General features: G+C 40.9%; 1 protein-coding gene and 1 long non-coding RNA gene across 7 annotated transcripts; both read left to right on the forward strand.

Moving 5' to 3' along the window:
- The first annotated feature begins 7541 nt into the window (after positions 1-7541).
- On the forward strand, positions 7542-18240 carry LOC130876806 (uncharacterized). Its single transcript, XR_009057358.1, has 3 exons — positions 7542-7680; positions 7872-8030; positions 17963-18240. It is a non-coding gene; the product is annotated as an uncharacterized LOC130876806 (long non-coding RNA).
- Positions 18241-18531: 291 nt separating this feature from the next.
- On the forward strand, positions 18532-113323 carry LOC130876800 (leucine-rich repeat-containing protein 37A-like). Of its 6 annotated transcripts, none has more exons than XM_057773414.1 (18): positions 18532-24842; positions 27924-27995; positions 28899-28970; positions 32802-32873; positions 34108-34188; positions 69018-69089; positions 71198-71272; positions 96873-96991; positions 98961-100873; positions 101681-101785; positions 104099-104167; positions 104255-104301; positions 105689-105722; positions 105798-105937; positions 106020-106090; positions 107538-107669; positions 108625-110433; positions 113255-113323. In XM_057773414.1, exons 1-17 carry the CDS (start codon positions 18532-18534, stop codon positions 108639-108641), a joined length of 9402 nt encoding a protein of 3133 aa, XP_057629397.1. In that variant the 3' UTR covers positions 108642-110433; positions 113255-113323. The 6 variants fall into 6 exon arrangements, with proteins under 6 accessions (XP_057629397.1, XP_057629401.1, XP_057629396.1 ...); XM_057773418.1 differs by having other exon boundaries at positions 98961-99443; positions 100395-100873; positions 107538-110433; XM_057773413.1 differs by having other exon boundaries at positions 107538-110433.
- Positions 113324-137841: the final 24518 nt, after the last annotated feature.

Raw genomic sequence — 137841 nt, forward strand, 5'->3', positions numbered from 1 at the left:
TAGTAATCACACCCGGTTAATAGAAGATTCAGATATAGATAGCCAGTGGGGCTGAGGATCTGGCATTGATATGGAGAAAATGGTACTGAGATAAAGCTATGGTAGCAGGTGCCAATGATTTGGAGAGAATGAGTGAGAGTGTAGATTATTTTTTTAAAAAGCTAATAATAAAAAAGTAGAAGAGGTCCATCAAAATGGCTCAGTAGGCAAGAGTACTTGCTGCCAAGCCTGTTGACCAGAGTTCAACCCCAGGAACCTACATGGTAGAAGGACAAAACTGATTCCTGGAAGTCGTCTTGACCTATACACCTGTGCCATGGCATGTGGGCACACACGCACGCACACACACACACACACACACAGACACAGACACACACGCACATATGAAAGCTTCTCTGGGTAGGATCTGATTGGTTTGGCAGGAGCAGATATGGAGTATAATTTGCTTTATGACATGGCACAGGCAGAGAAAGGACAGTTGGGCGACTGTCCTGCACAGAGCTACTATCAGTGGTCTAAACTGGAATGTTATCATGGGCCACTTATTCTTCTACCCTGGGCCTAAATGCATCTACAAATGATCTGAGTATTCATCAGGTTCCTGACTTCTACATTTTACAAGGAAGTAAGAAGTCAAATCAGTAACTCACCCAGAAGAGCCCCATATTAGATGCTGTCTTGCTGTTGTGCCCAGATACCTGGAAAACCCAAAGGTTTTGTGGTTTTTCTTTTGGCTCACAGTCTGAGGGTCCAGTCCCTTGTGGTTGCAATGGCAGCAGGGGTGTGAGACACTAGGTCCCGTGGCATCTGCAGCGAGGAAGCAGAAAGAGACCAATGTGCATGCTCAGCTAGCTCACTTTCTTCCTTTTGATTCATCCAGAACCCCAGTCCAAGGGATAGTGCCACCCACTTTCAAGTAGGTCTTCCTTCCTCAGTCAAACCTTTCTGGAAATACCCTCCCAGACACACCCAGTGCTGTGTTTCCATGGTGATCCTAAATCTAGTCAAGCTGACAAGGATTAATAATCATCACAAATTCAAACTTGGTTTCAATACTTGGTTAAAAATATTATGACTGACATGGGAAGCAGCCTGGTGGCGGGTGGACCAGGCCAGGCCGCTGGGAGAAGTGTGAGCAGCACAGTGGGCTGCAACTATAGCAGTGGCCTCCAAAAATTATCTGACCATTAGAGTCTCAGCCTTAGCTCCTCCTGCACCTGGAGGAATGGCCATCTGAGCCTTGGGCTCAAAGGCACCTGGAGGAACGATAATCAAAGGCTCTGCTCTGCCTACACATGAAAGAGCAATTGATGGGGGAGAGTCTTCTGTTTCGTGTTAATTTCATTGGTTAAATAAAGAGACTGCCTTGGCCCTTTAATAGGACAGAAAATTAGGTAGGCGGAGTAAACAGAACAGAATGCTGGGAGAAAGAAGCCTAGTCAGGCAGTCGCCATGATTCTCCGACCCCAGACAGATGTAGGCAAGACACCTGGTAAGACACCATCTCGTGGTGCTACACAGATTATTACAAATGGGGTAGTCGAGATGTGAGAATTAGCCAATAAGAGACTGGAAATAATGGGCCAGGCAGTGTTTAAGTGAATACAATTTGTGTGTTGTTATTTCGGGGGCATAAGCTAGTCAGGCAGCCGGGAGCTGGAGCGGCAGGAACGCACCCCACAGCTCCTTACTACAAACATCAAGGGAATCACAGCCCCCAACTACACCAACTGGAGAAAAGGGAGCCCCCTGAAACAAGGCTCCACCTGTTCCGACTGGAGGAAGAGGTGGGTAGACAACAGGGTAAGAATACCCTCAACAACATGAAGAGCAATACAGCACCACCAGAAACTAGTGGTTCTACAACAGCAAGACCTGAACATCCCAATGCAGATGAAGCAGAAGAAAACAACCTTAAGAAAAACTTTATGAAGATGATTGAAGCCCTTAAAGAAGAAATGAAAAATTCCCTTAAAGGAAAAAAAGACAACTAAAAATTGAAAGAAATAACGAATCCCTTAAAGAAAATCAAGAAAAAGCAGTCAAACAGGTGAAAGAAATGGTTCAAGACTTAAAAGCTGAAATAGAGGCAATGTAAAACACACACACACACACACACACACACACACACACACACACACACAAACCAAGGGAAATCTGTAAATGGAAAATCTGGGTAAACGATCAGGAACTACAGATGCAAGCAGAAACAACAATACAAGAGATGGAAGAGAGAATCTCAGGTGTTGAAGATGTGATAGAGGAAATAGCTTCACCAGTAAAGGAAATGTTAAAGCCAAGAAATTCTTAAGACAAAATATCCAGGAATTCTGGGACACCATGAAAAGACCAAACCTAAGAATAATAGGAACTGAAGAAAAAGTCCAGCTCATAGGCACAGAAAATATATTTAACCAATCATAGGAGAAAACTTTCCCAACCTAAAGAAGGACATACCTATAAAAATAAAAGAAGCTTACAGAACAACAAACAGACCAGACCAAAAAGGAAAGTCTCCTCACCACATAATAATGAAAACACCAGAGTTTTCAGGTGTGCTGCTAAGTCACTAGTGTGAGCTTTCTCCACTTTCCTTATGTGGGCACTTAGTGCTATGAACTTTCCTCTTAGCACTGCTTTCACAGTGTCCCATAGGCTTGGGTACATTGTGCCTTCATTTTGGTTGAATTCTAGGAAGTCTTTAATTTCTTTATTTCTTCCTTGACAGGGGGGTGGTTCAATAGAACACTGTTTAATTTCTATGTGTCTGTGGGCCCCCAAATACAAGGGCACCCTCATTTGTAAAAGAAACATTACTAAAGGTTAAATCACACATCAAGTCCCACACATTAATAATGGGAGACTTCAATACTCCACTCTCACCACTGGGCAGGTCTGCCATACAGAAACTTAAAAGAGAAAAAAGGATCTAACAGATGTTGTGACTCAAATGGGCTCAACAGCCATCTATAGAACATTCCACCCAAGGGCAAAAGAATATATACCCTCTTCTAAGCACCTCATAGTTATTGCTCCAAAATTGGCCACATACTCAGCAATAAAGCAAATCTCAATAGATAACAAAAAAACTGGAATAATCCTCTGTGTCTTATTGGATCTCCATGACTTAAAGTTAGAATTCAACAACAACACTAATTGCAGAAAGCCCACAGACTCATGGAAACTGAACAATGCTCAACTGAATCACCACTATATCAAGAAAGAAATAAAGAAAGAAATTAAAGGTTTCCTAAAATTCAATGAACATGACTGCACAACATACCCAAACTTCTGGGACACAATGAAAGCAGTGCTAAGAGGAAAGTTCATAGCAGTAAAGCCTACATAAAGAAGCCGGAAAATTCCACACTAGCGAATTAACAGAGCACCAGAAATCCCTAGAACAAAAGGAAGCAAACTCACCCAGGAGGACTAGAGGACAGGAAATAATCAAACCGAGAGCCCAAATCAACAAAATAGAAACAAAGAAAGCAATACAACGAATCAAGGAGACAGAGTTGGTTCTTTGAGAAAATCAACAAAATAGACACACCTTTATCCAAACTAACCAAAAGGCAGAGAGAGAATATCCAAATTAACAAATCAGAAATGAAAAGATGGATATAACAACAGACTTGGAGGAAAGCCTCGTCAGGTCTATTTCAAAAACCTGCACTCCACAAAACAGGAAAACTTTAAGAAAATGTTCAATTTTCTAGATAAGTATCACATACCAAAATTAAATCAAGATCAGATGAGCAAATTAAATAGACCTATAACTGCGAAGGAAGAAACAGCTATCAAAGGTCTCCCAACCAAAAAAGTCAGCAAAGAATTCTACCAGATTTTCAATAAACTAATACCAATACTCCTCAAATTGTTCCACACAACAGAAACAGAAGGAACATTGTCAAACTCTTTTATGAGACTACAGTTACCCTGATACCCAAACAATACAAAGACACAACTAAGAAAGAGAATTACAGACCAGTTCCCCTCATGAACATTGATGTAAAAATACTCAATAAAATACTGGCAAACTGAATCCAAGAACACATCAAAAAAAATTATTCACTATGACCTTTAGGCTTCATCCTAGAGATGCAGGGATGGTTCAACATACAAAAATCTGTAATGATAATCTAATTAGATACTGGAAAAAATCCAACATTCCTTCATGATGAAGGTCTTGAAAAGAAAAGGGATACAGGGAACATACCTAAACATAATAAAGGCAATATACAACAAGTCAATAGCCAACATCAAACTAAATGGAGAGAAACTCAAAGCGATCCCAGGAATAAGGCAAGGCTGTCCATTCTCTCTATAGCTATTCAATATAGTATTCAAAGTTCTAGCTAGAGCAGTAAGACAACAAAAGGAGATCAAGGGGATACAAATTGGAAAAGAAGAAGTCAAATTTTCACTATTTGCTAATCATATGTTAGTATACATAAGTGGCCCCAAAATTGTACCAAGGAACTCCTACAATGAATAAACACCTTTAGTAATGTAGGTTAACTCAAAAAAAATTCAGTAGATCTTCTATATACAGATGATAAACGGGCTGAAAAAGAAATCAGAGAAACATCACCCTTTACAATCGCCATAAATAACAGAAAATACCTTGGGGTAACTCTAGCCATAACAGTGAAAAACCTATGTAACAAGAACTTTAAATCTTTGAAGACAGAAATCAAAGAAGACATCAGAAAACAGAAAGATCTCCCATGCTCTTGCATAGGTAGAATTAACATAGTAAAAATGGCAATCTTACCAAAATTATTCAATGCAATACTCATCAAAATCCCAGAAAAATTCTTCTCAGACTTTGAAAGAACAATACCCAACTTTATATGGAAAAACAAAAAAACCAGAATAGCAAAAAAAAAAAAAAAAAATCCTGTACAATAAAGGAATTTCTGGAGGCATCACCATCCCTGACTCCACACTCTACTATAGCAATACAGTACTGAAAACAGACTGGTATTGGTATAAAAACAGACAGGTTGACCAATGAAATCGAATTGAAGACCCGGATATCAATCCACACTCCTATCAACACCTAATTTTTGACAAAGAAGCTAAAATTATAAAATGGAAAAAAAGAAAGCATCTTCAACAAATGGTGCTGCCATAACTGGATATTGACATGTAAAGAATGCAAATTGATCCATATCTATCACCATGCACAAACTCAAGTCCAAATGGATCAGCATAAATCCATCCACACTGAACTTCATAGAAGAGAAAGTTGGAAGTAGCCTTGAACACATTAGCACAGCAGATCACTTCCTAAATAGAACACCAGTAGCACAAACACTGAGAGAAACAATTAATAAATGGGACCTCCTGAAACTGAGAAGTTTTTGTAAATCAAATGACATGGTCAATAAGACAAAATGGCTCATTTTGTCTACAGAATGGAAAAAGATCTTCACCAACCCCACATTGAACAGATCTCAAAAATATACAATAAACTCAAGAAATCAGATATCAAAAGAACAAATAATCCAATAAAAAATGGGGTACAGACCTAAAACAGAGAACTCTCAATAGGGAATCTAAAATGGCTGAAAGACACTTAGGAAATGCTCAATATCCTTTGCCCTCAGAGAAATGCAAATCAAAACAACTCTGAGATTCCATCTTACACCTGCCAGAATGGCCAAGATAAAAAACACTGATGACAGATTACAGTGGAGAGAATGAGGAGTAAGGGTAACACTCCTCCATTGCTGGTGGGAGTGCAAACTTGAATAGCTGCTTTGAAAACCAGTATGGCGATTTCTCAGAAAATTAGGAGTCAATCTACATCAAGATCCAGCAATACCATTCTTGGACATATACCCAAAGATGCTCAATTATACCACAAGGACATTTGCTCAACTATGTTTGTAGCAGCATTATTCATGATAGCCAGAACCTTGAAACAACCTAGGTGCCCCTCAACTGAAGAATGGATAAACAAATGTGGTACATTTACACAATGGAGTATTACACAGTGATAAAATATAATGATAACTTGAAATTTACAGGCAAATGGATGGAATTATAAAAAAACTACTGAGTGAGGTAAACTAGACCCAAAAATATAATATGTTCCCACTCATAAGTGGCTTTTAGACATATAGCAAAGAATAACCAGCCTACAGTCCACAACCCTAAAGAACCTAGACAACAAAGAAGACCCTAAGAGAGACATGCACGGACCCCTAGGAAGGAGAAAAAGACAAGATCTCCCGAGTTAACTGGGAGTGTGGGAGCAGAGCAAAGGTGAAAGGGGAGAGGAAGGAAGGAAGGGGAGTGGGGGAAATGTATGGCTCAATTAAAAACAATAACTAATAAAAAGAATATTGTGACCAGTCTCAGCATTTTGTTTTTGTAAAATACCTGTTAACATCAATATTTTGCGGAAGCCATACATGCAGGAGAGTGGACTATAATACACTTTTATAAAATTAAAAACACATTGTTAGGGCTGGAGAGATGGCTCAGTGGTTAAGAGTACTGGGTGCTCTTCTAGAGGATGTAGGTTCAATTCCTAGCACCCACATGGCAGCTCACAACTGCCTGTATTAACGCTAGTTCCAGGTGATCCAACACCATCTCCTGGCCTCCATGGGCAGCAGGTATATGCAGTGCACAGTCATACATGCAGGCAAAGCACCTACAGACATTAAAATAAAATTACTGTCCTTTTGTTATTTTGTTGAAGACAGGAGAAAATGTTGTCATAGACCAGTGTGGATCTGAAGGGTATCATTTAGAACTTACATGTTTTCCAGAGCGCTTTCATCCTAGAATTGTTGCGCCTTAGGCCTCACCTTCTCTTGGAGCATTTCTCTAACAAGTAGTTCAAAACACCAACATCTCCAGTATTTATTTGGGTCCATTCTGATCCCTTTCCAAATTTACTTCTCACTTAACTCGCAGCTTCTTACACCCTCCAAATTACACACACACACACACACACACACACACACACACACACACCCCAGAAACTCCAGGACAAGCGGGGACATGTCTAAAGATTTCACGGTAGACCTAGAGGTTGAGTTCTGCTTAGTTTTGCGTATTTAAGACTCCTCAAAGTTAGCTCGAAGGATTCCATCGTTAGAAGTCATTTCCCACCAGTTCCACAGTGCTAACTACTTACTACTTTTGTCTTTTCCTGAAGTGAAGATGAAGCCAGCTGAATTCTCTATGTCTGCCCTTAAAAATCTTTTTTTTCTTAGAATTTCATTTACTAGTTATGTATAAATGGTTTTATTAGATGTTCTCTATCATTCAATAATATACTTGTGGACTAAAAGATATAAGTGTTGTATAAAATCAGCCAATTATGTTGAAAAAAAAATACGCTTGGGTAGGAGCCCTAGCCCGGAGGGAGCGGTGCGGTAGGAACTCAGGCTGACACCAGTTGAGGTCATCTGCCAAGAAGGGTAAGGACGGTGCTGGCCAGCCGCGGGCTATGCCTCTTGCAGTGCGCATGTGCAGGCGCGTTGCTTGCGCAGGCGCAGTGAGGGTCCGGTGTAGGAGTCGCATCTAGACTTGAGCTCTGGGCCCTCTGGCCGAGGCCCTGCATGTGAGGGGCAGAGCTGAGAGGGAGGATGGACGAGGGCACCTCCGCGCCCGGGGGAGTGCGGGTCCCTCCAGCTCGGAGAGCTTCGGCTGCAGGTACTAGCGTCGGGCACAGGTCTCCAGAGGGTGGTGAGCCAGCGTGGCCCTGAGCCGCCCGCCCTCCTCATGCCCTTGTGGCCTCGGAGGGAGCCTCGGTCGGTGCAGGGAGAAGTCTCCGGGTGGAGAAGGGAGGGGACTCATGGGAACTGAGGCAGGAGATTGGCGCTCACGCCCTGCGCCTCCCACAGCGTTCTCCCTGCTTGGCCTTCTGTGTACAATCCGGGTCTTCCCGAACGCTGCAGGGGACCCCGGTTTCCACACCATCGTCAAGTTTTACTGGGCGAGGGACGCGCAGAGAGCTCCAAAGGCATGACCGGAAGCCTCCTCTCCAGGCGTGGCTGGTGAAGGTGGGTACAGATGCGGGAGCTGGGGTGTAATTTGAGGCCAGCCGTGAGTTAGATGACTTTTTTTAATTTAATTTAATTTTTTTTAATTTCTTATGTTTGTAGCAGTGTGAAGAGGTCAAACCCAGGTGTGCTCATGTAGTCTATTCCTCATTATTTTCTGTTGCTTTTAAATTTAAGAAATCACAGGAGATGGATTAGCTTTTGCTGCTTTTCTATATAGATTTAAGATGGGTGAGTTTGACAGACAGGCAGTTGTAACCCTTGGCATCCCAGAAAATAGGCTCCTTTCATGCGCTGTAGAAACCCCCTTCCACAAATGTGGTACATTTACACAAAGGAGTACTACACAGTAGAAAAAAATAACGCCATATTGAATTTTGCAGGAAAATGGATGGAGCAAGAAAACATTATTTTGAGTGAGGTAACCCAGACACAGAAAAACAATTATCACATGTACTCACTTATAGGTGGTTTTTAAACATAAAGCAAAGAAAGCCAGCCTACAAACCACAATCCCAGAGAACTTAGACAACAATGAGGACACTAAGAGAGACTTACATAGATCTAATCTACATGGGAAGTAGAAAGTAGAAAAAGACAAGATTTCCTGAGTAAAATGGGAACATGGGGACCTTGGGGAAGGGTTAAAGAGGGCAGGGGGGAGGCAGGGAGGGGAGCAGAGAAAAATGTAGAGCTCAATAAAAATCAATTTAAAAAAAAGAAAATATGTCTTAAAAAAAGAAAGAAAGAAAGAAAGAAAGAAACCCCCTTCCACATCAGCATGCCAACCGATTTAATTTCCCAGAGCCTGCCTGAGGGCCACATCTCACTATGTCTGTCAGTTCAAACACCTGTTCTTTCTGAGGACCTTTTCGATGAGTGACTGGCCACTTTCTCTATTTTTGTCCACGGAGCTTTCCTCATCAACTTTTATTGAATCTGAGAACTTTACCCAGTAGTGATCTCATATCTGCTTCTGTACATTGTTCAACACCTTCTTCCATCTGCAGCCATCCACTCCTAATCACTGAAGAGATCGTCCGTCAGGCATTGTTTAATTATTTCCTTGTGGTCCTGTTTCTAACCTGTTGCCAGCCAGGTCCAGGCATTTATATAGTATAGAAGTCACTGGAGAAATTACAAAGCAGTATTGGGTTTTCCCTGCTTTTTGGAAACTGGGATGATTTCATGAATCTTAGGTTTTAAGACTTTTACAAGTTAAGCCCATCATTGAATAATTGAAGTCATACTTATGGCAGAGCCTTGGGTTACTATTACTTGGCTTCCCGCCTTAAACTGCCTCGTTACCAGTTTAAGTACTCTTTTAGCTTTGGTGAATAGAGGTAGTTCCTGCCTTGTTCCCCCTGATAACACACCTTTTATAAATGTAGAAAAGTGCATAAGGTTTTTTGTTTTTGTTTTTTTAAAATATTTATTTATTTATTTATTTATTTATTTATTTATTTATTTATTTATTATGTGTATAACATTCCTTCCATGTGTGCCCGCAAGCCAGAAGGGGGCGCCAGGTCTCATTATATAGCCATTATATAGATGGCTGTGAGCCACCATGTGGTTGCTGGGAATTGAACTCAGGACTTCTGGAAGAGCAGTCAGTGCTCTTAACCACTGAGCCATTTCTCCAGCCCCAAGTGCATAAGGTTTTAAACTAAAATCAAGGAAGGGTGTAAAGCACCTTAAGAGAATTTTTTATTTCATTTTCTCCTCATGAAGGAAGGTGATGGTCGGCAACAACTCTGGTAAGCTTATCTGCAAAGCCCAGTCGGACGCACCACATATCCAGGCTCCCTCGCAGTCCTGGGCATCGCAGCTTCCCAACAGGCATTTTTAGACTTTCAGCTAAAGAGAGCAATTTCATTTTTCAGTCATCTATTCATTCATTCCACTGACATACTATCAATCCTCTATTAAATGGTGTGGACTGTGCTTGATTCTGGGATAAGAAAAAAACTAAATATTGGCCTATCAGGTGCTTATTAAGCTTAAGGCCTTGTGACAGAGAATTAAGATGCATAAATAAACCTGCAAGTTACTAATAATGCCTTGACTTATTTTAATTGTTCAAATTTTAGAAATATTTATATGGTAGTTTAAATGTAATTGACCTCCATAATCTTATAAGGAGTGGCACTATTAGGAGGTGTGACTTTGTTGGAGTGGATTTGGCCTTGTTGGAAGAGTGTGTCATTGTTGGGGCAGACTTTGAGATTTCCTATACTCAGGTTACCACCCAGTGTCTCAGTCGACTTCCCATTGCCTGCAAGCCAAGTTGTAGTCACCATCACATCTATCTGCACGCCACCATGCTCCTGATCATGATGATAATGGACTGAACCTCTGAAAGTGTAAGAGAGCCACCCTAGCCACACTGATTAAATGTTTTCTTTTATTTTTATAAAATAAAATAAAATAAAACTTTTGTTGGCGCGGTCATGGTGTCTCTTCACAACAACAGAAACTTAACTAAGACAATATGACACTTTTCAAAATTGAAATAGACATCTTGGAAGAACTAGTAGTGTCTACTGTACTGTAAGGCTGAGAATTGGTTTAATTGATAGAGTGCTTCTAGCATCAAGCACTGGGTTCTATCTCTAGCATCACAGTAAACAAAATCAAAGCTATAATGGTGCACACCTCTAATCCCAACACTCAAGAGCTGGAGATGGTGTAGGAGGGTCTTCTGTCTATATGTTACTTTCATTAGTTAAAGAGACTGCCTTGGCCTTTTGATTGGGCCGAAAATTAGGTGGTGGAGTAGACAGAACAGAATTCTGGGAGGAAGAAAGCAGAGGCAGAGAGAGCCACCTGCCATGAAGTTGCCAGGTCAGACATGCTGAATCTTTCCCAGTAAGCCACAAGCTCCTGGTGACATACAGATTATTAGAAATGGGTTGAATCAAGATGTGAGAGTTAGACAATAAGAGGCCAGAACTAATGGGCCAGGCAGCAGTTTAATTAATACAGATCTCTGTGTGGTTATTTCGGGGGCTAAGCTATCCAGGTGGCAAGACACCGACCTGCCCCTCCTTTTACAACAAGGAGATAGGAGGATCAGAAGTTCAACATTGTCCTAGGGCTAAGAAGAGAATCCAGCTATATGAGATCTTGTCTCAAACAAAGAAAAGGAAAAATCCACAGTGACTTATAAAACATTCAGAGGTAGCATTGGGAAGAATTTCTATTCTTACAGAAGTGTATTAATGCAGATGAGCCTCTCATAGTTTTAGCTGCTTGTAAAATTCAGAGATAAGTGTATTCTTCCCTTTACTGGATTAGTAATTTGGAGAGGGGTGGGTGGCAGTTTCATTTCATCTGCATTTTGGATCGTATTCTGAAGTAGGAGCTACTTGCTGCGAAGGCTGAACTGTTCCTTTGCTCACTTCCAATTCTGTGCTTTCTCTGAAGGACTTCCTTTATCATCACTGTCATCAACAGAGGGCAGTAAGTCCTGCATCCAACAAATGATGCAGGAAAGTACTGTGACTTCAAAAAACAACCTTTATTTAGGGTTCTCTATAAATACAGTTAAAATGTTGTCCACATCTACTCTGTAAAATGAGCATTGCATTTCAGGTATATCCAAAATGAAATCTCTGGCAGGTTATGAAACTGTAAGTCTCTTATGACTAGGTTTGTCTTGGCACTAAACATAAGGCAGTTTAACATCAGCTCACAATGCCAAGAACTAGAAATTTACTACTTTAGTTTCCGTTGATGGTCAAACAAGGTTGTGAAGAAAAACTTTGCAGACTTTGATCAACCATACTCTGAATAATGTAATCCTAGACTTTAGATAAAAGGATTGAACTAGATTGTGTGGAGGACATGTGAGAGGCCAGCTGCTGTGGAGAGTTAGCGGGTACATATGATTGGCCCACACCTACAAATCATGGCCTTAATCACTTTGATAGTGATTTTCTCCATAGTTTGTGTAGTATGTAATAAAAATGTCAATATCTACTAGTCCCTTTATAAGTCTTAATTGATTTTGAAGCTATAGGATACCTTACCATTAGCTAGGATTGTTGGAGTTTATTTTTTTTCTCTCTTTTTATTAAAAGTGTAGGTGTTCTGTGGATGTGGCTCAATGGTAAAGAGCTTGCCTAACATGTGTGAGGCCCTGGTGAAGGTGTAAGTCACAAACAATCCCACACCAGTTTGGAATTAGGATTAATCTAATGGTTATTTATTTAAAGGGGAAAAACTTACAGATCACCGTCCCAGACAACAGCCCTCTGCGCAATCCAGAAGGGAGCCTAGTTGCTGGAAGGGGAGCTGAAAGAGAGAGAGAGAGAGAGAGAGAGAGAGAGAGAGAGAGAGAGGGAGAGAGAGAGAGAGAGGAGGGAAGTGGCCACTTTTTTAAAGAGAGAGAGAGACCACACCCCAATGGGCTGGTATCTTGTCGGCTTTGGCTGAAGGAGTGGAAGGAGCTCCCACAACACCTCCCCCTTTTGTTTAAGTAAGAGAGTTCTAAACCTACTACGAAATTATATACAATAAGTACAAATATCCTATTTTAACTAGCTTAAGTCTTGTATAATAAATAACTTGGTCACGTCATGAGAGAACAGTAACTACATTTATATAGTCTTCAACCCCATTGAAGATCTGAGAAGGGACATAATGTTACCTGAGTAATTAAGAAGTTCAATCAAACAACTTCCAAAACATGCAACAGATCACAGAGACAACTAGCTACCTGGGCAATCACCCAAGGTCATGTTTGCAGCATTGAAGCAACCAACTTTGGCTAAGGCCTAACATAACTGACATACCATTTTCAAAGGTAAGAAACTTTTCAAAACTATCTTACCCTGTCTTGGCAGGATATGACAGTCCTGTTTTATCCATTCATGGATACTCTGTATCTCTGTCAGTGGTTGAGGTATGGGCATTTCTTTGCCCAAAGGCCAGTTCTGCCAAGAAGAAAAACTCCAGGTGAAGTGTCTTTGGTGCTCAACCTTCTTTCTGGAATAGATCGGTGTTTCCAGGAGCAATTGTGTCTCACTACCACGAAACTGAGTTAGATTAAAGGCCATTTTCTACAGCTCTTTGAAGAGGTTGAAGATTATCTATCTATACTGAATATAATCTCCATGTATCTAAAGAACCTGATTAGTCTAATTATAAATGACAAACTTAGATGACTATTGACCTATATAATTCTCAATACCTATCTAACTTAAAAACTAAGACAATAAACAACTGTGCAATAAATGAGGATAATATAACTCCTGCATATCCTGCCTTTCACCCAGTTTTCACTAAAATCTTCATGTTAAGTCTGTTACAGATGTTTTATGCAGTGGCATGCCTTTGATAGGGCCCATCAAAGGCATCCACGTTGCCCAATTCCTGTTCACTCTTTCTGTGTATAATAATTGTTCATTACATCTCATTTCAGACTACAAAATCATATGTCTCATATTTTAAACTGGTATGTACTTTTAAGTCTCTTACACAAGTGCCTTATATTTAATATTAAGCTGTTCTTTACCATTGTCAGTTCTGCCACTAATCTTTTATTACAAGCAGTTTTTTTTTCTTTCTTTTTGTCTTTTTACGGGTGTGGATCTAGCCTGTTAAGAGCCAGTGCAGTCAAGCTCAGACCCAACCTTCCAGACAGATTCCATACTGCAGCTATACCTAATAAACAGCCCTCAACTGCTCAGAGATCTGGGCAATGTGATATTTAAGTATTATTTAAAAAACTTTTCATAACAAAAAGAGACAGGTTGGCTCCTAGCAACAGACTCTTATTTCCTCCAAAGAAGACAGAAGACAAATGGGTGCAGAACAACATCTTTCTGCAGTTCACTGAGCACTGCTGAGTGCTGACCATTAGGAAAAACTGCCTTTCATCTAAACTGAAGACCTCTAGATGCGGATGGAATCGTAGGAATCGACAGCCTAGCTGTTCAGGTCAAGGTAGGCCTGTCTTCCTACAGATTTCTTGGCCCACAGGGTCTTCTGGAGCCTGGCAGTCCTGGCGCTGACCAGCAAAGGTCAAGTGCAACCTTCAGCGACCTTGGAGGACCCAAAAAGAGTAGCTCTGGGTGCCAACCAAGTAAATTCTTAGTCATTTTTTAATCGGTAACTCAAGAAAAATTTTATTCTTCTTAAAGATCTCTGACAGTTTGATAGCTGAGAGGTTTTGCCAGGTTGAGGTTTTGCCAGGTTACCTCACCAAACAAATTTCAAATCACATTTCTTAAAAAAAATAGTTTTCATTGTACAAAATAAGCCATAGTCATTATATGTCTAAACCTTCTGTTTTCATAAGCCCAAGGAGTTCTTGTGAATTCCAGGGAGCCGAATTAAAGAATCCACCTTAAACAGGTCAGATACCCCCTCAATTCCCTAGTCCAAAGAAATTTTTTCCCCTAATTTAACTTTTCTTTGTTCTGCCAATACCTTAAACAAGATAAGGGACACCAGACATTTCCACACCACAGACACTGGTCAGAAGCAAAGAGACCAGCTATGCCAGGAGGTTCCCAGCATACAGCCTTCTCAGGGACCGCCCCCCAAGATGATGCCCACAAATCAGCTGGAAGCAGTCTTGAGAATTCGCTGCCCCAATTCCTTCAAACTGTGGTGTCTAACCTCCTGCTTTTATTGTAAGCAAGACCTGGGAATGTTATTCTTTCGGTCCCTGGTCACTTTAAGGGACCAGCCACGCCCACTCCCAGCTACCTCTGACCTCTCGTCGCCATCTTGAATTTCCTCTCTTGCTGTTCCCTTTTGGCGTGTGCACACGTGTTTTTTTTCTCTCTGTCTCTCTCTCGCTGTCTCTCTCTCTCTCTTTCTCTTCTCTCTCTCTCTCACTCTCTTTTAAGTAGTAAATGTTCTTTATTCCTATTTACTGTGTCTATGTGCCTTTTACCCACCACCTGTTTGTACCCAGCCCACTTGGGAATCTTGCAGTTCCCAGAGCCCGCTGCCTGCCCCACTATGTGTCTGCCCCTCGTTGCTGGGAATCTGCACCGCTCTGGCAGCCATCTGTGGGGACTCGCCAGCATTTCCTGCTGCTAGCTGCTTGGGGAACTGCCCGGGGATTTAGGAACACGGAAAAAAGTATATTACCTAGGATGGTTATCATTCTGTTTAATAATGGCTCAGGTTCCCCTTGTGTTGCTCTCAGACATTAAGATTTATTAGGTCTTGTTAAACACTTATTTTAAGACAGCTATTTTCATTATCTTAACCTTTGAGTTATATATATTAAGAATGCGGTAAACAGAAAAAATAAAAAGTCTAAGAAGCAATTCAAGGGTGGAATAATTGAAAAGAGAAGGGGCTGGAGAGATTGCTCAGTGGTTAAGACCATTGCCTGTTCTTCCAAAGGTCCTGAGTTCAATTCCCAGCAACCACATGGTGGCTCACAACCATCTGTAATTAGGTCTGGTGCCCTCTTCTGGCCTGCAGGAATACATGCAGACAGAATATTGTATACATAATAAATAAATAAATAAATATTTAAAAAAATAATTGAAAAGAGAATAGTGGGGATTTATAGTCATTTCATACTATTGAGAATATATTATACCAAGAGTATATATCATTGAATATATATTAAAACAAAAGAAAAAGTGATGCACACAGAAGCACAGGTAAGGTTACAGCTGCTAGTTCGTACATGGAACTTACCTTTGTATTTAAGTAAATGCCCCTTTTGTTTCTTTGAAGAGACCATTTATGTTTTCAACAGGTTTCAGGTTTAAGCAGTTGTACCTTTTGCAATATTTGTGAGGCTGTAAAGATTCAGAAAGGATATTCTAGTGAATAAATTTCTGAGTTCTTTCAGGCTGGGTGGAGTGAATCTCTGTGCACATTGAGGTGTCAGCAGACATCAGAAGATGTTTGTGTTCTGACAAAGAAATATCTGTATAAAGTCTAACAGTCAGCCTTCATAAGGAATGTATCATAAGGAGAAGCAGTGGCATAGTAAACCCTAGGTTATTACTGAGTCAGAGTAGAAAGGGCATCGGGACTATTATGGATTGTGGGTGTCAGTTTCTCCCCATCAAGGTGCAAGTAACTAGAGGAGTTAGTAATTCTCTTCTCAGATAACATGAACCATAAAGTCCCTTAATAATTTTTCACCTGTGAAAAACAGCAGAGTCTCATTGAGTCTGTTAGCTATATCCTTTCTGAGTGGCCCATGCCCTCTGTTTCTGTATGAGATGGCTTATGCTTGATTTAGGAGCATATGTACAAAGCTGTGTGGCTCAGAGCATTACTATAAGCAGTTACAGTTTATAAGCACCCTATTTATTCACATGTATCAGTTTGAAGTATGACATAAAATGTTTTTAAATTTGTAAGGAATGTATAACAATCAAGCGAGAGAAGAGATATAAAAGGGTATAGTTATAAAATGCATGTTGGTAAAGAAGGTTAAAGAGAAAGAATGCTTTCAGATGTGATATAGATATGAATAATTACATTGGTATAAATTTTACTCTATTGGTAAAAGTTAAGGTCAATTTTGTTCTATGTATATGTATTTCTGATCTTGATTAAGGTATTGTGATTGTGTAGTTCATTTAAAAATGTAATATATAATTAGGAAATATAGGTTGCTAATGGATAATCACCGATAATAGTAAAGCTTATAGTCATGTTAGATTTTCTAGATAGATAGAGATATATTTCAGTTAGATAGGCATTTTTCATTTCTTTCAAAGACTGTAGAATATGGCATTTAAGATATTTTAATAACTTAGGACTTTTCATGACAATGAGACACGTCTGCTCCTGGCAGCACCAATCTACTTCCTCTCAAGAGGAAGGTGGGCATCAAAGAGGCTCCTTCTGGAGTTTGATAGTCATTTGGGCAAGAAACTGCTCTTGCCTGGATTGTTGCATAAACTGGACACGAAGAACCCGCAGAGAGAGGACTGCTGAACTTACCAAAAGCTGAGATGGTCTTTTGGGGTTCCTGATCTATGAAAGAGTCTACAAGACATTCTGCAGGACACAGCAGAAAATGACTGAACTGTCTTTGGAATTTTCTGCTTCATGGAAATGTCTGCTGGATACTATGGACCTGTAGGCTGGAGATGGATGCCCCAACGGTACAGAGAAACTTTGGATGACTGTCTGGGCAGTGAGATGTCTCTGTCATTTCTAGAGTTTTGGAAGTTGCTTATTTCTTGTTTGCTTAGGTAATATTATATCCTTCTGGAGTCTTTGATGGAGTTGAAGAATGGTTAGTTATAGTTATAGTTTTCCTTAGTTATAATAAAGGATAAAATAGATATAAATATTGTAACTGTAATTTTTGCTTGATAACTGTTTTGTTATATGTAATCTTACTATGTTAAAGTGAAAGCCTTTTTTGTTTAAACAGAAAAAGGGGAAATGATGTGGGAGAGTCTTCTGTTTTGTATTGATTTCATTGGTTAATAAAGAAACTGCCTTGGCCCTTTAATAGGACAGAAAATTAGGTAGGCGGAGTAAACAGAATAGAATGCTGGGAGAAAGAAGCCAAGTCAGGCAGTCGCCATGATTCTCGGAACTGAGACAGATGTAGGCTAGAATCCTCCCTGGTAAGCAAACACCTCGTGGTGCTACAGAGATTATTAGAAATGGGTTAAGTTAGCCTATAAGAGGGGACAGATAATGGGCCAGGCAGTGTTTAAAAGAATACAATTTGTGTGTTGTTATTTTGGGTAAAGCTAGGCGGGTGGCTGGAAGCAGCCCGCCGTTCCAGCTACACAGATGCGAAAGAATTGTAGGTGGTAGTTTTGTTCTAAAGTAAGCAGTGTTCCAAAATGTACATCAAAATTGAGGACATGGAAAGGTTAAGCACATCATAGAAGGTCTAAGTTAAAAGGGTCTTGAGAGGTAAAACTTGAGGAAAGATGGTATTGTATTACTAAGTTTATATTTATGTTCTACAGATGCGTAGTGGATAAAGGTACTTGCCACCTCACGATGCAAGCCAGGTGACCAGAGTTCCATGCCTGGAAGCCTCTTGAAGGTTGAAGAAGAGAACTAATTCCATATGCTGTCCTTTGACTTCTGCCTGCATGTTGAGGCATGACCATACAATAGTAATAAAATGTATGGCTTCATTATAATTAAAGATTATTTTTAAAGTTCTAACAACAGACATCATTTGATGCTTATTTCATCGATCAGTCTACTCTGGACATGAGGAAGAAGCTACAGAAGCAAGAAACAAGATATAAATAATCCAAGATAACTTTTGAATTTCTACAACAAACTTGAAAGAGAGTCCAAAAGGGGAAAAGCTCACAGACATGAGAGAAAGCAGAATCCAACTGGGACCCTGCCTAGTAATGGTTTTGTAACAAAGGTCAACTGTCATAAATAAAGGGCGGGACAGGCCTCCTTGCCCAGCTTCTGAGTTTTCATTTAGTTTCCCACCAGTCTGGGCAGCATTGTGGATCTCGTCCCTACTGCACTTTGTCTTTACTTTTTTTTTGTTTGTTTCTACATTTATGTAATGTCTTTACTGCACTTTGGTGCACTAAGGCTTTTCTTCATATGGCAACTGGTCCTGGCTTTTCCCATTCCAGAGTTCACTGGGAACCCACGCCAGTCGACTTCAGAGCCCTGGGTGCTAACCAAACTCTGGTCTTGGCACCCTTCTGATCAATCACCTAAATCCCGACATATTCGAGCACCCGAGACAGACAAAGGGGGCACTGAGTATCTGGGGCCCCCTGCTCCCAAGGAGATATTGGCCCCACTTGAGGAGTTGACTGACAGTTTACTTCTATTCCAGGACCCCAGCACTTCTCGGGAGTCGAACCCAGAGCCTGCGGAACTTGGTGTTTCACATCAGCATCTGACCAACAAGCTGATACCACCTGGGAAGCAGCCAGAGAACATTTTAACACCAAATGGGGATCGAGTTCAGGCTCCCATCTGGCCTTCACAGTTCAAAAGTACAGCCAGTCTAGCTGAGGCTGCAGATCATCAGTTGGGTGCAATACTTGTTCCACCATTAGACAGCCAGAGTTCACGAGCAACAACCTTCATGATTTCACCGAAGGAGTTGAAGAAAGATTTAACTCAGCACAGGAAACTTGCTAAGGTGGTTGATGGAAAACCTCAATTTCACAAACAAACTAAGGATGATGATTATGGTGACCTGAGTATGAATGAAGCTTATTCTTACAGCCTCCCTCTGCAATCCCAGGAAAACGCAGACGAAGCTCCAGAGTTCCTAGAGCAGGATGAACCTGACCAGTTGGAGACACAAGTTCAAAATACAGAGAATCTCCATCAGGAAGCTCCAGATTATTTCCCACAGGAAGATGAACCTTTAATCCAAAAAGAAGACTCAGCTCACCATCAGCTTCCTTCTGAGGAATCATCAGTTCATCCTGAAATACGTGGTCCATCTCCAAATAGAAATGAAGCTCAGCACTCAAACCTGCCAAATGTGACAGTGAATCCTGTGGCTTCAGAGGCAGATAAGGAGGTACAAGCTACTGTGGGCCAGCAACAGACCCTAGCCCAGTTTGCAGAGAGTTCTGAGTTGTTGGAACCTTCATCAACCCAACAAGAGGCTCCAGCTCAGATTTTAGAGCTTCCTGAAAACCTTGGAAATTCTGGTAGCCATCTAAAAGCTCCAGCTCTGCCTACAAAGCTTCCCGAAGAAACCAGTCCTCTAGTTGAGCAAGAGGGTACAGTTCCAGTTCCAGAATCCTCTATGCAGAGTATAACTGAAACTGTATTAACCACAATTCAAAACCCTAGTCAGGTTCAATTTCTCCATTATACTTCGCCCATGATTACAGGTAAGCCTGCAGATATGGAACCAAAAATTACTTTTGAACCTAGAACAGAGAATGAGTCATCTCCATATGAGGAGGAGACTCCAACTCAGATTCCCGGTCCTCCTGTTGAAACTGAACATTTCATCAGCCAGCAGCAGCAGCCAACTGAACTTTCTGAGTATTCTGAGGAGGCTGAATCTTCTGGAGTTGATTTGGAGTCTCCAGTTCAGCCTCAAGAGGAAACAGAGGAGTTAGGACCTTTACCAATGCAGCCGGAAGATTTATCTCAACATCCAGGTCCTCTTCTGGAGGATGACTCTAATCTCAGTGAACTAGAGCAGCCAGGTCAACTTTCTGAGTCTCCTGAGGAGGTAGAATTGGGTTCTGGAAACCAGCCAGAAGCTTCAGTTCAACCTGCAGAGCTCCCTCCAGTTGAACAAGAGGCTCCACTTCAAACTCCAGAGTCCCCTATTGAGAATGTGGTTGAAACTCCAACAATTCACAAAGTCCAGCCAGATCCAAATGAAGAGCACCATTATTACTTACCACATGTTACAGTTAGACCCGTGGATGTGGCACTTACCATAACTTCAGAACCTACCAAGGAGACGGAATCTTCTCTGACCCAGCAGGCATCCCCAGTGCATCCTTTGGAGTATACTGAGCAGATGGAACCCTTTCTCCATGAGGAGAAGCTTCCAGCTCAGGCTTCAGAGCCTTCTGGAGAGGGTCAATTTCAAAGCCAGCTGGAGGTACCAGCTCAAGCCTTAGAGTATGCTGAAGAGTTTAAACCTTCTGCAACTGAGCAGGAACAAGCAGCTCAGTCTCCAGAGCATCATGAAGTGACAGATTTGCCTCCAGATCACTATCAAGCTCAGCATTCTAGCCTGTCTTATGTGACTGGTCAACCTGCAGATCTGGAGATTACAGTAACAGAGAATCCTGTAGCTGCGATGGGAACTGTGTACCATGAGGCTACAGCATCTGAAGAGGTTGAACTGTCAAAACAACAGGGTGTTTTATATCAGCCCCCAGAACCTATTCTGCATCATAAACCTCTAAGCCAGCAAGAAGATACAACTGGAATATCACAGATTTCTGAAGAAGGAAAACCCTTTCCAGCACAGCAGGAGACTTCAGAACAGATGCTAGAGCTGCCCGACGAAGAACTTCCAGGTTACCATGAGGTAACAGTTTCATCCCTGGGTCATGGTCAAGTTTATTTTTCAGCATCACACAATATCCCAATTGATCATCAAACCAACCCAAAAGAAGATCATCATTCTCCAGTTAGTCAAGGGGTCCCAACCCAACCTGAAGAATTTCCTGAGGAACCATATCCAAGTCAGCAGGGGAGCTCAACTTGGCCTTCAATTACAGATAGGTTTTCTTCATCTGCAGATCTAGAGGCAACATTCAGAACTGAACTTCCAAAGTCATATAAAACCACTGTGAAACATGTGGACCTAGAACTTACCATAACTCCAGAACCTTCTCTGAAGGATGGATCAGTTCCATTACCACAAGCAGACTTACGTCAGCCTATAGACTCCACTGAGAAAGGTAAATTTTCACAGATTCAGACTAATACCCTTTCAAAACGTCCATATTTCTCCAAAACTGAATCTCTAGCCTTCCAGGAGGCCATAGCTCAGACAACACACCACTTTAAAGAGGTACACCTTTATTCAACTCAACAGGAAGCCTCAGAACTGCCTCCGAGTCACAGTATGGGAGTAAGACCTTTTTTACATCAACAAATAACCCTATCTCATCCCACAGACCTCCATGAGAATCCAAAACCATTTCTAGCGCTGAAGCCCACTGCAGCTCAGACTTTAAAACTCCATAGAAAAGGAAAATTTTCTCTAACCCATAAAGTGATTCCACACCCTCCAAAGCCACTGAAAAATATTGTAACTCACATTCCAGCACACAAGATGACTGTTCCAAGGCCAGATCAGGATCAAGTTGAGTATACACTATCACCTAATGGTTTATTTCAGCCTTTGGACCTAGAAGTTACTGTAACCCCAGGAATTAGTCCAGAAACTAAACCTTATATACTACCAAAAAGAACTGTAAATCCACATTTTCAAGTAAAACTTCCACATCCACATCATAGTGAGTCTCAACATCCAAACCCAACTAAAAACCCAATTCAACCTTTGGATCTAGAAGTCGCCGTAAATCTAAAACCTAAGGAGAAACTTTCTCAAACTATGCAAGAGACCACAAATCAAGTGACGGAACTTCCAGAAGAGAGTTTAACTCAAGGTCTAGAATATCATGAGATGACAATTCCAATACCAACTCAGGATCAAGCTAAGTATCCGGCATCACTTACTGTCTCATTTCAGCCCTTAGACCTAGAACTCCCCCTAACTTCAGAGCCTACCAGAGAGCCTCAGCATCCTACAGTCCCACAGCACCCTCCGCATCCAAACCCTACTGAAGCCACAGTTCAGCCTTTGGAACTGGAACTCACCATAACTCATAAAACTACTGCTGAGGGAGAACATTCTCAAACTATTCCAGAGACCACAAGTCTAATTACAGAACCACCTAAGGAGGTTGTAGCTCAAGAGCAGGAATATCAAGAGGCGACAGTTCCAACAGAAACTGAGCATCAAGTAGTTCCTTCATCTCAACCTTTGGATCTGGAACTCACCATAACTTCAGAGCCCACCAGAGAGCCTCAGCATCCTACAGTCCCACAGCACCCTCAGCATCCAAACTCTTCTGAAGCCACAGTTCAGCCTTTGGAACTGGAACTCACCATAACTCATAAAACTACTGCTGAGGGAGAACATTCTCAAACTATTCCAGAGACCACAAGTCTAATTACAGAACCACTTCCAGCCCCAGTATATCAGGAGATGAAAGTTCCAACACCAGGTCAGGATCAAATTGAGTATCCAACAACACATGTTGTATCATTTCAGCCTTTGGATCTGGAACTCACTATAACGTCAGAGCCTACAAGAGAGGCTAAACATCCTACAACTCCAAAGCACCCTCTGGTGATATATCCAGAAAGTATTCACTTTCAACATCCAAACCCAACTGAAGCCACAGCTGAACCTTTGGATTTGGAACTTACCATAGCTCCACAGCTTACTACTGAGGGAGAATTTTCTCAGAGCATTCAAGAGACCACAACCCAGATTACAGAACCACCTAAAGAGGCTGTAGCTCTAGCCCCAGTATATCAGGAGGTGACTGTTCCAATACCAACTGAGGATCAAGCTGTTGTATCATTTAGGCCTTTGGATCTAGAACTCACCGAAAGTTCAGAGCCTACTAGAGAGCCTCACCATCCTACAACTCCAAGGGAGACTACAGTTCCTCCTCCAGAGTACCCTCTGGTGATATATCCAGAGCCTGTTCACAGTAAGCACACAACTCAGATACCTGAAGTCACCGTTCAGCATTTGAATCTAGAACTTACTGTAACTTATCAACCTATTAATGAGGGAGAGCTTTCACAAAGTATGCACGAGAGCACAACTCAGATTACAGCACCACCTAAAGAGGGTGTAGTTCAAGAGGTGACAGTTCCAATACCAATTCAGGGTCAAGCTGAGAATCCAGCTCCACCCAGGATCTCATCTCAGCCTTCTCAGCCTCCTACAGGAACTCACTTTCGTCCAACTCCACAGGAGACTAGTGTTCATCATTCAGATCACAGTGTGATCCTGAACCCAGAAGTTTTCGTTCCTCGTACTAGAACTCCAACTAAAACCGTAGTTAACCTTGATCGTAACTCATCTACTCTAGAAAACAGTCCTGAAAATTTGCAGAGGACCACTGCTGAAGTTAGAAAACCACCTAAGGTGTTTGTCGTTCAAACTCGAGGATATGAGGAGGGCATGGTTCAAGGTCTAATTCAGAGTAAAGCTGAGTATCTAACAAAACCATATCATCCCTTAGACATGGAACTCACTGTAACTGCAGAGCCTACTACAGAGGGTCCTCATCCCACAGCTCTCAGTGAGACTACAGATCGTCCAGTGCATTCTCAAGTGACACCTCTAGAACAGGTTCACATTCAGCCTCCAAACACAACTGAAATCACGGTTCATCCTCCAGATTTGGAAGTTACCATAACTCATCAACCTACTACTGAGGGAGGACTCTTTGAACCTGTGCAAAAGACCTCTCAGCCTCCACAGCCGCATGAGGGGCTTGTTACCAAAGCTCCAGGGTTCCATGATAGTAAAGCTGCAATGCCAAGTTATCAAACTCAGCATACAGTGTCACCTGAGGTCCAAGTTTACCATCTTGATGTGGAGCATGCTTTAACTGAGCTATCTAAGATAGAGAGTGAACCTTTGGAAGCCCCAGGGAATATTACTACCCTTCCTCTAAATAACCCTGAAGAGGTACTCCCACTTGATGAGAAGATTCAGGTTCAAAATTCAAACCTAACTCAAGTCACAGCTCAGTATTTACACTCAGAATTTTCAATAACTCGACAACCTAATACAATGGTTAAAGGTTCTGCCCCTATGAAGGACTCCCCAGCTCACACTTCTGAGATACCTATGGAGACCGAGGCTCAGTTTCTAGAACATTATGAGACAGCAGCTCTAACTTTAGTTCATGTTGAAGCTCAGCGTTCAGATTCATCAACTATAGAGACTAAACCTTCTCAAGTCCTAGAGACTGCAGCTGCTTCTACAGAGGCTGCACAGTATGGAGTCTCAACAACTACAGCTGCTTCTCCAGAAGCTGCACATTCTACAGTCCCAACAACTACAGCTCCTACTCCAAAGTGCCCTGAAATTACACTTCCACCTACAGATCAGTTTTCGAAAATGGAACTTACCATAACTCCATATTCTGAAAATTCCACTACAGAAAAAGATTTAACTATGGAACAAAATGCCTACATGTACATCAACCTATGTGAGTTCTGCTTGTGTGAAAATGAGACACTGCTGTGTGTTCATCTCAGCCCAGAGCGGAGACTCCACCAAGTGCCTGTGCCAAAGCCCGACTCATACAACGACACTTTTACTAACTTGTAAGACTCACCTTTATTTCTGTTTTACATTTGCCTGACATAGCACCTTTTCTTCAAAGCTTTCCTGGGCCCTCCTTGTCACTCTAATTCTCATTGATTGACTTTCTGCTCTTACCTTGACTTGCCAACTTTTCTTTGTCCTCAATTTTACTTCTTCAGTATCCCTTCTCCAGTCTTTTATTTATGATAGCTCTTCTTATTTTTCTGTATTCATTCTTATTTAGTTCCATTATATCATTGCTTAACCTTTGTTCTTCTGTTTCATTTCATCCTCTTTATAATTTATTTCAGTGAGGATGTATCAGAGTGATTAGAGTAGATTCTGGAGCTGGACTCCTGGGGTTTGGCCTAAGCTCTGTAACCCTGCATAAAATATTTAGCTGTGAATTAACTTCCTCATCTGTAAAATGGGAAGTTTGATGACTCCTGTTTCATAGGACTGTTGTAAGGTTTAGTTGACTACATGGAATACTTATTTTAGTTCTTAGCCTACATGAATGTTAGCTTTGTAATCTTAGTTATGTCCAGAGCTCATTTTTGTTCCTGGTTTTTTAATATTTTTCATGTTTTGTGTGCACTATTCAGGGATAAGAAGTATGAGAGCCATATATGTGTGGCATTTTCTTAGGAACATGAAATAATAGATGGGGGAAAGGGGAATGGGTACATTGAAACTTTCCCTTTGGTTCAAAGAGTGTCTCATTTTTAAATAAAGTAAAAATAGGTATTACAGCATAGTCAAAGGCATAGCTTACAAGAATTGGGATTTAGTAGACTAGTCTACCAGAAAAGATTGAATTAGAAAACAGTGAGAGGTATTATGAAATATTTGGAATATCAGTTCTAGTGGTTTGAAAGTCAGAGTGCAATATGGAAGAAGAACCATTATACATTTCTAAAAAATACTGAAAAAGTATTAAGAGGGTGGAACTTTGCTATGTAATACAGGCTGGCCTTGAGTTCATGATCGTCCTGCCTCAGCATCTCAAATGGAAAATACAGGCATGACTCTTAACACTCAGATAGAGGATCATTTTAGCATCCTCTTGTAGAGTAATCCAGACAGGAAACTTAATTCTTGATGACCATATATAAATATCGAGCAAAATCTAGGACTAAAGTGAGCAAGAGTTGGACCACTGTGGCTATTACGGGAGTAGGAAGAAAACCCCGAATCCTCACAGAGTAAGAGAAGATAGGATTTAGTGAGTGATTCTAGACATGGTTATGCACACCTTTAATCCCAGAACTTGAGATGCAGAGGAAGGTGGATCTCTGTGAGATTGAGGCCAGCCTCATCTCCATAGTGAGTTCTACACGAGTCAGGGCTACATGGTGAGAGTGCGCCTCAAACAAAATTGGGGATTGAAGTATACAAATAAAAAATGAGACCACAGTCTCTGTTCTAGATAAGGATGGCAATTTAACAGATAGACTCAGCAGTCAGGAATGAGAGTTCAGTTTTAGGCATTTTTCTCATTAGTGAACATAAAATCAAACAGTTTGGGATTGACTGGGATGTCCACTATCAAGTGAGTGAATTTCTTTCTTCCCTATCACGAGAAAAAGTGTTTAAACTAAGCAAGAAAGTCTTCACTGAGTAGAACTAAAAGTAAATGCTTAAAGTGAGCCACAGAGTTGAAACTGAACATAAATTAGGTATTTAACAGTTTCTTTTAAGCATGTGCCATTCAAGGATATATTCCCATTTTTTAAAAATGTCATGGAGCTGGGGGGGTGGGGTGGCACTCGGGAGGCTGAGGCAGGCAGATCTCTGTGAGTTTGAGACCAGCCTGGTCTCTAAGAGCTAGTTCCAGGACAGGCACCAAAGCTACAGAGAAACCCTGTCTTGAAAAACCAAAAAAAAAAAAAAAAAAAAAAAAAAAAAGTCATAGAAGCCTGCTGTATAGTATATACCCTTAATCCTAGTACTTGGGAAACTAAAGATTGAGAATCACAAATTCAAGGCCAGGCTAGACTATACTTAATGAGATCCTGTCTCATAATGAACAGAGGGCTAGGAATATAGCTCAATGGTACAATACTTGACGGGCACACAAAATGCCCTGAATTCCATTACTAGCACCTCAAAAAAGAGTGAAGGGTTGGGACAGCAGGGAGGTTCCTCACTCGTTAAAGTGGTCCAATTGCAAGTGTGAGGACTAGAGTTCAGATCCTCAGAATCCATGTAAATGATAGGTTTATGTGGCAGTCTATCAATAATTACAGCCTTGAATGTCAGAAGCACACTCTTCAGAACCATCTGGCTAGCAAGTCTACCATTCTAGTGAACTTTAGGCTGGATTAAAGATTCTGTCTCAGTAAAGTAGGAGAATGATTGAAGATGCCCTAACATCAGACTCGGGTCTCCACATGCACACATGTAAAATAGAAATGAAAGACCCAGAGTTTATAGGATAATCTAGAAAATTCATTCCGTGGAGCTTGTTGCACTTCTCCTGTGTCCTACAAGCCAAAATAAACTCCAGTTACATTTTGTCATGTGTCCTTCCTTCCGGTTCATTTGTGTTGTTCACAGATGAGGTAAAACTTTCATGAGTGATGTTGTGCTTTTTCCCTAAGTAGTGTGACTAAGAACTATTTCCACACCAGCACATCACTTTGACTAATTCGAATTTTCTCCTCTTTCTAACACACATGCTTCGGCAGACAGCCCTCTGGCAAAGGTTTGATGGTACCTATATCAGGGTTTCTTACTTGCTAATGATGATAAAAATTCACCTATTTTCCTGTTCAATTATTAATCATTATTTTTTATTGATTTGTAGAAGTACTTTATTTAAATGCAATTATTTTTGAGAAAAATACTCAGTAATTAACTAGCATTTTCTAACCAAGAGGCTGGTCATATTCCAAGTTCAACTTGCAAGGAAGGTCTTAGCTTGCTCCAGCAGCCCTGTGTTGCTAAGTGTGCTCCCTCGGGAACTGATAGATCTTGGAATTAGAAGATTGGTGGTTTTCTTCGTTCTGCATTGATCACCTTCATGAGGGTGCGATGATTTTACTGCTTCTGCTTAGTCTTTTCCTATTTACTCAAGTATATGAACTGTTTCTTCACAGGAATTTCCAAGGAAATAATATTTCTTACATTGACAAAAATGTATGGAGAGCGTACCGTTGGGCTGAGAAACTGTGAGTAGTACATGTTCTCTCCAAATGTTGTACAAAGTATTGGACCAAGGCCCTTATTTTTGGTCCAGATTTTGAGGTCATTATGTCTGAGAAAAGATATTTCCTCTGTTCTTCCCAGTGAATTTCTGCAGAATAGATAGCTAGACATGGAATCTTTAGAATAGAGATAGGGAATTTTAATGGCTCGAAGTAAAAAAATGAATTGGTACTAATTGAACTTCTCCTGTAAGCTGCATGAGGACTAGGTGTGGTTCAGTGTTGGTGCGCTTGCCTGGTGCACGAGCCCTGAGTTGGAACCTTACCTCTGTAGGCAAAGTTTTTATTTTAAATGCGGTGTTTTCATTGAAAGGAAAATTTGTTTTCCAGTACAGAAGCCATCTATGGTGACATTTGTAATGTTTATAAATTAGTAAGAGGAATAGTGAAACCTTCCTTGTACCATAATCCCTCAGATCTGAGGTAACTGCTACTCTGAGTTTGATATATATCCTTCCAGACATATTTGCATATAGCAAACAGTGTTGCTGCTTTCCTTATCACTTTTACATAATTGATAACATCTGATAGCTTGATGTCTTCATTTCATGATATTTAAAGCTTCCTTTTCCATATGTAGAGGCTCATACTCCTCATTTCCAGTTCCGCATAATATTTCATATAGGACTGAATTAAGCATCCTGTATACCCCAGACAAGTTTTCTATAGGCTAGATACCTAGAAATAAAATCTTTAGGGTGGAGACTATTACATATATAAAATTTTAATTGCTCCCAAAAGAGCTGATGACAATTTATGCTCTAGGCAATAGCATATGACATCTTGTATTTCTCCATCCCATGTCACCACTGGATGTTCTCCATCTGTTTGACGATTTTTGATCCAGATAACCTTTTAATCTTCCAGAAACCTCAGTGAAAATCACCTGACTGAATTACATAAGGATTCATTTGAAGGCCTGCTATCCCTCCAGATTTTGTAAGTTAATTAAGCACATCTATTTTTTAAGATATAAATTATCTATGGATGAACAAGGGATTTGAATCAGATACTAACATCATTTCAAGCAATAAAATTGTTCAATTGTTGACTGCAATCCCAACACTGAAGAGGTAGAAAATAGGAGGATTTCTACAAGTTGTGGGTCTTTGTGGTCTACATAGTGGGTTTCATACCAATTCCAGGGCTGCTTGGCAAGACCCTGGCTCTAAAGACAAAAAAATAATAAAATCTGCAGTTATGTCAGTCGGGGGGTTGGGGCTTAGCCCATCTCATGAAAATGCCTTCTATGCATTTTAAATTTCTATTTTTTTTCTTTTTCTTTTCCTTTTTTTGGGGGGGGGGTTCAAGACAAGGTTTCTCTGTAACAGCTCTGGCTGTCTTAGAACTTGCTTTGTAAACCAGGCTGACCTTGAACTCAATGAGGTCCACCTGCCTCTGCTTTCCAAGTGCTGGGATAAAGGTGTGAACCACCACTGTCCAGCAGTGCATTTTAAATTTCTTAACTTATATGAACAAGCTTCAGATTCAGATAGAAGCACTTCATTTGCAGGTGGAAAACGTTAGTAAGATCTGAGCAGTTACTGGAACTCCCACAACCCTTGTTTTCTAAGACATATGCTAGTATTTGGATCTAGTCGGTCACACCTCCATCAAGTCTGATCCATGCTCTCTTTTACTGCAGCCCATGAGTTAGGAGTGGTTTGACACCTTTAGAGGACTTGTGCCAGTGCCCTTTTTGTTGAGGGGACAGGGTGCCTGATGAGAACAGCTGAAAGGAGGCAGGATTCATTTTGGCCCTTCCACTCAGAGGTTTTTGGCTCATAGTGGCTGGTTCCATTGTTTCTGGATTTGTGTGTAGGCTTGCAAACCTAACATGTTTACTAATTTATAATTTGCAAAAAAGGGCTTAAGACAGCATAGTAGGATGTGAGAAATTAGTTTAACTTTGAACAGTTGTATCAAAGAGAAGAAAATGCACAACTACATTAATTTGATGGTCTTTAACCCAGAATGACAATGTTTTTGCCTCTTTGAGATATGGTCTCTTGTAGCTCAGGCTTGTCTTATACTCTCTAAATAGCCAAAGCTGGCCTTGAATTCTTGAATCTCTTGCCTCTATTTCCCAAGTTCTAGGATTATAGGCATTCATTATTACATAATTTATACAATATTGGGGGTAAAATTCAAGATTTTGTGCATGCTAGGCAAGCACTCTATCAATCATGATGATACCCCATGCCTTTTTTTTTTTTTTTTTTTTTTGAGGCTAGGTCTCATATGTATCCCAGGCTGACCTCCAATTTGTAACAATCCTCATACTACTTCTGCCTCCCAAGTGCTAGGGTTGTGTGCATGTGCCATTATATCCAGTTTCTTTAATAATTTAGTCTGAATTTAATTGACACTGAAATACTAAATAAGTAACTGAATGCTAGATTACATAAATAATATTACTAACATGATTAAGCCATTAGGAGAACAGACTGGTATTACAGTTTTTAATGTAATAATTTTTTATGTCCATGTGAAAATAGATATTGAATAGTGGTTATGAAATACTACAAAAGTTTCCTTGACGCAAACATACCAGAGGTGCTCCTGACATTCACTGATAAAACAATAAAGGATGAGCTGGGCGGTGGTGGCACACGCCTTTAATCCCAGCACTTGGGAGGCAAAGACAGGAGGATCTCAGTGAGTTCGAGGCCAGCCTAGTCTACAAGAGCTAGTTCTAGGACAAACAACAGAGTGACACAGAGAAACCCTGTCTCGAAAACAAAAAACAAAACAAAATAGTAAAAGATGGGACTAGTAGCACATGTCTTGAACCACAGCACTGGAGGCAAGCAGATTTCTAGTTTGAGGCCATCTAGGACTACATAGTGAGATTCATCTTAAACAAAGCCAGAAACATTTTCCTTCTCTGGACACTTAGAGAATGGCCACAATCGCACTGGTCCTAGTTTCGTATTGGTATTTTTGGGGACCTTTTGCATCTGAACTCCCAAACTGTACAAAATGTTTGGAGGAAATAATAAAATAACTGAGTAGAGTAGTCCTCTTCTTTATTTTAGTTTGTAAATAGTTATTTCCTATTGACATAATTTACTGTCATTCATTTATTTAAATGTCCCTCAATTAAAAAAATGTACTAAAATAGAATATGCCAAATACTGTGTCTATTATTGGAGGCACAGAGATGAATAAGACTGGGTTACTTCCCTCTTAAAATTTACCGACTTCAAGAGGAACAAACCCATGAGTGAGCATGAATCTCAGTGCTGCAGAGATGGAGAGGCATCAGCCATAAAGTCATACACTGAATTCCTTGCAGATAAGCCACTTTTCTTGAACTCACCAACTATGTGTTTATTTTATAAATATTTGAGTTCACTCAAATATTTATGTCAGTATCAAACTTGGTGGGCAATGTAGATGAGTTAGACTCCATGCTTCCAGGGGTTTGTGATTAGAAGAAGGGGTACAAAAATAATTTCAAAGCAGGAGGGGGCTGGAGAGATGGCTCAGCAGTTAAGGGCACTTGCTGCTTTGCAGAGGACCAGAGTTTGGTTCCCAGCTTCCGCATCAGGGAACTCACAACCTCCTGTAGTTCTAGCTCCAGAGGATATGATACCCTTTTGGGGTCTCTGTGAGCACCTGCACAGACACATGGACACACACAAATAAATAAATAGAAATAAAATAATTTTTGAAGTAATGAGGGATGGGGATAGGGCTTAGTGGGTAAAGCACTAGCCAGGAAAGCCCAGCAACCCATATTTGATCCTCCAAACCCACATTAGAAAAAGGACAGATGCAGTAGTGTGCATCTTTCATCCCAGGTCTGCTTCGAAAAGAAGGGGGCAGAGGAGAGAACTGGAAGCATCTTCAGTCAGCTAGCCTCCAGTCAGCAGTGTGGCTGAAACAAGAGAGTCCTGCTTCAACAAAGTGAAAGACAGGAACTGATCTCTGAAAACTGTTCTCTGACCTCCACACATTACACATTCATCCATTCTTTTTTTTTTTTTTGTCACTGAGGTATAAATTGTATCTAGAGTACAGAAGAGGAGAGAAGACATGAATTTGGTTTAGGGAAGCTGTTGCTACACCAATTCAATTGAAAAAAACCTTGAGGAGTCAGTGGGAATCATCAAACAGGCCCTTTGGGGAGAACGTGTTAAACACTAATAACAATAGGGAAGAAAAAGGCAAAACACATCAAAGAGTTTGAGGAGTGCCATGAGCACCTTCATAGTATAACAAGGAACAGAGCCAGACCTTTGGATTTGAATGCCAAATCCAGGAGGCATGTATGGGACCATGGCACTGTAAAAAGGATACTCCTTGCATCACCTGGAGAGCTTGTTAGAACTTCATTATGACAACACCCCCGCTCCAGTTACCAACTCAGTAAGTCTAGAACAGGGCTGATTTCTATCTTCTAACGTCCCCAGAGGCCAAAGTTGTGCTTGTTCATTCAGTGCTCAGGAGGCAGAGGTGAGAGGATTGAATTCTACACAGAAAGACCCTGTTTCAGAAACAAACGTCACTTAATAATTCTTCTCTCAGGAAAGACTCTCTCTGAAATTTCCCAGTGTCTATAGATATGTATTTATACATGAAGATCACAAAGGTTGAGATGTTTAGGATAGATGTTGATAGGGGTAGGGGCTCTAGAGATTTCAAGTAGAAATCCAAAGGTTTAGAGTTTAGACAAAACAATAATATAACAATTCTGTTGTTTATTCATACTAATTAGATATCTAATAGCTAATCAAAGCAATATTTCCCTTTTACTTTTCCTAGGGATTTATCCTGCAATAAAATACGCTATATTGAAAGAGGGACATTTGAATCATTACCTTTTCTGAAGTATATGTAAGTTACAAACATAACCCATTTATATTTTGGATTTTATAACCCCCATGCTACTTAATCTGTTACATGGTTAAAATTTTAAAATTTTGCTAGTAGGAAATAGCCAGACTTAGAAGGACAATTGTTACATGGTTTCTCTCATGCTGGGGATCAAACCCAGGGCCCTGTACTTGCTAAGTAAGCACTCTATCAATGAGCTAAATTGAGACTTACATGTAGATACACATATATGTGGCATGAAAGTAGAAGATGGGCTATGCAGGGCAAGAAAGAAGTCTAGAAAGATTTTAAACAAGAGAGGACAATGGGAGAAAGAAAGACAAAATGCCATCTTTTCTATCAATTGAAATCTAGATTTCTTTGTGTGTGTGTGTGTGTGTGTGTGTGTGTAGCCTGAAAGGAAAAGGGAGACTCTGTGAGGAGAAAAGGTACAAAAAGGGATAATGAGTGGCAGTAAGGATAAGAAATAAGAAAGATACAATATATGCATATATACATATACCACACACATATATATAATATAAACTGTCGTGATGAAACCCATTATGTAGTGTACAAATGAAGCAAATTTTGTGGCTAATAGAAAGTAACTACATAGCAAATTCTGTGTGTGTGTGTGTGTGTGTGTGTGTACACCCATGTGGATGTGTGTGCATTTTCATGCTTATGTAAATCACAGAACTTGAGTTCTATTCTTCTACGGTGTGAGTCCTAGGGCTTGAACTCAGGCTTGGTGGCAAGCATCATTACCCACTGAGCCATCTCCCCAGCCCACATTCCTTTAGTCTGTGGTAAAAGTGAGTGAAACTTGAATCATAGCACAGCACTAGTTTTTAGTCAGTGTGGCTGTGTACGCAGGTGACCCTTGGCAACTGGATTTGCAAAAGATATCTAATATGCAGACACCACAGATGTTATAAACATCTTCCAATGTACAGGACAAACCTCCATAGCAGAGTGGTCTAGCCTAGAATTTCAGTGGTACTGAGTTGTGAAACCCTTTCCTAGAGAAGGAAGGTCATTGAAAGAAGGATCTGCTTGTAATTCACTGTAGTTAGTGCATTGCATATCATCCACAATGAGATTTTCTTTGAGTCGAGAAAACATTGAAACCATTTCTGAGAAAGGTTATGTTTCATCATATGTATATTAGAGTGATTGTTAAATGATAACTGTTCTGAAAAATGTTTTCTTTGGCTTATTATGTGTTTTTAATTTGTTTAAATGACTTTAGGAACCTTCGGTGCAATTTACTCACTGAACTGAGCTATGGAACATTTCAAGCATGGCATGGAATGCAGTTTTTACAGAAGTTGTAAGTGAAGTAGAATGTAAATACTTATTTGTGTGTTAAAAACCAAGCAGATTCCCCAACTGTGAACCCTGTGTGAACTGTGGCTAGTTTGTCCCATTCATTCTTTTCCAATGAGGAAACTGAGGCACAGGAGGGCAGGAGACTTGTGTAAATTACAGGACACGATGAGCTTTCCTCATCCTGACCTTCAGCACGGGCACCACAAGTAACACCACGCGAGTAACACCGATAGGTATCGTCATGGCGCCCTCGTGCTGTGGCTCTGATGTGTGATGTTGTTTTTGGAAACCCTCTTGTGAGTTTCACTCTGATTCCCTCTCCCATGCACAGTTCCCAGCTGCTTGAATGGATGCCACATAGAGGTGCAAAGAGCAAAGATTAACACCAACTCCTCTAGGGAGCAAAAGGTAGAGGTGCTTTCCCAGAAATGGAAAGCTGAAAATTTACCCGAGGACTTCTCCCCTCCTTATCCAGAACATTATTTCTCAGGACGCATATGCCTCTGAAGTCATGCATTATCTGTGGGTAAGAGGCACCTTGGCAGCCTGGATAAGAGGGCATCTGCATCTGCATTAAGCTATATGGTTGAAAATATCCATAAAGAAAATATGCTGCTCTATCTTGGCTCTATAGAATACTTTTCTTCCTAAAGAAGAAAGTGAATTTTATTAGCTTTTATCTAAAAATCCGTGTTTGTCAGGCATTGTGGCATATGCTTAAATACCAGCATTTGCACTCAGGAAACAGAGGCAGGAGGATTGTAAGTTGGAAGGAGTCTTGGACTAACAGTAGACTCGTGTCAAAAACAAAACAAAGCAAAAACTCCCACTTTGTGTGACGTTCAGTGGCCAGGAGTGCATTATAAACTCAAGAGGGATTTTCTGCTCTGGATCTGAGTTTGGGAGGCTGTAACCTGTCTGGTAGGTCAGAAACCCAGATTCACAGTTGGTTCTCATGGGAGGACGGGTTTGTGGTGTGCTGGGGCTGGATGAACTGTTCTGTAGATGTTCCTTGTAGCAGTCTCCCCTCTCCAGAACAATTTGCTGACTCCTAACTTGGGGGAAAGGGACCAGAGGGTCTGGGGTTAGGAAAGACTCATTCAGGCGCATGGACTTTTTATCTTTAGTTTGTGTTCATCTTGGCAGAAGGAGTTTGCTTCCTTGTGATGAGATGAGCAGAGCTAACTAGTATTGGACATTGATATTCACTTCATGTTATCTGAACAGAACAATGGTACCTCTCAGAATTCAGTCACCATCACAGATTGGCTCAGTGAGGCAAGCATAGTGTGTGCTTGTAAGCCCAGCTACTCAGATGCTGAGGAGGGAGGATGTCTTGAGCCCAGGAGTTCAAGGCTGACCTAGGTAGGATAGTGAGAACTCATTTTTTTTTTAAAAGCTTGACAACAGTGGACACAACCCAAGTATGTGCTGGAAATTGGACTCCTTTGTTAGGATCCAACAACCCAACTCTTTGTAATAGATAAGGGAGTTTTCTTCAGCAAATATTTCTCATGGTAGGCTACAAACTGCTGCTGTTGCTGCTGCTGCTTTTGCCTTCTACCTTCTGCCTTCTATCTTCTGCCTTATTCCTCTTCTGCCTCCTCCTCCTCCTTCTTCTTTTCTTCTTCTCTTCTTCCTTCCCTCTCCTCCTCCTTTCTTTTCTTTTTTCTTCTTCCTCCTTTTCCTCTTTTTTTCTTCTTCTCTCCTCATCTTCCTTCTCATGTTTTTTCTCTTATTCTTCTTTCATATATGACATCCTGACTATAGTTTCTTCTCCCTCCACTCTTCCCATTCCTCCAACCCCTGCTCTCCCCCAGATCTACTTTCCCTTCAAAAAATAATAAAAGAACAGTCCTTCTGTGGATATCTACCGAAGATGACATAGCAATTTGCAACAAAAATAGCCATAAAGCCTCACTTTATGCCCACTTGATGAGGCAGACTTATGAGCATGCAAAAGAATCAGAGACCCCCACTCCCACTGTTAGGAGTCCCACAAAAATGCCCATCTACACAACCATAATGTATGTGCAGAGGAATTAACTCAGTTCCATACAGGGTCCATGTTTTTTGATTCAGTCTCTGTGATCTATGAGCTCTACTTAGTTGACTCTGTGTACTGTGTTCTCCTGTCCTCAGCCCCTCTCGCTCCACCCCGCTTCTGTGGGGTTTTACTGGTGTTTGACTGTGTGTCTCTGCATCTGCTCCCATCTGCTCCCGGATGACTCCTCTCTGATGACAATGGGTTAGGCATTGATCTATGAGTATAGCAGAATATCGTTAGTAATCATTTCATTGATTTTTTTCCCAACACAGCCTCTGGTTTCTAGCCATCTAGGCAGTATCTAGTGTGGCCTCCCTCTTGTGGTATAGGTCTCAAATTAGACCAGTCATTCTCCAATTTGATAAGTTCTGTGCTGCCATTAACTCAGCACATCTTGGGTGTAGGGCAGATTGTAGGTCAAGCAAGCTACAACACTCAAATGCTCTCTTTGTAGCTGACCTCCTGCCTCATTGAGTCAGAGTTTGCCCTGGCAGGATGGCACAAAGCCGGCATTTTAAAAGGTGCAGCGTTTTTCCTGCTACGACTGAAAACCGAAAAGCATGTGTTCAGCTTTTCATCAACATTGTTTAAGTGTTTCGTGGCAGGACCTCTTAAACGAGTTGCAGGGTTTTGCAGCTAAAGCTGAGTCAGGAAGCCTCTCTTAGATGAGAGCACTTGCGTGCCTCTAGCAAGCAGAGCAGACCCGAGAAATTGCTGCTATCAAGAAAACATGCTTTACTCTATTATTTTCCAAGCTTCTCAGGCTTTCTGTGGACTCAGTTATCCACGTCTGGGCGCCATTCTGTAGTAGGAGCTGTGGGCTGCGTTCCTGCCACTCAGCTCCCAGCTGCCTGGCTAGCTTATGCCCCAAAATAACAACACACAAACTGTATTCATATAAACACTGCTTGCCCCATTTCTATTAATGTGTAGCACCACGAGGTGGTGACTTACCAGGAAGATTCTAGCCTGTGTCCATCTTGAGTCGGAGCTTCATCGCGGCTGCCCCAGAGAGGAGAGGCATGGCGTCTGACTGACTTCCCTTTTTCCCAGCATTCTGTTCTGTTTACTCCACCCACCTATGTTCTAACCTATCAGGCCAAGCAGTTTCTTTATTAATTAACCCAATGAAATCAACAGATTGATATATGACACTCCCACATCAGGTATCTGTTGTTATGTCCTCCATTTCATCTCTGATTTTGCTAATTTGGATAATCTCTGTCTTTTAGTTAGTTTGGATAAGGTTTTTTTTTTTAATCTTTTTGATTTTCTCAAAGAACCAACTCTTTGTCTCATTGATTATTTGTACTGTTCTCTTTGTTTCTGTTTTATTGACTTCAGCCCTGATTCCTACTGCCTACTCCTTTAGGTGTTTGTTCTAGAGTCTTTAGGTGTGCTGTTAAGTTTCTGGTATGAGATCTCTCCCAATTTCTTTAGGTATGAACTTAGTGCCATGAACATTTCTCTTAGTACCACTTTCATTGTGTCCTATAAGTTTGGATATGCTGTGTATTAATTTTCACTGAGTTCTAGAAGTCTTTTTTTGTCTTTATTTCTGCATTAACCCAGTAGTTATTTAGTAAAGAGTTGTTCAGATTCTGTGAGTTCGTAGGCTTTTTGTTGTTTATGTTGTTGATCCAACTTTTATCTCTGGTGGTCTGATAGGATGGAGGGGCTTATTTCTGTTTTCTTGTATCTGTTGAGACTTGCTTTGTTACCACCTATGTGGTCAGTTTTAGAGAATGTTCTGTGAGGTACTGAGAAGAAGCTGTATTCTTTTGTGTTTGGGTGGAATGTTCTGTAGATAGGTTAGGTTCATTTGGTTCATGGCATCTGTTAGCTCCATTTTCTATTTAGTTTTTGTCTGGAATTTCTGTCCATTGGTGAGAATGGGGTATTGAAGTGTCCCAATGGGTCAGTGTGTGATTTTGGTAGTGTTTCCTTTACAAATGCCTTGTGTTTAGGGCATAAATGTTGAAAATTGAAAGATCATCGTGGTAGATTTTTCCTTTGATGAGTATGAAGTGTCCTTCCCTGTCTCTTTTGATTAATTTTTGTTTGAATTCTACTTTGCTAGCTATTAGAATGACTACACCAGTTTGTTTCTTGGGTCTATTTGCTTGGAAGATCTCTTTTTTTTATTTCTTTACTCTGTGGTAATATTTATCTTTGGTGTTGAGGTGGGATTCTTGTATGCAGCAGAAGAATGGATACTGTACCTGCATCCATTCTGTTAGTCTGTGTCTTTTATTAGGGAATCGAGTACTTTGATACTGATAAATATCAATGACCAATGATTGTTAATTCCTGTTATTTTTTACTGTTAGTAGTTGTGTGTGTGTGTGTGTGTGCGCACACGCATGTGCATGTGCATGCATGAGTGCATTTCCCTTCTTTTGGTTTTCCTGGTGTGAGATTATTTCCTGTGTTTTTGTGGATATAGTTAACCTCCTTGGGTTGGAGTTTTTCTTCTAGTACCTTCTTTAGAGCTGGATTTATCAATAGATATTGTTTATATTTGACTTTATTGTTAGGAATATTACTTAAGCGAGCTCTCTGACGATGCAAAAATTCCCAATCAAGCCAAATCAAAACAAGCCAAATTAAGAAATATCCAGGTTTAATGGGAGATCTGCCTCTGGGGTGGCCCCAAGGGGGAAACCGGGAAGTTGCAGGAACGCGACCCCCGGGAGGGAGAAAGAGAGACCACGTGTTCTTCTTTTGGGGGGGATCACTTAAGTACCCTGGGGAGTGGTCCTGACCCCACCCCCAGGGAGGGGTCAGGATCTGGCCTGCTGGGATTTGAAGTCCAGACCAGGCCTGGTGACTGAGATAGATGCCAGGGACTGTGGCTTAGGCTCCCAACCTAACATTCCAGACTCTTCGGCTATAGGGGTGACAGAAAATTGGAATGGTAATTATGACAAACACTTAGGCTCTCTTTGGGAACAAAGGGTGTAGACTCAAATCTGGCTACTTCCTGCGGGCACGGGGCGGCGTGGGGAAGGCGAGAGCCAGGTGTCCACGTTTAGTGAGAGGTGTGGTTGGAAAGGCATCCCATAACTGTCATCCCGAAGAAGGCAGGTGTCTAGGAAAAAAATTGTTATTGATAAAGATGAGTGTGCCAGAATGAGGAGCAAGTAGGCCCTTTGTTGTGGCAACCTGGAAAACAGGAAGGTAGAAGGTCCTGTCTGCTGGACAGACCAAGTGTCTTGAGTAGGTGCCCGCTTGAGCCTGGAGAGATGGTACCAGCATGGGTGTCCCAAGAGCTTGGCAGCCGAGGGGGTGGTGAGCATTACCATGTGAGGTCCTGTCCATGGAGGCTCGAGAGACCTAGAAGTTAACTGTTTAAGGAGTACTCTGTCCCCTGGGGAGAGCGGGGGAGGCTTAGGGGCATTAGGGTCCACTGGTGTGGGGGCAGGGAGACAATTGTCAGCGTGTGAACGGAAAAGGGACCTTAAAAGGGAGAGGTAGGGTAGGTACCCCGCCAGTGGAGGAGTTTGAACTGGAAGGTGATGGTTAAGGAGAAAGGGCCTGCCATAAAGCAACTCAAAAGGGCTCAGGCCCGTAGGGGAACATGGGGTGGCCCTGAGGCGAGGGCCAAGACAACCTGAATTTAGTGGAGAGCTTGTTTGGTTGTTTGATGAGTCCCATTGTCCAGGAGATGTCGAGAGCTTCTGACACAAGCTCCATGACTCTGAGCACCGCATCTGCTGTTTCCCTGGAGACTGGAAACACTTCTATCCATCCTGTAAAAGTGTCCACAAGTGTTAAGAGATAACGAAGTTTTTTATGAGTAGGCATACGGGTGAAATCAACCTGCCAATCTTTGCCCGGTTGGTGTCTAGGATGCTGGTGTATATGGAGAGCTCCTTGTGGTTTGGCCTGGACACACATCTGGCAGGAGGAGTGAACCTGTAAAATAGAATCTTGGAGATGGGCAGGGTTAAAAGGGGCTCCAAGAAGTGGAACAAAGCTTTGGGGAAACTGCTAAGGATATCTCCACCCAATAAATGTGCTGGGCAAGCCGGTATCGCTAAGAAAGAACGAGAGAAAAAAATTGTCCTACAAGAATGTAGGGCAGTGGCAAATTTTTAAGTGGGGATGAACAGGTCCCATCTACTCCCATAGCTGAAATTGGTGAGGGAAACTTAAGGCCCGAGTGAGAATAAAAGTAATGGACTTACCCACCACTTGTAGCATGACCCTAGGCTAGGAGAGGGTTACGGGATATACCACGTTTGGGCCGCATCAATCTTCTGCAAGGCTGAGACGTTTGAAGGCTGGCACAGTTTCACTTGCCAATGGTGATAAGGCCGGACCTCCGTGGCTTGGCATAGAGGACAAGCCCACACGGGGGCACTGTGATTTCCAGTGTCCAGGATGCTGGCAGATAAGGCACAGCCTTGGAGCAGGTGTAGTGCAATATCGTGCCACGTGACCATTTAGGCCACACTTGATAGAGCCCTGTGATTGACTTCCCTTGCCCCCCTTCCTGTGACCTTAGGGTAGCTGGTAAGATCTGGGCCTGTAGATTGTAGCTTTGTCTGTCGGGAAGACTCAGCTGATTTTTTGGGGGGCATTAAAAACTTTAAAGGCCATTTTAACCAATTCCCGTATAGGAGTTTGGAGACCATCCTCAACTTTTTTCTTTTCTTCTTCTTCTTTTTTTTTTTTTTCTAATATCTGGTACTGACCGAGGAAGCAGAATGATTAGTAGAAAAGGAAGCTAGCCACTTTTTTTTTTTTTTTTTTTTTTTTACCTGAGATTGATTTGGAAGAGAAAACGGAGCAGGGGAGGGACTAACCCAATGCGCAGAGGGGGTCCAGCAGTGGAGCAGTGAGGTAGGAGGGGGAGGGGGAGGTGGAAGTGAGACTGGCTAAGGGGGGAGGGCGAGAGCACAGAGACCAAAAAACCATGGACAAAAAACCATATATATAAGTTTTGTTTATTTGTATCAGGCAGGCTCAATTTAAAAGATTTTTTTTTTTTTTTGTAAGAGGCTTACAGGGGCAAAAACAGACCTGGCTTTGAACTGGAGGTGCCCATTTAGAGTCTATGCCCAACCACGTGTCCTAAGTCCGTTTCAGAGAATCCTCCAAAGTGGCTCTTAGGTCCAAAAGGGGTCGCGGAGATTGAATGCCCGGCATCCCAATACAAACAGATCTCCGCCTCAGCCAACCCCGATCCCGCAGGATTGACCCAACCTGACTTGAATTCTCACGACTTCAAATGGAAATCCGAAAACAACAAAAATAAGTACGAATGGGTCCCCCCAAACCCTATAGCATAGATAGAAAAGGGACTCACCAAGACGCAGTCGCTGTAGCCCAGAAGCCAGTTTTAAGCATGGCATAGAGAGCTCTAACTGCAGACTAGGGGCCTTTCAACACGAGGCCTGCCACGTGGAAAGGACCTGCCCTAGCTCAGTGGGAACCTCCAAATGTTAGGAATATTTCCTAAGCGAGCTCTCTGACGATGCAAAAATTCCCAATCAAGCCAGATCAAAACAAGCCAAATTAAGAAATATCCAGGTTTAATGAGAGAGATCTGCCCTCTCGGGTGGCCCCGAGGGGGAAACCGGGAAGCTGCAGGAACGCGATCCCCAGGAGGAGAAAGAGAGACCGCGTGTTCTTCTTTTGGGGGATCACTTAAGTACCCTGGAGAGTGGTCCTGACCCCACCCCCAGGGAGGGGTCAGGATCTGGCCTGCTGGGATTTGAGGTCCAGACCAGGCCTGGTGACTGAGATAGATGCCAGGGACTGTGTGGCCTAGGCTCCCAACCTAACATTTATCATGGAATATCTTATTTTCTCCATCTATGGTGATTGAAAGTTTTGCTAGGTATAGGTCTGTGGTCTCTTAGATTCTGCAAGATATCTGTCTGTCCAGGCCCTTCTGGTTTTTAGAGCCTCCATTGAGAAGTCAGGTGTAATTCTAATAGATTTCCCTTTTTATGTTATTGTTAGGAATATTTCTTAAGATGAGTCTCTCCGCTGACACAAATAATTCCAATCAGACCAAATTAGACCAAATAAAAGATGCCCATGTTTAATTCAGTGCTCCTGGGTGGCACTGGGAAAGCATGGCGAGGGGAAGAGAGAGCAGGGGAGACCACGTGTTCATTCTCTGGGAGGCAGCCTAAGTAGCCTCTAGGAGTGGTCCTGACCCTCCCTTGGGAGGGGTCATTGCTTGACAGGCTTTCTTGGTCCTCCCTGGGGAGGGCTCACTGCTTGGTGAGTTTTCCCAGAGGTGGAGTCCGGACCAAAGCAATTCCTAGGGGAAGAGGCTTGAAATGGAGCTTCCTGCCCAGTATTCCAAAGATAGCATCCCATACCAGGGACTGGGATGAGGCCCCCATATATAATAGTTACTTAACCTTTTTCTTGTGCAGCTTTTAATATTCTTTCTTTGTTCTATATGTTTAGTGTTTTGTTTCATATGCGATGAGGGGAGTTTCTTTTCTGATCCAATCTATTTGGTGTTCTGAAACTTTCTGTACCTTTATAGGCATGGTCTTTAGGAAAGTTTTTTTTTCTATAATTTTTTTGGAAATGTTTTCTGGGTCTTTGAGCTAGGATTCTTCTCTTTCTTCTATTCCTATTATTCTTAGGTTTGGTCTTCTCATAGTGTTCCAGATGTCCTAGATGTTTTGTGTCAGGAATTATTTAGATTTAAATTTTCTTTGGCTGATATATCTGTTTCTTCTACCATATCTTTGATGCCTGAAATTCATCTCTTGTATTCTGTTGGTGAAGCTTGCCTCTGTATTTCCTGTTTCATTTCCAGAATTTATGGAGGTCTGTTTTGGGATTATGACCATTAAATCTCTCAGGGTCCAGAAAGATTCACTATGGCAGCGAAAACCTGACTAATTGGATTTTAGGGTAAATGAAATAAATCAACTTACATATGTTACCACTACATGTTCTTTATTCCTTGGAACAAAGAAGTAGCGAGAAGCAGCAGCAGTATAAGGGGTGATCTCCACAAAGCTTTCAGTTTATACAGGCATACAGACAAGTTAGCAATTCCATAGGCTGTTAACAGTAGTATCAAGCATACATTTTCACAGAGTCGCAAAAACTGATGGATCTGGCAAGGAGGTGCTTTACATCTCAGAGGGAGCATGGCTGTGAAGGCTTTATAGTGCCTATACTTACCTGTGGGCCTGATTTGCATTAACATCTAGCTGGTTGAGTTAAAAGGAATCTCTTCTGGGGATCTTTTTTCTGACTCCAGCAGGGTTCCCTGGTGAGAATTTTTTCTGTGAAGCTAGTTTTAGCAACTCAGGCCTTTTTTTCTGTATAAACAGTTAATTTTCTAGGCTATGATCCTATGTTGGTTGAAACCAAGGTGAAGGGTAAATACAAAATATTAGCAATTTGTTAGTTCAGAGCAGAAGATCAGTAGATTACACCTTCCCGAGTCTGCTGTTAGAGCAGACATACTGCCTCCTGTGTGAGGCTCCTTTCCTATCAGTGAGTTCGGTCAATAAAGAAAGTTTGTGGGAGAGCAGATTTTGGCTGTGAGAACAAAGGTTTTGACTGAATGAGTGCTTTTCACACCATGGCTTCATGGTGTGGCGAGGAGGTATCTGGTTGCCCTACAGGAAAAGTCAGGTTTATACACTGCTGGGATACTATAGAAGGCAGAAATGCAGAAGTTCACAAGATTTCCACAGAATTAATAGTGACTTATCAAAAAAAAAAAAAAAAACAGGTGTCCCTGTTGCTCTGTAAAAATGGGTTACTCCAAGTGAAGGTGTACATAGACACTCGCTGTGGATAGTCCAATAGATCTGTCAGCTGTATCTTTACTGTGTAATTCTTTTTTTTTTAAAATTTTTTATGGTTTATTTAACTTTATTTTATGTGCATTGGTGTGAAGGTGTCAGATCCCCTGGAACTGGATTTTCAGACAGTTGTGAGCTGCCATGTGGGTGCTGGGAATTGAACCCACGTCCTTGAGAAGAGCAGTCAGTGCTTTCAACAGCTCAGCCATCTCTCCAGCCCCTACTGTGTAATTCTTGTGGGTTCACCAGAATTCCCACGGTTTGTGTTTTCTTAATGACTTCTATTTCCATTTTCAGCTCTTGAACTATTTTATTTGTTTCAACTTTTTTTCCTGACATTCTTTAATGAATTTATTAATTTTCTTCAATTTTTGTCTGTGTTTTCCTATATTTCTCTAAGGGATTTATTTACTTCCTCCTTAAGGACCACTATCATCTTCATAAAGTTGGTTTTAAGGTAATTTTCTTCTGCTTTAGCTATGTTGGAATATTCAGGACTAGCTGTAGTAGGATAACTGAGTTCTGGTGGTGACATATTACCCTGGCTTGTTTTGGTTGTTTTCTTACACTAGTGTCTAGGCATTTGAGTTTAGGGTGATTATAGGTATAGGTGCTGATTTTTTTGTTTATGAGATGGGCATTTTGTTCCTTGCTTTCTGTTTCTTCTCTGGTCTTCTGGCTGATGTGCCCTGTGGTTGAGAAGAGGATCTCCATCCGAGTTGGGGGCTGGAGGTCTGGCTTCTGGTCCAGCAGGGGATCCTCCTCTGATGCAGAAGTTCTGGTGATAAGCATGGCTTCTGGTGGAGCAAGGGCCTTCCACCAGGATTGGGACACAAGCTTCTTGCATCTTTCCAAAGGCAAGTTGCCAAGGGAGAAACCGGGAATTCCTGCAGTGTTTGTTAAGTTGAACTTCTGTCCTCCCTGCATTACAAAAGTCTGTACAAAGATCCCAGCCAAAGTAGGTTTGTCTAGGGCTGAATGAAACCTAAGCCCAAGTGCCAAAGTCCTGGTTGGGGCTCTAGCAGCTTCTATATTAATAAACTCTGCATGTTATTATTATTTCCCATTAGATAGTTGTTGGGAATATTTCTTAGACGAGCCTCTCTGCTGACGCAACTAATTCCAATTGGACCAAATTAGACCAAATAAAAGATGCTCATGTTTAATGTAATGCCTCCCGAGTGGCACCAGGAAAGCATGGCAAAAGGAAGAGAGAGAGAAGGGGAGATCACATGAAACCCGGAGACCACATATTCATTTGCTGGGGCCTGTTTAAGTAGCCTGTGGGAGTGGTCTTGACCTTCTCTGGGGAAGGTTACCATTTGGTGGTCTTTCTTGGAGGTGAAGTTTGGACTAAGGCAACTCCCAGGGGAGGGGGCTTGAAATGGAACTTTGGAAATGCCCAATATTCCAAAGATGGATGCCAAAGCCTGGGATGAGGCCCCTGACTATAATAATACTGGTCAATAACTTCTCAAGATCCATTTTCACCCATGGTTCCAGATACAGCCTCCATGTTACTGACAAGCCCTGACTTTATCATTTATAAAGAGGTGCCAGGGGACCAGTCACACGAGGGGTGGCAGCGGGTCACCCAAGGCTTCCGTGGATCCCCTGGTAGGTGGCGTGGGGCCTGGGCTGGGGATATACAGAGACATAGGCCATGCAGAGAGAGTTTAGGCATGAGTTTATTTAGTAGGTTATAGAGGGGAAAGGGAAGGGGAGAAGGGGGAGAAGTGAGGGCGGGCAGAGAAACAGAGAGGGGGGAAGGGGGAAGCAGGGTCAGATGCTCTTGAATCTGAAATCTAGGACAAAGATACACCAAAAGCTCATTATTTAAGTGCCATTGTTTTATTGACAATAGGAATCATGCTTCTTTCATATGAAAAATGTTACAAAAACCCAATAGTGGTTGACAGTCTACATGGTAAGTGAATTTTCCCTGCTGATTTTAGTGTGCTTCTTCATTTACCTACACAGGTCCAGACTGGTGGCTTTTTAAAATTTTTTTAGTGAATTAATTGTTTTAACAATACAAATTCCCATGGTTTTACAAACTGAAGAACACCCCAAGCAGAAAAGTTTCACATTATTCACATGCTGGCTTCTCTAATGCCTGCCAACACTGTGCCGAAAAACAGATACACTCTAAAACAGAAAAAATCTAAGCTCTGTCCCTACCAAAAATATCTATTTGCTATTGAGAATAACAGAAAGAAATCTAAGCTTTATCCCTACCAAAATATTTGTTTGCTATTGAGAATACCTACAGAGTAACTGACCACACTATTGAGGGTAATTGGGCTGCCATCCTGTCATGGAAACACCCCAGTACTTCCTCTTATTGATTTTCTGTAGGAAGTTGTCCATATCCAAAAGTTTGCTCTCTTCAGGACATGACCCTCCCTTTGCTTCACATAGGATCCTGGCAGCTGCTTCTCACATTGAGAGGCACAAACATTAAAGATGAAAAGAGCATCCTAGGTCTGTCCTTTGGGGTGATCTAGGTAGAATATTTATTTTGTAACCATTCAGCAGTTTTTAGAGGGTCACACCTAACACATGACACTTTTCCTCTCCCTGTTGCATCTTTTTCCCTCCACTGGTGTAGCAAGACACCTTTCTCCTGTAATCCTGGAAATTCTTCCTCTACCTGTAACTGTTTTTTGGTACCTTGCACTTTAATAAGAGGTGTCTTTTATGTTTCTGTTACCATATAAAGTATTGATACAAATAAGATAATGTGCTGGAAGTTCATAGAACAGTGTTTGGCACGTAGTAAATACGTAGACATTATACCTCATTTTTACCTTTGCTAGACTCTTATAGCATTACTATTATTATGCCCAATTTTGGGGTAAAACATTGAAACTGATTTTGATCTACTTGTCCAGGCTTATACCATTGATACATAAAGAAGCTCTTGGGGGCTTTGCATGTAATTTTCTGGGAGGTTTTTCTTCCCTTGTAATAGGAGCTAAACTTGTCAGTTCAGCTTTTTGTGATTTTGTTGTTGTTTGTCTGTTTGGTTTTTCCAAACAGGATTTCTCTGTGCAGACCTAGCCAACCTGGAACTCTCTTTAGACCAGGCTTGGCTCAGACTCAGAGATCTGTCTGCCTCTGCCTTGGAGTGCTGGGATTAAAGGTTGCCCGACTTGTTTATCTTGAAGTTGGTTTCTAATTTCAGTAGACTCCTTTGGACAGAACTCCATTTCCCTCTGGAAGTGCTAGAGCTCCTCATCACACCACCTCCATCTCCGGGGAATTCCTGGCCCTGATTCATTGGACATAGGAAGTCACTACTGCTGAGCACCTCTTCTGGGCATGCCTTTCTTAGACACCTCTCACATTTTCATTCTCATTCATTCAAGTGAGGAAAATGTTACTAGGGAACTTGTAAGTTTGAGGTTGTCTTAATGCTATCAGTAGAAAGTTACAGATCAAAAATTTGAGTCTTGCTGACTCTAGAAATGTAGTAGGAGGCCACTTGTTTGTTCCTGGCTGCCCAGCCCTGAAATAACCACACAGAAGCCATATTATTTGCAATATTGTTTGGCCAATAGCTTAAGCATGTTTCTGGCTAACTCTTATATCCTAAACTAACCCATCTGCATTAATCTGTGTATCGGCATGTGGCTGTGGCTTACCAGCAAAGTTTTGGCATGTCTGTCTCTGGTGGTGGCTCCATGGCTTCTCTCTGACTCTGCCTTCTTTTTCCCAGCATTCAGTTTAGTTTTCCCCACCTAGCTCTACTCTGCCCTATCAGGACAAGCCAGTTTCCTTATTAATTAACCAATAAAATCAACACATAGAAGGACTTCCCACACCATAGAAGCCGTACTTCTCACCATTCTTCATCACCAGGCAATCTTAAGGTGACTCTAAGCATTGTGGTTAAGATACCAGCTCATCGTTTTTGATTTCTTAGAATCTACTGGTATAACACAGAATTGCACACTGAGGAGTTTCATATGGGGAGTCATGTTCTCAGTCTCATGGGCCTTGTAGATGAAGAAAGGATTTCTTCTTTCCTCATATACTTCATGCATGTTGGAGCAGGATCTGGGTCCCTCTGTTTATTCTTCTGACCATCTTCTAAGGAACCCATTTTCCTGCCTGCTTTTGGGATTCTAGTGTGGGTGCTTATGGAGGCAGCCTTAGTTTCCCCTTTCTGAGAAGTATTTTGAAGTCCTTGGTAGTGGCTTTCTCTGCCAATGCAATATGTCAAATCAAGCCAAATTAATAAGACCAGGTTTAATCTGAGCAAAGAAACTCCCATGTGATTCTCGGGGAAGAAAGTAAGCAGAAGTGAGACAGATTTACAGCTACCTAGGGTAGCAGGTTTCTCTGTGGTTGTTGGGGACAGAAGTCCCAGGATAGTACCAGTTAAGCCCAGAAGATCTGACAGACTTTCCTGTAGGGTAGGAATTTGGGGAGAGTGGCCTACCTTGTCTTGGCAAAGCCAGGCAATCAATTCCCCAGGGCCTGCTTATTCACCATCTGGCAAGGTCTTGGCAGCAGTTAAGGTACAAAGCAGTTTTCCACTCCATGGCTGACTTTGCAACATTTAAAGCAAGTTCCAGGTGGAAACTCTGTGGCCATCCATCTTCCTTGCTGCCTCTATCAGGACAAGCTTTGTATTTAAAATGCCATATTCTCAGATCTCTGAAGCATTTGAGGATCAGGGCATCATTATCTGTTAAGTACATCTAAACTAGACAAATGTTGTTTAGGATTAACTTTGAGAAATATACATACATATATATATGCTAAATCTGAACATATCAGAGAAGTTGATCCTTTATGAGGTAATTGATGGTTAACTTGTATATCTTAATACAACATTATAGGACAAAACAGTTTTCTGTATAACTTAGTTTACCAAATCAGCTACAGCTTACCAATGTTAGTAAAAGCAAAAAAGTTAGACATATATTTTTAAATTGGTCTTTGTTAGCCTGAATAGATCTTAGATAAGGAGACACCCTTTGTCTGACTGTTTAGGTCATCATCTTGTTGCATCATAAAATAGGAATATCTCAGTCTCTGGTGTTCAGCTGTGGTCCTAAGACTTAGAGCATAATAAGAATCTGTGGAAGGCAAAGCCAAGTTTTAACATTGTAAACTAATTGTAAACAATTTAGTGTTCTAAAAATCAATAATAAGGGATTAATCTTATGTTATCAAATCTGGCTGTCAGCAAGATCTATCCCTGTATCCGAATGCATGGAGATTGGAGACCTGATGTCTCCTGGATGGAACTGTTCCATGTGGTCACCTTTGTTTAAGATGGTGGTGAAGTCATAAGACATTCTTCTTCTCCAACCTTAGTCAACGTGGTGGCTGAGCACGTGGTGTGCTTAATTAAGGTGGTGTCAGACCACATGGTGTGTGAGAGCAGTTTGAATTTGGAGTTACAAGCTGCAGACTAATGTTTTGTTACAGATTTCAAGCTCTACCCAATTTCCTAGTTTTTTTTTTTTTAATCTAATAAGGTAGAAAAGTACAAAACAACTTTTCTGTCAGATTCAGGGCCGGAAAATCACAAAGGTAAAATCTGAGCCCAGGCAGCTAGCTGCAATAGCAATGGTTGATAAATGGAACACATACATTCAGGCATCCAAGACCAGTCAGAAACAAGCTTGTAGTACCCGTGTTTATACAGCTGACAGACCCTAAGTAGACATAGACACAGATCCATTCAAACACATGGAATAGACGGGTTTTTTTTTTTTTAACAGAAAGGTAAACAAAACTTTCCATTGAAAACTGTGCCAAGTGACCAACTTAAAAGTCTTGAAATAGGATTACAAGTGTAGAGTAGCATGTAAGAAACCAAAGTGTTGGGTTCAGGGAGGTCACACAAAGATGAGAACACCACCAAGTCTAATAAACCAGAAGCAAACTTTATTCCAGAAACCAGATCCTAGGAAAAGCAGAAGCAAAGTTAAAAATAAAAAAACACCACAGGGCATAGAAGCTTATTAGCTAGCTGAGACCACAGCCAGAGATGGTGTTTGTTAGGCTGTGGCAAAAGGCCGGTTTCTGAACCCATCTTTTATAGTTAGGGCACCAAGCATTAAGTCTGAACAAAGGAATTTTTGTGATCTTATCCTGGAGACCGTAAGGAGGGGAGTGAGTTCTAACGTCAGTGGGTAACTCGGCAGCTATCATGAAATATGTTTCAGAGTTGATTACAGCGAAAAGTCACTAATTGCAAGAAAACAGATGTCTTTAGCAATCTAGTAATACTAGAAGGTTGATAAATCAGAATAATTGGTTCTTAGGCTGAGAACTTAGAAGATAGCAGAAAGTTCTTCACACTACCTCAAGGTAAAACTCAGATATAGGCTGCTATACTTTACAGCCTCCGTTATCAGAGCTCATTAGTCAAACCAGATATTTGTACTGTGGTCACTGTCTCTCCTGGTACCTCCAGGCAGTGTATACTGAAGCCCCCCATGCCTCCCCTTTGATGGTACCAGTTTCCCATAACAGAGACAGTGCCTAACCCAGAGGTCACACATCTCTATCTCCTAAAGGTTAACTCAGTTCACATCTGTCGTTTATCAAGGATGGCCAGGACATTACTCTCAGTTTGCAGGGAGAAGCTCTGGCCTTGTAAATAGAACAGCCAGTTGTAAAATGGAATGACCTAGGCTGATGGAGGCTTCCCAAGCATCTGAGAAAACAGCTCACTGTGAATGGCTGAGCCTTGATCTGCTGAGAAAGCTGCTGACAGTCTGTTCTCATTCTCCTAGACTTAGAATTTTATATATTTTTTATTTCTACATTCTTATTTTTTGAATATACATTTTTGTTTTCTTATTCTTGGACTCTTCAATAGGAATAAAAGATGCTTCCTGGTCATAACGTGCACCTATCGGGTCAGGGCAGCCCTATTGGGCAGCCAGGAACTGTCACTCATGGTGCCCAGTTCACGAGCAGCAGGGTCTAGGCAGTCAGGACTACAGCAGTGCCCCAGGCACCTGAGCCTGGAGGAGGAGGCTTTGGAGGGCAGAGAGAACCAGAGTGGCAGCACAGCTTTCCCGAGGGAAAGGAAGCCCAGATTACCAAACTGAAACAGCAACTGGAGGATTTGGGAAAAGAAATTTTTAGGAAAGAGGAAGTAGAGCCATTGAGACCCTGGAATGTGGGTCTGCATTGCAGGCCCAAAGAGCCAGAGCCATGTGGAGAACATGGCAGGCCAGAACCCAAACTGTGGGCATCCCAGGCTGTTGGGGGGAGGGAACGGAAGTGCAAAGCTCAATAATCCTGGGTGAATTTGGATAAATTTTACAGCAACTGGGGATTGGTTTTAGACTTGGCACTGCCCACTTCCAAGCCTCTGCCAAAAACTGAAGACCATGGTGGGGATTCCGCCATGATATCCTGGGGCCAAATGGTGGTCGGGTGTCACTGTGTAGAATATCTCCTGCACAAAGGAATCTCAAGGGGCAGGGACTGTCCCTGCTCTGGAACGTGCCAGTTACCTGGCGTTGCAGTGACCTTGGCAGGTAATCTGTAAGTCTTTGGCCCAGAAGGGGCCAAAACGACTCAGAAGAGATCCTGGATCTCTTATAGGCTTTTGGTTTAGAAATGGGTGACTTACTGAGCCAAAGTCAGTTTGGTGTGGCAGAGGCAGCGGGTAAGAGGGAGAGCAGCTCCCCATGACCACATGCTCTCGAAAAGATTCAACTCTACTGGACTCAGCACCAGATAATAAATATTTTGAAATCCCCAGTAGTGGGTTTCTCTGCTGGTACACTAAGCCAAATCAAGCCGAGTTGATAAAACCAGGTTTGATCCGAGCAAAGCAACTCCTGAGTAATTCTCGGGGGAAGAAAGCAGGAGAGAAATCACACCACTGCTCCCAAGGAGGGGCCTTAAATACCCTGTAGGTGCAATCTCTGAGCAGCTTCAGGGGCAGAACCGCTGACGGTGGGCTTTCTGAGGGTAGGGTCTGGAGCGAGATGGAGCCAAAGTGGAGTCCCAGTTAAACACCTTCTACCTGTGCAGAACTCCAAGATCAGCCAGGGGTGAGCTTCCTTGGGTATTCTTGGTTGTTTTCTACCTGGGCTTAGGCATGCGCACATGTGCACGTGCCAGAGTCAGCTCCAGTTGGGTGCAGGTCTCAAAGAGAGGTGTGGAGTTGACAAGGGGAAGGAAGAGACTGACATAATCTGAGGGTGAATCAGGATGGCTGCCCATTTATTGAAAAAAGGCTACACCTTTTATACTCTATAATTGTACAATATAGAGTTTAGCCACAGTCAAGATTCTATGTCCTATGACTCAAGTATTTTGTATCTACAGCAATAAGGTCTCTCTCTCTCTCTGTGTATATGTGCGTGTGTGTGTTTCTGTTTTTTTAATATTTATTTATTTATTTATTATTTATACAACATTCTGTCTGTGTGTATGCCTTCAGGCCAGAAGAGGGCACCAGACCCCATTACAGATGGTTGTGAGCCACCATGTGGTTGCTGGGAATTGAACTCAGGACCATTGGAAGAGCAGGCAACGCTCTTAACCTCTGAGTCATCTCTCCAGCCCCGTGTTTCTGGTTTTTTTATTGATTTTTAATGAGCTCTACATTTTTCTCTCCCCTCCCCTTCAACCCTCTCCCAAGGTCCCCGTGATCCCAATTTACTCAGGAAATCTTGTCTTTTTCTACTTCCCATGTAAATTAGATCCATGTATGTCTCTCTTAGTGTCCTCATTGTTGTCTAGGTTCTCTGGGATTGTAGGCTGGTTTTCTTCTTTTATGTTTAAAACCACTTATGAGTGAGTACATATGATAATTGTCTTTCTCAGTCTGGGTTACCTCACTCAAAATGATGTTTTCTAACTCCATCCATTTGCCTGCAAATTTCAAGATGTTGTTATTTTTTTTTCTGCTGTGTAGTGCTCCGTTGTGTAAATGTACCACATTTTCCTTATCCAGTCTTTGGTTGAGGGGCATTTAGGTTGTTTCCAGGTTCTGGCTATGATAAACAATGGTGTTATGAACATAGTTGAGAACATGTCCTTGTGGCACTTTGAGAATCCTTTAGATATATACCCCAAAGTGGTATTGCTAGGTCTTGAGGAAGGTTGTTTGTTAATTTTCTGAGAAATTGTCACACTGACATCCAAAGGGGTTGTACCAGCTTGCACTCCCACCAGCAATGCAGGAGTGTTCCCTTTACCCCACAACCTCTCCAGCATAAGTTGTCATCAGTGTTTTTGATCTTGGCCATTCTTACAGGTGTAAGATGGAATCTCAGAGTTGTTTTGATTTGCATTTCTCTGATGACTAAGGATGTTGAGCATTTTCTTAAGTGTCTTTCAGTCATTTTAGATTCTTCTGTTGAGAGTTCTCTGTTTAGGTCTGTACTCCATTTTTTATTGGTTTGTTTGTTCTTTTGATGCCCAATTTCTTGAGTTCTTTGTATATTTTGGAGATCAGACCTCTGTCCGATGTTGGGTTAGTGAAGATCTTTTCCTATTCTGTAGGCTGTCATCTTGTCTTGTTGTCTGTGCCCTTTTTCTACAGAAGCTTTACAGTTTCAAGAGGTCCCATTTATTAATTATTTCTCTCAGTGTCTGTGCTACTGGAGTTATATTTAAGAAGTGGTTTCCTGTGTCAATGCGTTCAAGTGTACTTCCCACTTTCTCTTCTATGAGGTTCAGTGTGGCTGGCTTTTTGTTGAGGTCTTTGATCCATTTGGACTTGAGTTTTGTACATGGTGATAGATATGGATCTATTTTCATTCTTCTACATGTTGATATCCAGTTATGCCAGCACCAATTGTTAAATATGCTTTCTTTTTTCCATTTGATATTTTTTGCTTCTTTGTCAAAACTCAGGTGTTTGAAGATGTGTGGATTAATATCCGGGTCTTCTATTCAGTTCCATTAGTCCACCTGTCTGTTGTTATGCCAATACCAGGCTGTTTTCAGTACTGTAGCTCTGTTGTAGAGTTTAAAGTCATGGATTGTGATTCCTCCAGAAATTCTTTCATTGTACAGGACTGTTTTGGCTGTCTTGAGTTTCTTGCTTTTCTAAATGAAGTTGAATATCATTCTTTTGAGGTCTGTGAAGAATTTTGCTGGGATTTTGCTGGGCATTGCATTGAATCTGTAGATTGCTTTTGGTAAGAGTGCCATTTGAGGTCTGTGAAGAATTTTGCTGGGATTTTGCTGGGCATTGCATTGAATCTGTAGATTGCTTTTGGTAAGAGTGCCATTTTTACTATGTTAATTCTGCCTACCCAAGAGCATGGGAGAGATTTCCATTTTCTGATGTCTTCAATTTCTTTTTTCAAAGATTTAAAGTTCGTGTCCATACAAGTTTTCCACTTGTTAGAGTTACTCTGAGATATTTTATGCTATTTATGGCTATTGTGAAGGGTGATGTCTCTCTGATTTCTTTCTCAGCCCATTTATTTTCTGTGTACAGGAGGGCTACTGATTTTTTGAGTTAATCTTGTATCCTGCTACATTACTGAAAGTGTTTATGAGTTGTAGAAGTTCCTTGGTAGAATTTTTGGGGTTGCTTATATAAACTATCATATCATCAGCAAATCGCAATAAGGTCTTATGATCAAATTCTAGAGGTGTAATGAACGTGGAAACAGATCCCTCTGCATGAGTAAACAAAAAGGGGGGGGAATCTGTACTATAGGCAAAGTTGGAAATCTATAGTATAAATATAATACAGAAAATAGGAAATTAAGTAAGAAAACTACGAAGTAGAAAATTATTAAGGAGAAATATTAAGAGAACATTTTGCTCACTTGGAGGCTGCCATACTCATCTGGCCCTGCCAGAGGGGAAGGCTGCATCCAGTAACCTTGGTAACAAAGTAATCTTGCCACATGAGAAGGACCCCACCCTTGTCTGTCCAGTCAGTACTGATAGCCTAGGACATCTGGTATCAGAAGGATTAGACGGGAGATGGTTCCAACTGGTATAAAAAGAGAGGCAGAAGCAAGGAAGTTATCTCACCATCACGATGCTGCTAACAAACTGCTGAGCCTTGTAGTGAGATTCTCTGAATGCCTTGCCTCCCGAGAGCAGATTCTTGGAGCATCTGCCATGCTGGAGTTGCAGCCTGAGCGGCTGCCCGCGGCCCCACCATGAGCAGAAGCGCTTCAGCTGCTGCTGCCATGCACTTCCAGCCTTGGCCATAGTCTCCCAGGCCGGGCCCCGCCGAGCTTGATCCTCTTCGGACCCGGTCGCAGAGCATCCGGAGCAGAACATCGCAGACCACACAGCCTATGCAGTCAAGAGTGGAGCTTCGCTGTCAAGCACCCAGTGTAGTTGGGCATCCAGCCTGAGTAAACCCAAAAGTCCTTTTTAGGGCTGAAGAAACCCAACAGTCCTTTTCAGGACTGAAGAACCCTCACAGAAGATATCAGGTTGTATGATGCTATTTACACTCAAGTATGGAACTTCATAAATCTGAGATTAATAGAAGAGCACAGATGTATTAATGCATGTGTTTAGTGTGTGAAATGTTAAGCGATATGGATAATTGGTAAAGATTAGGAAATGCTAATTGATAACTTGTATTAAGATTAAGAAGTGTTTTATGGATAATTGATAAGCCAGATGGAGGTTAGGAACTAGTTTTATGTATTAGGATTAGTAGGGTTTATAATTGTGATATTGAATTGTTTGTGTATTGCCTATCGCGGACCTCCCATGCGTACTAAGAGTGTGAACCCCGTAACACATTGGATATAGAAGCTATTAATAAAGAATCATTATAAAGACAATTCTCTTGCTTGGTCTGGTTACTCATCGCTCTCTGGGGAGAAAGGCACTGAATCCTCATAGCACTATCCATAAAAGAACCTTGAGCTGAAACCCAACAGCTTGCAACAGTCAAGAGGGTAACCAATAGCACTGACAATTACCTGTAATACTTGGGAGGTGGTCTGTGGGACTTCATGAACCAACAACTTGAAAAGCGGTAACCCATACCAGGTATATTGAACTTTTTATTTGATAGCATATGTTGTCTGAAGGATGCATTATTTCCTTATTATAGGGTGACTCCATTTAAACATATCATCATATATGTTTTATTCAACTCCTCCTCTACAGTCTTAGTTTATGCACTCTCTCTCCCAACTCTGAGTGTTCCTTTATAAAAATCTCACTGAGTCCACTTAATGCTGCCTGTATTTGCATGACATGAGTGTAGGACCATCTACTGGAGCATTGGTAGTCTTTCAGGACCTACATCTCTGAAGAAAACTCAGAATATTTATTTTAGAAAATGTGTATATTTTTAGGAAGCTTCTATAGTGGTGAGTTTCCATGGGGCATTTCAAAGGTCTTTAGTATTAGTTATCCCTCCCTATATGTAATGACCCCACATTGAGAAGCATCTGTCAGGGCCCCACATTGGAGCGATATCTGTCAGGTTCTGGCCTCAACAGAGTTTGCACATTTCAGGGTAGGGGTATGTAGATTAGAAAAATTAGGTAGGAGGAACAGAGATATGAAAGAAATGCAGAGATATAGAATAGAACCAGGAGGGAAATCCAGTGAGTACTGACTATGCCGGCATTTATTTTGCATATTCTTATATACCACAATCCAGAAATGGGGGGAAGAAGGCAAAAGATTGCTTTAGCGTGCTACATTAAACAGACAGAGCAATTACTTGCTTGAATAATTGAAACATCAAGCAAAACTATCCTTTAGTTAAGTATTCTATTGCTTATGCAGGACATATAACAACCACACCTTAGACCAAGCATTCTGTAGGCAGCCATTCCTGGGACAAACCTTCTGTCATATCCTTACAGGAGCAAGAATAGACTTGAATTCTCTGACCTTTGGTCAAGGTGATCCACCTCTTTGGGCCATCTTAGTATTCAAAACACCAGGTAGTCACACCCTAGGTCAGGATCTCTTGTTTGTAGCCACTCCTTGTAGGGGAGACCCAGCCAATTACCTTGCTAGCAGGGGGCAGGGTCCCCCGAGGATATTTTTTACTTATAAAGATTGCGGGCCGTGCTTTCAGCCGCCCCTTCTGCTTTCCTGTTCTCCGCTGGAACTTCGGTTCTGTGAGTCTTTCCCTAATTAAAGCTGAATATTTTATTATAATTTCCATCTGCCGTTCACTTACGCTGCGACAACTCCTTATATCAGACTTGTTGTCAATAACTTTGAGAGAGCAAGAGACTTAAGCTCTCTGACCTTCAGTCAAGTCCCATTTCTGTGGACCCCCATACCTGTACCTCCTCCTCTACCCTGCCTTTCCTTCCTGAAAGCCATGCAGTCTTTCCTCTTGCATTTTTCTTTCTCCTTGCATTTCACCATCTGCATTCTATCTCTGTCCCACCATCCTCATGGCCCTTTACTCATCCCTACCCTCCCTGGGTGCTCTTGTTTCTTTAGACACACATATCGAAGCTAACATAAATATATGATAGAAAACATGTGATATTTTTCTGGGTCTAGGTTGCCTCACTTAGAATGACTATATCTCTCCCAATTTATATTTAAATTTCATTTTTCTTTATAGCTGAATAGTAGTCTTTTGCATACATGAACTACATGGCATTATCCATTCTTCCACTGGTAGACATCTAGGCTATTTGTATTCCTGGCCATTGTGAAAAAAAGGGAATAGCAAGTATCTCTATAATATGATATAGAGCTCTTAGAGACTTTGCCAAGGAGTGGTATCATGTATGCAATAGAACTATCTCCAGTTGTTTGTTTGTTTTGAGGAATACCCCACTGATTTTCATAGCACACCAGTCTGTACTCCCGTGGGCTGTTTGTTGCCCCTGAGCTGGAGAATAAGGAATGATCTGGAACAAGTTAAAACATCACTTTGTATTGCTGTCACAGAGATTGGGTTGACTTTTCTGAATAAATAAATTGCTTAGTGTGATGAGCCTTTGATTAAATTTCCAGAGTTCTGACAAAGGTAGTTGACTTTTTTTTTTCAACAATTCATGATTTTATAGAGGAATGAATTCTCATGTCCTTACCTCACTATTTTCATTGCTGTCATCATGTTGTCATAGCTTTAAGTCTCTAACATCTCAATGACAATGGGATAATTAGGTATTAGTCACAGAAATGATTAGGGAAAAGAAAACTATACTTATTATAGAGGCTGCTATGGTGAAATGCCGTGGTTCCCTGAGGGGCACAGCAGCAGAAATGCTGCAGGTCCCCAAGTGGCAGTAGCAGGCAGTGGGCAGAGGGTCATGAATGCAGCCAGTCCCAGGCAGGGAGCCACGCAGCAGGTGAGAGACAGAGACCTATTAGGCACATCATGCAGAATGAGATTCGATATTTATTTTGTGGGTTATGAAAGGGAAGGGGAGAGGGGAAACGGAGAAGGGGGAAGAGCAGAGAGAGAGAGAACTGAAGAGGGGAAGGGTAGAAGGGAAAAGGGAGAGAGGCAGAAGCTGCCTCTTTAGGAGAGAGATGGAAAAAGGAAGGAGCTCAGGCTGGAAGCTGAAGGAAGATCCTCAGGAGAGGGAGTGGGTGGGGTTTGTCTCTTAAAGAGACAGGACAGCCCATTACAGAGGTGTTCTCAGATAAGCACAGAAAGTTAAAACCACTATTTCTAAGCCAACCATGACAATGCTCATGTCTATAATCCCAGCATATGAGATTTAAATCAGGAGGATCAGAGTTTCAAGGACATCCTGATCTGCGTAATGAGTTCTAGTTTGAGACTAACCTGATCTACTTGAGAATCTGCCTCAAAAAAAAAGCAAAACAAAAATTATTTCTAAGTCATTATTTGATACAATTAATACACACTTAAATGAAGAAATTTTTAAAGTTTTCCATATTAAGTCCTCTGAAAATCAGTGTTAAATTACAGCTCTCTTAAATTTCTTCTAATAAGTTAAGTACAATATTTGGTGTCAGAACTGACTTCAGATTCCTACCTTACTATTTATGATCTTACGAGAAGTTACAGAGCCTCTGTGCCTGGTTTCCTCATAGGTAAATGAACCAATTATAACCTTGACCACTTAAGATATTGTTAGAATTAAATGTAAAAACAGTGATGATAGATGCCTGGAAGCACATGAATTTTTAGTACAATATTTTTTGTCAGAATTTTATATAGTGTAGTTTAATGATATTCACCTTCTCCTCTTTCAGCTCCTCCCAGATTCACTCCAGATTTCATGTTTTCTTTTTTAAAATGCTCAGTCATTGTGATGATTTGAAAGGAATGTCCCTCATAGTCTTAGTCATTTGAATACATGTTCCCCGGTTGGTGCCATTTGAGGAGGTTTAAGAAGTGTGAGCCTTGTTTTTAAAAGTTATGTCACTGGTGATGAGCTTTGAAAGTTTAAAGACTTGTACCATTTCTAGTTTGCTTTGTCTGCTTCCTGTGGTTGAAAATGTGAGCCCTGAGCTTCCTACTCCCACTGCCATGCCTGTGCTCTACCATCATGGACTTCCAACTTTCTGGAACTATAAGTCCAAAGAAACTCCCTTTTTCTGTATGTTGTCTTGGCTATAGTGTTTTTTTTTTTTTGATATTTTTTTTAATGAAAAAATTTCCACCACCTCCCCGCCTCCCATTTCCCTCCCCCTCCCCCACTCCTCTGCCCCTCCCCCACTCCTCTCCCCCTCCCTCTCCAGTCCAAAGAGCAGTCAGGGTTCCCTGCTCTGTGGGAAGTCCAAGGTCCTCCCCCCTCCATCCAGGTCTGTAGTGAGGAGCTGCGGGCAGGCCTGCTTTTCGTCCCGCCAGGCTCCCACATGGTTAGCTTTACACCTGAAATAACAACACACAAACTGTATTCATTTAAACACTGCCTGGTCCCATTATATCTAGCCTCTTCTTGGCTAACCCTCATATCTTGCCTAGCCCATATTTAGTAATCTGTGTAGCACCAGTCTTACCGGGAAAGATTCAGCATGTCTGACCTGGCGGCTTGCTTCATTGCGTCTGCCCAGGAGAGGAGAGGCATGGCGTCTGCCTAACTTCCTCTCTTCCCAGCATTCTGTTCTGTTTACTCCACCCACCTATGTTCTAACCTATCAGGCCAAGCAGTTTCTTTATTAGTTAACCAATGATATCAACAGATTGATATATGACACTCCCATATCACAGGTCTAATAAGGTGAGCATCCAAACAGGCTAGGCTCCCACAAAGCCAGTACATGCAATAGGATCAAAACCCAGTGCCATTGTCCTTGGCTTCTCATCAGCCCTCATTGTACACCATGTTCAGAGAGTCTGGTTTTATCCCATGCTCTTTTAGTCCCAGTTTAGCTGGCCTTGGTGAGCTCCCAATAGATCAGCCCCTCTGTCTCAGAGGGTGGGTACACCCCTCGCGGTCCTGACTTCCTTGCTCATGTTCTCCCTCCTTCTGCTCCTCATTTGGACCTTGAGAGCTCAGTCCGGTGCTCCAATGTGGGTCTCCATCTCTGTCTCCATCCATTGCCAGATGAAGGTTCCCACTGATGGCTCTTCTGGTACCGAGATCAGGTCTCCTTACTGGCCAGGTAGCTCGCAAACAAAAGGCCTATTTTGCTTGCTGCAGGCAGGCTATTGAATCAAAAGGACATCCCCCCACCCGGTTGCACTCATAACTCGATCCCAGTGCCCAAACAGGCTGAGCTGGGGGATGTTCCTATAGTGTTTTATCACAGCAATACAACTACACCCATTGTGCCCATGAATTCTCAGTTGTAGAAACATCACTGGAGTGTGCTTATCCTATGAAGAATCTCACTCTGGAAAGATCCAGAAACATTTACCTGTCCACAACTCCTCAGTTATGGGTGTCTCTTACTTTGAAGAGACATCATGACTATGACATGTCTTATATAGCAAAACGTTTTAACTGGGGCTGGATCACATTTCAGAGGTTTAGTCTATTATCAATATGGTGAGAAACAAGGCGGCACACAGCCAGACACGGTGCTAGAGAGGTAGCTGAAAGTTCTACATCTGGATCGGCAGGTGGCAGGAAGAGAGTATGAGCCACTGGCCCATCTCGGGGCTACAGACCTAGCATACCTGACAGACTTTTCTGTGAAGCAGGACGTTCTGCAGGGCTGTCCCTCTGTGTCTTGTCAGAGGTCGGCAGTCCTTTCCTTTGTGTCCTCTTTGTCCAGTTTGAATAGCGTTCTGTCAGCAGTCAAGGCAAGGGCACTTTCTAGCCTGGTGGCTTACTTTTGCCACACAGAAAGTAAACTCCATGTGGAGTTTCTTCGATGTCCGTCATCTTCTCTGAACTAGATTGGTGCTGCCAAGGGCAGACATGTCTCGTCATAAAAAAGAAATAATAAACCTATGTTATCTTAAATGTCATATTCTGTAGATCTCTGAAGTGTTTTAAGATGACCTATCTAAAGTATCTCTGTTTGACCCTGAAAACATACCTAATATGACTGTAAATTTGATTGTAATGACTACTAACTATTAACTTACATTTCTTTATATCCTAATTAGTTGGTAATGATAACTTTCAAGTACTAGAAATTTGCATTATATTGCTAAATGAGCTGTATAGGTACAATGCCTTGAACATGATTAGAAATGTATGTACAGTATGTTCTAACAAAATTAATCTCAAATTTGTATCAATATGCAAAGATCTATATCAATACAAAATATTTAAAATAAGTAGTTGCTTTCTTTTGGTTTAAAAGTAGACTTAATAATCTACCTTTTTATTATTTCTCTGTTCCCTTCTTTTTCTTTCTGTGTAGGCTCAGAAATATACCTTTATATCCTATTGTATCTATATCCCCTTTTTTTCTTTTTAGAGTAGATTCAGTAATCTACCCTTATATCCTATCATATCTATATCCCCCTGTTTTGTTTTTAGAATGAGGTCCCTGAATCTGTTTTCCTTTGTTCAGCTTTTTTCATGACCATTACCAGTAACAACTTATAGCCAATCCCCCTAAACAATGATAAATATCCATAACCCAATGACACACTAAAACTACCCATCCCACCTCTTGGGAATGTGGGTGTCATGTTCTTAAAGTTACTTCCTGCTGTCTGGGGGCAGCAACATCTTTAGGGGATCCTGAAAAGAAAATGTGGGTTAATTGTCACGTCCTGGGAGACATAATTGTATCATTTGTTGAACAGTCTCTGTAATGGGAAAGTGCAGGGCTTATCTCAAGTTCTAGCTAGAGTAGTCTGCAAGGCTGAGTCATTTCAGTTAACCACCTCCAAATTGTCCTGAGTAATTTGTAATTCAAAGCCAATCTTTAGGTGGTGGTTTTCAGCTTAGTGGTGTTGTCATAGTCCTAGTGGAATCATTATTGTGGGGCCCCATCATCCTTTTAGAGACTTCAAAGCTCACTGTTATGCATAGTCTTAGTTCACTGCAGAAAATTTAAATATTTTAAATGTCATGTGCAGCAAATCTCAGATTAAAGGATCAATATTTGTTATCTAGAGTACAAAACTTAATTCCTACTTACCGGAGAGTGACTCAAACCTGAAATCATGTACAGGAAGGTAAATAAAAACTTTTTTTAGATCTAGTATTCTATGTGACCATTAATATCATGACAAAAACATGTATATATATCATATAAAATTTGAGATAATATTTATACCTTAAAAAGCTGTCAAAGATTTAAAATAAAACCAAAATATTATGAGAGTAGTGGCAATAAAATAGTCCCTAAATTTTAGTTTTTCTTCTTTCCCTTATCAGGTGACTCTTCTGATATGATACAGAGATTTGGAATTTTACTTTAACAAGCATGCTTGAGTTTAGAGAAGGAGAGAGTCACACTCCAACTCCAAAGCTAGCTTTAATTTCAGTTGGTCTGGGACTACAAAAAGAACATTTGTATCATATGTTTATAGAGAACAGCAAAAACAAATGTTTAGGAAGATTTATGAAATTTTATCCAGTTGGAGATATGATATGCTAATAGGTCAATTTACTTTTGTTCTTTGGAAATATTTTCTAGATGATTTATCCTTTTTCTTCAGATGTCTCATATGTCTTGTGGTCTTCAGATTCCTTAGCTGGATGCCTTCATTCTCCTGAAAGACAAAAGCAAAATCCTGCCCCAACCATAACTTTGAGGAGATTCCCAAGTTATATCTGATCAAATGAAAAGCATTTGTTTGTTGTATAGGTTAGTATAGATTGAATGCTAATGCTGTTTGATGAACTGTGACTTCTTCTAATTAAGGGGTCTCTCTTGTTCAAATCTAATCTTTATAATATTTGTTTTATGGTTGCTCCTGAACTTTTTGTTCTTACTTCTATAGCAGGTTTATCATTCAGGACAGTATCTTTTTTCTTTTTTTTCCCAATAGGCATTACGTTCTTTAATTGCTCTGGGAAACGGTTTCCTCCATGATGACAGGAAATGATTGCACAGAATTTTGCATAGGGGCCTGCTAGAGGCTGCTCAAGGCGTTTCCCTATGGCAAAGGTTTACCTTGACTGTTCCTTTCTGATCTACATGCCTGCCTTTGCCACACCTTCTGCATAATCCATAAGGGAGGGGAATTCTGTTTGGATTATGCTTAGAAAAAACATTGTTTCTAGGAACTCCCTGTTTACAGTCCCTTTTTAGGTGGCATTATGAGATGCAATATTGATTATATCTCAGATCCATTCCTCCAAGAGTGCTGATCTTACCTTAACAGTCTAATTAGCATTTTGCATTGTGCATTAGCATTTTCAAAAGCCGGATTCAATTATTTGTCTAGCTTCTGAATATACTATCATTCTATCTACTATAACTTTAGTAAATGACTCAATTTTCTTTCCTATTTCTCCAATTCTGTCCCAAGCATTCAAAACCACTGTATGGCATAAAGCTAAGGTGTGGTCATCATATAGAGATTGCCTTTTTCCATTAGCATAATCCCCCTCTCTAAAAAGTTGGTCTTGGGAGATTTCCATACCTCTAGCCCTACTTTGTTGTTCAATGCTCTTAATCTCATTTTTCTACTGGATCCTCCATTGTAACTGAGGACCAGGATGTCCTGGACCTCCCTCTATAGACCAGGCTGTCCTTAAACTCACAGAGATCTGCCTGCCTCTGCCTCCAAGTGCTGGGATTAAAGGTGTGTGCCACTATACCTTGAATTTACAGAGATCTGTCTGCCTTTGCCTCCCAAGCATTGAGATTAGAGGTGTGTGCCACCATGCCTTGAACTCACAGAGGTCTGCCTGCCTCTTTCTTCCAAGTGTTGGGATGGATTAAAGGTGTGTGCCACCACACCCAACTACTCTCTTTTATTTTAAGGACTTCAACCTTTTTTTTCTCTCAAGCCTGTGTATATTTTTTAAACACACTGTAAACCATTTAGAGGTTTTCTTTGTCTTTGAGTCTATCTTTACTGTATCTCTCTCTTTTTCTGACCATGTGAGTCTTTAATTTGCTAAGCAATATGGAGAGGATTAAAGCCGTGGCTTTGACGGCTGAATCCAGCCCATTCCTTAGCTTTCTGAGATTCCATCCTCATGACAGAGGTACCAGCTGTAGCCATGTTTATTGCCACAACTCTCTGGTATTTCAAGGTCCCTGCCAGCAAGCAAGCCGTACAGTATTCTCACTAACCATACTCAAATGCTCTGTAGGCGAACCTCCTGCCTGAAAGAGTCAGAGTTTGCACTGGCAGAATGGCCCAGAAAGCCAGCATTTTTAAAAGCATGGCTTTTTTCCTGCTATGGCTGAAAACCAAAAAGCATGCAGTCAGCTTTTCATCAACACCATTTAAGTGTTTTGTGGCAGGACCTCTTAAAAGAGCTGCAAGATTTTACAGCTAAAGCTGAGTCAGGAAGCCTCTCTTAAATGAGAGTGCTTGCCTCTAGCGAGCAGAGCCCAGCCAAGAGAGTACTGCTATCAATAAGCCATGCTTAACTCTTCTTATTTTATGTCTAGAATTAGTTCCCCAGCTCTCTCAGGCTTTATGTGGATGCAGTTGTCCATGTGGGTGCAATTTGTTGACTGAGTTTTCTGTTCTACCTGGTTCCCGCAGTTGTTAAGTCCCAAAGAAATCACACAGAGGTCTACATTAACTATAAACTGATTGGCCCATTAGGTCAGGCTTCTTATTAACTCCTATAATTTACGTTAGCCCATTATTCTTGTCTATGCTGGCCACATGGCTCAGTACCTTATTCAGCGAGGCAGTCACATCTTGCTCCTCCTTTGGCTGGGACAGGACTGCCAAATATGCTTTCCTCTTCCCAGAATTCTCCTGTTCTTGTTGCCCTGCCTCTCCTTCCTGCCTGGTTGTCCTACCTGTACTTCCTGCCTGGCTACTGGCCAATCAGCGTTTACTTAAAATATAATTGACAGAATACAGACCTTTGTGTCACACCACTTCCCCCTCTTTTTTTAAAACAAGAACTCTGAATCTGATATCCTTTGTTTAGCTTTTCTCCTGACTATTAGCCATAACAACTTGTAACCAACATTCTAAACAAATGAAAATATCCGTAGTCCATTTTTTGGGAATATGGGTGTTTCCTGTTTTTAACAGCTGGATTTGGATTTTTTAATTTTTCTGGTGAGACATATTCTCCACAGTAACTGGGAATGACTGAACCACGTTCATCATTGGGGGCCTGCAAGAGACTCCCCATGGCGTTTCCCAATTGGAATCCCGTTGCCTTGTCTATCTTTTGTTGACCTACATTCATTGATCCAGTGTTGGCCTTTGTCACACCTCCTACATATACCTGAAGGCTGAGTCCTCCTATTTCTGCCATTTCCAGAGGAGACATTATTCCTAGGAATCCCTTGTCTACAATCTCTTCTCAGATGTCCCATTCTACCACAATTAAAACATTTGGTATTTTGATGTCTTCTCTTATCATTGGAAATTGCTTTTCCTTCCCAAGCTTCAGTACCATAGTCAACTATCTTGACGTTCATTTTATGCAAGACCCATTCATCCGTGGGTGCTGATCTGATCTTTAAAGGCTTAAGGATCCTTTTGCATTCTACATTGGCATTTTCATAAGTCGAAGACTCAGTTGGTATATGTCTAGCTTCTGTATCAGTTACCCCTATTTGTCCAGCCCTAATTGGTCTTTGTAAAAAGTCACTAAAAGTTTCTCTCTGATCCTGTTTAACTCTAAGATATGATTCAATTCTCTTTGTTGGTTCCTAAATCCTGTCTCAAGACTTTCAAGATGCTGTACTACATAGGGACAGGTGTGTTCATCAAAAAGAGTTTGATCCTGAGATTCAGAGTAAAGTTCCTCTCCTAGAATTTGATCTAGGGAAATCTCAAATCCTTTTTTTTTCCTGTTGTTCTAAAATTCTAGCTTCTTTCTTAAAAAAGCACCTCCCAAGTAACTGCAGTCCATTTTCTAGAACTGCTAAGATTAACTGAGTCTAGTCTTGTGGCATTGCTTTGTTACTGGAAGCCCTCATTTTGACCATTTCCCTAACAAAGGACAAATGTAGTCTATAAGTTACAACTGCTTATTTAATTTCCTTTTGATAAGTCATATGTATGGACTCCCATTAATATTCTTTGACAACCTTAGAGTACTTAGGGTCAGATACTCTTTCTGATGTTATTACTGAAAAGGCATGCAGAACTCTAGGGAAGCTATCCTGAAGATTTTTATGTACTGATGAGGCTAAATTTTGTCTTTGTACCTTTTGTCCGTGGTCATCAAATTCGATAAGTTTGTCAATCTTTTCAAATATATTTACCACTTCCTTTTGTTATATCTGGATCTCCTGTCCAGTGCTCTGTTCTAATCCCCTCATTGAGGAGTCCAAGATATGAAATCTGTCCAGTAGAGATAATGTCTCATCCTTGCACATAATCTTTATAGGATGCAGATTACCTTCCTCGAGAGACATTCTATCAGTCAATCTGTCATACCCCTTCAACAGAGTCCGATTAATACATTCAACAGTACGAATTCTTCCAAGTAATGCTTTAGTACACACTGTCATTGATTGAGTTTTATGTGCCAATTCAGCTGTATCCTTCCCAGAGTGCTGAATTTTCCTTTGAATAAATTACTGTCTGTATCTTTTCTAAAAGTACCTCAATTGACTGAGTTTTGTTAGCTAAATTGTTTGTATCCTCCTTCAGAGTTCCAACCTCTTTTCTGAGAAGCTTGTATAAATCTGTAAAGACTGTTTTATTTCTAAAAGTGCCTCATTCTTAGCCCTATTGTCAAACCATATTTTTATGAAAAAGATATTAAAGACAAGACTAATCCCCCAAATCAAAAATAGTGATAATCATATAAGTCTTGTAAAACCTTGTACATGGTGTAAGTAAAGAGGCTATTGAAATGTTGGAAGGTTGTTGGACATATTGTCCTTTTAAATTATAAAGTTATAATTTATATTTCAGTTTATAAATCTTACTTATGGTTGATTTTGAGCTGGAGTAGGTGCAATAACCATTACCTGCCAGTAAGTGTCATGGGCCAGCTACAAAAGAAACCCAGCGGGGCCTAGAAGTGCACTTGGAGACACGTGGCTAGTCTGAATATGATTTTATTAATCTAAGCTGAAAGATATGCTTAGATTAATAATAAATAGTTCTTTACTAGAAACCACAGACTGTGTGCGCTGATTGGTCAGCAGCCACAGGAGCACAAGGATAACAAGATAACAGAAGGCACCTGGGAAAGCTGTATCCTGTCTGAGTTTCCGCACAGTGCGTGGCAGCGGGACACAAGCACCAGGGAAAGCGTGCGGGGACTTGAAGCTGCTCCAAGGTGTGTAATGAGATAATATAAAGAACCATGGCTAATCTGTAGCAAGAAAAGCCGCTGCTACATAAGAATTCTATAACCAAATGAACTGCTGGCTCTGTGCTGACTGAGCCAGGCTGAAGGAGGACTCAAGCCGAGCTGGGCTTGCTCTAAGCCCAGCGGTGTGCAGTCAGAGCTGGGGGTTCTAAAACCAAATGTTCAGGTGCCAGATGATGACAGAAGTCACAAAATAATCCCATACCAGTTCAGAATAATGAATAATAAAAGGGTTATTTATTTAAGGGAAAACTTACAGATCACTGTCCTTGATAACAGTCCTCTGCATGAACAAAAACAGAGTCTCGCAGCCGGAAGCAGGAGCCGGAAGCAAGAGAGACAGGGTATGCTTTACAGGTGCTTTTACCGTATCAGAGACCACATCCAAGTGGGCTGGTATCTTAAGGGCTATTGCCTGAAAGAGCAGAATGTGTGCCCACAGCAGCCAGGGAAATAATCTCCCCACCCCTAAACTCCCTCCCACAAACATTTCCTCTCTTAACTGAGTTAACTACAAATTATCTTATATTTCTAAAAATGGACAAGCATCTTGAATTGTGGGACACGTTAAAAATAGTTTCATACATTGAAAGGCTTTACTATCAATGTCATTGTTTATAGGATTTTTTAAAATTAGATTTATTTATTTTTTGTGTCTGAGTATTTTGCCTGCAGGTATGTCCTTGCAGACCATGCCCTCAGAAGTCAGAAGAGGGCATTGGATTCCTGAAATTAGAGTTATGGATGGTTATAAACCGCTGTGCCAATGCTAGGACCTGAACCTGGGTCCTTTACAAGAGCAACCAGCACTTCTAACCACAGAGCCCTATCTCCAGCTCTTCATCCATAAGATTTTTGACCAAAAGAATTCGTCGGCATTTTTTCTTTGCAATCCACTTTTTTTCCTGTTTTTCTTCTGCTTGTCTTTAATGTTATACATATGAATAGTTTCCAAAGTATGGATGTTTATGGAGTCTAGGTGTGTCTGTGTATGGGTACATGTGTGCCAGAGCATGTGATTGCCATAACATTTATGTAGAGGTCAGGGGACAACTTGGGGAGGCCAGTGTTTTCCTTCCATCATGCAGGTCCTAGGGATTGAACCTAAATAGTCAGGTTTGATGGCAATTTACCGGTCAAGTCATCTTGTCCCACAAACCAATTTTAAAACGTTCCATATACCAAAGAAATCAAACTGTATAAATAGATTCATGTACATTGAAAATTCTGGTAATTTCAATTGCTTTGTATTTTTCAGAATTCTCAGCCATAATCCTCTCACAATTGTTGAAGATCCCTACTTTTTTAAATTGCCAGCATTAAAATATCTGTAAGTATTATGATAGTCTTATAGTTTTTGAGATGACTCCTCCTATCCTTCTTTCTGATTTCCACTAGAAAGTATACCTTCTCTTTCTTATTAGTTATTTGATAATATCATACACTTTGTTTTGATCACATTCATCCCTTTTCCCCAACTCTTCCCAAATCCACACCCCTTCCCTACCCACCCAACTTTGTGTTCTTATACTTTTGTGTGCGTGACTTTTCCATGGAGCATGAACAACCTACTTGAGGCCACACTCTCAAAGCCTTCAAGGTACATACCCATATCAGAAAACTGAGGACAAGAATCTGTACAGAGAATTAATCAGACATACAAGGGAAGTGCACTCAGTAGTCAAGCTGCTTTACCCTTTCAGTCCTAGCCCAACAAATCAGACAGCTCCTCTATATGTCTTTGTAAACTTTAGATTATTCTTCTTGTGTTTTTTTTTATCTTAAAAACGATTAGCAAGGCATCTGGTCTAACAAAGTTATTTTATAGCTTTGTTTCTTCTAATGGTGCATACTAAAATCTGTGACTTGGTCATTTTAGCATTAAGATAATTACAGCCATCTTGGCTCCTGGGAAAATTTAGTTGTTTACCTTGATCATTAACCAGAGCTAAGATCTAAGTCAACTCTTTAAGTGGAACTCATCTGCCTTAGCTATGAAACATGTTCTTGTATGTATTTTATTCATTAAAACTCTGTATAAGCTATCATCCCAATTGTCAGTTAGATAGTACAGTCTAGGAATATGTAATCTTCTTGACAATCCACAGGGAAAGAATGCTCAGTAGATAGGGATATTTCCATAAGATAAATACACTACAATACAGGAAGTGTTGGTGGGGGTCTCTCCACATCTACTCACACCATGCCAGATGCCAGGAAAAGATTGTAGTAGCAACAGGTAAAGGCAGAACAGAAGCAAAAGACAGTCTGGAGTCTGTAACCTCATAGCCATGCTTAGTGAGGTTCTCCCATCAAAGAACTTTCCTCCTGGTGGGCTGACACCCTGAACTTCAGTCGCCAACTCCTGCTCCTCTGGCACTGGCCCCTGGCACATGCTTATTCGAACCATCACACTGTGTGTGAGCTTCTATAGGAGTGGGTTCCCAAACAACTTTTTCAAAAGATCTTTAGTGTTAGTATTTCTCCCTGTATTCTATCCTCTGCTTTGCTCATCAAAGGGTACTTTGTCTTAAAGATAAAAAGTCAGTTTAGTTTTAACTTGACTATTTTTTAAATGCATTAAAGGGCTGGAGAGGTATCTCAGCAATTAAGAAGAGTGTCTGCTAGTCTTGCAGAGAACCTGAGTTTGATTTCCAGCACCCAAGGTGGCTGATCATAACTGCCTTTGTTTTTAGCTCTGGAAGAATCTGATGCTTCTGACCCTCATAGACACCTATACTCACGTACAGATTCCCCCACACAGACTCATATACACACAATTTAAAATAAACTGAATCCTTTCAAAAGTTACTAACAAAGAGAAGGATGAAGATAAGATAAATAATGGGCAAGACATTCAGCCTGGGGAAAACCAGTATTGAAGATCATAGAGAGATATGCAATGTAGATGAAGCTGGTATCTGTGGTCGAGACCTTTTGCTGCTCTATTTGAGGACTTGCATTTGAATCCTAACACCCATGTGGGTAGCTCACAATACACTATAACTCCAGCCCCAAGAGATTCAATCCCCTTTTCTGTCTTCCATGGCACCCCCATACATTCATGTGCACCTACGTAGATACACAGATACATATATGTACAAAATAAATTGATAAGAGAGATGAATATATCATCTCAGAAAGCAGAGAAATATATATATATATATATGTATATATATATAATAAAAGAACATAAAATATGAAGTAGTAGTTATATGGTAAATGCAATATGAAAATGAAAGGTAAGAAGATAGATTCTATTCAATGCCATCTCATTAAGTGGATGATATAAGTAGCACTAGATATAGTAAGCCCTATAGAAGTTTCTTCTCTGATGGGCTTACTTACTCCTGAGACAGATACTTTTATAGGAAAGCCAGAATGTAAGTAACCACTTGCGATGAAAATGGCTCCTCATGAAATCTTTCTCTCCTTCAGAGACCTGGGGACAACACAAGTACAGCTGACAACGCTTGGGAACATTTTCATGATGACCCTGCAACTGGGACAGCTGTAAGGTTTATTTTCTTAGGATAAGTTCACCTAGCTCTTTTAAATATTTGTTTTATGCTAGTTTTTTGTCTTATCAATTTCTTGTCAGGATTGTTGAGATAAAAATTTCATGCAATTAAGTTCAAATCATAGTTAGCTAACTACTGCTACAGAGCTTAGGTAACTATGCAAGCTCTATCATCCCCAAAAGGCCCATCATGGGCAGTGAGATGGCTCAATGCATAATTCTATGAAAGCCTGGTGACCTGAGTTTAATTCCTAGAAACTACATTGAGGACGGAGAAAGTCAACTCGACAAGGATGTCTTCTTACCTCCACAAGTGCTCAAACAACACACAACATAATAATAAAAGTTCAAAGGCCTCCTGTGCCTTTTTAGTCACTCCTCTCACCCTTTAATCCATCACTACTCTTATTTCTGAGCCTATAGTTTTTCTTTTCCAGAATTTCTCATAAAAGACATTTCATAGTGTGTGGCCATTTGTATCTGTCTTCTCTCACTGGGTGTGATTCTTAGTATATCTCGTCAGCAGTGCATGGCAGTTGCTCCATTCACTTAATTTTTCAGTTTTCCTTAAGGCATTTACCTGAATTGAGGGTGTACTCAGTTAGTAGAATGTTTGTCCAGCATCATGATGCCCTGGGTTTATATAAACCAGGCATGGTGGTAAATACCTGTCCTTCCCAGCACTTATGGCGAGGAAGCAGGAGAATAGCAGATTAAGGTGTCTTTGACTGCATAAGTAGTTTCTGACTAGCCTGGGATACATATGAGACCCTGTCTCAACAACAACAAAAAGTTGCCTTTCTACTAGCTGATACCTAGTAATGTTTGTGTCCTTGTAATCTGATTTGCATTTACTTAATAATGGGTGCTGTGGACTGTCTAGTTGTACTCAGATATATCCTAGTGCTGGGTATTTGAATCTGTGTCCATATAGATGTTTTTGTTCTTGCTGAGCTTTGGTTTTAGTTTGTCTTTGAGACAGGGTCTCTTTTATATAGGCCAGGTTGCCTTTGAACTTGCTACCATTCTGCCTTTGCCTCCTGAATTGTGTCTTCTCTGACTTTACAGGCTTTTGCCACCATATACATTTTTTTTTACTAAGAATCTCTTTTTCTTTATTTTGTATGCATGTATTTGTGTTTGTGAATGTGTGTGGTAAGTACTCATGTGAAGATTCATAGACAACTTCCAAAAGTCTCCTTCCACCATGTAGGTTCTGAGTATTGCAAATGCCCTTAATCCACGGAGCCACCTTGCTGAATGAGTTGTTTTCTTTACTCTGCATGCAAGTCCTTTCTTCCATGTATGTGTTTAGTAAGTACCGCTTCTCTGGCATGACTTGCATTTTCACTAGTATGAAGAGCACATGTTTTTTAATTTTTATGTATGATGCACTCTAGCAGTGTTTCTTCTATAGCGTGTGCTTTTTGGTGGCTTACACAAGAAATCTCTGAGTTACCCTCTGTTGGAACTGCAACTCAGGTGGGTAAGAATGACATGGGGATAATAGTTTGGAGGATAACCAGCCTGGAAGTCTTGCAGAGGACAACCAAGTAGTCAGAGTTTTCTTCAGCAGCAAGCGTTGCCTCTCCCTTTCTTTCCAGCATGCCCTGGCCAGTGCTATACCCTGGCCCTTCACTGCAAAGGACCAGGCAGTGGCTACCTGCCTGGCATGATCTCTGCCTGTGACATTTTCCTCTTGGGTAAGGTAGCACAAGTACCTCCATGGTTCTCTGGTTCTGGTTCTAGGGAGAAAATCTCCCAGGAGGCAGGTGACAGTTTTCCAAATGAGTTTTCTAAAGATTCAGTGGAAGCTGCTCCAGATTCCATTAACAACATGCTCGTGGTCAGGTGATGCACAGTGCATGCCTTCTCCAGCCTGATAAGAACCATGAGGGGCTTCTTTAACACCCCACTCAGATGCCTGAAGAATCACTACGTAGCAGTGTCCATGGAGATGTGCTTACAGAGAAATGCAGGTTTTTGAGGAAGATGAGAAGGACCTGGAGCAGAAGTGTCAGCACTGCAGCCACCCCTGTGTGACAAGAGATGGCACTTCATCCTGGTGATTCCAAAGAGGAGCATACTGCAGGCAGGAAAGAAAGTAGCAAGATCAGAAAACACAGCAGCAACACTAGAATCCCAGTGCATCCCAAAGGCATTCAGTCTCCACCTCTGAAGATAAGGACAATGAGTCAGTGCAGGAATATGGTGACCCAACCTGAAACACCAGTGACTGTTTATATTAAAGTGACATTTTAGACATTAAACTCCCTGTCTTTTTTGGTAGAGCTGCATTTTGAACCCACTAACTATTTTACAAGTCCTCTGGTGCAAAAAAAAAAACAAAAAAAAAAAAAAAAAAAAAACAAAAAACCATGAACGCTGAAATCAGAGCCAAGATAATGGCTGGCCCCTTTTCCCTTGGATGTTCTGAAATCATGTACTATCACAGGTATATAACTGACTGGAAAAAGGAAACAAAATGTTATAATAAAATGATTAAGAAAAAAAGTGTAAGGGGAAATGAGTGACTACCTGCTCACTAACCAAGTGCTCCAAGAGTCCTTTCTTCACTGCTTTGATCCACTGAAAGCATCTGAAAGCAGAGAACACTGGGCAGAGACTCTCATCCCATTGCCTCTGGAACTGGAGTTAGACCCTTCCATAGGCAGAAAACAGTAGACTATGGCCATATTGTTCTTACTTTGTGTCTTTACAGTCCTTTGCTTTTCTCTTGTTTTGTGGTGTGTGTTTCACACACATGCATGAAAGAGAAAGAGAAAGGAGAAGGAGAGAGATGGGAGGAGTCTCTAGGGGTTGAATGGGTTGTAGTACAAATATCCCAAGGTCAAAGCTGTATTGGTTCCTCGTGTTTATCTATTCATTCAAGTTGGGAGTGTAGTACAATTAATAAAAACCCAGACACAGATATTGAGGTCCAACCTGAATATCAGAAAAGCAAAGCAGCTGAGCCGCTAGAGAGCTCTTATCTCTAAGAAATCATCAGACTAAAAGAGCATGAATTCCTTCCTGTTTCATCCCACTTTATATTCCTCTCTAATGCTGGGATTAAAGGTGTGAGACACCACTGCCTGGTCTTTTGTGGTTTAGTTTTACTTTCAGGTCTTCAGGCAAACTTTATTTATTAAAATACAATTGAAATATAACTACAATTATTTTATTGTCTAAAACAAAAAGGAAGGTTATAATTAATATAAGAAATTATATACAATAAGTATAATAACTGTATACAATATATACAGGCAATAAATATAACAACAATGTCTAGTCCATTTGCACTGAATAAATTCAGAGAAAATACTCATTATCTGTGTTAGCTTGGTGAGTTCAAAACCTTGTACCTAATTTACTTTCTATCATACCTTGCATTGCCATCTAAAACTGTCTTGATATCTCTCAAACTTGTATACTTTACAGTTCCTTAGTTTCTTTTCTGAGTCTCATAAACACTTAAAACTACAACTATCTAGTCTTCAACTACCGCAGAGACCCAATATTAACTGAGTAAGCAGGAGATGTAAGCAAGTGACTTCCAAAAATGTGAGAAATGACAGAAACAGCTGGCTGCCTGGACAGTCACCCAAAGTTCTTCTGCAATGTTGGGGCATCCATATTCAGCCTACAGGCCTAGAATATCTGACAGACTTTTCTATGAAACTGGGTTTTTGGAGAACTGTCCCACCTTGTCTGGGCAAGGTTTGGCAGTCACTCTCTTTTGGGTCCTGTTTGTCTCATTAGGACAACATACTGTCAGCAGTTGAGACAAGGGTACTTTCATACCCAGCTTACTTTTGCCACAAAGAAAGCAAACTCAAAGTGGCGTTTCTTATATTCCCATCATCTTCTCTGAGGTAAAGTGGTGCTGCCAGGAGCATACATGTTTCATTGTCATAAAAAAAAAAAAAAAGAAAAAAGAACCTATGTTACTCGACAATAGAAGTTACAAAATAGGCCCACACAGGTTAAGAATTATGTATAATAAATATTTATTTAGGGGAGACTCACAGATCACTGTCCTAGATCACAGTCCTCTACATGAATGGGTAACAGGAACCGAGTCTGTCAGCCAGAAACAAGAGCCAGAAGCAAGACTGTTGTTTTGTATAATTGCAAATGGTCTCTGAGTAGTTGATTGGGTTGGGTTTATTTTTTGTTGTTTTTTTTTTAAGTTCTTATTTGGAGTTCTGGCCAGAATGCTGTAAGAAGGTGCACCATTTCCACAGCTGGTACCCAAAAACTGGTCTCATAGTAGCACTATCAGCATCATGACATCATATCAACCAGGTGGAGTCGTTATTGTGGGACCCCATAGTCTTTCTAGAAGCTTCAAAGATTACTGCAGGGAAATCTACTGTTCATTGTTGAAAACTTAAACATTAGTCATATAGACATATATTCAGTGAAAGATATGATATAGAAAAAAATGAGCATGGAGAAAAGTAAAATATTTCCTTAAAATCTACCTTCTTTCTGTCCCATACCAGATGACTCCTGACATGAGACAAAAATTCAGAATTTTTCTTTTAACAACATGCTTGGATTTAGAGAAGGAAAGCCATTGACTATCTCTAAAGCTAGTTGTATTTTTAAGTAGAAATGTATACATGTCCAGATAATCGAATTTTACCATGCAGATAATATAGCATCACAAATGAGATTTCTCTTTGCTTGGTGATCCTTTCTGGATAGTTATCTTTTCATTTTTAGACATCAAGGTCTCTCAACTCTTTGAAGATGAGTATTTTCCTGCAAAGACAAGAACAGAACCTTGCCCCAACCCTTATGAGGTTTTTTTGTTTGTTTGTTTACTGCCTGTATGATTATCCACCCCTATGGATGAGCTGTCATTTCTCTTTCTCAAGAGGTTTCTCTTTTACAAACCAAATCTTAATTAATTTTGATGGTATCCATAGCTTTTCTTCTCCTGTGGAAAGAGGAGTGAAACTCTTCCCCAGTGTAGCACATCTCCTGGTTTCCATTGTGAGGTCAGCACATCCTTGGAATACACTGGCTGATTTAATTCAGCATTTTTTTTCTATTATCCAATGTCTGCTGTTGTCATTCCTTTCTCATTAACATTAAGAAAATTCAAGGTTAATAGAGTTATGCAGTCTATTTCTGGGAGTATTTTCCATCCCTTTCTGTTTGTTTAGCATATCCTTTATAATATAATTTGACCTTTCTATAACTGCCTGACCTATAGGATTGTTTGGTATACCTGTAATATGCTTTGTATTATAATAAGCAAAAAAACAGTTTCATTTTCTTAGACACATATGTAGGACCATTATATGTCTTTATTTGTGCAGGTATATTCATGATGGCCATAACTTCTAATAAATGCATGATTACTGAATCAGCCTTTTCTGAGCTCAAGGCAGTTGCCAATTGAAAACCTATATAACTGTCAATGGTGTGGTGGACATATTTTAATTTTCCAAATTCTGTAAAGTGGAACACATCCATCTGCCAGATCTCATTCCTTTGAGCACACTTTTGGTTACTCCCTGAAGGTAATGGTGTTAGGTTATAGAAAGAGCAAGTAAGACATTTTTTTATAATCTCCTTAGCTTGTTGCTATGTAATAGAAAACTTTCTTTAAACCTTTGCTGTTGACATGATGTTTCTTATGAAATTCTGAGACTTTCAGCACACCTCCAATCAATAATTGATCAATTTCTGCGTTACCTTGAGCAAGAGGACCTGGCAGAGCAGTATGGGATCGGATGTGTGTTATGTATATAGGACAAAGCCTATTCCTGATTATATCTTGCACCTGAATGAATAATGAAATCAATTCTTTATCATCTGGTATAAATTCAGCTGTTTCAATATGCAATACAATTCTTTCTGCATATTGCGAATCAGTAACTATATTGAGAGGTGCTTTAAAAATCCCTTTGTACCATGAGAATAGCATACAACTCTGCCTTTTGGACAGAATAATAAGGGCTTTTTTCTGCCTTACTTAATTCTTCTGATTTGTAACCTGCCTTCCCTGATTTATTTGCATCATTATAAAATGTATGAGTTCCAGTTATTGTTGCATTATGTACAGTTCAGGGAAGAAACCAAGAAATTCTCTTTATAAGGCTGATTCTATCACTTTAGGGATAATTGCTATTAATTCCTCCCAAAAAATAGCATAAGCTCTTTTCCCTGGTTCATTGTCTTGCAATAATTTTTTAGTTTCATCAGCAGTAAAAGGAACTATAATCTCTGCTGGTTCTATCTATACCTGCTAGTTGACGAAGTTTCAATTTTCCTTTTATAATTAATTCAGAGGCTTTTTCCACATAAGTTTTTAACTTTTTTCTTGGTTTATGTGGTAAAAAGATCCATTCAAAGATAATATCTTCCCTCTGCATTAAAATTTCCATAGGGGAAATTCTGGAAGGCAATGTGACTAGAATACAATTAAGATTTGAATTCACTCTATCCACGTGTGCCTCCTGTAATTTCTCTTCAATGACCATCAGTTTTTTCTCTGCTTCAGCTATTAATTCTCTGGGACTATTTAAGTGTTTATCACCATCTAAGGTTTTGTTTAAATGAACTATTAGATCAGGTGTTATCTTAACAGCCGGTTATAGAGTGGAAATGTTTCCTATAATCTTTGAAAGTCATTAAGAGTCCGCAGTCGGTCTCTCCTAATTTATGCCTTTTGTGTTCTAATTTTCTGTAAACCTATTTTGTAACCTAGGTAATTAACAGAATCTCCTCTTTATTTTTTTTTTATTTTTTTTATTTTTTTTGGTTTTTCGAGACAGGGTTTCTCTGTGGTTTTGGAGCCTGTCCTGGAACTAGCTCTCGTAGACCAGGCTGGTCTCGAACTCACAGAGATCCGCCTGCCTCTGCCTCCCAAGTGCTGGGATTAAAGGCGTGCGCCACCACCGCCCAGCTTCCTCTTTATATTTTTTAAGGAGCAATTTGTAATCCCCATTTTGGCAAAACTTTCTTTACTTCTAAAGTATCTGCATTTGAGTCAGATAACAAAACATTGTTCATGTAATGGTAGATTATAGACTTAGGAAATGGCTTTGCATATTATTTCCAATTGCTGACTAATAAAGTATTGGCACACGGTGGGGCTATTGAGCATTCCCTGTGTGAGAATGGTCCATTGATATCTCCTAGTAGGCTGAGGATTATTATATGTAGGCACTGTGAAGGCAAACTTTTCTCTGTCCTTTTCTTGTAAAGGTATAGTGAAGAAACAATCCTTTAAATCAATAACTTTGAGAGGCCATCCCTTTGATAACAGAGAAGGCAGAGGAATTCCAGATTGTAGAGGGCCCATAGGTTGAATAACCTTTTTGATAGCCCTTAGATCTATCACCATTCTCCATTTTCCAGATTTCTTTTTAACAACAAATACAGAAGTATTCCAAGGGCTGGTTGATTCTTTAAATGGCAAATATCTAGTTGCTCCTGTATCAGCTATTTTAAAGCCTGCAGGGGTCTTTTTTTCTAATAATGGACATTGTTTAACCCATATTGGCTTCTCAGTTTAACCATTTTAAAGGCAGGATCGTTAGTACTTCTGAAGGTTTGCTAATTGCTTTGTCTTCTTGTATAGCCGGAATGGCTGGTGACTTTTGTTTATAATATCTTATAATACCCTTCCCAGAAACATGAGTTTTTGGGACTGTGGGAATGTTAACCTGGGTATTCCATTTCTGCAATAGCTCATGGCCCCATAAATTAACTACAGTATTAGCTACATATGGCCTCAGCTTTCCTTTCTATTCTTCTGGCCCTATGAATTCAACCCACCTCATGCTTTGTTTAACTTGAGATAGGGTTCCAATTCCATAGGAATCGAATATCTGGCTCTTGAAGAGGCCAATCTGGATGCCAAGATTCTGGAGTAATGATACTCACATCTGTACCCATGTCTAGCCATCCTTCAATTACAATGTCATTTATAAACACTTATAGCTTTGTCTTATATCGCTTATAGAAATCTACCAAAATATGTTTCCTATTTCTTCCTGGAGTTTTTGGTTCATCCTCCTTGTTTATTCCATCATCCAGAACAGTATGTTTTTTTTTACAATAGGCACTGGATAATTTTTAAAGTGAGACATGTTGTCTACAGTAACTGGGAATGACTGGACTTTGTTTGATATCGGAGCCTGTGAGAGGCCCTCCAAGGAGTTTCCCAGTGGTTTCAGGTTACCTTGTCTGTCTCTTGCCGACCTACATTCATTAGTCCCATGTCAGCCTTTGCCATACCTCCTACATATACCAGAAGGCTGAGTCCTCCTACCCTTTTCATTCCTAGAGCAGACATTATTCCTAGGAATTCCTTGTCTACAGTCCCTTCTTAGATGTCCTATTCTACTACAATTAAAACATTTGGCATTCTGGTGTCCCCTCATTGGAAATCACTTCTCCTACCCAATCCTCAGTGCTATAGTCAAATGTTTCAACATTCATTATATACAATATCCATTCATCTATGGATGCTGGTCTGACCTTTAAAGGCCCAAGAATCTTCCTACATTATAAGTTGACATTTTCAAAAGTCAAAGATTCAATAAGTACATGTCTAGCTTCAGGGTCTGTCACTCCTACTTGTATAGCCTTAGTTAATCTTTGTAAGAAGTCACTAAAGGGTTCTCTCTGGCCCTATTTAACCCTAATATATGACTCAATTTTTCCCTAATCCTGAATCCTGTCCCGAGCATTTAAAGCAGTTGTTCTATGTAGGAACATAGGTTCCCTATGTTCATCGCAGTGAGCTTGTTCCTGAGGATTAGAGTAATGACCCTTGCCAAGAATTTGATCCTGGGAAGTCTCAAATCCTTTTGTTTCCCCCTGTTGTTCTAAAATTTTTGCCTCTTCTTCAAAGAACACTTCCAAAGCCCCTGAGGTCCATCTTCTAGGACTGCTGAGATTAATTGAAGCCAGTTGTTTGGAGAGCCTTAGTGCTTAAAGCCTGCATCTTCACCATTTCCCTGACAAAAAGGTGAGCGTAGCCCATAAGAAACAGTTGCTTGTTTTTATTTCTTTTAGATTGCTCATCCATGTTGGTTCCCATGCATATTCTTTGACTACCTTAGGGTACTTTGTGCCAGATGGTCTTTCCAATAAAATTACTGGATATGCAGTTAAAACACTGTGTAAGTCATCCCGGGATCTGGCATGAACTGATGAGGCTAAATCCTGTCCTTGTACCTTCTGTTGCTGCTCATCAATTTCAATAAATTCCTCAATCTTTTCAAATCTTTTTACTACTGCCTTTTGTAAAGTCTGAATCTCCTGTCCAGTGTTTTGTTCTAATGCCCTCACTGAGAATTTCAAGGTATGAAACTTGTCCAATAAAGATATCGTCTCATCCTTGGACAATTTTTTTTAAGATTTTATTTATTACATATACAATACAGTATTCTGCTTCCATGTATGCCTGCATGCCAGAAGAGGGCATCAGATCTCATTTTAGATGGTTGTGAGCCACCATGTGGTTGCTGAGAATTGAACTCAGGACCTCTGGAAGAACAGTCAGTGTCCTTAACGTCTGAGCCATCTCTCCAGTCCCACCTTGGACAAATTTTGATTGTGTGCATATTACATTCCTGGAGAGATATCTTATCATTAATCTATCATAACTTTTCTAAAGTTTCCAATTGTTAAATTCAGCAACACAAATTCTTTCAGATAATTTTGTCAAGTTTATGCTATCCCTCTTCATAGTGTTGGTCTCCTCAAATAGCTGTCTATTAGCCTGTAAAATCTGTAGGCCAGCATGTAATGCACCCAGTGGCAGCATGTCAGTCATGAGCTAGGGAGTGCTGAGCAGCAGCCTGCTCCATCTGAGTGCCAGCTAGGGCCACGGGCAGGAGAGTCAGTGTCCAATGCGCCACTCAGCTGGCAAACTGATCCCATAAAGTGTGGACTGGTCTGCACATTCCGATACCAGATGATGATGATGGAAGTTACAAAATAATCTCACACTAGTTCAGAATTACATATAATAAAGGGTTATTTATTTAGGGAGACTCACAGATCCCTGTCTTGGATCACAGTCCTCTGTATGAATGGGGAACAGGAATTGAGTCTAGCAGCCGGAAGTGAGAGCCAGAAGAGAGTGAACACACGCTTTACAGCTGCAGTTATAGTAAAAGAGATCACGCCCAAGTGGGCTTATATCTTAAAGGCTATTGGTCAAAAGAGCTCCCACAGCAGTTATTAAAACATCTTAAATGCCATATTCTGCAGATCTCTGAAGTGTTTAAAGATGACCTATTTAAAATGTATCTGTTTGAACTTGAAAACATACCTGATGTGACTACAAGTTCAGTTGTAATAGATGACTAATTACTAACCTGCATTTCCTTGTTATCCTAAGCAGATAGTAGTAATACTTCCAAGGACTAGAAATTTTCATTACATTGTTAAATGAGCTATATAGGTACAATACCTTGAACAAGATTAGAAATGTATATACAGGCTGGGTTAACAAAATTAATCTCAAATTTGTATCAATATATAAAATTTGTATATAAAATACAAAACTCCAATGTAAACTTTTAAAACTAATAGTTGCTTTTATCTTATCATATCTAATCCTCCCTTTTTTCTTTTCAAAACAAAAACCTTGAATCTAGTTGTCCTTTGTTTAGCTTTTCTTCTTACCAATACCAATAACAACTTGTAACTAGTCCCCCTAAACAATGACAAGTATCCATAACCCATTGAACAACAAAAAACCACCTACCCCACTTCTTAGGAATGTGGGCATTATATTCTTAAAGTCACTTCCTGTTGTTTGTGAATGACGGTAACTTTAAGAGATACTGAAACAAAATTTTTGGTTAATTGTCAAGTCCTGAGAGAGATAGCTTTATCATTTGTTGTCCATTCTCTACGTAATGGGAAAGGCAGGGCTTGTCTCAAGTCCTGGCTTGAATAGTATGTTAGGTTCTGTCATCTCAGCTAGCCACTTTGAAATTGTTCAGAGCAATTTGTAGTCCAAAGCCAATCTTTGTGTTTTTTTTTTTGCTTAGTGATGTTATCAAAGTCCTGGAAGAATGGTCATTGCGGGACCCCATCCTCCTTTTGGGAAGTTCCTGAGGTCTCTGTTAGTTATGCTCATGGTTCACTATAGAAAACTGACAAAGACTCAAACCCAAAGTCATGTATAAGAAGATAGATGAAACCTTTTTCTAGAACAAATTAGTACTCTATATGACCATTAATATCATGACAAAAAGTTTAAAATAAAACCAAAAGAATATGAGATTAGTAGCAATATAAAATAGTTTGTGAATATTTCTTTTTCTTCTGTCTTATATCAGGAGACTCTTCTGACATGAGACAGAGATTTTGGACTTCACTTTAATAAGCATGCATGGGTTTAGAGAAAGAGAGCCACACTTGAACTCCAAAGCCAGCTTTAATCTTTAATTAAACTGGGATTACCAAAAGATCATTTTCATTATATATCTGAAAAGAATAACAGAAAGAAATATTTGGGAAGATTCATGAAAATTTATCCTGCTGGAAATGTGGTATACCAATAGGCTAATATACTCCTTTTCTTGAGACATTTTTTTTTCTGGATGATTTGTCTGTCCTTTTTCTTCAGAGGTCTCATTTGTCCAGTGGTCTTCAGATTCCTTAGCTGTATACCTTTATTCTCCTGAAAAGACAGGAATAAAACCCTTCTGCAACCCTAATATTGGGAACATTCCCTTTTGGCAAGTTATATCTAGTCAAGTGAAAAAAGCATTTATTAGTTTTATAGGTTAGTTCAGATTAAGTGGCCATGCTGTTTGATGATTTCTCATGTCTTCTAATTAAGAGGTGTCTCTTGTTCAAATCGAATCTTTTCAATTTTGATGGTATCTGTAACTTTTCTTCTCCTGTGGAAACAAAAGAAAAACCCTTCCCCAAAGTAACACATGTCCTGATTTCCATTCTGAGGTCAGTATATCTTTAAAGTATATTGACTAATTTAATTCTGTAGTTTTTTCTACTATCCAATGTCGCTCCACAGATGTTGTTTCTTTCTCATTAGAAAGAAAATTCAAAGTTAATAAAGCATCATGCTATCTATTTCTGAGTGTATTTATTATCCCTTTATGTCTATTTAGCATATCCTTTGGAGTTTGATTTGATCTTTCTATAACTGCCTGCCCTGTAGGATTGTGTGCTATGCCTGTAATATATTTTATGTTATAATGAGCAAAAATGGTTTCATTTTCTTAGAGACATATACTAGAGCATTGTCTGTCTTTGGTATACCCATGATGTGGGTTTCTAGTCTATATGTGAATATGTTTTATTACCATTTGTTAATAAAGAAGCTGTTTTGGCCTATGGTAGTGCAAAATATAGGTTGGTAGGAAAGCTAAATTTAATTCAGGGAGAAAGAAGGTGAAGTCAGGAGGACGCCGTGTAGCCACTCAAGTAACAAACCACAAGCCTTGTGATAAATATGAAATAATAGAAATAATAGAAATGGGTTGATTTAAGACATAAGACATAAGAGCTAACTAGGAATATGCCTAAGTCATTGGCCAAGCAGTGTTGTAATTAATAATAGTTTTGTGTGATTATTTGGGTCTGAGTGGCCAGAAAATGAAAGAACAGTCTTAGCTTACAAATGGCACTCAATGTGGGGCAAGAATATCCACGTAAAGCCTAAGGAAGTTTTTTTTTTTTTAAGGCTTTTAGACCCACAAAATCGGAAGTCAGCGTGAACTTCTTGGCAGCCACATATTTTTAAATAGGCTCTGTTTGCTGAACTCGAGCTGAAGAATGGCACCTTTAAGAGAAGGCTTCCCGACTCAATGTTAGCTGGAAAAGCTGTGCGACTCCATTAAGATACGGCTTCCTGGTTCCTACTGGTAGCATAAATGACTCTGGATTCAGGAGGTCCTGTCATAGAGCACTTGAATGGGGTTTGTGGGAAGCATGCTGCAAATTACTTGGTGGCAGCGTAAGCCAACTGCTTCTGAGAATTGAGATGGTAAACATGACTCCCAGACCTCTGCCATGTAGGAAAAGCCAAGCAGGGTGGAACCAACAACCAAAGTGGCCGCTCTGGTCTCATCACGCCTGCTTAACAGTTCACAACAGTGATCAAAAAAGGATTACAGATATGTCATAAAGGCAGATTCAGACAGAAATAAACCTCTGAATGGGTCACAATGTGTTTTAAAAATATATGTAAGCTTAAAAAAAGAAGGAAAATGGGTGTAGGCAGTTATAGAAAGAAGTAGTTTTAAAAAATAAAGTAAATACAGTAAAAGTAGTATAAAAGAGTATAAACAGTCATTGATTAAAGGAGTAAAGGTAATAAAATAAATAATTAAAAATAATAGAGTAAAAATAATAAGCCAAATAAAGATGGAATATATACAAAGACTCTGGATTATATATATTATGTTTCTTTTGGATTTTTTTTTTACTCTTAATGAGTTAACTGCTGAAAAACATTTAATTCTGGGGGTTGCTAAGCTAAGCCAAACTAATTATATATTTTAAAGTTATATTGACTTCAAAATTTGAGACTAAGGATATATTACTTTGGAAAAGAGGTTCTGCTTTTGTTTCCACAGAGGATGGGAACCTGTGGATGCCTTCCAGGCTAATGTGGTTTGATGAAACAAGACCCATGAACCCTAAAAATACTTCACCCAACAAACAGCAGGAAGAAGTTTGGAGAAAACTGTGCCCAAATTCCCAAAAGTATTGTTTATAAATGTTTGCTTTCATTTAAAGTGGGTTGATTATAATGGTCACATTAAATCTTTTTTTTTTTTTAAAAAAAGGGGGGGATATGATATAGAAATGAATACTTTACATTGGTATGGAGTTTGGTTTATTGATACAAATTTAAGGTAAATTTTGTTTTATGTTTATTTCTACTCTTGTTTAAGGTATTGTGTTTATACAGCTCATTTAAAATGTATAATTAAAAATTACAGATTGATAGATGTTCATCTATAGTTAAAATTGTAGTCACATTATTAAGATTTTTTTCAGGAATGCGGAGAAATGTTTCAATTAGATAAATAATCTTCAAAGACCTATAGAATATGCCATTGAAAATATTTTAAAAACTTAGACTTTTCTTGACAGTGAGACATGTCTGCTTCTGGCAGCACCAATTACTTCAGAGAGTTGATAGACATTGAAGAAACTCTCTATGTAATTTGCCTTCAATGTGACAAGGCTAGCCATTTGAGAAAGAAACTGCTGTTACCTAGACTGCTTAGTAGCATATTATATAAACTGGTCATGCAGGACCTACAGAAAAATGATTGCTGAGCTTGCATAAAAAAGTTGAGGCAGTCCTTCAGTGTTCCTGCTTCGTGAGTTTGCCAGATATTCTGTAGGACACAGAAGAAAGTGACTGACAAACTGCCCATATAGGCAAAACAGTCTTTCAAATTTTCTGCTTCATGGAAAAATCTGCCAGATAGTATGGGCCTGTAGGCTGAAGATGGATGCTCCAATGTTACAGAAGAACTTTGGTTGACTGTCCAGGCAGTGAAAAGTCTCTGTTAATTCTAGAGTTTTGGAAGTTGCTTACAATGTACTTCCTATTTACTCAAGTAATATATACTTCTGGGGATATACAGAATAATAGAAATGGGTTCATTTAAAATGTAAGCACTAACTAGAAATATGCCTAAGGCATTGGCCAAACAGTGTTGTAATTACTATAGTTGTGTGATTATTTGGGTCTGGATAGTCAGAAAATGAAAGAACAGTCTCTGCTTACTTACCCACAATGGCCATAATGTCCAGCAAAAGTGTGATTACTGAATCAGCCTTTTCTTAACTCAAAGCAGTTGCCCATTGAAAATCTGAATAGGTATCAATGGTGTGATATACATATTTTAGTTTTCCGAATTCTACAAAATGGAACACATCCATCTGCCAGATTTAGATTTCATTTCTTTGAGTACCCTTTGGGTTACTTCCTGCAGGTAGTGGTGTTTGGTTGTATAAAGAACAAGTTAGAAATTCCCTTATAATTTCCTTGGCTTGTTGCCATGTGATGGGAAAGTCTTTTTTTAAAAAAAAAAAAAAAACAAAAACCTTCACTATTGACATATTGTTTTTAATGAAATTCTGAGACTTTCAGCACATTTCCAATCACTAATTAATTAATTGATTTCTGTCCTACATTATGCTAGAGGACCTAGCAGACCTGTATGTGATTGGATGTGTGTTATGTATATGAGATGATTCCTATCCCTGACTATAATTCATAACTGAATAAATAATGAAGTCAGTTCTATATCATCTGGTCTAAATCCAGCAGTTTCAATCATTTTACTCCATTGTACAGTGATCTTAGCCTCTTCTCTGAACCAGGTACTCAATTATAATTGTGGACTGGGCTCTAAAACACCTCTAACCCAAATCTACCCAGTCATTAGGAATAATTCTATTATAAACTGAACACAAGTTTAACATTTGCTTAACAATAGGTAAATGCATGCCATATGAGACTGTTGCTTCCTTTAATGTCCTTAAGTCTAAAATGTCACAGGAGTGTAGTTAGCTGTAACAGAGACTCTGCCATTTGGCAATTCCTTTAAGGTTACTGGCTATATTAAGGTTGGTTGTCTGAAAATCTTTGGCTGTTCCTCTTTATTCTTATAATGCAATGCGTAATTTGGTTCTCCATTAAATTTTTCTGTCTGGATTTGAATATCTCTGTGATCTGTTTTATTAGTTTGTTCTAAGGCCTATTTCTTAGCACTTAGATAAACCAACTTTTTTAGTGATAAGACAACAATGATAATACTGATAATATTTATAATTAATATTCCATAAATCCCATCTCAATTAGATATCCTCTCAATTAATTGTTCCATTTTCAAACTGTCTAGCATATTATACAGAGATTCAAATTCCTCAATTATAATTGTTTTTCCCATTTGTCAATGTGGAAAAAAACTCTCTTTTAACTAATTCATGCCTTTACAAATTCCCAATTGTCTTACCAAATCTACTGATGATGTTAATGAAGCTGTGAGGCTGATTGCTGCATAGAACAGTAAAAGCCTCTCTGGATTTCAAGGCAGCTACCTAGTTTGTCAGCAGCCCAAGAAGGGGATACAAGGAGAGCCCAAGAAGGGGATACAACTATGGTAAAGAGAGAGGGGGAGAGATATGGCTGTCTGAAAAACACACAGGGGATTTTGTTTGGGAAAAAGCACATGTGGCTGGTGGAAGGGGTGGCTACCTAAAGGCAGAACCAGCCAGTTTGGAGCCCAGGTGCTTCTGGAGTTTGGGTATAGCACCTAGACACTGTTTCAGAGAGGTTATAAGAGGAAAATCTCAAACATTTCCCCAAAGTTTGGGGATAAAAGAAAAGAAAGTCTGATCAGGTGGGATGGCAGCACCATGTGCAGCTCTACCCTGTGCCCATGGCTAAGAAGCCTCAGGCAAATGACTTTTTCATGAATTCATACCCAAGGCATTGGGTGCCAAATATAGCACAAATAATAAAAGCCCAGAGACGGATATTGGGGTTCAACCTGAAGAATCAGAGAAGCAAAGCAGCCAAGCCACAAGAGAGATCTTACCTCTAAGAAACCCTCACACTAAAAGAGAGCTAGTTCCTATCTCCTCCCAATTTATATTCCTCTTTAGTGCTGGGATTAAAGGTATGAGCCACCACCATCTGGATCTGTTTCTGCACTGATCTTGTGCAGCCCAGAGTGACCTTGAACTCACAGAGATTTGTAGTGATGAGGCGAGCAGGCTTGCTTTTCGTCTCACCTGGCTCCCGCACGGCTAGCTTCACCCGAAATAATTACATGGAAACTGTATTCATTTAAACACTGCCTGGCCCATTAGCTCTAGCCTCTTACTGGCTAACTCTCACATCTTGCTTATAACCCATTTCTATTAATCTGTGTAGCACCATGGGATCGTGGCTTACTGGGAAGATTCTAACCCACGTCCATCTTGGGCTGGAGCTTCATCGCGTCTGACTCACTGCCTTCTTCCTCCCAGCATTCTGTTCAGTCTACTCCACCTATCTAAATCCTGCCCTATCAAAAAGCCAAGGCAGTTTCTTTATTAACCAATGAAAGTAACACAGATAGATGACCCTCCTCCATCAGAGATCCATCTGCCTCTGTCTCCCACATCCTGGGATTAAAGGTGTATTACACTACTGCCTGATCTCTAATGACTTAGTTTTATCTTCTGGTCTTCAGACTAGCTGTATTTATAAAACATATATAAAATATCACTATAATGAAGGAGCAACAGTGACCTCCACTGTCTCTTCTCCCCTATCCAAAAAGGGCCTGCAAATCTTTCTAAACCTCTCTATACTACTTCCTGTGTCTCTCTATATGATCTTTGTCCTCCCAATCCTCTATTTGAATTTTTTTGCAAACCTATTTTATGTTCTAGGTAATTAATAGAATCTCCTCTTTGTATTTATTAGGAGCAATTTGTAATCCCAAACAAGACAAAATTTTCAACATTTAAACATTATGTTTAAACAAAATTTAAACATAAAGGTATTTGCATTTGAATCAGCTAGTAATATATCATCCATATAATGATAAATTATAGATTGATAAAATTGTTTATGAATTATTTCCAATGGCTGTTGTACAAAATATTGATACAGGGTGGAAATGTTTAATATCCCTTGAAGAACTTTCCACTGATACCTTTTAACAGGCTGGGAATTATAAATAGGCACTATGAAGGCACATTTTTCTCAATCCTGTTTTTTGGAAAGGTATAGTAAAAAAGCAGTCTTTTAAGTCAATTACTATAATAGATTATCCTTTGGGTAATAAAGAAGGCAAGGGAATTCAAGGAAATTCTCTATAATGTGCCCACTGACTGGATCACCTTATTAATATTTCTTAGATCTGTTACCATTCTTTGTTTTTAATGACAAATACAGAAGAATTCCTATCAGAGTCTTTTGGGTAGCAGCCCCTTAGGCCCCTTCAGGGTCTAGTCAAGATGCTACAGCCCATGAGGGAAATAAATACAAGATCTGAGTGTGGGTGAAAGAAAATGAATCAGCTCACACAGTTCTTCTCATAATTTCTTTTTTATTGTCCTTTTTTTTCTCCTCCAAATTTTCCAGTTTATGTACACATACAGACACAATCATCAATTCTCTGGCAATAACAAGGTTTTTTCAGGGTCATAAAAGCAGGTAATAAGTACACAAACTGTAATTATGTAAGTGTAACTGTCAGCTTTATGATTCAAAGTGGGAATGATTTGTGAAAGCCTTTGTGGAACTCTTAAGGGGGAAAGCAGTTAATTAAGAGAGGGAAATTAAATCATTAGAGGAACTTAGGAGGGGAATTTGTGTGTTTTGTTACATTCTTAAGTGACTAAGCAAAGAGCTAAAATGTTATTATCACAGTAGCAACCATGAACAAGACAGGAATCATCTTTTACTCAGTTTGCAGCTTTCCCCCAGTGGGCAGAGGGAGTATCAGGTAATTAGTCAACTACATAAACAAAGAGGGAATACTGCTGCATTTGATCTGCATCAGCATTTCTGCCAAATGTTTAGCAGGCTGGTGGGCGGGGGGAGTCAAATATAAGAATTACATTTACACCTAAGTGATAGAACAAGGAGGAGGCCTTTTAGTAACATAGCAAAAAATCTGGACCATGACTCTTTCCAGCTGTCTGGACTAAACTATGGCTTTGTTCCTGTGGTGTCTGTGAAAAAAGCATTGTCTTTGTTCAGAGTTGGGCAAATGGTTAATACCTTATTTCTGTTATCTCATAAGGTTAAGACAGAAACCGTTAATCTTCTAAGCTAATCTTCTAAGTGTTAGTAGCCTGTTTAGGGTTATAACAGCATTAATTGGGATAGCACTTTCTATATTGGTAGAAGGTGAATCCAGGGCAAACATTCTTCCTGTCTTCTCTGAGGGCTAAACATCAGCCATTTCAGACATACATGTCTGAAATGTCTTTGGGTGTCTGTGAATGTCTCAGTTGAGATCTCATCGTCTGGACGCTAATACTGACCAACTGCCTGCCGAAGGAGATAATGGCAGAGGGGCAGACTTCTAAGTTTATATCGGGGAAATGGAACAAGGATCTGGTTGTGAGAAGAAAAGTTTTGCTTGTGTGATTACTTCACCAGAATCTCACATCGCTGGAGGGAGTCATCCAATATACCAATGCTTAGGGGAAATTGTGCACAATAAACAATTAGCACATTGTAGTTCTGTAGGAAAAATCCCCAAGCTGTAATGTAAGGGAAAGAACTGGTGTGGGACAATTCTATATTCTGTCAATTATGTTTTAAATAAACGCTGCTTGGCCAGTAGCCAGGCAGGAAGTATAGGCGGGACAACCAGACAGGAAGTAGAGGTGGGGCAATGAGAACAGGAGTATTCTGAGAAGAAGGAAGCCCATTCCTCCCCAGTCCTCTCCAGACACCGAAGAAGCAGGATGTAACCTGCCCTGCTGAAAAAGATACTGAGCCATGTGGTAACTGAGCCATTTTAACATAGATAAGAATAATGGGTTAATATAAGTTATAAGAGTTACAAGAAGCCTGAGCTAATGGGCCAATCAGTTTATAACTTATGGAGACCTCGGTGTGATTTTCTTTGGGACTTACTGGCTGTGGGAACTGGGTAGGACAGAAACCCCAACAAAGCAGGCCCTCATGTTACAAAGAACTATGGCTTCACACAAGAAATCTGCAAGGAGGACTGTTAATACATTCAAAAGGCAGCATTCCTTATCGCCTTACAAAATAAGGTTATCTATCAGATGTGCATCTGGTGGGTTGACCTCTGAACTCTCACTGTATAATTCTGCGACCTGCCAAGAACTGATTGCTTCTTCAGTATGTTGATCATTTAGCTGTTCCTGTACCAGCTGCTCTAATGTCTGTAATTTTTCTTATGTTAAAGCTTCCACCCAGATGGGATTTTCAGTTAATCATTTTAAATGTAAGGAAGTTGGTAACTTTGAAAGACCAGCAGCTGTTGTGTCTTGCTTATGCACAATCTGAACAGTCAGTGACTCTTCTTGATAATATCTTTTTTATATTTCTCTCAGAGGCATTCTTTATTTTATGGTTTGTTTCTGAGATTGAGGAATGCTAATCTGGGTTTACCATTGTTGTAACAAGTCACACCCCCATAAATTCATTGCTATTGGTCACATATGGCTTTAATTTCCCTACCTATCCTACTAGCCCTATACATTTGACCCACCTTGTTCTTTTTTAAAATTCTTTTACCAGAGGTAAAGTTCCAACACCTGGAAGCTGAATATTTACCTTCTGAAGAAGCCATTCTGGATGCCAAGGTGTTGGAGAAATTATTGTTACATCCAAACCTGTATCTATAATTACAATGTCATTCACTTGTATTTCTAGCTTTGTTCTTTGAACATTTAAAGAAGCATTAAGTCTTTTAATTGCTCTGTGGATGAGTTTCACCAATACTGACAGGGAATGTTTGAAATTAATTTGATATTGGAGCCTGTAAGAGGCCCCTAAGGTGTTTCCCAATAGCAAAGGGTTATCTTGTCTGTCACTTGTTGATCTGCATTCATTGGTCCAATGTTGGCCTTTGCTGTACCTTCTGCATATTTCAGAAGGTCAGGTCTTCTGATTGGATCATCTCTTGAAAAAGCATTGTTTCTAGGAATGCCTTGCCTTTTCAGATGACCTTATTTAGCACATTAAAACATCTGACCTTTTGAACTTTCTTAAAATTTTTAGAAATCACTTCTTCTATCCAAGTATCATCATAAGTGTGAGATCCAATATCAACTATATTTCAGATCCATTCATCTATGGGGTCTGATCTTGCCTTTAAAGACCTAATCACCCTTTTGCATTCGGAATTATCATTTTTAAAAGCCAAAGATTCAACTTATATTTGTCTAGCTTCTTAGTCTGATAACATTTTATGCACAGCTAAAGTCAATCTTTGTTTAAAAAAATCAGTGAAGGGTTTTTGGAGCCTTGTATAATTTTAGTAATGAATCAGTCCTCTTTCCTGATTCTTCATCCCTGTCCCAAGCACCCAAAGTTGCTGTACAACATATGGCCAAGATGTGATCATCAAATCTAAACTGTCCTTGCAAATCAGCATGCTCACCTTCATTGAGAAGCTGGTCTTGGGAAATTTCCATACCTCTGGCCCTACTTCATTGTTCTGTGATCCTAGCTTCCTTTTTCCCCCTTATTTTTCATTGTAACTGAGAACTACCTTTTAAGATTGCTGTAGCTAAAGCTTTTCAGTCTTGTGGGGTATTTCTGTTCTGAGTTGTCTATGAATTTAACATTTGTTTCCCAGAGTGTGAATGCATACCATATGAAACAACTGCTTCTTTAAATCTTTTCAAATCTAACATTTCTACAGGATCCATTTAACTTCTGATAGCCTTGGGGCTGCCTGTCATCTGGTACTTGTTCTTGTATGATAACTGGATATTGGTTTTCTAATAGCCTTGGGCTGTTCCTCTTCAGTTTCATAATTCAATGTGGTAGATTCTGTTCTAAATTCCTCTGTCTGTGAATATTTGTCTTAGTTTCATTAGTAGATCTTTCTAAGGATTGTATTTTATCCGTCAATTTTTTTATACTTGGAACCAATATCAAACTACTTTTTTAAGTATATAACATGAATTACCAAAGTGATAATTATAATTAACATGTCAATCCCAGCTAAGCTGATTATTCCTTCATTTAATTATTTTCATTTTCAAACCATACAGTGTCCTAACTCTCTGTATCATAACATTGTTCCCCATTCTTAACGTTAGAAAGACTTTTGTTTTGAAAGTTTCTTTAAAGACTTTTGAATAAAATTTCATTTCCTCCTTAAGAATTCCTGGGTGTCTCACCAGATCTGCTGACTTCTCAGTTTTTCTACAGTAGCAGTGTTTGACTGTGGGGAGTGCCTCGGGGTACCTAGGTAGCCAGGCTAGTACCTTGTGCCCACTGGAGTGGCAGTGGGACGCTGCTGCACTGAATGATCTGGGTCGAGAGCACTTGCAGCTTCTTGCATACACCCAGGGCTGAGGTGTGCAGCAGCGGCAGAAGCAGTAGAAGACCAGCAGGTGCAAGCAGGTGTCAAGGCCAGCAGGCTGGTCCAGGGAAAGCCCACAAGCTTCAGGGAGAGGGAGTGAGCCACCTGAAAGATGTACACGGGGGAGGGGGATGTGCAGGAGAAACCTGCTTGGCAGGAAGTGAGGGCACAGAACTGACTGAATGACAGCCAGCAACTGTCTTGGGATCAGGTATCAGGGTAAAAACTGGATTGATCAGAGAAACAGTGGGGAAACAACCATTGGACTCCTCTCTCTTTCCTTCCTCCATCCAAAAAGGGCCTGTGAATCTTTCTAAGCCCCTCTTTTCTTATTAAGCCCCTGCTAATAATTCATGGGTTTCTCTCTATACGTCCTGGGTCCTTCAAAACGTCAATGGCTAATTCTGGTCAGCTAGTAGCTAGCTCCACCCTCTGATTCAAGGTAAACTTTATTGGTAGTATCAGGAGTGTCAGAGTCTGATCAAAATATCCTGTAACACATGATCACACTATGTAGCCCTGGCTGTCTTCAAACTTGCTGTAAAGACCAGGCTGGCTTCAAATTCACAGCGATCACTGCCCTTGACTCCAGAATGCTGAGGTTACAGATGTGCACTTTTCTTGCTTCTTTTGCATGGCAAGTTTCTTACTCCAAACATTGTAGTAAATTTCAGTTTGGGTGTATCGTAGATGTTGATATTCCTATGTGCTCCCAGGTATGGCTATTGTTACTCAAAAGGATTTCACCATTTTGAACCTATCAGTGAAGGTTTGTGAGAGGGTAATATAAAGTAGCCTTTACAACTTCTGATTTATAACTCCTAATATATGTCCTAAGTGCCTTGTGGCCATCGGCCATTAGTTCTCCTGCCTGGCATGTGTGAGTCCCCTGTGGTCATCTGTTATTTGCATGTGTGAACAGACAAGATTCCTAACCACCTACAAAACTAAATTATTATTCTTTAAGACTCAATTGGCAGGTTCCCCCCCCCCCCCGCCCGTCTGTCAGTAGTTTCTTCACACACAGTATTTAGTACTTTGCTGAATATATGAGCTATCTGGCTTCATGGTTCTCTTTTTCTCAGTGTGCCTCTTACCTTATGATACTCTGTCCTGTCAACTATAGTCACTTTGATTTTCTTGATTTCTCAACTCCATTTCTGTCATCAAATTGTCTACCGTTTGTTACTTTGTGTTTCCCTCCTGGCAACACAGAATGTCTTCCAGAGCAGTAAGTTAGTATATAGTCAGCTTTTTTTTTTTTAAGATTCATTTATTTATTATGTAGACAGTATTCTCAGTATTCTGTCTACATGTGTGCCTCAGGCCAGAAGAGGGCACTAGATCTCTTTACAGATGGCTGTGAGCCACCATGTGGTTGCTGGGAACTGAACTCGGGACTTTTGGAAGAGCAGGCAGTGCTCCTAACCACTGAGCCATCTCTCCACCCCCCTATAGTCATCTTTTCACCGCTGTGGCAAAATACCCAAGAAAGACAACTAAATGGTAAAACTTTCTTGAATTCCCAGTTTCAGAGATTTTAGTCCATGATCACTGCATTTTGTCACTGTAGACTTGCGGGGACACAGAGTGTGAGTCTTCTGACCGTTGACTTGTGCAAAGTTAGCAGTCATCCTACTGGACAGTAGTCCTCAAGACGGTTCACACATATGGGGCCAGACTACTTCCAAGTGGAACGGTTCTTCACTGTAGTAGGGACACACACAGAAATCATTGAATGAGGACTAGATCTTTCTCTTCAGGCTATGACAATGGTAATAACTTCTTAAGGACTACCCTGAAGTATCAGAATTGAAACAGTGATCAATCAGACCACTCCTTGATCAGGACTGCTAGAATTATGCATGGCCCTGCCCCTCCCCCACCTAGATCCAAAGCTCTGTCAGCCCTTGAAGATGGACTTGTGATCACAAGGCTCTTTTGGTGTTTGCTGTCACAAGTGTAGCCACATTAAATAAAGCTGTCTTTGCTTGTTCCCCTTAGCCCCCCCCCCCCCAAAAAAAAAACAGAAACAAAATAGCACCCTGGTTTGGTTTGATTTGGTTTTGCATATTTGTTTTCTTGGTTTTGAGTTAGGGAGGTTAAATCGATTCACTCTGTTTTGGCCAGAAGTCGATACTACTCTTCACATCTTTTTGTTTTGATTCAAGATCAATATATGGCAGGCGTTACCTGTCATGTTTTTGGTTTTTATCAAAGACATTTCACTACTTTTTCATGAGCCATGAATTGACATTCCAGGCTGGATTTGTCTGTTTCCTCATCAGTAATCAGGTTAAATATCTGTACTGCTTTCTTGAATGGGACTTTAAGTGACCTTTCATGCTGAGTTTGATCACATGTAAAGTAGAATGTTGAAGATCTTCAAATTATTATTTTTACATACTGTAATTTGAGAATATCCAGTGGCTGATGGTGGCACTTAGGAGGTAGGAGCTCATGGATCTCTATGAGTTTGAGGCCCAAAAGGTTTATATAACAAGTTTCAGGACAATCAATGTTACATAAAGAGACCTTGTCTCAAAAAACAAACACAGGAAGAGAAAGGAGAAGAGGTGAGAAGGAGAAAGGATGAACCAATGGAATTGTTGAGATCTTAAAGATCCCATTCTCAAACTTCTTTTACATGGTTGTTTTTGATAACCTTGTTGCAACTAATTATTGCTTGGTAGTTACAAAATCTTTTCAACATCAGTTAACTAGTGTTTTCTGGAAGACCTACCCTGCTTTTCTTTTTGAGTATCATTAGGAATTCAGATTGTCTTTACATTATATTTTATTTATTGTATTTCATTATAATTTATTATTCCTCCTTTGTTCTTGCTTTCTCTTTGTGTCTATCAATGTGTGTGTATGTATATGCACACACACACAAACACACACACACACATGCACACATAGATCAAATCCAGGGCCTTGCACTGCTACACAAACACCATGCCAAAGAACTGCACCACAGCCCTTATTCATTGGAACACAAAAATAATCCAGATTTGGTCAATGTGATCCATGTTGCCATTTAATCATAAAGTATGGGTTAAAGTAGGCTATTTTAGGCCTCACATAATCTCTTCTAATCTAATAATAGGAATAGAGAAAAGCATCCCTAGGTTGGATGCTTGCTCAGGCCCTGTGCATGACCAACCCAGAGTGAGACTTGAGTTGAGGAGAGTTGCTTCTACCATCAACATCTCGTAGTTCTGTTTTTGTCTCCTGTTTTAGGCGTGTCACCTGGTTCTGTTCCTGTCACTTTTGTTAAAGGCGCACACACACACACACACACACACACACACACACACACACACGACACCTGCTCTTCTGTTAAACACCTCTGTCCTCCTCCATGATTACTTTCAGTATCAGAGAGTAACAATTTGCCATTGAGTCCCCACCCAACTGTACATGCCTCAAAAACTCTGTCCTCTGTGACCCTGTGGTGGCCTTGGCCTGCCTCTTCTGTACCTCAGTAAGGCTTTTCCAGTAAACCAATTCTCTTTTTTTCCATTTATAGAATCTTACCTAGACATATGGCCTGCTGCCTCTGCAAATATAAAACTGATATTGAGGTTGTCTGCAAGACAGTCAAACTGCATTGCCATACTGGATGTCTGACAAACACCACACATTGTCGTGAGTCTCTTGCATGATGAATATTTTAATTTTATGTCTTACTTTTTAACTAGTTATCAAAAAGACTCATCCACACCTTCTCTTTTGCTGAAAGTTGGATTCTCAGCTATTATTGCATGATTAGATAATAGAACTGTTCCATATGCAGAAAGAGCAAGAGAAAGGGGTAAATGGGAGAGAGATAACATAGATGACCACAGACTCTTCACTATGCTGTCTGCCTGGTATCCTGCTTCCAATAATTATTTTTGCATATAGTACACTTCAGTCTGTAAGCTGGCTTTATGTACATTAGGTCTCAAGTGATCTCCTACTTTTGATATCTCTAGACAGATTTTGTTTGGTTTCTTTTCTTAATTTTATAAGTGATACCTTTTTATTTAGAATCTGAGAGCAGTGAGTGCTGCCTCACTGTGCTGCTGGAGCAGGGAGCTCTTCCATGCCCACACCGACCACCTTCCTACTTGTTTTGAACCTCAGGCTTTTCTATTGCCAGTTCATGCATGTAATTTTAAGTGTTTTTCTAAACTGAATATCGTGGCACATGGCAGTAATCCCAGCTACTCAAGAGGCTGAAGCAAGATGATCCAAGTTCAAGGCCAGTCTAGGCAATTTAGTGAAAACCTATCTCACTTTTTTTTTTTTAAAAAATTATTTTAAAAGGGGACAGGGATACAGCTTGGTAGTGTAGCTTTTGCTTAGCCCTAAAATATTTTCTATGTATTAGGTTTGTTAGCAATAACTTCATCCAAAATACGACCGTTTTCTTGCCTAAATAGTTTAAATGCAAGTCTTTAGCCTTGATCTGGAGAAGAGAAATAGAAGTGGCATTTGACTGTCTATATAAATAAGATGTCATTTATTTTTAATTTAAGAAACCAATTACATTATTCTCTTTTTTCCACAGAAATGGCAAGTAAGCATTTCTCTTATTTTACACATCAGAAGTGTCAACTGCTGTTGCCTCTTGCTTGAGTTATCACTTCCTAATTCTGAGCAGTCCACAGGCACACATTTTTCTTTTCACCACTCCTTCAGGCCCTCACTACCACCTCAAATCCTCTCAGTTCTCCTGGGAAAAAACACAGCTACACAGTGACCCACTTGACCTTCCTACTACCAGAAGCTTTGTATTGTTCCCATGTGGACCTGGAAGAGTGAGAAATGAAGTGAGAAAGGCTTCAGACAAGAGTAGCTCTGACCTTGTGCCTTTTATGAGTTGGAGTAATGTTTATCCAGAAATTGCTATTCTATAAATTGATTTTACATAAGAATAAAACCCAGTACATTAAGCATGTCTTCACCTACACCTCATAACCCCTTCACTCAGGCAGGAACCAGAAAGATGCACAGAGAGGATGCTCCTGTTTCAGGAGCTAGAATACATGGCAACAGAGCCTATGGGAAGAAATTGGGTGGGTAGGTGGAGAAGGACACACATCCAGATGTGAATGAGAGGCACCTGCTTTAGCATTTCTGGCCTCACTCCCCTCAAAGGTTGTCCATCACCATAGTTAGCTGAGGTTGTATCAACACAGGGCACATTGAAACGATGGAGAGAGAAAACCTAGTGGGCCTCTCGAATCTGAGGCAGGATGGTGTAGATGTAGAAGCCTGAGGAGGTTCAGTCAGCCATGCAGAGAAGAAAATCTGGCTTTGTCTTCAGGCTCTGGGTCTCTCTCTACTGGTCCACTGGCTGTCTTAAATAGACTTCCTGTGTGTACACTGTGGAAGGTTCCCAGGAGGTGCCTACTTTGCCAATGACACTCTTTCTTTCGGTTGCTCCCATTTCACAGAATTTAGTTTAGTGTGTTTTCACACACACACACACACACATACACACACACACACACACACGGCATACCAGTATTTGCTGGCCCGTAATTTATTTGACTACAGTGTATGACTGTGAACTGAGAAAGGGCTAAAAGTATTCTCTGACTAAAGGCAATCTCTCCATCTCTGACAGTTGAAGACGCATCTATAGGGAACCCAGAAGGGGCATTCATGAAGCTGTTGCAGACCCGGAAGGAGAATAACAGCACTGAACTCATTATTGAATCAGAGACGGGCTATTCAGACCAAGAAAATGCCAAGTACTCCAGTTCCATGGAAGAAGAGATCGACTTTAATGATGAAAATGATGTTATGAGTGCCCTGAATTACATACTGCCATATTTCTCTGAGGGAAATCTGGAAGATGTAGTATCAACAATGTTACCATACATTAAACTGCTGTTTTCTCAAGACCAAGATTCAGAGAGTTCCTTGGGATCTTTGCAGAATGATACACAAAGTCTTCTTCCTACAAATGAATCTGAATCTGATAACTTCACTAACAAAAATAAATTGAATAAACTTTATTTTCTAGAAAAGTTATTAAATGAAGAAATTGATGAGGTTAAAAAGGAAGAGCAAACTATACTACATAAGGAGAAGTCTAATAATTCAGGTAAAAAATTTAAGCGAAAAATATTTCAAAAGAAATGGGCACCTGCCCAGGCAGAGGAAAACAGTCTCGCAGAGATTGAGAAGGCAGAGAAAAGACTCCGCAGCCTGAACAGAGTGCTCAAGAGGATAGTAAGCATACAGAAAAGGCACTTTAAGGGAGTGAGTGACAAGAGCCTGTGGAATAAGCAGAGTGTCCAGACACCTGTGGAGAGTATTGCCAAAGACGGGCAGCTCAGGAGCCCACCCACAGCGGAGTTGCAGCAGCTCAGTCTGGTTCAGAAGCCCAGGACGTTAGTGGGAAATTCCTTCCACCCAGAGCCCTTGCTCCCAAAGGAGCATGGGGAGGCAGTGTCTTCTTCCCCAGAACAGTCGCTGGTGGACAAGACTCCCACTACAAAATCGCTGCCTGAGTTCATAGACAGACGAAAAGACTTGTCTTACACCATTTTCATTTTAGAAAGTGCAAACGCCAATGTGAAAAGAACAAAGGGGTCTAGCCCTAGTTTACTGTCTGAAAAGAGACACAGAAACCTTAGGAAGAAAAACTATCATTTCCGGTTGATTGCAAAGAGTCCAGCATCCTCTGCAGTGAGGAGCCTGGTAAATTCCCCTGCAGGAGGGGTCTTTTCATCTTTAGGAGACCTGAGTTATGCAGAAAAGCCTTTTTCAGAATTAGATGCTGCCTTAGAACCTCCTTCCAAAAAACCTCTGGCTGCATCTGATGATATTGATGATATCCAAGAAACCATCTTTGAACCAACCACCCCTATGTCTGAAGAACCTATATCCGAAAATATATTCCCTGAAATTACTGCTGTAGAGTCTTTTGGGCCTACATACAACTTAATTCCAACAGGTATCACTGCGCCTGAAGAAGCTGCATCAGAAAATATACCCTCTGGGAATCCTATTGTAGAGTCTAATGTGCGTACCTCCGATTTAATTCCAACAGACATCACTATGCCTGAAGAAGGTGCATCAGAAAATATACCCTCTGAAAATCCTGCTGTACAGTCTAATGTGCCTGCATCTGATTTAATTACAACTCTTCAGCAAGCCAGCAAGCCACAGTTAGACTTCATCTTGGGGCCTGACTCCCATGAATTTGCTTACTCGTTGCTGATGTCACCAGGTGAACGCTTTGAATCTCAGCTAAACCAGCAGCTGCGGCCCCTCATCCCCAACAACAACGTGAGAAGGCTTATTTCTCACGTTATCAGGACTTTGAAGATGGACTGCTCTGATCCCAGCGTGCAACTGTCCTGTGCCAAGCTCATCTCCAGAACAGGCCTCCTGATGAAGCTTCTCAGTGAGCAACAAGAATTCAAGTTGTCCAGGGCCGACTGGGATACAGACCAGTGGAAAACTAACAACTACATCAATGAGAGCCCAGAAACCAAAGGTGGACAGAAGGGTCTGGAACCAAGTCAGGTGAGGACAATGTTGGAACTGAGTCCCCTGTACCCTCTCAGTCATTTAAGCAGAAAGACTGGGGGCTTCTATTCCAGATCTTGTATTGTCCGCATAACTCTAGCCCAGCCAAGACAGTGGTTCTCACTATGCTTCTAAATTTATCGACAGAAGGCAACCTAAAACTCAAAATATAATAATTGTGTTAGATAGGTAGCACATTTAATTTGGTATGTTCTTTTAAAATCTGCAAGCTACTAAAGTAGAAAACTTTTATTATTTTTTTTTCATATTGTCATTTTGTTTTATAGTGTTGGGGATTAAATTCAGGACCTTGTATACATAATATACAAGGACTTGATCACTAAACTATATACTGTAGCCCATAGTCTTGCTTTTGTTTATTGTGTTATTGGGGCGTTTTGTTTTGTTTTGTTTTGTTTGAGACAGGGTCTCACTATGTAGTTATATCTAGCCTAGAAATTGCTGTGTAGACCAGGCTGGCCTTGAACTTTCAGAGATTCACTTGCTTCTGTCTCCAGAGTGCTGGGATTAAGAGCCTCACCAAGCCCAGCTCTTAGTTTTATTGAGTCAGAGTCTTTTTGTATAATCCAGGATATCCTAGAACTTACCTGGTGTTCTAGGTTGTCCTTGAACTTATGGCAGTCCTCCTATCTTAACTTCCCAATTGCTAGGTTATATATAAGTTACCATTCACAGCCCAAGAAGGAATTTTAAGCAATTAGCCTTCACTTTCTGTCTTTCTTTTAATTTTATTATTATTTAATAGCCACACAAATGTCCATTCATTTATTTCATATATTCCAGAGCACAAAAGAAGTTCCGGGATACGGCTACAACAACAAAGTCATCTTGGCAATATCTGTAACTGTAGTAGTGACAGTGTTGATTATCATTTTCTTTCTCGTTGAGGTAAGGACAACAATACATTCATGTGTCCAGAATGTGCCCGGTCTGTGTCATAGGTTTAGAGGCCACGAACTGAAAACCTGAGCCACTTACCCTCTCTGTCTACAAATAATGCCCCTGAGTGTTCACAGTTACTCTGTGAAGTCGGGCTCCTCAATGTCAGGTCATTATGTAACGTTCTGATTTGGTGTCAGACTGGTGGTGTTGCTGTGAGAGGCTGTGGGAGCAGTGGAGAGTTCTCTGTCAGTGAGGATGGTGGAATTTTGAGGCTAGAAGGCAGAAATCAGCATGGGGTCAGTTCATGACCTCCGGGAGGATGTCCTCTGGCCCCTGTACAGACAACACCTCCACACCTAGTGTGGTTGTGACCTCCAGGGAAATCTCTGTAAAGTCCTATATTGCTCTTTAGTGGTGTGTACTGTTCACCACTATGCTGGAATTTATTCACATTGTCATTATTTTTTCTGCCAATTTAGATGATACTCTGTGAGTAGAGTAAACATGCCCAGTATTTTGCCTACAGTAGATAACAGTGGTATTAAAAGAAGAGAAATGATGCATTCCATCAATTCTACCATGAGGATGATAGAAATCAGTACTTATTAAAATAGCATCAGAGAAAGATGTTTTGTGTACTTCTGTAGTCCTTGCTCTTAGGAAACAGAAGCAGGATGATCCATAGTTCACAGTCATTCTCAGCAATGTAGTGAATTCAGGCCAGGAAGATATGAAATGCTATCTAAAAACAAAACAAAACAAAAAAAACCAGATTAAATAGTAACAGACAGAGAAAAGCAATGGACAAACAGTGCAGGGACTGGGGTGGGGTCTGGGGATTTATATGGCCTGTGCAGGCTAAGCATGAGCTATATTCCTAGACACTTAAGACTTTTGAGTAATTTAATAGTTTAGTCAACGGTGGAAAATGGAGTAAATGGTAAGAGAACAATTGCCTGACTGTTTTGTGGCCAAGTAATGAAAGCTTACTCCTTCTTACCTTAAAGAAACCATGCGAGAGAGAAAAAATAGCAGTGGTTTTAAAAATGAATGTGTCGGGGGGAGAACTGTCTGTTTCCACTCCATAGGCAAAGGCCTTTGCTGGGTCTGGACGCACGTTGTCTTCCACATCCTTCAGGATAGAAGGCTTGTGCCTGCTGAGCACAGCACAGAGTTCTCCATTCTTTGTCTGATCTAATCTCATATTCCTCTGGGAAGAGCTTATCAGCCTCTCCTAGGGTGAAGAGCACCTAGGCCCAGTGGCCAAACCAAGAGTAAATCTCCCATTCATCCCCCTGATCCCTAAGCCTGCCCCCGGACCCTTCACTGGTCAGTTTCGCCCCCCCAGAGACAAACAGGAAGTACTGGGAGTGTGAGAGTACTAGGGAACCATTGCAAACCACCCAGAGCGTTAATATATTTTGTGGTGAAACAACCCAGCGGAAAAGGAAAGTGTCTGTAGCCGAGGCCACTCATCTGCCGGCCTGTGCCTCCTCCTGTGTGCGTTATGGATGTTCTTGCTATCAGGGTGTTGCCACCTCAGGGGACGCAGGCTCCTTCTGCTACTACGTCCTAGCTCTTGTCTAGCACTGTTTTCTCATTTGTACATTTTCCCGCTGCCCCAGGAGAAAAGGAGCTTGAGACAGGCTTTCTATAGCCAGAATGACCTGGAATCCACTATGTACCTGAGGCTGACCTTCAGCTCCTGATCTTCCTGCCTCAGAATCACAGGCATGTGCCACCAAGTCCAGCTGGTGTGCTGACGTCTTTGTTTTGTGACTTTCCACCCTACTGACTTCTCATATTTCTTCCAGTATAGTTTTAGTTGATCTCGTCAGCATTTTGGTTGTCTGTTGTTTCCAATACAAATAGAACTGGTTTTTCACCTGTCTTCCCAATTTAGTTTCCTTATTGTGTATTGAGCCCTTCTTGACAGGGCCACCCCGCAGCAGTGACAGAGGAGACCTCTGGCCAGGGCCACCCTATAGCAGTGACAGAGACATCTTGCTCTTGTTCTTGATTCCTCAGCAGTGCACTTTTTAGGCTTTTGCTGTATACTTAGATGGAGTTAAAAATATTTTGAATCACCTGACCATGATAGTGCTCACTTTTAATTCCAGCACTCAGGAGGCAGAGGCAGGCAGAACGCTGTGAGTTCATGACCTGCCTGGGATACAAAGCTAGTTCCAGGACATCCAGGACTGTTAAACAGAGAAACCCTATCGCAAAAAACAAAAAATTCATACTTTTAACAGAAATTATTTTTATTAGGAAGTATTTGCTGAATTTTATCTAAAATAATCAGTATAATATATTAAGCAAAACCTAAAGGACGCTGTTGTGAAGAGACAAAGAAGGGCAGAATGGGCTCCTGAGCTCACTGAACAGGTAAGACTTTAGGTAAGTAAAAGAAATTAGTAGATTTAGAAACAGTGGTCATTGTGATAAGCAGAATTATGTTTTCTCCCCAAACAGGTTTATTCCCACAGAACAAAAGAGGAAGATGAAGAAAAGTCCATAGGGTAAATATGAGACCATCTTTCACAGAAAACATGAGAGTTAGCAGAGAACTTGGAACTCACCTAATTCCCTCATCTGACAGGGAGAAGAAAATTGCCAGAAAGAATATGATCCTCTCTGTTGTTTTGCCTGGCTCCCAGAGAGGCACCTGGCACTAGCATGGATGCCTCTGCTGCCACCAGGCCTTCAAAGAAAGAGGGGGAAATCAATAGGTTTAGGCTGTACCAGCTTTTGTTAGTGTTGTCTGCTCCAGCTAGAGACTTCAGAATTGGATGCTTTGGAGAAGAAGCAGGGGAGCCCAGAGTTAGAGTGCAGGGCTGTGAGTGTACAGAGGAGGAAAGCCCATATTCTCATCCTCTTGGTCACTTTTGAGTCTCTTCTTTCTTTGAGTGACACAAACCTCATAGAACTATAGCTGGGAGAGATTATGGACAATAGTTACCTTTCTTCTAAAGAGGAAATGAAGGACAGTGGCAGAAATGTCTGGTCCTGTGGTCACTCTCTGGGGCATGTCAGAAAGAGGACCATTTTCTCCCGGTGGAGCCCTTGTTTTTAGTTCCTCTCTGCTCAGGCTTTGGTCATATTTCACTTCAAATCTGTACAGCATGTATGTCTGGAAAGTATGCTCTGAGTTTCCTAATTGTCTGTGGATTCAGAAAAGATAACTAATGTCTGTGTTGGTCGTGTACTTTACTGCTTTTTTAGAGGCATGATTTCACACTTAGGCTGGTCTGGCACTCACTGTGTAGCCAAGGCTGGCCTCAACCTCACAGAGATCAGCCAGTCTCTGCCTCCCAGTGCTGGGATTAAAGGTATTATGCACCGCTGCCTGACTGGCCCCGGAATCTTGTTTTAGCCTCCCAAGAATTGGAATCACAGGCATGATCCACCATGCGCAGCGACCTGTGCCCTTTAAACTGCTCTTACAATCCTCAGCAGAGGCAGGCTGCAGGGTGAAACCCCGTGAGTCTGTGAGCTGTGCTGTGGACTTGGGCTTTGTACTTGGAGGAGGAAGCAGCTAGGCAAGCAGGAGCAGCCCCTCCCTCACCTCAGCAAGTCTGCCTGTGAGAGCTGATCTGCAGGAGAGCAAAGGGCTCCTGCCCAGGGTGGCTTCTTCAGAGGGAGAAGTTGGTTCAGTGGAATAAGTGGGGCTACTGTGTCATGCTGGTGTCTCTGCTCCAGGACAATTCACAGGCAAAGATCTCCCCAGGGGCATTGTGGGGCCTTACAACAGACTTGGAAAGTTCCTAAAAGCCAGATATGCATGGAATTGTTGTTAAGTCCCAGTGCTGGGGTGATCTTTGTTATGGGGAGAGCCGAGATGTCCCCAGACAACACCGCACACACGGCACAATCACTAACTGTCTTCTACATGTGTTTTCTTCCAAGGAGTAAGAAATGCTACAAGGACAGTGAGAGTCAGGTAAGCCCGAGACTCGGTGCTGTGGCTGGAGAAGGTGGGGCTAACAGAACTAATGTCTCCCCTTCTGTTTCCTAGGAAGGATTTTTCTGGCTAAGGTGGCCACAGTGGCTCACAGATTTATTCAAACGTGACATACGAAAGAAGAGCATGACTGAGGGAATGCAGGTCAAGGAGTCCTCTGCAGAGGAGGATACTACCATTCAGGATGTATCATGGTAAACGTCTAGCTCAAATGAGAAGCTAAGGTCAAGTTCCTCATTTCAAAGTTTGAAAGCCTTGGCATTGCTCTTCTTCCAGGGACGTCAAGGAAGAAGTGATGCCGCCAGGTCTGAAACTGTCGGTCACTGAAGCAGAAGAGAGTGAAGGAGGTGATGACGCTGAAGGCACAGAATGATCTGCTATCATTTATTAATAAATTCTTTTGGTAGATTCATGAGTGTCAAAGGCCTTTGTACACAAGGAAATGAAAATGGATGTAGAGCAGGTGATATTGCGGGCCAGTAAAGATAGCTCATTGTGCTATATTCCTGTGCACTGTGTGAATATATGTCAGTGTCCTTGGTTTAATAAAGAAGCTGACTGGCCTATAGTTAGGCAGGATAAGGTTAGGCGGGAGAACCAGACTAAGAGAATGCTGGGAAGAAGAAGCAGGAGGGGGCCTCAAGAGACGCCATGAGATGTAGAGCAAGCAGAATGGAAAGTACATGCAGGAGGTAACGAGCCTTGGGGCAGCACATAGATTAATAGGAATGGATTAATTTAAGTTATAAGAGCTAGTCAAAAACAAGTCCAAGATATTAGGCAAGCATTTATAATAATATAATATTGTGTCTTAGTGTGGTTATTTGGGAACGTTTGGCACAACAGAGCTGATCCGTGGTCTTGACAGAAGCCTTTCCTTACAGCTCATTGTGTAAAAGCAGTTGCCATGCAAGCCTTGTGACCTGAGTGTGAACCAGAACCCAAGTAAATAAGATAAATGTGGTGGTTTGAATGAAGATGGCTCCCCTAGACTCATCTATTTGAATAATTGGTTCCCAGTTGGTGAGCTGTTTGGGAAGGATTAAGGAGGGTGAGGCCTTGTTGGAAGAGATGTGTCACTGGGGCCTTGAGGGTTCAAAAGCCCAGGCAATTCCCAGTTCTCTCTCCTCTCCCTCTTCCCAATCCCCACATCCCTTCTACCCTCCTGCTGTCTCCTCCCCAATAATATTTTTTCTTTTTATTTATTCTTATACAATGCATCCTAATACAGCCTCCACTCCTCCCAGTCCTGTCCCTCCTGCCTACCTACCCTCTGCTCCAGATCCACTGTTCCTCTGAGAAAAGAACAGGCCTCTCAAGGGTATCAAGTGCACACAGCATAACAAGATGCAGTTAGACTAGGCACAACCCTCATTAAGGCTGACAAGGCAACCCAGTAGGCAGGAAAGGGACCCAAAAGCAGTCAAAAGAGTCAGATACACCCCACTCCCATTGTTAGGAGTTCCTCAAACACCCCAACTAAATAACCCCAGCATGTAATTGGAGGACCTAGCACCGACCCATGCAGGCTCTGAGACTGCTCCTTCAGTCTCTATGAGCCCCTATGAGTCCTACTTAGCTGATTGTGTGGTCTGTGTTCTGGGGTCCTTGGCTCCTCTGGCTCCTTCAATCTTTCCTGCCCCAAGCTCCCCCTAATGTTTGACTGTGGATCTCTGTATCTGCCCCCACCAGCTGTCTGAGGGAGCCTCTCTAAAGATGATTGGGCTAGGCACTGATCTAAAAGTACAGCAAAATATTGTTAGGACTCATTTCTTTGACTTTTTTTTTTATCAGTTGTGAAGAAACTTTGTACCAAGGGGAGGGGAGGCCTCTTGGACCATGGATCGGCACAGACAACACAGAAACACCTGCTATCACAGAAAGATTCTTTATTAAGTGGTGAAGAAAGAGCAGGTGCCCTTGCAGGTATCATTTTTAAGAAGAGAAAGAGGGGTGTCTATGTGAGAATGGGCTAGGATGTGGTGGTGTGTTTTGATTGGCCGTGTTAATTAGGTGAACCAAAGGGGCTTTTCATTGCTAGACCTCGGCAGTCAGGCTCGGGCATGAGTCTGACATAAGAAAGTATCCAAATACGGGATATATGGGTACTTTATGGCTAGCTTTACGGATATAATCTGTGGTTAATAAGTGTGGCGGCGTAAATGAATGCAGAAGGATTATAAAAATATATACAGCTTTAATAAGGAAATAGACTTACAGGACCACAGGTTCCTGTGGAGAACAGGAAAGGCAGAGCAAAAAGGGGCTGCTGGGATCACGCCAGGCAGATTTATTAGTAAACATTAGCCCAAGGCGAACACGCCCCCAATGGGTGGGGCTATATCCCTACAAATAAGAGAAGCAGGAAGGACAAGGTCTGCCACTGCCACATTTGACCGGGCTTGTTAGGGCTCAAGTTGTGTTTGTTCTTCCCTAGGTCTCTGAGCCATCCAGCTTTGGGTTCCTGGCCATACAAAATATACATTTGAGGGGTAGAGAGACGGTTCAGTGTCTAAAAGCACTTGCTGCTCTTCCAAAGAACCTGGATTTGATTCCCAGCACTCACATGGTGACTCAGTCTTACAACTCATTATAGGAGATCTGATGCCTGCTTCTTGCCTCCGTGGGTACCAAGCATGTACGTGATACCCAGACATACATGCAGGCAAAACATCCAAACACAATTTTTTTTTAAAAAAAATTAAGCCTTTGAATTGAAATTTTAGACTCTTGTATCGGGCAGTGAGACTGGAGTAGAAATATAAACTCAAATACCCGCTCTGAAGGGAGGGTCTGCAGGCCTGTGGAAGATTGGACCCCGCCCCTGCAGCAGGCGCGTGTAGGAACCCAACCTTGCTTCTTGTTTGTTGTGTTTCTCCAGCCCCAGTACTAGGCTGAGGAAAAACGGATTTGGCCGCTGCAGGCGCTGAGAGAGAGACCGATAGCCTCGGCTGCCTGTGCTGTGGTAGAAACTGACCCGCAGGGCAGCCGCCCGTGCCGAAGTGGGGACAGACAGGGCGGCTGTGCGTGGTCCGGCACGGGTCTAGAGCTGGTGGGCAGTGAGCCAGAGTGACCCCTAGCCGGCCGCACTCCTCACGATCACGTCTTGGGCTTCCCACGGCATTCTCTCTCTGTTCACAGCGTTCTCCCAGCTTGACCTTCTGTGTACAATCCGGGTCTTCCTGAATGCTGCAGGTGATCCCGGTTTCTACATCATCATCAAGTTTTACTGGGCGAGGGACGCACAGAGAATCCCAAAGGCATGCGACCAGAAGCTTTTTTTTTCAGGCTTTCTGGAAGGTTATGTGATTTTATTGTATTTTATATTTTGTTTTATTTTATTTTGAGACAGGATTTCACTACGTAGCTCTGGCTGCCCTGGAACTTGCTTTGTAGACCAGGCTGACCTCGAACTCAAGAGACCTGCCTGCCTCTGCCTCATCAGTCCTGGGATTAATGGTGTGCACTACCACTGCCCAGCAGTTACATGATTCTTTTAAGGGTTCCTGGCCATGACTGTGGTGTGCTCAAGAGTACTCCTGTAGAATATTTCATATCAGTTTATGTTGTTATTTATTTTTTAAAATCTTCATCACAAAAATTTGGCTTTTATTGTGCGTGCGTGCGTGCGCGCACGTGTGTGTGTGTGTGTGTGTGTGTGTGTAGGTAGGTAGGTAGGCAGGCACAGAAGACGCGGAGCACGGATGTTGAGTCAGAGGATGACTTTATGGAATCAGTTTTCTCCTGCCTTTACTTGGGTTATAGGAATTGAACTTAGGTCTTGAGGCTTGCATTGTCGCGCGGCAAACACATTTACCTCCTAAGTCACTCGCTGCTGCTGACTTCTGTTATTTTTATGTGGGTTTAAAGTGTGAGTTTGACCAACTTTGTCACTTGTGACTTTATCTTCATTACTCAGAATGCCTGTCTGAACTCTGATTCCCAGAAGATGGACAAAACCGTGGTTCTTAACCTGGGGGTTGAACGACCCTTTCCCAGGGGGTCACCTAAGGCCATTGGAAAACACAGATATTTACATCACAATTTATAGCAGTAGCAAAATTACAGTTAGGAAGTAGCAACAAAAATAATTTTATGGTTGAGGATCACCACAGCATGAGGAGCTATATTAAAGCCTTTGGAAGGTTGAGAACCAAGGTTTTAATGCCTTATAGAAGCCCTAATCCACATTAACCGGCAGCCCATTTTATTTTCCCAGAGATTTAGAACATCCCGTTATGTCCCTCAATTCAACCACCTGACTGGCTGTTTTATCTTTCTATGCGCTGTTGACCTTGCTGCCTATTCTTGTTTGTATTGGTTCCTCATGGATTAAACCTTTATTGACTTTGAGAACTCCACTCGGTTGTAATTACAAGTATGCTTGTCCTCTTTTGTATACTGTTAAGACCTTATTCCACTCTAGACCTCCCTCTTCCTAGAGTGGAAGTGACTACCTGAAGACATTCTTTAATTTTTGGACTATGCTCTGCCTGTTCCTATCCTAGATAGGTCTCATATCCGATGTGCAATGTTCTTCTGTTTCATTGACTAATGATTAAAGCTATTTTGTCCAATGGCCTAGCAGAGTAAAACCAGACTGGAAATCAGAACAGAGATAAAGAGAGAAAGTGGACCGAATCTAAGAGAAGCCATGTTGCTGCTGAAGAAGGACATTAGAACCTTACTGGTAAGCCATAGTCTTCTGGCGATACACAGATTAATAGAAAAGGGTTAATTTAAGATGTAACAGTTAGTTAATTGAGGGGGCGTGGTTGATCAATATGTTAGAATTAACCAGACCAGCTTAATGTAATAGATTTAGTTTTAATAAACAGAAAAAAGGGACCTTACAAAACCAGGGTTCCAGCGACCAGGAGAGCAGGGAACAAAGAAGAGGAACCGAGCAAGCGCACCTGGATGTTTTTATCTTTTTCACTTGGCCTCTGGGGAACACACCCTAAACAAAATGTGATTGGACTTCCCCATCAGTTAATAAGAAGCTAGTGGCCAAACTGTTGTAATTAATATGGTTTCTGTGTGGTTATTCGGGTCTGGATGAATGAGCAGCCTCCACCTACGCATATCCATTTAGATAATATATATAGTATTGGAAATATTAGAAATCATGAAAAATTGTAATTAGTTCCTGGTACTGTTCAGATAGCAAAACCATTTCATAAACTCTAGGTTTTAAGAATTTCACAAGTTACTGGGTGGTGGTGGCTCATGCCTTTAATCCCAGCACTTGGAAGACAGAAACAGGAGAATTTCTGAGTTCAAGGTCAGCCCGGTCTACAGAATGAGTTCCAGGACAGTTAGGGCTATACAGAGAAACCCTGTCTTGAAACGAAAAAATTAAAAAGTAAAAAATAATCTAAAAAATTTACAAGTTAATTCCGCTAAGAGCGATAAACTCTAGATATAGTCAAGAGGAAAAAGTGATCATATTAAGCCTATTTACTTAACACAGAGCCTTGGGTTACTATAACTCCCTCTCCTCCATTTGTTATCCAATTAGACTATAGATGTGTGCTATCCATACAGTTTCTGCTATTTTTTTCATTTTTAAATACAGGAAATATTTTAAAGTAAAATCGAAAAAGTCTTCACCTTAAGAGGAGTATTTATTTCATCCCCATCACACCCATCAATGCCATGAAGGAAAATGATTGACAGCCAGAACTGTAAGGGCCTCAGTAAGAGATGACTCAGCAAGTAAATACTCCTGCTGCCAAGCCTGACAGCCTGAGTCGGAGTTCCAGAACCCACATGGTTGAAGAAGAAAATGTTCTGACAAGTTGTCCTCTGACTTCACATGCACACTGAGGTGTTTGCATGCACACACCCAGATAGATAGATAGATAGATAGATAGATAGATAGATAGATAGATAGATAGACAGATAGATAGATAGACAGATAGATAGAGGCTATTTAAAAATATTTAAAGAATTTTAAAGGATCAAAACAAGTGGCAGTAGCCTACCTACCAGTCTCTTAGTTCAGGCAGCATCCCTGTAGCTCTGTCCATTTGGAATTAGTCATCATGGGGCTAGAATGGGGGCTTTGTGGTTGACGGTTTACTGATAATGCACAGGATTGGAATATAGGACCTACTGCCCACATCTGGTGGCTCACAACCTCCTGAACCTTCAGCTCCAAAGGATCTTCTGCCTCTTCTGATCTCCACAGGCAGCTGCACACATGCACACACACAGACATGCACATATAACTAAAAATAAATCTTTAAAGTACTTCACAACAGTCAGGTTCACACAAAAAAGCAGTTTCATTTTTTAAAATTATTCATTCATTTATTCAATCAACAAACTGTTGTTGTTCTTTCAGATGGCATGGCATCTTAGTTCTGGGAATGGCAAAAAAATGTTGGTCCCTCAGGTGCTTTTAGCTTGCGAACTAGTGATAGAAATACAATGTGTGTACAGATTCATAAATAACAATAATCCTTTGACTTTATTTGTATTATTCAAATCTTATGACTATATATCACATTCCAAAAATGAAATAGGGAAGATAACTCAGTGGTTAAGAGTACTGGCTGCCCTTCCAGAGGTTCTAAGTTCAATTCCCAGCAACTACATGGTGACTTACAACCATCTGTAGTGGGATTTGGTGCCCTCTTCTGGCATAAAGGTATACAAGCAGATAGAGTACTCATATACAATAAAATAAATAAATAAATCTTTTAAAATGAAATAAGCATCGAAGAAAGAACTAGTAGTATAAGAAATCTACAGCAGAGTCAGGCATGAATGATGGCAAAGGTCTTTAATGCCAGTACTTAGGAGAATTCAAGGCCAGCCTGATCTACTTAGTGAATTCCAGGACAGCCAGTGCTACACAATGAGACCCTGTCTAAAAAAGAAAACTGTAGGGTTGGAGATGTAGCTCAGTTAGTAGAATGCTTACCTAGCTTGTAGGAAGTCCTGGGTTTGATATCCCACCATGCTGAACAAACAAAACAAAACAAAACAAAAAACTGTGTAGTGGCATATACACACCTGTAATACCTACACTCAAGAGGTAGAAACAGGAGGATCAGAAGTTTAAGATAATTCTGTGCTAACTGGTTTAAGTCCAGCCCAGATACTATGAGACCTTGTCTCAAGAAAAGAAAAATTCCATAATAACATGGGTGTAAAATATTTAACCCAAGAGAAATTTGCATTCTCAAGGAAGCTTTGAGATGCTAATGAACACCTAATAGTTTTAATTATTTGTAAGGTGTGTTAGGAAGGCTGATGGTGGTACCTGATGGGACTGGAGCTAAGAAAATGGTCGCTGAGCCCAGACCTAGATCAGGACTGATTAATTACACATATTTCTTCCTCTTGTAAAATTCATAGAAATCAGCAAATTCTTCCTTCTACAGGGATTAGTACCTTAGATTAATAGGTGTCAGATCATCTCACGCACACTTTGGGAGCTACCCGATGAGAAAACTGAGACAATTTCTTCACTCACTTGCAATCCTGTGCTTTCTTTGCAGGGCTTCCTGGGTTACTTCTTATCATCACTGTTTACCGAAGACCAGTTAATCATTGGCTCTGAAGAGTATGCAGGAAAGTACTGTGGCTTAAACAATAACATTTATTTAGGGTTCTTTCTCTATTAAATACAGTTAAAATCTTCTCCTATGCTATTTAATCTCTGTGCTCACTCTGTAAAGTGAAATCTCTGGCAGGTTATGATATTTCTGGGTCTCTCGCTTGTGACTTTAGGTTCATCTGGGCAGCAGACATAAGGGAGTTTTATATGAGAGCCCTTTCCCTGAACAGCTCATGACACCAAGAACTGAAAAGGTACTGCTTTGGACTGATTGTCTAACAGGATCATGAAGGTAAACCTTGTAGATTTTCTTTAACTAACCACATTCTCCTTTAAACATTATAATCTTAGGCTTTAGATCAAAGGATTGAACTGGACTGTGAAAAGCTAGTTACTGCTGAAGGGAACTAGATGTGAATCTGTAACCTCTCAGTGGTTTGGACTTGTCCATCACCTAGAAATAATCACTTCTGCCACTGGGATGGGGAAGTCCACACTTTTCTTCACTGTATATATGGTGTGAAATAAAAAAAAAATGGTTCTCTATATCTGATAGTGGTCTTGCAAATCTCACTTGATCTTGAAGCTATATAGGATACCTCAAATAGTAGTTGAAATAATTGAAACACATTTTTTATTTCTCTTCATTAAAATCCTAGAAGTTCTGGGTATAAGCAATGGCACAGAGTAACTGCCCAACTCGACCACTCTGTTCAGAAAGATTTATTGGGGATTCAAACTGCCAAGGCCATCTCTTGTGGAGGGCAGAGAGAAGAGAAAAATGACACAAAAACAGACAGATATTACATGACAGTAAGCAGGACAGGGATCTGGGTTGACACAGGCTGTGGGGATTGTTTTGGATGAGGTACCCCTGCCTGAGGTAGTTTACCTTTGGAGGAAGGTTAAGAGGAACCCACCTTTAGGCTTGTTTACCTGGTAATGATCCTTCTGTTTACCTGGACATCTTCCTTCTGTTTAGGACAATGTCAGCAGCACTGCTGTTTGGAGAGAGGGTGGCTTTGGACCTGACAGTGGGGATGTGGCTCACAACAGAGAGCTCACTCAGCATAGATAAGGTCCTAGATTTGAGCCTCAGTGCCATGAAGTCAAAATCAAATTCTAGGATGGATTGCAGTTCAAAATCCTAACAGCTTCAACTGCTTTCCAACCTTTGAGGTGGAAGCTTTGAGTTACTTGTGTGTGAAAAAGTCAGGCCAGAAGTTCTCCTGTGCTGTAGAGATGGTACTTCTGTACCCATAGTGCAACCTAATGAATTTAGAAACCCTGGAGTTGGCATTGCTGAAGAACCTGTGTGTGATCTGAAGGAAGGTATGTTTTCATATCACTTTGTCTTTGTTAGGGTGTCTACTGCTGTGAGGAGACACCATCACCTAGCAGCTCTTATAAAGGAAAACACAAATTGGGGCTGCTTACAGTTCCAGAGGTTTAGTCCCTTATCATCATGGTGGGAGGCATGCAGTGTACAGGCAGACATGGTGCCAGAGAAGGAGTTGAGAGTTCTACATCTTGATCCACAGGAAAGTGTACTACAACTTTATGCATATAGCTTGAGCATTGGAGACCTCAAAGCTCATCCCCACAATGACACTGTGGTAGTTTAAAAGAAAATGACCCCCAAAGGGAATGGCACTATTAGGAGGTGTGACTTTGTTGGAGTAGGTGTGGCGTTGTTGGAGGAAGTGAGTTGCTGTAGGGGTGGTTTTTGAGGTCTCCTACTGAAGCTACTGCTAGTGGGACAGACCATTTCCTGTTGCCTGCATATCAAGATGTAAGGACTCTCAGCTGCTCTAGCACCATGTCTGCCTACACACCACATGACACGATGATGATAATGGACTAACGTCTGAAAATGTAAGACACCCCAGTTAAATGTTTTACCTTTATAAGAGTTGCTATGGTCATAGTGTCTCTTAGAAACCCTAAGACAGAAGTTGATACCAGAGACTGGGGTATTGTGATAAGGCCTGACCATGCTTTTGTTTGAAGAAATATGAACCTTGGTACTGAGGATTAGAAAAGCAGTTGAACACTTAAGAGCAGCTTAATAGGCCATACTAGTAGGAGCATGGAAGGCAGTGGTACTGAGGGTGATTTGAACTAGGGGCTGGGGTGGGGACTAACTCTAAAGGTTTCAAAGGGGAATTAAATAATTATTAATACATGGACTAAAGATCATTCTTGTGATATTTTGGTGAAAAATGTGGCTGCCTTTTACCCTTGTTTGAAGAGTCTGCCTGAGGCTCAAGTGAAGAGTTTTGGATTAATTTCATTGGCAGAGGAAATCTGTAGAAGGAGCACTGCGTCCCACCGCTCAGCTCCTGGCCACCCGGCTAGCTTTACCCGAAATAATTACATGGAAACTGTATTCTTTTAAACACTGCTTAGCCCATTAGCTCCAGCCTCTTATTGGCTAGCTCTTACATATTGATCTAACCCATCTCTAATATTCTGTGTAGTACCACAAGCTGGCTTACCAGGAAAGATCTTAACCTGCATCTGTCTGGAGTGGGAGAATCATGGCGACTGCTGACTCAGCTTCTTTTTCCCAGCATTCTGGTCTGTCTACTTTGCCTACCTAATTTTCTGTACTATCAGGGCCAAGCAGTTTTCTTTATTAATTAACCAATGAAAGCAACAGATAAATACAAGACCCACCTCCATCAGAAATCTAGTATAGACTCTGTCATGTGGTTATTAGTGGTTAGTCTAATGAAGACTTATAATAAAAAAGGAGCAATCTGAGCAAGAAAAAAAATACAAGCTATGGAATAATTTGAGGAGAAAATGAGCACCAGGAATGGAGTAAAGTGGAGCTAAGTCCTGTGCTCAAGGAGACAAACAGATTCAGAAGTGGAATGGAGTGGGGAACCTCGGGGCCAGATCCCATCCAGACTACTTTCCCATTTGTTAAAAGGAATTAAAGACAAGTTTGGAGCCAGGTGTAGTGGTGCATGTCTTTAATCCCAGCACTGGAAAGGCAGAGGTGAGCAGATCTCTGAGTCTGAGGCCAGCCTGTTGAAGTCCAGCTCAGCAGGTCAGAGAAACTAGAGAGGAGATGTGGATTGGTGACTACTAAACACACACACGGGAAACTTATCTGAGGGGGCAAAGCTTGATTATTCATTTTATTTTTCTTTTATTCCTTTTATACTCCCTAAGACAAAAATTTCTATGCAAGAAAAGATTACCTCACAACCACAAGTTACATATTTTCCAGAAACAAAATCTTTACACAGGATGAAATCACATTATGATCACAAGTCACATGCTTTTCTTGGAAGCCCACAAGTAGTTAAACATTTTCCTTTGCATTAATTTTCCCACCATAACATCTTCATCCCAAAGTAATGATGTAATGATTCTTTTATTATTAATTATTACGTTTTAAGCAAGTCAAGCACATTTCGTCAGTCCCTTATACTAGCAGGCAGCTGTTTGTGGCTCTAGTGCAGCAGATTCCTCTATTTCTACTCTACAAGTGGTCTAGCTAACCATCTATTTTTCTTTTTTATTTACACACACTAGGGTCATTTAATTTCTTTTCACAACTTTGTTTTTTTTAAGATGCATACCAAAATATGTGATTAATTTTGTAAGCTACACGACTAAGGAACTCAGACCTAACCTTGGGTGGTTGGGACATAATTGCTTTCTTTTCCCATCAGCCTGTTTTTTTCACAGGAAGAATTCATGGGTCTAGAAGGCATGAAACTCCTTTGTTCTTATTTTCTGTCCTCAGTAAGTTTCACATCTTGCTGAAGGGGAATAACTTCTATCCTTATTTTTGTCTTTCTCATATTTCTTATTGGCCCAATTGCCAGAATTACCTAAACCTTTCCCCTAATCATCTTTACTAACTGTCCTAACTACCTAACTATCTTGAAGTCGTTGATTCAACTAAGCATCATTGCTCTTATAAAACAAATCATCACTGGGCAACTGACTTTAATTATATTAGATACAGTAGGACTCCTTCACACAGTAACCACATCATACCAAGTACAGTACGAACACAGTAGCAGCAAGCAGGAGAAAGTGCAGAAAAGCTAGGGGCTTTCTGGGGATAAGCCCTCTGAGGCTTTGCCTCTCCATGGTGCACCCATCGTAGCTATCTGGTGGATTGTATCCCATAAGCTCTATTGCTGACTACAGCTCCTCCAATATGGCCACCATCACCAACTTGGTCTACGGAGCAAGTTCCAGAACAGTCAGGCTTAAGCACTGAAGGAAACTTGGAAACAGAAAGCTGGTGAAGGTGTAATTGGGAGATCTCTGAGTTCAAGACCAGCCCAGTCTACAGAGCAAGTTCAGGACAGCCAAGATTAGGCAGTGAAGGAAACTATCAAAACCAGAAAGCTGGTAAAGATGTTAGTGAACAAGGGGGCCATGTTCCAGCCCCCAGTAAGCAGCAGAACTTGGTAGCTTTGGCCAATGAGGTTCTGGCTTCAAAGGTAGAAAAAAGGCATTATGAAGCTTTCCTCCATGACTAAGGAAAATCACTGAGGCCAGGCATGTTTCAGGAGTGTCCCTAAACAGAGGCCTAAAGAGACTGTTGTGTGAAGCTGTGAAGGTGAAGCCTGGATTGTCTTGAAGATCCCATGATGTTAGTGATGCCAGAGCCTTGGGATACCTGCCAAGGACAGCTGCTATCAGGGAGTGGCACCTGCTCCAAGAGAAAGAACTATGTTGCAGTCAACAAAGCTGAAAGGAATTAGAGATCTGAAAAGCATTTTAACATCAGACATGGAGATGCAGAGTTTGCAGTTTGCCCAGCTGGGTTTTGGACTTGCTTTGGTCCAATATTTCCTCATTAAACTCCCTTCCTATGTTTTGGAATAATATGTAATGAGAGCCTTTGGGGGACAGCCCCGAGGCCCTCTCAGGGTTCAGAAAGGAAGCAGCAGCCAGTGAAGGATACGGATGTCTGAGGACAAATGAATCTCTCATACAGTGCTTTTCTAATTCAGTTTCTTTATTGTTCTGCTTCTAGTCTGTCCTACCTCTCATTCCCCCTAGCTGCTTCTTCCAGCTTCTTCTCTCTAACTTCAAAAATCTTTTTCTTCCAGGAACCTTGAAGTGATATAGAAATTACAAGAATTACCTCTCACTGGTCAAAGTCACATTCCTAGGATAAGCCATAAGGAGTTGAGCCATTGCCATGGCAACACAAGGGTTTCAAGATTTCAGGAGTAAAACTATAACCAGATGAGAGTGGGCACAGTGCCCAGTGACAAAGTTTCAGACGTAGGTCTATTGTTAGCAGGCTGGCAAGTGAAGAACTGGCATGCTTCTCTTAGGGTGCTTTGTGTAGTAATGTTGGTTGGACATCTGTGACTCTGACTCTGTACATAGCTGTAAGGTTTTAAACTTATGATCTATTTACAAAAAGCCTTTAGTCTAGTTTAAACTTGCTTTGAGATGAAAGTGAGCTAACTGTAATCAGTTAATCTGAGCAAAAGAACAAGGCAGGCTGTTAAGTGTCCACAGTCCTTGTGGGACAAATAGACCCAGTTATGAAGCATGCCCCAGCATAGATTCTATAATCAAAACTAAATAGCTAGATGAAAATTCATCTTCCTAACCACCCACAGATATATGTGCCCACAAGGTTGAGATGCTATCATGAGATTACATATGCACATTACATAAAAATGCATGGTAATAGGGAGATATCACAGCTGTCATTGCACAAGCAAGATTACGATGAAAGCAATAGTTTTCAGAGTCAGTGTCCCTGCAGACCCTGTTTGGCAGGGTTCCTCCATCTGAGAATAAGTTCTCTGGTGGGTTGACTGTTGGAGGAGGGCCACTTGTTGGTTCCCGGCCACCTGGCTAGGTTAGACCCAAAATAATTACACAGAAACCATATTAATTAAATCACTGCTTGGCCCATTAGCTCTAGCTTTTTATTGGCTAACTCTTATATTAATTTAACCCATTTTTATTAATCTGTATATTGCCACGTGGCTGTGACTTACTGGGTAAGTTTATAACATCTATCTCCAGCGACTCCATGGCTTCTCTCTGACCCACGCTTCTTTCTCCCAGCATTTAGTTCCATCTTTCCTGCCTATCTAAGTTTTGCCCTGCTATAGGTCCAAACCAGTTTCTTCATTAATGGTAATCACAGAATACAGAGGGAAATCCCACATCAGGTTGACATCTGAATTATCAGTTGCTGTAAGCTGTAATTACATCATGGCCCACAATAACTCATGATAAACACTCCTGATACTTATGTATATCCTGTGACATTATATGTTGGAAGTATTGATCAGCTTTTTGAGTTTACAGGGGATTCAGTTAAGAAATTGCATGAATCTCAGAAGAGACTTTGAACTTTAGACTTTTAAATAAGTTTGAGACTGATATAGACTATGGGGACTTTTGAAGTTGGGACTGAATGTATTTTTGCTTTGTGATGTGTTCCTTCAAGTCTTTGGGGGCCAGGGAGTGAAACGTTGTGGTTTGAAAGAAATATACTTCCTCTGCCTCCTACAAGGCCATATCTACTCCAACAAAACCATACCTCATAATAGTGCCACTACCTTTGGAGACCATTTTCTTTTAAACCACTGTTGTAGAATTATTATTAATAATTTAATAATGTATTGTTTTAAGATGTGTTGCATTTTTTATGCTGTGTAACATTTTTTTGATGATGCAAAGGTGTGTTGCATTCTTTTATGTTGCATTTGTTTAACTCTGTGAAACTTTGTTACTTTGCCTGTTTAAAATAGCTGATTGGTCTAATGAAGAGCTGAACAGCCAATAGCAAGGCAGAGGAAAGGATAGGTGGGGCTGGCAGGCAAAGAGGATAAATAGGAGAAAAAGATCAAAGGAGATTAAGGAGCAAGAAAAGGAGGAGAGAAAGACTCGAGGAGCCAGCCACCCAGCTACACAACCAACAACAGAGTAAGAAAGAAGAAAAGGTTGCAGAAATAGAGAAAGAAAAGCCTAGAGGGAAAAGATAGATGGGATAATTTAATAAAAACTGGTTAGAAATAAGCCAAGTTAAGACTGGGCATTTTTTGGTAATAATAAGCCTCTGTGTGAAATTATTTGGGAGCTGGGTAGCAGCCTCCCCCCCCCCCACAATGAGTAAAAAAATAACAAACAACCAGTCAGCAACAACCTACCACACATGTTATGAGGTTGGAGCTAAGATAATGATCCCTGAACTCATAATTAGATCAGGACTGCTTAATTATGAGTGCATCTTCTTGGTGTAATCTGCCGGTCTACACTTCTCTAGTGCTGGAAATTGGGGCCCTGTGCTACCACTTACTGTTTTTATATGGAGCTGTGTATCTAACCTGGGACTTTTTGGATGCTGGGCAAGTATTATACCACATCCCTAGTCTCCTTTTCTCCCTTAAGTTTCTTTAGTCAGGATATTTTATCACAGACAACAAAAAAATGGTGACAAGAAGTGGGGACATTGCTGTGCTAAACCCAACTGTCATAAGTGGGTCATAAGTCACTAGAATGGTTTGTTTCTGGACGATGGAAGAGTTTGGAACTCTGGGTTAGAAAAGTTCTTTAATTCTGCAAACAGAGCTTAGTGGGCCATTCTAGGGGAATCTTGGTGGACAAGAATGCTGAGATCAATGTAAACAGCGGAGATGCAGCCCAAGGTTGCGGAGAAAACAGGACTCTTAGCAGAAACTGGCCTAGGAGCCATTTGTGTGATTGGTTTTGGCCAAGAATCTAGCTTCATTTGGTCCATATCCTGACGACTTGAGTGAAGCTTAATTTAAAGATAGTGGACTAGTTTATTTGACAGTGGAAAACTCAGAACAAGAGTTCATGGTGCTGAGAAAGCAGTTACAATTGTTAAAGATATCAGCACTACTTAAAGCAAACCCCCTGCACTGTACTGGGTCAACAGGAAAGATGTCCTGGGCAAACCCCCAAACCTAGAGAGCTCCATCTTGTAAAGACCTGAATCCGTTTAAAGGAAGAAAACATAAGCTGCAAGGGTTCCTTTTTCCTCAAAATCAGCTGCTTGTGGGAATGTGAGAATGTGCAGGGACAGCGCACAGAAACTGATGTAACTGTGGTCCAGGAGGACCAGGCTCCATCCCAAGATGACAGAAGAACTTGGTAGTTTCATCCAGCTAGCAGGCATTGAAGGTGTGAGGGATTCAGGATTAAGAGAGTTATGGAGGAAAGCTAAGACCAAGCAATCAATCTGTGCTTGTAGTCCATGCAAGGAGGCCCTGAGAGGTGATTGTATGACTGTGTGAAGGTGAAGCCTTATTTGCAGTGGAGATCCAAGGATATTGGAGATGCCAGGACTATGAGACTTCTCTCAAAAAGAGCTGTGGGCATGGAGTGGCACTAGCCCCAAAGAGGCTACCTGTGTTGCAGGTGGCAAATCTTGAGGGGCAGAGCTACCTAAGTCTTTGGGGACCCAGATGATTACATACACACTTCAAAGACAACGTTCCCTCATAGCCGCACATTCTGACTGACTTTGGGTACTGTGGCCATAACAGACATGTCAGAGGTATATGACCTTATTGTGTGCAAGAGTCTCGGATCCTGCCTGGAAGGAACTGAACATCTGATATAGGAAGTGTGGCCAATTGCCCTGCATCTAAGTTACCCTTTGGTTTGGGGCTCTCTACCACAAACGGAGATATCTGGCTAATTGGTGACACTCTGAGAAGGAATTCCTATTAAGCAGTCAGTACATCTTACCCCCAAACACTTGTCTAGTAGTACTGACTTATGTTTCAGCTACCAAGATTGTCGGTGGTGGCTCAGCAGGAGAAGTACTCCAGAATTGCAGCTAGGAGCCTGAAGTTGTCCCTTGATCTTTTAGGGACCTGCGCATAGAAACAAAGTTTGGGATGAGCTAGTAGGAAGCACTTTCATAGTTTATGACACATAAATGACTGGAGCTGGAGAGATGGCTCAGCGGTTCAGAGTGCTGGCTGATCTTCCAGAGATTCCTGGTTCAGCGACCAAATGGCAGCTCAAAGCCATCTGTAGCTCTATTTCCAGGGGACCCTGTGCCTTCTTCTACCCTCTGTAAGCTCTGCACCCATTTGAAAATTCTAAATTAATTTTTAAATTGAAAATAGATTTTTTATACAATTGATTTCCCAGCCCCTCCCAGGTCCTCCCCACTTTCCCACCCTCCCAAACCCGCACCCTTTCTTTCTCTCTTTCTCATTAGAATATAAATAGGTATCTAAAACGTAATAATAAGATAAAAAACAAATCAGAGTAGGACAAAACAAACAAACAGGAAAAAATAGCCAAAGAAAAAGCACAGGAAACACATACAGACACTGAACTTCACACATTCACACACGGAGAAAACCCATACAAACAAAATGAGGAACCATAATATATGAGCAAAAGATCTGTAAGGTTTGAAAAAATGCCCAGACAAAGCATTATGGGGGAAAAAAACCCAACCTCCAAGGGCATGGGGCCTGCCCTTAAATTGTGGTTCATATAGCCAGTGAGAGACTCAGTTGGAGAAAACTCATTTTCCCTTTAGGAGTGGTTTTCACTTAGAGAAAGTTTCTGGGTTAGGGAAGTGTCTACTTCCCCTCTTAGCACTGGGGCCCCATCCGGCTTAGACCCATGCAGGCCCTGCTCCTGCTGCCACAGTTTCTGTGGGTTCATGTGTGTATCTGCGCTGTTGTATCTAGAGGGCCTTGTTGCCTTGGTGTCCTCCATCCCCTCTGACTCTTAGAATCTTTCCTTCTCCTCTTTTGCAGAATTCCTTGAGCCTTGAGAGCAAGGATTTGACGGGGATATCACATTTAAGTGTTTAAAAATATCAACACACCTTTAGTTCCAGTACTTGGAGGCAGAGACAAGTGGATCTCTGTGATTGCAAAGGCCAGCCTGGTCTACAGAGCACGTTCTAGGACAGTCAGGGCTACACAAAGAAACCCTGTCTCAAAATAAAACAAAAATTTTCCAAGTCTAAAACAATTAAAAATAAAGAGGTGCTCATGGAAAGAAGAAGACACATGTAAGAGCGCATGCAAGCCTCTCAGAAGAGTCACTTGTGTTGAACTGTCTTAGCGGTAGCCACATAAACCCTCTCAAGCTACCATTCAAAGGGAGGCTGAGGGACCACAGAGATCTGCAGCTGAGGGCACTTGCTGACCTTGCAGAGGAACCAAGTTTGGTTCCTAGAACCCCCATGGTGGCTCACAACCAGTTCCAGGGTCTTTGATACCTTTTTCTGACCTCCATTGGCACTGCATGCATGTGGTGCACTTACATACATGGAGACAAAATGCTCAAAAATAAAATTGGAAACGCTCTACCTTTTCTTTTTTTCCTTTTTGCGATGTGAGATTCCAAGATGACTACAGGTGTACTTTTGTTGGTATTCCTACCTGATAAAGAGAAAACTGTGGTTTTTATCCTTGTAGTTAAATTACAAGGAGGTTAAGACATCTTTTACTGTAAATGTGATTTCTGGTGAGATTTCTACAAAATTGCAATTGGGAAAGTAAAAAGACCATATAGACTTAGGTCATATGCTTGATTAATTTGCTACTTAAATATCTTATTTGGAAATATCTTTATATTAAAGAAATGCTGCCTGTATGCCAACAACCTTCACAATAAATATTGTATTTCTTGGTTCTCAGCTGGTGAGAGACTAGAGTCAAACTCCAGAGTTAATCTCTCTTTTCCCATGTACCCTTAATTTCCTCTGTCTTGATAGCTCAGTAGTTAAGAGCATTGACTGCTCTTCCAGCGGACCCAGGATTGACTCCCAGCACCCACATGGCAACTCACAACCATCTGTATTTCCAGTCCCAGTAGATATAGCATCTCCTTCTGGCCTCCTAGGGTATCAGTAACACACATGGGGCACACACATACACGAAGACAAAACACCCATACACATAAAACAAAAAACACCATACATATAAATAAATAGAAAAAATATGATTACAAATTCTTTTACTGTTTTTCTGTCCTTTCTAAATTTCTCCCTCTGAGATTTTAATGCCTTAATTTTAAGAGTTGTTGAAGTCTGGACATTGCAATATGACTTAGTAAGGAAAAGCACCTGCCACCAATACTGATGACCTGAGTTTGATCTCTGAGACCCACATAGTAGGAGAGAACCAGCTCCTACATGCTATAGTCTGACCTCTACATGTGTTTATGACATGTATGTGTCAACACAAAATAAATGAAAATGTAAAAAAGTATGTGTAGAAAAAGAGTCATTGGAACTGGAGAGATGGTTTAGCAGTTAAGAACACTGACTTCTCTTCCAGAGGACTCAGGTTCAATTCCCAGTACCCACATGGCAGCTCATGACTGTCTGTAACTTAAGTTTCAGTAGATCTGACACCTTTATACAGATATGCATGCAAGCAAAACACTAACAGCAATTTAAATTTTTAATATATAAAAAGAAATAAAGAAAAAGAGTCACTGAAGGCTAACGATTCATTTTCTATAGTTTCTTTCATGCTGAACGGGCTTGTAGACCCTACCTATCCAGGGGTCAAAAGTTCCAGTCTGTCTGATCTAAAGAATACTTGAGAAGGTCTGGACTCAGTAGGTCAGAGAGTCATCATTCAGTGGAACTCTAGAAGAGAAGAAACCATTACTTGAGATCCCAAAATATTATATGTATAATAAGTATATATAATATATTAGAACATTATATATAATAAAGCACATAGGGTATTATTATGCCTCCGGTTAGCACCAAAAGTAGCAGAGCCTTTTTAAAAATGTAAGGTACCTAATAAATGTATCAGTAAACTGTTAAGATATAAAAGGCAGAACCAGATACAGAATTAATTTGGGTATGTAAGTCTTAGAGTACTGATTTTCCTATTGCTTTAGTTGTTGGGTATATATCCATAGCTGTCTAGTCATGGCATAGTGTCATGGTTAGCTTCAGCTGTCAGTTTTACACAGCCCTCCCCTTGGAAGGACGGAGCCTCAATTAAAGAATTTACTCCATCAGATTGGCCAGGGCGGAAGTGGGGTATTTTCTTAATTGTTAGTTAACATAGGAGAATTCGGCCCACTTTTAGTGGTAGCATCCCTAAGCAGGTGGGCCTGGGCTACATAAGAAAGCAAACTGATCAAGTCATGGGGAGCAAGACAGGAAGCAGCATTTCTCCATAGTCTCTGCTTTAGTTCCTACCTTGGCTTTCCCCACTGATAGATTATAACCTCTAAGTCAAATAAACTTTCCTCCCGAGTTGCTCTTTTTCATGGTGTTTTGTCATAGCAACAGCAAGCAAACTGATACACATAGGTTTCCCTTGTATCACTATGAGATCTTAAGAGCCATCAAGTCTTATAAGACAACTCTCTTCATTATCTTGATTTTTTAGTTTAAGATCTAAAGCTCTTGGGCTATTAAAATAATACATGTAGCTACATATAGTAGGTTACATATTAAGTATGTAAGTAAAACAAACTAATTCGCAGGATTTCAATGTTGGAATAAATTCTAAGGAAAATGGTAGGAGGTTATAATCACTGACTATATATTCTATCAAGAGTGGTGTTTCAGTCTCATTCCTGTTACTGTGATAAAACACACTGGCCAAAGGCAACATGGAGAATGAGAGAGTTTATTGGGAATTGTAAATCCCAGGTTACAGTTCATCCCTGAAGGGGAACCAAGGCAAGAACTCAAATAGCTTGTCATGTCACATTCCCAGTGAAGAGCAGAGAGGAACAAAGGTATACATGCTGCCAGCTTGGTCTCACCTACCTTTCTCCACTCATGCAGCTCTGGACCCAGCCTAGGGAATAGTGCTACTCTCTGGACTGTGTCAACTAACAATCAAGGCAATTCCTTCACAGACATGCCCACAGGCCACTATGTTCTAAATAATTCCTCAATTGAGACTTCCCAAGTAACCAAAGGTTGTGGCAAGTCAATTTTAAAAACTTTCACAGGTTTCTAAAAGAGGAAAACAAGCAAACCAATACAAAAAGTTAAGGTCACAACTATTGATTTAGACATGGAACTAACTTATCTTTGTAATTAAGAGGAAGATCATTTAAGTTTTTAACAGGTTTCAGGTTTGGGCAACCTGATCTTTCTGAGAAACTTGAAAGACTCAGAAAGGAGAGCTTTTATTCCAGAGATGAACTTCTCTCAGGCTGGGTGGAGTGAGTCTCTGCACATTGAGGTGTCAGCAGACATCAGAAGTCTGTTTTGTTGTTGTTTGTTTGTGGGTTTTTTTTAAAGTGTAGTTCTTTTCCGGTGTCCGGGTTTCCCAGAGCTATGGTAAGCATTGCTCTTTTAGAATCTTCTTACTTTAAGCTTTCTCTGAGGCAAAAGGTGGCTTTTGTTGTTGTTTTTAATGTATTTTCTTGTTAGGAAATTTCATACGTGTATACAATGCGTCTTGGTCATTTTTACCTCCAATTATTCTCGTCTCCTTTCTCTTCCCACTGAACCCTTTCTTCTAAACAAGTTCCTCTTCAACTTAAAAAAAAGTGTCTGAGTGTTTGCTTGCATGTAAGGAGGCCAGGAGAGAATGTCAGATCCCCTGGAATTGTAGTCACAGACAATTGTAAGCCACTGTGTGAGTTCTGGGAACCAAACCCATGTCCTGCTCTTAACTGCTGAACCGTCTCTCCAGCTAGCCCTTTTTCTACTTTCACGTTGTTTTGGTTTTGTTTGTGCCTTAGTTATGGTTTTATTGCTATGATAGACTACCATGACCAAAAACTAAGGAAAGGGTCCATCACTGAAGGAAGTCAGGGCAGGAACTCAAGACAGGAACTTGGAGGCAGAACTGAAACAGAGGCCATGGAGGAATACTGCTGTCTTGTCTTTTATGGCTTGCTCTGTCTCTTTCTTATATGTCTCAGTACCACCTTCCCAGGAGTATCACAATCCCATGAGCTGGGCCCATTCACATCTATGACTAATCAATAAGATGCAGAACAGATTTGCCTATGGGCGATCTGATGAAGGCATTTTATCAATTGAGGTACCTCTTCCCAGGTAACTTTTTTGAAAACTAGCCAGGACAATTGACCACTTGTCAGTTTGACACACAAACACATCACTACTGAATAATAATCTTTCCTTCTTGTATATCTCCAAGAACTCATGTTAATATCAACACGGCAACCTAAAACATTGTCCCAACTTTTAAAAGTCTCACAATCTTTAAAAATTCAAACACATAAAAATTTCAGTCCCTTTAAAACATCCAAAGTCTCTTTTAAAGTTCAAATTCTCTTTAAAATATTTGTGTCTCTAAAATATTTTAGATATTTAGATAGGTCTAAGATTCCAGACCTATCTATAAAATTCCAAATTCTCTTTCAGGCTCCAATAAAATAAAAATAAGTTAAATACTTTCTTACTTTAAGAGGGGCGAATCAGGGCATACTCACAATCAAATCAAAGTTAAGTCAAAATTCGACCGTGTAAAAAGTTCAGTGCTTGATGTCTGGGACCAACCCATAATCCTTTGGGCTCCACAGGGTCTTGAAATTGTTCCATTTCTTCTGCTTTGTTATCTGAAGGACCCACAATTTGTCTCCCAGGTTCAAGCTGGCTCCACTCCACATGTATTGTATCCTATGGCATTGGTATTTCCAAAATGCTGGGGTCTCTGCTTCAACTTCATCAGTAGCCTCTCTTGAGCTTTTTTCAGGGCCTCTGACCCTGCCACATTATGCCAAGCTTCAGTTTCTCTCCATTACTCCTTCAGGCCTGTGTCTCCTCTGCAACTGAGGCTGCACTTTGGCCAGTGGCCTCTCCTGGTACTGAACCTCAGCTTCTCTCTATGACCCTCTCATGCCTTCAAAATTAGTACCACCTGAGAGAATCTTAGAACATTACCAGATTTCTCTGCCAGCACAAGTTACTGCCTTGGCCCCTCTCGATCACAACTTTTGTGGGATGGCCCTGAAGAAACATTTCCCAGAAGATTTCACTTCAGTGACGTGAGTCTCTTAATCAGAGCTGGTGCTTCAGCTCCAGATGACCAGCACCAACTCTCTCAGCAAAGCAAATATTCTACATTAGTGCTTCTGGTCTCTCTCTCTCTCTCTCTCTCTCTCAGATTTTATTTTTTTCTTTTTTTGAAAATAGTTTTTTTCCTCACATCATATATCATAATTATGGTTTCCCCTCCTTTTACTCCTCCCGGTTCATCTCCACCTCCCCTCCCACCTGGATCCACTTCTTTTCTGTTTCTCCTTAGAAAACAAATGACTTTTAAGGGATAATTAATGGTCATATGATACAATACAATGTGATGTGATAAAACAAAAAAACACATCAGAGTTGGACAAGACAAACAGAAGAGAAAGGGCCCAAGAGAAGACCCAAGGACCAGAGACTCAATCATTCACACATTCAGTAATCTCATAAGAACACTAAACTGGAAGCCATAATGTATACACAGAGGACATGGTACAGATCTGTACAAGCCTTGTGCCTTCTTCTGTCTCCGTCTCTGTGAGTTCATATGAGCTTTTATCATACTGACTTAGAGGGCCTTATTTCTTGGTGTCTTCCATCCCCTCTGGCTCTTAGACTATTTCTGCCTCCTTTTTCACAGGGTTTGTTGAGCCCTGAGGGGAGGGATTTGATGGAGACATCCCATTTATGGCTGAGTGTGCTGAGAGCTCTCTCTGTGTGTAAAGTCTGGCTGAGTGTCTCTGTATTTGTTCCCACCTGCCACAGAAAGAAGCTTCTCTGATGATGACTGAGCAAGGCACTGGTCTATGAGTATAGCAGAATGTTATTAGGAGTCATTTTATTGCTGTGTATTTTGTTTGTTTAGAACAGTATTATTTGGGTACCTGGTGTAAAATTTGGTTTTACCCTAGGTTGCTCACCCAACCAGTGTTAGGTATGGGTTCCATCTGGCAGAAATATGAAAGAATGAGAGCCAGTAGAAATGTCACTAGAAGGACTCTGAGTTCAGTAATTTGGGATTCTCCCATGTCTAATGGAGTTGAAGATGAATATTACCTAGATTTTCTGGACTATGTGATGTGTACTCAGAAGTTGGCATTCATTTGAGATGAGAAATAAGAATCCAAGAGTTTATCCTCTGAAGTTTGTAGAACAGGAAATAGAGACACTATGACCATAGCAACTCTTATAAAGGAAACCATTTAATTGTGGTTCTCTTAATGGTCTCAGACATTTCGTCCATTATCATCATGGCGAGAAGCAAGGCAGCATGTAGGCAGACATGGTGCTAGAGAAGGAGCTGGGAGCTCTTACATCTTGACTCACAGGCAACAAACAGGAAGTAGTCTGCGACACTGGGAGTGGCTTGAGCATATATGAGACCTTAAAGCCTGTAACATGAGAGGTGCTGGCTTGCTGTTGGGGTTTTTGTCCTGCCCGGTTCCCACAGCTATTTAATCCCAAAGAAAATCACACATAGGTCTCCATAAGTTATAAACTGATTGGCCCATTAGCTCATGCTACTTATTTGCTCTGGTTGCTTATATTAACCCATTATTCTGATCTATGTTAGCCATATGGCTCAGTACCTTTTTTCAGTGGGGCAGATCACATCCTGCTGCTTCGGTGGACTAGGCAGGAGTGGGAGGAGTCAGCTTCCTCCTTCCCAGAATTTTCCTGTTCTCATTACATTATTTCTACTTCTTGTCTTGTTTTTCTGCCTATATTTCCTGCCTGGCCAAACAGCGTTTATTTATAACATGATTGACAGAATACAGACAATTCTCCTGCACCAAAAGCCTGCCTCCATAGTGACACTTCCTCCAACAATATGATACCTATTCCAACAAGGCCACGTGTACTAATAGTGTCACTCTCTTTGGGGGCCATTTCTTTCAAACCACCACAGATCCTTCTCATCCAGATTGATGCAGTATCATTCATGCATACATGTATACAAGGGGGATGGGTCCACAGTTAAGAGGACTTGCTGCTCTTGGAGAGGATCTAGCTTTAGTTCCCAGCAACCCTGTAGCAGTTCATGACCAGCTATAACTCAGTTATGGGGATTTGATGCCCTCATCTGGCCTCCTCAGGCACCAGGCATGTGCACGGTACATGTAGTGAGGAGGCAAGCAGGACTGCTTTTCATCCCGCACAGCTCCCGCATGGGTAGCTTTACACCTGAAATAACAACACACAAATTATATTCATTTAAACACTGCCTGGCCCATTAGCTCTAGCCTCTTACTGGCTAACTCTCACATCTTTCTTTAACCCATATTTAGTAATCTGTGTAGCACCATGAGGTGGTGGCTTACCGGGAAGATTCTAACCTGTGTCCATCTTGAGCCGGATCTTCATTTCGTCTGCCTGAGGCATCTGCCTCATTGCCTTCTTCCCAGCATTCTGTTCTGTCTTTCCCGCTTACCTATGTTCTGACCTATCAGACCAAGCAGTTTTCTTTATTAACTAATGAAAGTAACACATAGACAGACAGAAGACCCACCTACATCAGGTACACATACACATATGAGCAAAATACTTATACACACAAAAATACAATGTAAAATTATATAACACACACAGTTGTATCAGAGGCATTTGGATAAAACCTAACCAGGTTTCTAATGGCCCATTCAGTAAAGATATAAAATTTAAAAGTCTTATTCTCTAAGCTATTGTTTGTAAGTATATATTGTTTTTTATTTTGTTTTTGAGATAGAATCATATATCGCCCAGGTTAGCCCCACATTCACTTTGGGAGACTAGCTTTGAATACCTGATCCTCCTGCCTGTATTGCCTAAGGATTATTGGTGTGAGCCACCATGCCTGTCCACTTTTTATTGTTACAAATAAATAGTTTTAGTTCTACATATCAGTGTATTTAATTTTCACCTAAGTTATACTTATAACCTTTAGTTATGGCAAGTTTAATCACATATATCATATGTAACCATATATATGTTAAACTTGCTATAGCACAAGGTTATAAATATACATTATAAATTATATCTGTATTCCCCATATTTAAATTTCACCTCTCACCAATTTTCCTTTGGCATACTTGAACCTTCTGGTTCTGCCCTCACTTTTTCTATTTTGGAAAAATCCTTTACTTAGTATAAGACTTTACCGTTTAAAATCTTTTCTAATCTAGGAATATTTCATTTTCTTTTTATCTTTTTTACGAAAAGTAGTATTTCTTTCTTTTCCTCCTTGGGCACTGAGGATTGAGCCCAGGTCCTAGACCAGGCAAGGCAAGTGCCCTGCCACTGAGCATCTTCAGGTTTCCCCTTGTTACCTTTAGCCAGGGTCTCAGTCGCACACCCAAGCTGGCCGTGAACCCCTTCTGTAGACTACTCAGTCCTAGAGCTGCAGTTCCCCTGAGACAGCATCCCGAGAAGCTGGAGTCATAAACCTCTGTCAGCAGCTCAGCAGAACACATTTGTAAGGGCTGGAGACATGGTTCAGTGATTAAGAGTGCTTGCTGCTCTTGCAGTGGGCCCAGGTTTGGTTCCCACCACCCATGTCAGGTGGCTCATAATTACTTTTAACTCCACCTCCAAAGGAATCTGAAGCCACTGGACTCTGCAGGAACTTTCACTCATGTGCACACACACACAACACAAATCTTTTTAAGAAATGGGTTTTGCCATATTTTTATATATTTTTCATACTTGACCCTTTCTTTCTTTTTATTTTTCTTTTTTGTGCTTTCTTTTTTTGTTTTGTCTTGTAGGGTTTTGTTTGGGGGTGGTACAGTGAAGCTAGTTCAACAGCTGAAAGTGATTGCTACCATGCCTGAAGACATAGGTTTGATCCCCAGGAGGGAGCTGACACCCACAAGTTGTCCTCTCACAGTGGTATGTGTATGTGCAAGGTCACATACACACACAAAAAATGTAAAGTGAGAACATTTTAAAAATGTGTTAATAGTTCTAGAGGCATTTTTATCTTACCAACAAATTAGAATTATTAGGTTTATTTAAGTATTACTGATTTTAAAGGAATTTGGACTAAAGTTATGTGTGCACTTACTTAGAAATGAATTTAAAGTAGACTTTTTTTGGGGGAGACTTTACTATGTAAATATGTATAATATTTCTAATGGCATCATATGGAACATATATACTGGTAAGCCAATTTAATAATAAATTTATGTCAAAACTTAATCATAAAAAACCAAAATAATTTTACCAATTTAAATGAAAACTAAATTCAAATATGTAACAGAATGAATTAAATGCAGACCACCAATTATTTATCAACTAAACCTTTGTTGTTGTTGTTGTTACTCAAAAAAAAAAACTCATCAGTGCATAAACTTTAGAATGCTTCACTTTCTACTACAGTCTAAAGAATGAATGTTTCCATTCCTAGCCAACAATTCCTTCCTTTCTACCATGTCTCAAACTTGAATTTGTTTCACGTTAATAGACTGGTTATTCAAGGTTGTTACCTCAACTTACCCTACACCAAGAGTAATTATCAGGCATGGTGATGAGCCCTAGGTTCAGGTCTTAGTCAATCACACACACACACACACACACACACACACACACACACACACACACTGAGCAAATTATCAAACTGGCTTGGGTCTATGAAGAATATATAAAAGTGACACAAAGGGGTGGTAGGCTAGGCAATAACAAATAACGGCAGCATAAGACAGTGGTGTTGGGGAGCATGGTTGTGGAGGAGGGTCTCATGGCAAGTTATTCTGTATGCAGTGTCCTGGCATGTAATCTTTGTTTTGACAACGGGGGTGTTAACTGGAATTTTTAGGAGCAAAGCGTGGGCCCTGGCAATTCTAATTAACTAAGCTCAGCTACTCATCATGAATATGCCAGTTAGAGGGTTGAGGAGAGAAATGGCTCAGCAGTTAAGAGCACTTGCTGCTCTTGCAGAGGACTGCAACATATAGGGTCTCCTACACTCATCTAGGGTCATTCACTGCTTTCTGTAACTCCAGTTCCAAGGAATCTTCTGTCCTCTGTGGGCACTTGTACACACACGGTATACATGCATACACAAGCACAAACACATACATAAAATAAAAGTAAACACATTTTTTAAAAAGGAGGGAGAGGTAATAGTGAAAGTCAGAGAAAAGAGATTCAATGTAGCCACACTAGGAAGAAGAACAGGTCAACAGGTCTGGTGGAGTCAGAGTCCATCTTTAGGACTCTGACATGGGATTACCTTTAGAGAGGAAGAGGTACGCATAAGTAATCAGTCCCGGTCGTGACCACCATTAACCCATCATTGTCTCTCAATCTTTTCCTTCTCCCAATCTGAGATTTGGTGTGCGTGGAGGGGGATCCCAGTTTCTTGCAGTTCATTGTTTCAATAGTCTATTAATGAAGGGAGGGACACAAGTGCCTTTTTAGAATATGTTCTTCCTATCAGGAAGGTCACATTTCCCCACTCTTTGGTTTTACATATTAATATTGAGGTGGACTATACCTGTATCTGAAGAAATTGTCATAAACAGAATTCATGTAGGACCCAAGGTCAGAAAATAATCAGGACATGTAACCATGTATAAGAACCATTTCTCGGGGCTGGAGAGATGGCTCAGTGGTTAAGAGCATTGCCTGCTCTTCCAAAGGTCCTGAGTTCAATTCCCGGCAACCACATGGTGGCTCACAACCATCTGTAATACGGTGCCCTCTTCTGGCCTGCGGACATACATACACACAGACAGAATATTGTATACACGATAAATAAATAAATAAACAAACAAACAAATAAATAAATAAATATTTTTTTAAAGAAGAAACATTTCTCCACAATTTCTTGGTTTTAGTTACTTTTGGAAAGATTCCATTCCAAAAGTGACTCGATTTTTGCTGTTGGTTTTAAGACACTTAGAGCCTTGCTATACAGTATAGTCCAGGCCTAACCTCAAATTCATAATCTTCATACTTAGCTCTCAGATACTGCAATTTTATGGATAAGGGCCACTCTGCAATGTATGACATTTGTTTGTTTCTGTTTTGGAAATGCTCTCTTTCTTTCTAAATACTCCCTGAAGACATCACTGATTATTCACCCAGTGAGTTGATCTCAACCATCCTTTGTTACCAGGAAGAGATCTGTCATGGTTAGTCTGATATGACTCCACCATTGGTGAAATAAAAAATGTTGGGAAATGACTATCAATGAAATACTTTCGGGCCAATTTTAAGCAACTGAGAGTGTCTTACTGTGTAGCTCTCGTTGGCCTGTCTCTACCTCTGGAGTGCTGGAATTAAAGGTGTACACCACCGCATCTGACTCTTAAGAGCAAAGAAACTCATTTGAAAATGAAGTACTTGTTTAGAGATGTACCCCTTAAATGATCAATGTCAAATATCTTTTGTGAGGAAGTAACATTTGGAGTGCACAATGTTAGGGCAGTCTAATTATCTTTAAAGAGAATTACAATGGTACACTTAGGAGCAAACAAAGATAAACCATAAACACAAACATGAACACACTAACAGTTCTAGTTGGGTGGCTACTAGCTCGATTCAGGGTTATCCTTAGTTTTTCATCTTAAAAGGCTTATATAATACGCTTATTTCAAAAAGCCGGCAACAAATTAGCATTGATGGAAACAGGAGAAAAATAAACAATCAGACAGTCGAGAAGCCAGAATATTATATTTGGCCAGAAACAGAAATGATAAAATTACTTAGGAACACTAGTTACAGTTTCTTGTTATTTTTTCTCTCATTATAGACAGTAATGAGCATAACTCCCTAGAAACTATGTCTAAGGGCATGACCTAAATTTCAGTCTCGACACAAACTGTCTGAATGGAGAGGCACATGAATATCTCCTGGGTAGGACACCCGGACTGAGCAGCTGATGCTCAATCTGGCAAAATTTTGCTAACTTCTAGATAGGGAATCTGGGTAACCAACCATCTTTATACCTGTTCTTGCAGGATCTCAGCTTGCTTCCTGTAGTTTTTCTCAGTTTTCAAGATTTATTCATTTGTATATTCATCTCTGTGTGTGCACATGTATTCGTTTCTTTGTGTGTGCACGTGTATTAGGGTGAACCTATGGTAAAGTCTTTTCTATAAATCCATCTTCCTGTTGCCCATGAAATTCATCCCCCGAATTTACTAGACAAAGGATTCAGTAACCACTGGCCTGTGGTGACTTTGGTTGTCATTGTCTGTCTGGGAACCTTGCCCCCAAGCTAACAATCGTCTAAGGTGAGAAAACCTATGTTATACTCATCAGGACCCTGACTTTATCCCCAGCTTCCCTGATTACTATAATTACACACTAAAATTCTTTACATGTTAACTCAGCTTCTGTTTTTGAAGCAAAATTTATTTGAATCAGTAGCATAATGGTGGGGCATATGTTCCTCCTCAGAAATAGATCATTTAACTAATATGAAAACATATAGGTGTGTGCTTAGGGGTGGGGAAGGTCTTAAATATCTCGCTTTTGGGTGGGAAGGACGTATTTTGAATATATCTACAAACTTATTTTTTATTCCAAAACACCACAAGCTTTTGGTCTATTTTAACATTTGTAACTTTGGATTGTTTGCGATTGAAAAAGAGGAGCCTGGACCTGGACGGGCATTTTTGAGTCCACTCTCCACTCTGCCTGGATACTTTAGAAGTTCTGCCCCACAGAAACAAAGGGCTGCTGGGTAAGGACCACCCCGGACTGAGACTTAAATCCAGGTTAGGGATAGTGGACCCCAAAGAAATCGGTGTTCTTTTCCCCAAGTAAGGGAAACGTGGGCCCTGTCACGTAGAAGGTTCCCTTCATAGTACAGAATCCACTTAGTGACGCTTTTGTAACAAAGGAATCCTGTCATAAAGGGTGGGGCAGGGCAGCCACAGTTGCCAAGGCTCCTTGAGGTCAGGGGCCTTTCCTCCCATTTATCTCCCGCCAGCGCACTGCAGCACTGTGGATCGCCTCCATACTGCATGCCATGTCCTTACCACATGTCATGACCCCAAGTCGTCTCCTCGCCGGACAAATTTTGCTGGTGGTGATCCAGGCTGATCATATTGCGGAGTGGGTCCAGAACCCAGTTCGGTTGACTTCAGAGCCCTGGGTGCCGACCAAGCTCTGGTGGCACCTCTCTGATCGTCCGCTCAAATCCCCGCAAGCTCACACATCCCAGGCAGGTGCAGGGGACTTTGGTTACCTGGGGTCCTCTGCTCCCTCTCAGATGTTCTCCCCACCCCGGGAGTTGACGGAGAGTTTTCTTTCATTCCAAGATACGGATACCTCTGCGCAGCCGCACCCAGAGTCAGATCAGTTCACTATTCAACATCAGCATCTGACCAACAAAATGACTCCACGGCAGAAGCTGCCAGAGAACATTTTAAAGCTAAAAGGGGATCAAAAGCACTCTCCACAGTTCAAAAGTATTTCCGGTCTGGACCAGGCTACAGATAACCAGTTATATGAAATACTTGTTCCACCACTAGACAGCGAGAAATCGAAAGTAACAAAGGTCATAGCTTCACCCCAGGACTTGAAGAAAGATCTAGCTCAGCACAAGAAACCTGCTAAGGTGGCTTTTGAAACTACTACAAAACAATTTGCAAAACCTCCACCGCGAAAAGAAACTATGGAGGATGATTATTGGTATCCAAGTATGAATGAAGCTTATTCTGACAGCTTATCTCTGCAATCCCAGGGGAACAAAAAGGAGCCTCCAGAGCCATCTGGGCAGGTTGAGCCTCCTGAATACCAGCTGGAAGCACAATCTCAAGATTCAGAGAACCTTGGTGCAGCTCAAGAAGGCCGGGATCACCTCCCACCCCGTCGTGAGGAAAAGGATTCTTCAGTTCAGAAGAAAGAACCAGTTCATCAGTTCACTTCTGAGGAGGCTGCAGCAATAGAGCAGCCTGAAATGAATGGTCCACCTCCAGATAGAATTAGAGCTCAACACTCAAACATGCCAAATGTCACAGTGAAGCCTTTAGATCTGGAGGTGACCGTAATCTCAGGGGCAGATGAAGAGACTCAACATACTTTGAGCCAACAGCAGGCCCTAGGCCATCTTTCAGAGAGTGCTGAGGATATGGGACCTTCATTAATTCAACAAGAGGCCCCAGTCCAGCTTTTAGAGGGTCCTGGGGAGGTAGCACCTTCATTAATCCACCAAGAGGCTGCAGCTCCAAATTCTGAGTTCTCTCAGGAGTTAGAACCTCCGTTATCCCAGCCAGAGTCCCTGGCTCCAACTCCAGAGCTCACTGAGGTGTTGGAGCCTTCATCAACCCAACAAGAGGCCCCAGCTGAGATTTTAGAGCTTCCTGAAGACCTTGAAAATTCTGGTATCCAGCTAGAAGTTCCAGCTCTGCCTACAAAGCTCCCTGAAGAAACCAGTCCTCTAGTTGAGCAAGGGGGTACAGTTCCAGGTCCAGAATCCCCTATGCAGAGTATAACTGAAGCTCCAGCAGCAACCATTCCATATCCCACTCAGCATCAAATTCACCATGATACTTTGCCCATGTTTACAGTCAAACCTCCAGATGTGGCACTCACAATAACTTCTGAACCTTTTAAGGAGGTTCAACTATCTCCAGCTCAGGAGGAGACTCCAA

The sequence above is a fragment of the Chionomys nivalis genome, chromosome 7, assembly GCF_950005125.1.
Source record: "Chionomys nivalis chromosome 7, mChiNiv1.1, whole genome shotgun sequence".
Lineage (NCBI taxonomy): Eukaryota > Metazoa > Chordata > Mammalia > Rodentia > Cricetidae > Chionomys > Chionomys nivalis.

Bases quoted from the DNA above. Each gene is read 5' to 3' on its own strand.
- LOC130876800 (XM_057773413.1), top strand. From the start codon at position 18,532: ATGTCTTTACTGCACTTTGGTGCACTAAGGCTTTTCTTCATATGGCAA. The intron at 69,090-71,197 runs GTAAGTATTATG...TCTCTCCTTCAG, and splicing joins TTGCCAGCATTAAAATATCT to AGACCTGGGGACAACACAAG. The intron at 106,091-107,537 runs GTGATGACGCTG...TTTTTTTATCAG, and splicing joins AGCAGAAGAGAGTGAAGGAG to TTGTGAAGAAACTTTGTACC.